General features: G+C 44.8%; 25 protein-coding genes across 25 annotated transcripts in view; 12 read left to right on the top strand and 13 right to left on the bottom strand.

Moving 5' to 3' along the window:
• The window catches only part of F5891DRAFT_981527 (uncharacterized protein), a gene marked incomplete at both ends in the record, with an annotated part of 2,036 nt that extends 1,001 nt beyond the window's left edge, over positions 1 to 1,035 (bottom strand). The window contains 4 exons of the mRNA XM_041377120.1: positions 220 to 257; positions 304 to 372; positions 471 to 682; positions 842 to 1,035. Coding sequence (XP_041224447.1) covers positions 220 to 257; positions 304 to 372; positions 471 to 682; positions 842 to 1,035 — 513 coding nt within the window. The remainder of the gene's footprint in view (positions 1 to 219; positions 258 to 303; positions 373 to 470; positions 683 to 841) is intronic.
• Positions 1,036 to 2,025: 990 nt separating this feature from the next.
• On the bottom strand, positions 2,026 to 5,757 carry F5891DRAFT_1190361 (uncharacterized protein; the record flags this gene model as incomplete). The annotated part of the gene is made up of 7 exons (XM_041367286.1): positions 2,026 to 2,172; positions 2,227 to 2,271; positions 2,309 to 2,416; positions 3,442 to 3,479; positions 3,533 to 3,619; positions 5,326 to 5,505; positions 5,556 to 5,757. 7 exons carry the CDS (start codon positions 5,755 to 5,757, stop codon positions 2,026 to 2,028), a joined length of 807 nt encoding a protein of 268 aa, XP_041224446.1.
• Positions 5,758 to 23,864: 18,107 nt separating this feature from the next.
• F5891DRAFT_1190358 (uncharacterized protein) lies at positions 23,865 to 24,192 on the bottom strand (the record flags this gene model as incomplete). The annotated part of the gene is made up of 2 exons (XM_041367285.1): positions 23,865 to 23,970; positions 24,017 to 24,192. The coding sequence occupies 2 exons, from the start codon at positions 24,190 to 24,192 to the stop codon at positions 23,865 to 23,867; spliced, it is 282 nt and encodes a 93-aa protein (XP_041224445.1).
• A 17,677-nt stretch (positions 24,193 to 41,869) lies between these two features.
• Positions 41,870 to 42,125, top strand: F5891DRAFT_1041594 (uncharacterized protein). The gene is made up of 2 exons (XM_041362071.1): positions 41,870 to 42,016; positions 42,066 to 42,125. Exons 1-2 carry the CDS (start codon positions 41,885 to 41,887, stop codon positions 42,093 to 42,095), a joined length of 162 nt encoding a protein of 53 aa, XP_041224444.1. The 5' UTR covers positions 41,870 to 41,884; the 3' UTR covers positions 42,096 to 42,125.
• A 115-nt stretch (positions 42,126 to 42,240) lies between these two features.
• On the top strand, positions 42,241 to 43,549 carry F5891DRAFT_1041593 (Mn superoxide dismutase). Its single transcript, XM_041362070.1, has 8 exons — positions 42,241 to 42,367; positions 42,424 to 42,586; positions 42,642 to 42,820; positions 42,874 to 42,937; positions 42,989 to 43,026; positions 43,082 to 43,096; positions 43,158 to 43,178; positions 43,227 to 43,549. Exons 1-8 carry the CDS (start codon positions 42,257 to 42,259, stop codon positions 43,296 to 43,298), a joined length of 663 nt encoding a protein of 220 aa, XP_041224443.1. The 5' UTR covers positions 42,241 to 42,256; the 3' UTR covers positions 43,299 to 43,549.
• Positions 43,550 to 46,744: 3,195 nt separating this feature from the next.
• F5891DRAFT_441513 (terpenoid synthase) lies at positions 46,745 to 48,645 on the top strand. The gene is made up of 9 exons (XM_041371848.1): positions 46,745 to 47,247; positions 47,302 to 47,440; positions 47,497 to 47,633; positions 47,690 to 47,737; positions 47,792 to 47,925; positions 47,982 to 48,088; positions 48,148 to 48,165; positions 48,221 to 48,464; positions 48,520 to 48,645. The coding sequence occupies exons 1-9, from the start codon at positions 47,114 to 47,116 to the stop codon at positions 48,591 to 48,593; spliced, it is 1,035 nt and encodes a 344-aa protein (XP_041224442.1). The 5' UTR covers positions 46,745 to 47,113; the 3' UTR covers positions 48,594 to 48,645.
• Positions 48,646 to 51,238: 2,593 nt separating this feature from the next.
• On the top strand, positions 51,239 to 53,556 carry F5891DRAFT_1129299 (uncharacterized protein; the record flags this gene model as incomplete). Its single annotated transcript, XM_041364378.1, has 6 exons — positions 51,239 to 51,645; positions 51,694 to 52,601; positions 52,654 to 52,960; positions 53,012 to 53,045; positions 53,099 to 53,482; positions 53,536 to 53,556. The coding sequence occupies 6 exons, from the start codon at positions 51,239 to 51,241 to the stop codon at positions 53,554 to 53,556; spliced, it is 2,061 nt and encodes a 686-aa protein (XP_041224441.1).
• A 263-nt stretch (positions 53,557 to 53,819) lies between these two features.
• F5891DRAFT_441090 (ras family-domain-containing protein) lies at positions 53,820 to 55,259 on the top strand. The gene is made up of 9 exons (XM_041371847.1): positions 53,820 to 53,971; positions 54,052 to 54,082; positions 54,161 to 54,191; positions 54,248 to 54,309; positions 54,369 to 54,375; positions 54,434 to 54,506; positions 54,566 to 54,584; positions 54,644 to 54,736; positions 54,798 to 55,259. Exons 2-9 carry the CDS (start codon positions 54,065 to 54,067, stop codon positions 55,146 to 55,148), a joined length of 654 nt encoding a protein of 217 aa, XP_041224440.1. The 5' UTR covers positions 53,820 to 53,971; positions 54,052 to 54,064; the 3' UTR covers positions 55,149 to 55,259.
• A 1,190-nt stretch (positions 55,260 to 56,449) lies between these two features.
• F5891DRAFT_1041554 (carbonic anhydrase) lies at positions 56,450 to 57,700 on the bottom strand. The gene is made up of 4 exons (XM_041362069.1): positions 57,503 to 57,700; positions 57,357 to 57,451; positions 57,229 to 57,302; positions 56,450 to 57,161 (listed from the first exon to the last, which is right to left on the bottom strand). Exons 1-4 carry the CDS (start codon positions 57,614 to 57,616, stop codon positions 56,809 to 56,811), a joined length of 636 nt encoding a protein of 211 aa, XP_041224439.1. The 5' UTR covers positions 57,617 to 57,700; the 3' UTR covers positions 56,450 to 56,808.
• Positions 57,701 to 57,967: 267 nt separating this feature from the next.
• On the bottom strand, positions 57,968 to 58,620 carry F5891DRAFT_917196 (uncharacterized protein; the record flags this gene model as incomplete). Its single annotated transcript, XM_041373729.1, has 3 exons — positions 57,968 to 58,080; positions 58,140 to 58,276; positions 58,337 to 58,620. Coding segments are annotated over 3 exons (534 nt in total), but the record flags the coding sequence as incomplete, so codon positions are not given.
• A 665-nt stretch (positions 58,621 to 59,285) lies between these two features.
• F5891DRAFT_981518 (uncharacterized protein) lies at positions 59,286 to 60,591 on the bottom strand (the record flags this gene model as incomplete). Its single annotated transcript, XM_041377119.1, has 7 exons — positions 59,286 to 59,384; positions 59,529 to 59,554; positions 59,609 to 59,693; positions 59,992 to 60,056; positions 60,115 to 60,223; positions 60,284 to 60,307; positions 60,436 to 60,591. 7 exons carry the CDS (start codon positions 60,589 to 60,591, stop codon positions 59,286 to 59,288), a joined length of 564 nt encoding a protein of 187 aa, XP_041224437.1.
• A 392-nt stretch (positions 60,592 to 60,983) lies between these two features.
• Positions 60,984 to 62,251, bottom strand: F5891DRAFT_441023 (uncharacterized protein). Its single transcript, XM_041371846.1, has 3 exons — positions 61,620 to 62,251; positions 61,298 to 61,560; positions 60,984 to 61,248 (listed from the first exon to the last, which is right to left on the bottom strand). The coding sequence occupies exons 1-2, from the start codon at positions 62,048 to 62,050 to the stop codon at positions 61,371 to 61,373; spliced, it is 621 nt and encodes a 206-aa protein (XP_041224436.1). The 5' UTR covers positions 62,051 to 62,251; the 3' UTR covers positions 60,984 to 61,248; positions 61,298 to 61,370.
• A 52-nt stretch (positions 62,252 to 62,303) lies between these two features.
• F5891DRAFT_1041538 (uncharacterized protein) lies at positions 62,304 to 64,003 on the top strand. The gene is made up of 7 exons (XM_041362068.1): positions 62,304 to 62,658; positions 62,722 to 62,840; positions 62,891 to 63,052; positions 63,121 to 63,196; positions 63,249 to 63,371; positions 63,432 to 63,616; positions 63,669 to 64,003. Exons 1-7 carry the CDS (start codon positions 62,589 to 62,591, stop codon positions 63,927 to 63,929), a joined length of 996 nt encoding a protein of 331 aa, XP_041224435.1. The 5' UTR covers positions 62,304 to 62,588; the 3' UTR covers positions 63,930 to 64,003.
• A 263-nt stretch (positions 64,004 to 64,266) lies between these two features.
• Positions 64,267 to 65,037, top strand: F5891DRAFT_440933 (uncharacterized protein). Its single transcript, XM_041371844.1, has 3 exons — positions 64,267 to 64,584; positions 64,639 to 64,739; positions 64,815 to 65,037. The coding sequence occupies exons 1-3, from the start codon at positions 64,313 to 64,315 to the stop codon at positions 64,844 to 64,846; spliced, it is 405 nt and encodes a 134-aa protein (XP_041224434.1). The 5' UTR covers positions 64,267 to 64,312; the 3' UTR covers positions 64,847 to 65,037.
• A 300-nt stretch (positions 65,038 to 65,337) lies between these two features.
• On the top strand, positions 65,338 to 65,514 carry F5891DRAFT_954937 (uncharacterized protein; the record flags this gene model as incomplete). Its single annotated transcript, XM_041375288.1, has 1 exon — positions 65,338 to 65,514. A coding segment is annotated over one exon (177 nt), but the record flags the coding sequence as incomplete, so codon positions are not given.
• Positions 65,515 to 67,802: 2,288 nt separating this feature from the next.
• Positions 67,803 to 68,707, top strand: F5891DRAFT_440953 (uncharacterized protein). The gene is made up of 4 exons (XM_041371845.1): positions 67,803 to 67,846; positions 67,899 to 68,156; positions 68,210 to 68,392; positions 68,448 to 68,707. Exons 2-4 carry the CDS (start codon positions 68,022 to 68,024, stop codon positions 68,538 to 68,540), a joined length of 411 nt encoding a protein of 136 aa, XP_041224432.1. The 5' UTR covers positions 67,803 to 67,846; positions 67,899 to 68,021; the 3' UTR covers positions 68,541 to 68,707.
• Positions 68,708 to 69,300: 593 nt separating this feature from the next.
• F5891DRAFT_1190345 (uncharacterized protein) lies at positions 69,301 to 70,390 on the top strand (the record flags this gene model as incomplete). The annotated part of the gene is made up of 5 exons (XM_041367284.1): positions 69,301 to 69,363; positions 69,415 to 69,499; positions 69,550 to 69,659; positions 69,728 to 69,928; positions 69,986 to 70,390. 5 exons carry the CDS (start codon positions 69,301 to 69,303, stop codon positions 70,388 to 70,390), a joined length of 864 nt encoding a protein of 287 aa, XP_041224431.1.
• A 131-nt stretch (positions 70,391 to 70,521) lies between these two features.
• F5891DRAFT_440779 (amino acid transporter) lies at positions 70,522 to 73,431 on the bottom strand. The gene is made up of 18 exons (XM_041371842.1): positions 73,029 to 73,431; positions 72,944 to 72,971; positions 72,880 to 72,888; positions 72,805 to 72,819; positions 72,687 to 72,753; positions 72,445 to 72,641; positions 72,321 to 72,392; positions 72,184 to 72,260; positions 72,101 to 72,137; positions 71,921 to 72,048; positions 71,860 to 71,863; positions 71,779 to 71,805; positions 71,583 to 71,729; positions 71,460 to 71,530; positions 71,392 to 71,401; positions 70,906 to 71,334; positions 70,792 to 70,851; positions 70,522 to 70,745 (listed from the first exon to the last, which is right to left on the bottom strand). The coding sequence occupies exons 1-18, from the start codon at positions 73,164 to 73,166 to the stop codon at positions 70,654 to 70,656; spliced, it is 1,608 nt and encodes a 535-aa protein (XP_041224430.1). The 5' UTR covers positions 73,167 to 73,431; the 3' UTR covers positions 70,522 to 70,653.
• A 1,281-nt stretch (positions 73,432 to 74,712) lies between these two features.
• F5891DRAFT_1041502 (amino acid transporter) lies at positions 74,713 to 77,724 on the bottom strand. The gene is made up of 17 exons (XM_041362067.1): positions 77,664 to 77,724; positions 77,331 to 77,592; positions 77,245 to 77,272; positions 77,107 to 77,121; positions 76,990 to 77,056; positions 76,743 to 76,939; positions 76,623 to 76,694; positions 76,486 to 76,562; positions 76,401 to 76,437; positions 76,215 to 76,342; positions 76,069 to 76,096; positions 75,866 to 76,012; positions 75,744 to 75,814; positions 75,672 to 75,681; positions 75,185 to 75,613; positions 75,071 to 75,130; positions 74,713 to 75,019 (listed from the first exon to the last, which is right to left on the bottom strand). The coding sequence occupies exons 2-17, from the start codon at positions 77,412 to 77,414 to the stop codon at positions 74,937 to 74,939; spliced, it is 1,533 nt and encodes a 510-aa protein (XP_041224429.1). The 5' UTR covers positions 77,415 to 77,592; positions 77,664 to 77,724; the 3' UTR covers positions 74,713 to 74,936.
• A 3,320-nt stretch (positions 77,725 to 81,044) lies between these two features.
• Positions 81,045 to 81,940, top strand: F5891DRAFT_1190341 (uncharacterized protein; the record flags this gene model as incomplete). The annotated part of the gene is made up of 5 exons (XM_041367283.1): positions 81,045 to 81,115; positions 81,171 to 81,238; positions 81,302 to 81,456; positions 81,519 to 81,707; positions 81,764 to 81,940. 5 exons carry the CDS (start codon positions 81,045 to 81,047, stop codon positions 81,938 to 81,940), a joined length of 660 nt encoding a protein of 219 aa, XP_041224428.1.
• A 696-nt stretch (positions 81,941 to 82,636) lies between these two features.
• Positions 82,637 to 83,183, bottom strand: F5891DRAFT_898267 (uncharacterized protein; the record flags this gene model as incomplete). The annotated part of the gene is made up of 2 exons (XM_041373408.1): positions 82,637 to 82,836; positions 82,886 to 83,183. Coding segments are annotated over 2 exons (498 nt in total), but the record flags the coding sequence as incomplete, so codon positions are not given.
• Positions 83,184 to 94,717: 11,534 nt separating this feature from the next.
• Positions 94,718 to 95,245, bottom strand: F5891DRAFT_1129292 (uncharacterized protein; the record flags this gene model as incomplete). Its single annotated transcript, XM_041364377.1, has 2 exons — positions 94,718 to 95,158; positions 95,213 to 95,245. The coding sequence occupies 2 exons, from the start codon at positions 95,243 to 95,245 to the stop codon at positions 94,718 to 94,720; spliced, it is 474 nt and encodes a 157-aa protein (XP_041224426.1).
• An 857-nt stretch (positions 95,246 to 96,102) lies between these two features.
• F5891DRAFT_981510 (uncharacterized protein) lies at positions 96,103 to 97,411 on the top strand (the record flags this gene model as incomplete). Its single annotated transcript, XM_041377118.1, has 9 exons — positions 96,103 to 96,136; positions 96,192 to 96,267; positions 96,345 to 96,381; positions 96,418 to 96,571; positions 96,635 to 96,690; positions 96,745 to 96,846; positions 96,899 to 96,998; positions 97,191 to 97,251; positions 97,357 to 97,411. 9 exons carry the CDS (start codon positions 96,103 to 96,105, stop codon positions 97,409 to 97,411), a joined length of 675 nt encoding a protein of 224 aa, XP_041224425.1.
• Positions 97,412 to 105,113: 7,702 nt separating this feature from the next.
• Positions 105,114 to 105,462, bottom strand: F5891DRAFT_913491 (uncharacterized protein; the record flags this gene model as incomplete). Its single annotated transcript, XM_041373663.1, has 2 exons — positions 105,114 to 105,154; positions 105,207 to 105,462. Coding segments are annotated over 2 exons (297 nt in total), but the record flags the coding sequence as incomplete, so codon positions are not given.
• A 323-nt stretch (positions 105,463 to 105,785) lies between these two features.
• On the bottom strand, positions 105,786 to 106,698 carry F5891DRAFT_1129291 (uncharacterized protein; the record flags this gene model as incomplete). Its single annotated transcript, XM_041364376.1, has 4 exons — positions 105,786 to 106,139; positions 106,241 to 106,387; positions 106,444 to 106,576; positions 106,613 to 106,698. The coding sequence occupies 4 exons, from the start codon at positions 106,696 to 106,698 to the stop codon at positions 105,786 to 105,788; spliced, it is 720 nt and encodes a 239-aa protein (XP_041224423.1).
• Positions 106,699 to 114,007: the final 7,309 nt, after the last annotated feature.

Here is a 114,007-nt window from a genome sequence, read left to right as displayed (position 1 = left end):
AATAAAGGTGGAAATGAAATGAGGTACGGAAAATGATATAGTCTAACTGGAGTAGGAACATACAAAGGGATAAGGCACGGAAGTTAGACACAGGTCAGATCCAGACATAGATAGACGTTGACCGGATCCGGACATCTGGAAATGATGTGTGTGATAAGTCCGGGTCCGGAACGTGGGATATGACAGTTAGAAAGGACATGTACCAGAAAATGCACATACCAGTTTTGCCATATCATGCTTGTGATCAGGCCAAATACCTGGTAGACACCTGAGTATAATCTCTCTCGAGGAAAAAAGACTTACCCTCTTCGACTTGTTGACCACCTTCTAGCCATTCTACAAGTGAAGCCATGAGGACCTCATTGACAGAACCTGTTAAATCTTTCATGAGTTTCGGGAATGGGTTCTCTATTGCAGTTGGGCACGACATTCGCCCTTTGTATCCTCAAGGAAGCTTTTCCACCACAAACCATACCGGCCTAATTGTGTGGCCTTAGGTCCATCGCCTGGTTCCTTTGCTTGTTCTGATTCAGTCTTGACCTTCGTGTCGCTTGACTTGGGAAGTTTTGTCTCAGTGTGATGTAGGAGTTCGAGTACTTGAGGATCAGGAAGTCGAGGGCGTCCATTTTGACAATCAGGACAGTTGGTGTATCCCTGACAAGCCTGTACAGTGTACAGTGAGCTACATAAGCTTTACAATATTATGCATCAGTAAATCACAAATTCTTCCACAGAAAGTATGAAAATTGTGTTCACACGACAGTAAGCCACAGACTTCACAGTTCTGCCACAATCACAGCAAATGGTGGCTGCAAAGTATACACCATCTCCAGTCACTCACAGTTCTACAGTACAACTTGAAAATTTAAGTAGCCTGAGTACTAGTATCATACTACTAGTATGACTTGTAGTTGTATTGTTAAGTCTATCACTAGCAAATGACTTGCCAGTTTTGTGTGACTTAGCTTTAATGATTGAACTTAAGCCAGCAGCAAAAATGGTTTCAGATCTGAGTGTGACATAAATATCATTCATGCCTATGATACAACATATACTATGTACATATTCATGTGAGAACAGCGTACATATTTATCAAGTGTCATAATAATGTGAAGGGGACCCGGAAGCACTCAATCCAGCCAGATGGTGAGGTGTCGACTGCTTTCATTAGCTTCTTCTGGGACAGATCAGCATCCCCAGATGCCACATAGTCTCATATTGTGAGCTTACCAGTTTGTAGACAACTGCTATGTGTTAGAGTGTCCTCGAGCATCTTCTCCACCTCTTTGGCTCAATATCTAAGCAAGCTTGCTAATACTTCATTTTCCCATACTACACAGTTTGCTAGTGTCTTTTGTGCTCGGTAAACATTGTGCTTGGCTCTCACAAGGTCCATCAGGAGGTTGGCTTCAGAATTGGTTGAATCCTGTATGGACTGTTAAAATGTAAGGTGCATAAAAATGTGAATTTAGAGATCAACATCACCAAGGAATTAACAGAATGAAGAACATTGTATAGCTCACATATACCCAATGTTCCTTTATGACAACATTGATGAGGCAATTGTTCATCCTTGCCTGATGCGCATGCCGAGAGAGATCGTAAATTAGTTATGTCCTTCATGATGATGGTATGTTTTGACAAGTCAGTCGGAAAATGCCGAAAATTGATGTCAGATTTATTACTGCTAGTACTCATATATGTACATACTTGTTTCGCACCATGCCTCAATGTCCATCATGCAGGAAGGTCTTTCAAGACCATACATCCATTGCTCATCACATGAGTCAACCTCAGTCTGGCTGCAATACATGGCTGGAAGATATAATCAAGCTCAGCTCCGTTATTCTGTCACACCATTCCTCGAACTCAGCAGATATTGAATGCCATGATGGAAGCGAGGCGATGTTGGATGACTCGGATGACTTTGGTAATGTCAGTGGTGAAGGAGAGGATACAATGGTGGATGAAACCAACTGTCCTGATTGTCATAAACTACACAGCAAGGAATGAGAGTATGCTATATTATAGGATGACATTGACATCCTCCATATCACTACCTCCCACATCATCATCAAAATAATGGTCACCCATCCCAGTCATAGCCCACTCCTCCAGCATCTCTTCAATCTCCCTGCCATGTTCAGGATTATCAATGAGGTTGTCTACTGACTTTCACAATGAGTTGAAGTCAGCCCTATATTTATCTGTGGAGAGGCCAGGGACTTTGTCGGTGCCGGTCTTGTGAAATCCAGTGGTGACACCCTTTATCTGCTGACCCATCAGTGATGAAAAAATTTAAATATACCATCATGGCCACAAGAAGCAGCCCATTGACAGGTATTGAACATTGAAATTCGTCTGTGTTCTTGAGGGCCTTCTTGCTATTGCTGTAGTAGAATTTGAGGCAGCTATCCTTGAGAGCTTGTGAGACAAAAAATTTCTATCTGTCCTATTGTTAAGAACATGCTCAAGGGTCAAATCTGAAGGGCTTGGCTTCAGCTCGTGCGCTGCGCCCCTTACCCGAGTACATGCCCCTAACTTCTGAGGGCTGTTGAACAATGTCCAAAGGTTACTGGATGATGTCCGGAGTCCGATGTCTGATGCGTGGGAAATCCAGCGGACATTCGGGAACAAGAGATAAGACTAATCCAGACGAAGTCCGAACTAGAAAGGAAACAGTGGAGGACTACCAAAGGTAGAGGCGGAGGTGACAAGTCTATAGGAATCAATCCTAAGACGAGCGGAGGTCGACGAGAGGTTAACTCAAGTCGGGTGGAGGAAGGAATGAGCAGAGTCTAAGATAATATTCGAACTAAGGATGTACATAGATTCTACAGGGTTTATATACTACTGAGATGCAAAGTCCGAAGCTATACAAAGCGGTGGACGGAGCGTATAGAAAAGTCAAACACTAGTCTATTGGAAAATAGTAAATGAAACCGGAGATTAGAACAGGGGAAAATAAAGGGTGGAAATAAAACGAGGTATGGACAATGATATGGTCTAACTGGAGTAGGAACGTACAAAGGAATAAGGCACGGAAGTTAGATGCGAGTCAGATCCGGACATAGATAGATGTCGGCCGGATCCGGATGTCCAGAAATGATGTAGCTGATAAGTCCGGGTCCGGAACACGGGATATGACACCTATAAAACCAATAGTGAGTGATCACCTTGGGAGGAGTAAATGAGCAACAATACATCAGATGAATCAGGACTATGAAGATAATCACCAGTCTTCAGTAGCTTAGTGGCATTTACAGTGACACATTTTTGCATCTCTTCCTTGTGTGCCACAGCGCCCTTTGAGAAGATGCCATAGGATGTTTTCGTGATGGATATAATGACTTTCTAACTCCATGCGGAATGTAAATAAATCATCACAGAGCTGACAGTGAAAATATAAGCACATTGTTTGTCCATTAACAATATTCTTACCAGCTGCACCATTTGTGTCCGGTACTGTGGAAAATAGCCTAAAAACAATGAGGTTTGCAAAGGGGTAAGTCAATGTGAGGAATCTACTTACCATTATCCAATTTGATCTTCTTCTCATGGTATATCCACAATGCAGCATCAATGACTTCTTGGACAAGTTGTAGTGCATCTTGATGCTCTGGAACAGGATGTGTTAGAATAGCCTGTAGATGCATCTCCTACTTTGCAGCCTATAAGAATGATGTTTGCCAAGTGGGTGGGTAGAAGCCAAGTTTTGTGGGGTCCTCTTGAGCTGTCCTGGTCTTTCATTGATTTCTGTACAAATCAGGTTCATCAGGTGTAGCACTGTGAGAGCCTGAATGAGTGGGTGATCTTGGGTGATCTGACTGATAAGCAGGCTTTGGCAGAGAGCGTTGTGTGCAAGGAATGATAGCTAGATGAGAAGGGGTAAAAGGGGAAGTAAGGGTGAAGTGGGGTAAAACTCAAATAGACCTCTAGATGCGAGTATAAATTCAGCCCAAGGGGATTGCTACTGAGAATGATTCCTCTATGTTAATATGGCGGGAAATCACTGAAACTAATAAGGGTGGTTGAGAATTGATGGAGTGCGAGAACTAGCACAATGCAATGCGAGCGTGAGTGAGCCGCCATTGATGCGGCGTGAAGTGAGATTGAGCAGCCGAAGATACATTGATGTGTGGGAATGAGTGGCCATATGGAAGATGTTTGTGAAAGCCATGAAACATTAAGGTGAAGTGGTGAGATGGCAAATTGGTAAGAAGTGTGAAGGCTGATGAAACAAGAAATAGGAATGATAACATGGCCATTAGATACATGTGTGGCAGTTGATGCAAAGTTTAGATTTCGAGTTTGGACATTAATGTATGCAAGTGGATGATAGATTTGTATGTGGGAGAGAAAAAGATACCTGAAAATTCGTAAGTACAAGTATATATGAGTGCACACTGAAGCATTATTTGGAGCCAAGTAGGTAGTGGTAATATGTAATAAGGGTCTATGACAAAAGTAATAGGGATATAAAAGATATAGTGTCGGAGATATGGTCAGTCTAATACAAATCAAGTAAAATATGCACTGATAGACATGCGGAGGACATGGATATGATGGCGGAAGGATGCACGATGGAGCCAAAGAAAAACCAATGCAAGCTGTGGCTGTTGGCCAATAGCGGAAAAGGTGCGTGCCACATTAGCATTAGCGCACACAATGCAAGGACTGTTGGGACACTGCAAAAATAGCCTTTACAAGGCCACAAGGACTCAAAGTCCTACAGCATCCTTGAGAGGAGACCTTGGAAGAGTGCTGATGAGGGGATTGCATGTGGGAGGAAGGATACTTAGATGTGTGTCTGCAAGGTGATGCAAAACACTGAGCTGGAGACCTTGACTGTGTGAGAGGAGAACATATATGGGAGGGACACTTAGATGTGTGTCTGCAAGGTGATGCGGAATGTTGAACTGGAGACCTTGACCATGTACTGGGAGAATCTATGCAAGGAGAAGGACACTTGTATGAGTGTCTGTGAGGTGATGCAGAACACTAAACTGGAGACCTTGAGCATATAGAAATAATATATAACAAACACTCACATCTGGAATGCCACACCGGAGCAGAAGACCCAGACACCACACATTAAGGTGAGGGTCAATGAGGAGACTTGAAGTGGCCAGAAGCACATTTTCATTCAACAAGTTTGGCTTTCATTAGAAAACTTGGTGAAGGAGCCTAATGCTGTCCATTCTTCACTTGATGACACTCAAGTATATCAAAAACTTCCTAAATAAAATGTAATGAGGTGAATATCTAAGACAAAATTCGAAATATCTTTCTCTGTTTTGTCCCCAGCTTTATATCTAAAATCACTGTTAAAGTCTTTCTTTTGAGTGTCAGGCTGGTGATTGAAATCTTCATCATTATCTGGATTGAAATTGTCCGGATTATCATCGTTCAGATTATTATAGTCAGGATTAAAATCATCCTGAGTTCCATTCTCATGCTCATCACTTGAATTCCCTTCATGCTGGCTAAACACCATGATATTGCCTGTGTCCTATTGAGTCCTATCCCTGCAGTGGGCACATATGAAAACAGACAGATGAGATAGTAGCAGGAGATGTACATTTGTTTGTCATTGTCAATTCTGCCCTGATTCTTGTCATTGTCACTAGTATCAGACTCTGCTGCTTTACCTTTGGCCTCCTTGAGAGTATGATTGTTGGACTGTGTTGCCTTCTGGATGCTCTGACTGCTAGTGGATGTGGGCTTCCAAAACCCAAACCTGCCTGAAGAGTACATTTTGTGTGGGACTGGTTGGAGAGATGTGCTAGAGTGCTAGGCTTCTGGATTGGCTTTATTGTTAGCTCCAACAGAACACTGAGTCTTAGTAGTAACCAGGAAGAAGATTAGCTTGCAACAGTCCATACTGGAACTTTAACTATGCATCATTGCATTTTTCTTCATTTTTCTTCGATTTCCAGAGCTGGGAAGGAGCCATGGGATTTTCTTCTGTGTCACTGATGTCAAAAGTGATTTCTTTCCAAGTTTTCCTCAATGGAGCTGCTAAAGTTTCACTAATTTTTTGCAGCTGTGCTGCATGCCCACCTTGGCCTCAAGTAAATCTTGCACTACATCGAGTAGCCTCATTAATGTCATATAAACACCTGGCCTTCTTCCTTGGTGGCATTGAGCAACTTGAAGGCAGGAAAAATTGAGGCTCAGTTGAACTTTCCTGTCACTTTCCATTAGTACTAGTTGTTGAGTGGTATCCTGATGCATTAAGACTGTGTAATCAAAACTCCATTATGCCAAAATGCGGCACAAAAATACCAATGCCAAATTGAAGTTCAAGCCGACTCTAACAACTGCATGATCAAGTCAAAACAGCTGTACCAGACCAGAAAAGAAAAAGTCCAGAAGGCCTGTGTAAAGCTTTGGGAAGATCAGCAAGCTGATAACATACCAAATATCAGAAAAACAGCGACTTACTATGGTGTTCCCAAGAATACTCTTTGTGGCTGATTTCATGGTGTTCATCCTCCTAAGGAGGCCCACAAATATCAGCAGCTGCTCTCAGAAAATTAAGAGAAAGTTCTCATGGACTGGATTGAGCACCTTGATGCTGTAGGCAATCCAATCAGTAAGTGGACTGTCAAACAGAAGTGTTATGCACTCTGTTAAAGGACACCATCAAAGAACTGGATTTACCATTTTCTCCATCGCCATACAAGCATTAAGCTTGGGCAGCCTTCAGGACTTGATCCAAAACAGGGCCAGCATTACAATAAAACAATAGTTGAAGACCACTTCAAGCTCCTGCATGAGATCATGGAAGAGCTCAGCATCCTATAGGAGAATGTATACAATATGGATGAGAAAGGTTGTCAGCAGGGAGGAGAATGAGGACATTGCAGAGTCAAGTACCTTATGTTGTGCAGAAAACAGGTATACTACAAGTTCAAAAGTGACAACCTTGAGCTTGTCACTATCATTAAGTGTGTATGTATGCTGATGGCACAAATATACAGCCAGCATTTGTGTTTTCTGGCAAGAAGCATTCACCATCATGGTGGACAGTTGATCCTGCAATCAAGTAAGATTAGTTGTCATCAAAATTAATCAATACTGAGACGAATATTGCAGTACTTGCATGTCCCCTAATAGTTGAACTGATGACTTTGTTGGCACACAATGGTTTGAAGAATCATTCATACCTCAGGCCATGGCTTGTATTATGTCCAGGAAACCCATCCATTTCATATTTGATGGCCACAGCTCACATATCACAGATCAGATTTGTGAACTGGCACTAATAACACTCACTTGTTCTGCCTCGCTGCATATACAACTCACAAGTTGCAGCCTCTTGATGTCAGTTGCTTTGGCCCCTTGCAGAATACCTGGTGAAAGTGCTGTCATGAAGTTATTACTGAGACAAGTGCAGACATACCTAGGAAAGAATTGGTCAGGAAATACACGGCAGTTCAAAACAAAGTTTTTTCATGGCCAGATCTCATTAAAAAGGCATGGCAACATAGTGGCCTCAATCCCATTGATCCAAACATATTCAGAGAAGAAGATTATGCACCAAGTAAGGCAATATCAATTCATGTTGTCATATTCCGTGGTCTGGACCTGGACCTATCACACACATCATTTCCTGATTTCTGGATCCAGCCAACTTCTATCTATCATCTGGATCCGACCCACGTCTATCTTCCATGCCTTATCCCTTTGTATGTTCCTTCTCCAGTTAGACTATACTCATTTTCTGTACCTCATTTCATTTCCACCTTTATTGTTCTATGTTCTCATTTATGTCTTCATTTACTATTTTCCGATAGACTAGTGTTAGACTTTGCTACATATATGATCCGTCCACAGCCTTGCATAGCTTCGGACTGTGCTGACTGATTCTCTGTTAAGTCCTCAGTAGTATATAAACCCTGTAGAATCTTTGTACTTCCTTAGTTCGAATATTATCTTAGACTCTGCTCATTCCCTCCTCCGTCTGACTTGACTTCCCTCTCATCGTCCTCCACTAGTCTTAGGATTGACTCCTATAGACCTGTCACCTCCACCTCTACCTCTGGGAGTCCTCCACTGTTTCCTCTCTAGTTCGGACATTGTCTGGATTAGCCTTATCACATGTTCCTGAACGTCCGCTGGAATTCCTGCGCATCAGATATCGGACTCCGGACATCATCCGACAACCTTCGGACATTGTTCAACAGCCTTCAGAAGTTAGGGGCACATACTTGGGTAAGGGGTACAGTGCACAAACTGAAGCCAAGCCCTTTGGATTTGGCCCTTGAGCACATTCTGAACACATGCTTAATTGAAGATTTTCTCATGGATGGTTTCTCAGTCTTTGATCTTCCTTATTTCTAGTTCAGGGGTTATCAAAGTCAAAATCTGATTCTCCTGGACTGAGCAGGTCAAAAACATGTATCACTCAGCAAATTTCAAGCATGTACAGTCTAATATAAACAGACTTCAATTCTGTTGTAACAATCACTTAGCCAAGACTGGTGAGACAACCATCCACGAGCAAATGTTCAAAGTATATTTCAATGAAAAAAAAGTTTCAAATCTGCTCAGTCTAGGATAATCAGATTTTGAATCTATTGTGGCAATAACATGGCTAAGACTGTTTTTGAGAAAATGATTCATGAAGAAATGTCAGTGTGATTTCATAGAATGAAAATATCATCATCAGGAGGTTTCAAACCTGCGCAGTCTAAGAGAAACAGATTTTGACTCTGGTCACAACTTGACTAAAGACCAATGAAAATAAAAGTCTGAGATGCCATCTATGAGCAAATATTCGAGGCATGTTCTTATAGAAAAAAATGTGATGTGTCACTGGTTTGAAATCTGTTGCACTTCAATAGAAACAGATTTTGATTCTGTTATGATAACCACTTTGCTAAACACCAGTCTCAGTGGCTTTAAAGCAAATCAACCATGAGCATATGTCAAGGTGTGTTTTCATAGAAAATAAATTTTATCATTGGCAGGTTTCAAACCTGCATGGTCCAAGGACCACAGATTTTAACTCTGGTGATCTCTTGACAATTTCATCTTTGGCAGGTTTTGAACCCACACAGACAGATTTAGATTCTGTTGCATTAACTGCTTGACTAAGAGCAGTTGGATTCAATTCCAATGAACTCATTCAGAGGTGGGTCCTTAAGGCACATTTATCTGCATTTTATCAGCTCTTTCAATAGCATGGTCAGTATTGATTTTTTATCCTACTCTTATTGCAAAAGATAGACTTCCTGCTCGGGCTCTGGACTTTCTAACAATTTCCCTGAAAAAGTGCTGATGGAAGACCACCATGGTGGATCCATGAGTGAAAACTGACAATGGAAGGATCACAGTGTATTTTAACACAGAGTTCAATATATGACCAAAGTCTTGATGCAAACTCGGAAGGATAAGTACAATAACAATATAATTCTTTCTAAAAGTCTTAACTTGGCTGAAGAATAAAAAGAGCAGATTACACATCAAAGTTTCAAGTTTGATCCTAATAACCTGGAGAATTAGGAAAAATACAGATCTATTAAGGCTGATATTCTTTATCATGCTTATTCAAGTGATTGCCAGAGTCAAAATATATTTCTGTTGAACTAAGCAGGTTTGTAATCTGTATAATGATGTGTCTTTTGCATCAACTCGTGTTTCATCACATTCCACCATTTTGGATTTCATAGAATAAAAATGTTACTATTGGCAGGTTTTAAACCTGCACAGTGGAAGAGAAACAGATTTTAAATCTAGTAACAACTTGACCAAGACCAATGAAGATCAATGTCTGAGATGCTGTCTATGAGCAAATATTTAAGACACATTCTTGGAGAAAAAATGCAACATTCAATAAGTTTGAAACTTGTTGTACTCTGATGGAAACAGATTTTGATTCTGTTATGACAGCCACTTAGCTAAACACAACTGTGATCAGTTTGCAAGCAAACTGACTATGAGCAAAATTTTCAAGGTGTATTTTCATAGAAAATAAAATTTATCACAGGCAGGTTTCAAACCTGCACAGTCTAAGAGGTACAGATTTTGACTCTAATAATTACTTGGAAAATTCATCTTTAGCAGGTTTTGAACCCACACAGACAGATTTAGATTCAGTTGTTTTGACCACTTGGCTAATACCAGTTAGATGAACTCTCAATGAACCCATTCAGAAGTGACTTACATACTTTTGCCTATTTGCTGCACTTCTGACTTGCTTCTGTGTGCTAAGAATACACTTAGAATTACTTACATAGTACCATGTATCTTTTGACTCTAAACAACTTTCCACCATTATCTTGCATATTGTAGGACTCAAAGTCTAAAATATGCTATAACTGCTATTTGACACTGAGCGCTTGAAAGCACCTAAGCACAGAATTGTCACACTATTGTCTAAATACTTCTGATTTATCTCAGAACTTTCTCAGGTCATTAGAATCAAACTAGAAAGTTTGATGTGTAATCTGCTCTTTTTCTTCAACCAAATTGAGACCTTTTGGAGAGAATTAAATTGTTCTTATACTTATCATTCTGAGTTTGCAACAAAACTTTGGTCATACATTGAACTTTTGTGCCTTGAGGGTTCACTTCTGAATTGGAAGTGCATCTCACTGGTCTTAGCCAAGCAGTTGATATAACAGAGTTTAAATCTGTCTGTGTAGGTTCAAAACCTACTAAATATTAAATAGACAAGTGATCACCAGAGTCAAAATCTGTTTCTCTTAGACTACAGTGTATGTCACTAAGGGACAGCAACTCTCCCCAGGCCGCAATTTTGATTCATATGTGCTTAGATTGAAATTTTGATAGGAAACTTAGACGAAAGGAGCGTAAATCTAAATTTTCGAAATTTCGCCTGATTACGTAATTGTTCACTTTTGCTGTCGAATGCCTCCTCCTACCAAAAGACAGAAGCAAGCGAAGCAGCAGTATGCTTCATCATCGAGGTGCTTTGACAATGGGCTGATAAAAGATGTTTTTGAAGTCTTTCTGGACCCAGATTATGTGCCTGTCTCAGATGCCGAAAGTGAAGCAGACTCCGAGTCCGACTTTAATGGAGCATTGTCATTCAGTCTCATAGACGGCAAGTTCCTTCTCACAGTATCCCAGGAAAGGTCTTAATGCGCGTCAAGCTGAATTTGCCATGAAGAAATACAAGTCGCATCGTCGGTGCGGTCCTACATTGATGATGAACTTGGGTGTTCTCGTCGACTAATCGCGGAGTCGGCCGTCAGATGCCGCATACCCAAATAGGAAACTCCAACACGCTCCGCTCGAAATTCACTTTTGGCTAGCGAAAATTTTGAAACTTAAGTTTTTTGAAAAAGTATTCTGATAGACTTACTATACTACTCTAACATAGCACATTTGTTAGGTTTTTGAGACGAACGAGGTATTTCTGAAGGTGTAGATAGAATTACAAGTTTTGATGTCGGTAGTTGCCGCTTTTGAGTGACATACACTGTATGCAGGTTTGAAACCTGCCAAGGATAAAATTCATTTTCTATAAAAACACACCTTGATATTTGCTCATGGTTGGTTTGCTTGCAAGATGATCAAAGTCATGTTTAGCCAAGTGGCTGTCATAACAGAGTCAAAATCTGTTTTCATTGGAATGCCACAGGTTTGAAACCTGTTGAATGTCACATTTTTTTGTATTAGAGCATGCCTTGAATATTTGCTCATAGACAGCATCTCAGACACTGATCTATATGTTTTTTTTCCTGTTAGAACACACCTCAACATGGACTCATGCGTACTTTTCTGAAAGCACCATCTCACTGGTGGTGTGATTTTATAAAATAAAAATGTTATCATTGGCAGGTTTCAAACTTACGCAGTCCAAGAGAAACAGATTTTGACTCTGATGATCACTTGGCTATTTGATATTAGTAGGTTTTGAACCCACACAGACAGATTTAGATTCTGTTATATCAACTGCTTGGCTAAGACCAGTTAGATGCACTACCAATCAGCTCATTCAGAAGTGAATCCTCAAGGTACATTTGTCTGCATTTTGTCAGCTCTAACATTAATTTCTACCATTCCCTTTGAGTCCAATCATATGTGATCCTTCCATTGTTGGTTGTTACTCATAATACAACTGTTAATCACAAGACATCACAAACATTATGGGCCTACCATGGTGGTCTATCATCAGCATTTTTTAGAGCAATTGCTAGATAAACAGGTCTTGAAGTCAAGAGCCCCAGAAGAAGTCTAATGTCTTTTGTAATAAGAGTAGAATAAAAAATCAATCATAGTGACCATACTATTGAAAGAACTGCCTTAAGGATTCACCTTCAATTGGGTTCATTGGAAGTGTATTCAACTGGTCTTAGCCAAGCAGTTGATATGACAGGATCTGAATCTGTCTGTGTGGGTTCAAAACCTGCTAAAGATTGAATTCCCAAGTTCTCACTAGAGTCAAAATCTGTTTCTCTCAAACTGTAACTGTATAGGTTTGAAACCTACCAATGGTAACATTTTTATTTTTATTCTATGAAATCACACCTTCACATTTCTACATGAATATATAGCAAGCAAACACTAGTGATCTCAAGCTTGATTGATATTGCTTTTGATTTCATGGATCCTTTTTTGCTACAAAAACTTACCAGAGGTGAATGCAAGTATTTTTGACATGGAGTTCAGTATAGGTAGCTGTGGAGTACACTGACTGCATCCTCCAGTATTAGCTGATTATGTATCTCAGTAGGAAATAATACCGGGTCCACATGCATTTAGATGACATAGGTCAGGTTGTGCATATATTCCAGAGGAAAGACATTCTAAGCTCTTGGATCATGGTAGTATTATTGTGTGGACCTAACAGTCTAACTTGGCAGCACCAGTAGTTGACCCCATCTCTATATCTTGGCTTGTCATATTGGCCCTACTATTAATTAATATAGGTTGTATGGTTATATGGGCCCAGTCGTTTATCTTGGCAGCACATTTGTCTGGGCCCATCCCTATATATTACTTGCTCATATCAGCCCTACTATTAATTAATACAGGTTGTACTATTATTGTATGGGCCCAGTCGTTCATCTCAGCAGCACATTTGTCTAGGCCCATCCCTATATATTGCTTACTCATATTGGCCCTACCATCATATAGGTAGTACTATTGTATGGGCCCATCCATATATCTTGGTAGCACAGGTACCTGGGTCCATTCCTATATCTTGCCTACTCATATTGGCCCTACCATCATATAGGTAGTACTATTGTATGGGCCCATCCATATATCTTGGTAGCACAGGTACCTGGGTCCATTCCTATATCTTGCCTACTCATATTGGCCCTACCATCATATAGGTAGTACTATTGTATGGGCCCATCCATATATCTTGGTAGCACAGGTACCTGGGTCCATTCCTATATCTGGCCTACTCATATTGGCCCTGCCATCAGTATGGGTACACCATTGTATAAGCCCAATCATCCATATTGATAGCACAACACTTATATCATATACTGGGCCCACCCTAAATTATGGACCACTAGACCATACCTTGGGCCCACCCCTCTCCATTAGTACATCTTCATTTGGGCCCACCTCAGGTGACCTATCTCATTGAGCAGATTATCAACTTCAGGTGGCCCTATATATTGGAAAAAAGTTACTGTAGTATGTGGATAGATTTGTTGACAAGGCTGAGTTGTTAGATGAAGGTGGGTGTGTCACATCACACTGAACAAAGAGATTCAACCAGTTAAGTTAATGCCTGTCAAGGTAAGTGTATGCAAGAAAAGAAAACTCACCATTGAATTTAACTAATTCCTCAGGTGCACAAGCTCACATGAAAAAAAAATCAATGTCTAAGATACTGTCTGTAAGCAAATAGCAAAGCCATATTCTTATAGAAAAAATATGATGTTCAATATGTTTTGAACTTGTTGTACTGCAATAGAAACAGATTTTGACTCTGTTATGACAGCCACATGGCTAAACACGACTTTGATCATCTTGCAAGCAAACCAACCATAAGCAAATGTCAAGGTGTGCTTTTATAGAAAATGAATTTTATCCTTGGCAGGTTTCAAACCTACGCAGTCTAAGAAAAACAGATTTTGACTCTAGCAATGACTTGGGAATTTAATCTTTGGTAGGTTTTGAACCCACACAGACAGATTTAGATTCTGTTGCATCAACTGCTTGGCTAAGACCAGTGGGATGTACTTTTAACGAACTTAATCAGAAGTAAACCCTCAAGGCGCATTTATCTGCATTTGACCATCACACAAAATGGTGAAATGCAATGACTCATGAGCTCGCATTTAAGGCAAGTTATAATGATTGCACATTTCAACAGAAACAGATTTTGATTTTGTCATAAGAACTGCTGAACTAAATTTAATTTAAATAGGCTTTTGAGGAAACCATCCATAAGCAAATGTCAGGGCATGTTTTCATAGAAAACAAATATCACAATTAGTGCTGCTGCGGTGTAGAAACAACTATCCAGATGGTGGTATTCTGAACTATGTGTTGGGTCTGCTTGCCTAAGCTGCTATGCTTGTGGTGACAAGTGCGTTTGACCCTAAAGGGGAAGCAAGTGCAGCAGAGATCTAGGGGTTAGTACAAAGGGGTGCCGTTCGTCAGCCAACGTAGAGCGCAGGAAAGTGCGTGAGGCGCGAGCGCGAGAACAAAGCGCTTAGGGCAGCCGATGCGCGGGAAGGTAGCGCTTGAGCGGCGCAAAGCGCGGGAAGAGTGCAAGGTGGGTTTACAAGCAGAGGTTCATAATAGACATTAAGGATGTTCTTATTGCCAATAGATACTGACTATGGCATGTGACAGATGAGCTTTACACTGATAGTGAGGTGCAGGGAGCTTCTATATGATTCGATGATGTAAAATATGAACTACAGGCGCTTATATATGTCTAAAAATGCGCCCCTGAAGCGGAGCCGAAGCGAGTAGGTAAGGTATGTAATAAGGGTCCATGACATGAGAATTGAGCAATCATTAAAATAGAATATGGTCTGATATGGAGAAAATGATATGAACACGTACCAGTGAGGTTAGTTTGGACAATGGATGGACATGCGACGTAGGGCGCTCCGAGCGCGGGAAAGTGCGCCTAATGCACGCGCAAGAATGCTGCGCTTGGGGCGGCCGATGCGTGGGAAGGTAGCGCGCGCTTGGCGCTTGGCGTGGGAGAGTTTCGCTTTGCATAGGGAATGATTAAAAAGGTTTTGGCACAAGTTGTGCATCAAACTGTACTCTGAGACAGGTCACATATATAGCCTCTGCAAGGCCACAGAGATATCAGTCTCTACAGTGGTTTGGTCCAGAACCATGGTTCGAACCTGGACTTCCCTGGACTGGACCAGAAGTTCAGTCCAAGGTCTGTTGGAGACCTTGGACCGGACTTCTGGTCAGGTTTGCGGTTCAATTAGTACTGACAAATTGTGAACAGGTTCGGACTGGTCTGGACTAGTGTAGAAACAACAATACAGCGATGTGCAAACAAAGGCTCCAGACTGTATCTATAATTGTTGTAAGCTTGCGCGTTGCCTAGTCTGCTATACTTGAGACAACAAGTGCGTTCGACCCTAAAGGGGAAGCGAGTGCAGCAAAGATCTAGAGGTAAGTGCTGAAGCGAAGCGTGAGAAGACGCAGGTGCGCGCGTGTATTGCATGAAGTGCGGGAAAGCGCGCGTGCGTATGCAGATAATGATAGAGACTAAGCTTAAGTGATGATATAATGCAAGATAAGAGATGTGAGAGTGTGAGATGTAAAAGAATAGATTTCTACTGTGGCTTTCTAGGTAGTAAGTGGGTAGCCAGAAATCAGTAAGTTCAGGTGAAAGTAAGTAAGGTAAGGTGAGATAGGTAAGTTCCTAATGGTATGTACTGCTGGCACTTAAGTATGGCACCTAAGTGCTGTCATGTGGAGCCAAAGCGCTACCGAGTAGGTATGTAAAGATATATATAAGTAAGGGTCCATGATAAAAATAAAGGTGGAACAATATGCAAATGAGAGAAATGGAAATATACACACTAGAGAACTTGGTGGACAGTGGATGGATGCTTCTGGATGGCTGGCACTATAGGGCGCTCAAGCGCAGGAAAGCGCGCGCGCATATACATTGCGAAGTGCGGGAAGAGTGCGCACATTGCACGGGAAAGCTGTGCCTCATATAGAGATAGCTGCAGGTAGCACACAGAGTGATGCTACAAGTTCATGCCATTTACTCCCTAGTGAAAAGTGCCATATCACACCATGAGAGGCATGAGTCTCTACACTGGTCCGAACTGATAAGGTAACATCAAGGTTTGGTTGGTTACCACATAGTCGGTACATCAAACACACCAATACCACACACTTGGTTCAAGTGTTGCACACATCGTCCCACTCAGTGCTCCCTTCCCCCACAATTTATCCTTGTCGTTCACCTTCATCGCAGTGGGATCAGTCCTGCAATGTCATTGGTATGTATGTTCCCCATCTTGCTTATTTTCTAATTTCCCATCCAATTTTTTATATTTTGACATTCTCAATCTGTCAATGGCTAATATACAGTATCGCAACACCCATCTCAACTGCTAATATGTTCAATTTCTAGGAGATCTTCATTGTTGCCTTACATTGTAGGTGCACGGGCCTTCAAGGTCCAAATAAAGGGATCACCAATAGCACATCTAAGGTGAGTACCTTTCTCTTCACTCACAAAATGTCCAACTGTGCTATTGGTGCTGATGGGGCATTGAAGGATGCCTCTGAAATTCAATGGTTCAACGATGCGGATGATGACACACCAATTGCTCCTCCTCCTGCCAAAGACTCACTCGCTGTCCTTATGCAAGGTGGAAGGCAGCCGGTCTCTATCAAAGGTGGTACTCAATGCTCTTCTCGCCCTTTCAAGCCCTCTGCTCATCTTTGAGCGGCTGAAAACACTTCAACCGAGTCGTCTTCAGGCACACGCCCACACAAATGGGCATTATCCAATGCAGATGATGCACCCATCAAAAAGTTGCCATACGAGCAGCTCCCGAGGAAGATGACTTAGACAACAACCTCATCCCTTCCATTGCCAATGGAGACGACTCATCCACTGATGATTCAGAGTACACTAACAATCTCGATCATGAAGCCGCAGAAGCCAATGACACTGAGGAAGCATACCAGAAGACCAAGTCACTCGGAGATGCAGACCGCCAGGTACATTTTTTTCTTAATTATAATCTACGCACACATTTCTAATCAACATTGTCAGGCCCACCAAACATCCAGGAGGACAGATCGCACAGCTGATCTCCAGACCATTTTCACAGAAGAGAAAGGATGTCTCAACCCAGACACTGGGACACCTGAGGATGGGTGGTGGTGCAATATTTGCAAGTACGTAAATTTATGCACCTATCTGCCTTGTAGTATACTGACATGTACCTTAGGGATGCAGGGCTGCCGGCTCATCAATTGTTTTTCAAAGGTAGTATTTTGACGCACCGTACACACATTTCTAGGTGAGTATCCTCACTACCTGCAAACTTAATGCTAACTCCAACAATGAAACAGGAATCCAAAGTGTCATTTCCCAGTCTACAAGATATCGTGCTGAATGAACGTGCTATTCCTGCAAGTGTCCGAAACTCCAGCGAGCACCAGAAAACATTGGACAGGTCACTTGCCCCCAAAATTCCTCAGTTCATGAAGGCGGGCTTGATGGACTACATAGTCGAACTCATTGTCTCCAAGGATGAAGCCATCCAGCTCATCGACAAAGGGCCTTTTTGTTGCCTCTTGCAGTATCTTCGCCCTAATCTTTCTGATAGTGCCATTCCTCACCATATGAAAACCCGCGAGGAGATCCTCAAAAGAGCCAGACTCGCTGTCGAGACAATCAAGGACAAGCTTGCGCACATTGACAGCAAAATATCGATGATGTTTGATTCCTGGACATCTCTCATAGGTGACCCTTTCTTATCAGTCACAGCTCATTATATCAATGCTCTCGCTGACAAGCCTCAAGAGTGGGAGCTGAAGTCTGATCAGCTTGCTTTCAGGTATATCAAGGGAAACCATAGTGGTGCCAACATTGGGCACATTTTGATGGAGGTTATTGATCAGTATGGTGTTCGAAAAAAGATGCGTTTTTCTTCCTCATTTTAGATCACACCTCACGACACGAAATTCAGCTTGGTTGGTTCACTGCGGACAACACCACAAATAACGATACTGCTATCCAAGCAGTCACAGATGAGATTGATCCATCCGGTGAACAATGGAATGCAGATCAGCATCGTGTGCAGTAAGTATTCATTGTTTCAGATCTATAGATACTTATGTCTGTCTAGTTATATGGAGCATGCCCTTCATTTAGCGGCAAAGCATTTTGTCGAAGCGGTCAGCCCTACGAGTAACAACACTGACAAAGAGCACAATAATGAATATGACGTAGCGGATACTGTTGGCAAAGCACTTGCACTCATCACACAGGTAAGCTTTTTTTATATTTCTCAGTACTTTGAGCTAATGTAGTCTATTAGATTCGCAAGTCACCCCAAGTTCGTGTCTTCTTCCACAAATGTTGTGGTGAGGTAGGTGCCCCTACCCTCGAGCTTCTCAAGTGGATTCGGACTTGCTGGGCCTCCCTATTCAACATGTTGGAGCGAACACTGCGCTTACGAAAGGTAAGTCACACTGTCTCAGTATCTACTAACTGACATTGATTTTTTTAGGGTGTCAATAGGTTCATTCAACTTGCAGATGACAGTGACGAGGTTCCAAAACTGCACAGTAAATCCTATTCAGACTTCAAGCTCTCAGGTCACAAGTGGTCGAAGTTGGAGCTCATGCGAGACGTACTCCAGGTGAGTCTCTTTTTTCTGGTTCATTTATACTAACTAATTTCTACATTATAGAAGCCTGCTAATGCTCAGCAGAGCTTCTCGGTGACTCGTCAGCCCACTGTATGGCGTTGTAGAAACAACAATACAGAGAGGAACAAATGATGCTCCAAACTGTATCTAAAAAATGTTGTAGGTCGTGCGTTGCCTAGTCTGCGTTACCTGAGGAGACAAGTGCATTCGACCCTAAAGGGGAAGCGAGTGCAGCAAAGATCTAGAGGTGTGCGCCAAAGCGAAGCACGAGAAAGCGCAGGTGCGCGCAAGGCGTGGGAACACGCGCGCGTATTAGCGCGAAGCACGGGAAAGCGTGCGCGCGTATGCGGAAATGATAGAGACTAAGCTTAAGTGATAATATGATGCAAAATAAGAGATATGAGAGTGTGAGATGTAAAGGAATAGAGTTCTATTATGTTCTGCTAAGTAAAATGGTGGGTGGTAACTAGTGAGTTAAAGGGAAAGTAAGTGAAAAGTAAGTGGAAAACTTTTCTCTCGTAGTATGTACTGCTGGCGCTTATATAGCGCGCCTAAGTGCGGTCATGCGGAGCCGAAGCGCTACCGAATAGGTATGTAAAGATATATATAAGTAAGGGTCCATTATAAAAATAGAGGTGGAATGATATGCTAATAAAAGAAATGGAAATATATGCACTAGAGAATATGGTGGACAGTGGATGGATGCATCTGGATGGCTGGCGCTATAGGGCGCTCAAGCGCGGGAATGCGCGCGTGCGGATACATCGCGAAGTGCAGGAATGGTGCACGGGAAAGTTGCGCCTCATATAGGGATAGCTGCGGGTAGCGCACGGAGTGACACTACAAATTCATGTTATGTACTCCTTGGTGGGAACTGCCATATCACACCATGAGAGGCATGATTCTCTACAGCGTACTATTCCGATTCTCGAGTTCCTTCAAGAGACCTTGGAAAATATGGCCCAGGCTTCAAAGTTCAATGGTGTTGCCAACACCATTCACTTGGGTCTTGAAAACATCCACAAGTGGTATTGTAAAACTGATGACACAGACGTGTACTTTGTCTGTCTCGGTGAGTTTTTCTTTTAAATTCATCAGCCACATCTACTGATTCAAACTATATAGCTTTGGATCCTAACTACAGACTAGCATATGCGAAAGACAAATGGGACACACAGTACTTCGAGGATGGGATGGCCCACCTCGAAAACCTAGTAAGTGCTTATCTACCCTTATGCAAACTTGTTTGACTGACAACATTTTTCTAGTTCAATAAATATTCAAAGTCAATGCCAGCGGTTGCTTCTGATGCGACAAAGAATGCACCACATGCATTGGTACGTGAAGGTTCATATGGGCATAGTTGGATGCACAACACCATCAAATCATGCCTCGCTACTGACACCGCACACCAACACCCATGACAAGAGCTCACCAATTACCTTTGTGCTCCTCTGGAGGATGTCAAGAACCCAGTTGCATGGTGGGGGGTGCGTCATATTTATTTGTTTGTTTCTTTGCACGAGAGGCTAACAAAATTAAACATAGCATCACTCTTTGCAATATCCGATAATGGCCAAGATCGTGAAAGACTACCTCACCATTCAGGGCTCAGCAGTTGCATCGGAGTGCACGTTCTCAAATGGAGGCATTACTGGTACAGTGCATTGAAGGTACAACAATTCAGATGGTCAGTCTGAACAATGTTGGGTCTTGCAGAACCTAGCTGCTATTTGACCCTAAAGGGTTTCTGGACTAGGCTTAAGGCTCAGAGGAGAGGAAATATCATAGAAAACTGCTGAGCACTCAGACTCATACTGGTAACTGGTGAAAAGATTACTTGCTTATGTAAGCTACAAAAGTGCCAACATAAGGTAAGGTAAAAACAGTCTCTACAAGCCCAGCCAGAAATGAATCCATACAGTATTGCAACTCATTGCTTTCAGAGGTCTTCGAGGCACTGCAGTTACTTAAGAGTGCTTATCGTGAGGGTTGTATTTCAGCTTGTGCTCATGCAGAACTTGCAGCAGTGGATCTTTTGAATAATTACTTAGTCATGTGTCAATTTTTTTGCAATATTCATTTAGTTTATAGTTCGAACCGGTTCTGAACTCGAACTGGACCCCCCAAACTCATTCACTGAAGTGCGGTGTAGAAACAACTATACAAAGAGGAACAAAAGAGGCTCCTAGCTGTATCTATAAATGTTGTGAGGTCACGCGTTGCCTAGTCTGCTATTCTTGAGACGACAAGTGCATTTGACCCTAGGGGAAGTGAGTGCAGCAAAGATCTAGAGGTACGCGCTGAAGCGAAGCGTGGAAAAGCACAGGTGCGCGCAAGGTGCGGGAACATGCGCGCATATTAGTGCGAAGTGCGGGAAAGCGCGCGCGTGTATTGTGGAATTGATAGAGACTAAGCTTAAGTGATAATATGATGCAAAATAAGAGATATGAGAGTGTGAGATGTAAAGGAATAGAGAAAATAAAGACGGAACAATATGCAATGAGAAAAATAGAAATATACGCACTAGAAAACATGGTGGACAGTGGATGGATGCATCTGGATGGCTGGCGCTATAGGGCGCTCAAGCGCGGGAACGCGCGCACGCGCATATACATCGTGAAGCGCGGGAAGTGTGCGTGCATGGCGCGCATTGCACGGGAAAGCTGCGCCTCATATAGGAATAGCTGCGGATAGCACACTGAGTGATGCTACAAGTTCATGCTATGTACTCCCTAGTGAAAACTGTCATATCAGACCATGAGACGCACAAGTCTCTACAGTGGTTCAAGGTTTGGGCTGTCCTTGTGAACCGAACTTTTGTAAAGTTCGAGGTTCGGAAAAATCACTCTCAGAACCGGACCAAACCAAACTTCGGCAGCACTAATCACAATTAGCAGGTTTTAAATTTGCACAATGCAATAGAAACAGATTTGACTCTGGTGATCACTTGGCCAAAGCTATTAAAGATAAGTCTTTGAAACATTGTCTATAAGTGAACCTTCAAGATATATTTCAAAGAGGAAGAAATATTGGCTGATCTTGATGCAGTAACTATGAGCTCAAAAGAAGCAGCTAATACTCAGAGGAATTTAGGATCAATAAAGATAGACCTTCAGAGTGTGTACAGTTCAAAAAATGTGCAGACCAGAGTCATGGCAATGACATGGCTAAGATCATTTAAGATGAGTTTCTCAGAAAACCAGGTGTGTTTTTATAGAAAATAAAATTGATCATTGACAGGTTTCAAACCTGCACAGTCCAAGAGAAACAGATTTTGACTCTGGTGATCACTTGACAATTTCATCTTAAGCAGGTTTTGAACCCACACAGACAGATTTAGATTCTGTTGTATCAACTGCTTGGCTAAGGCTAGTTGAATGCACTTCCAATGACCCCATTCAAAAGTGAATCCTCAAGGCACAATATCAGCCTTGATAGATTTGTATTTTTCCTCATTCCCTAGGTCATTAGGATTAAACTTGAAAGTTTGATGTGTAATCTACTCTTTTTCTTCAACCAAGTCGAAACCTTTAGAAAGAATTAGATTGTTCCTATACTTATCCTTCCGAGTTTGCATCAAGACTTTAGTCATATACTAAGCTCCATGTCAAAAATACTTGCATTCACCTCTGGTAAGTTTTTGTAGCAAAAAAGGATCCATGAAATCAAAAGCAATATCAATCAAGCTTGAGATCACTAGTGTTTGCTTGCTATATATTCATGTAGAAATGTGAAGGTGTGATTTCATAGAATAAAAATAAAAATGTTACCATTGGTAGGTTTCAAACCTATACAGTTACAGTTTGAGAGAAACAGATTTTGACTCTAGTGAGAACTTGGGAATTCAATCTTTAGCAGGTTTTGAACCCACACAGACAGATTCAGATCCTGTCATATCAACTGCTTGGCTAAGACCAGTTGAATACACTTCCAATGAACCCAATTGAAGGTGAATCCTTAAGGCAGTTCTTTCAATAGTATGGTCACTATGATTGATTTTTTATTCTACTCTTATTACAAAAGACATTAGACTTCTTCTGGGGCTCTTGACTTCAAGACCTGTTTATCTAGCAATTGCTCTAAAAAATGCTGATGATAGACCACCATGGTAGGCCCATAATGTTTGTGATGTCTTGTGATTAACAGTTGTATTATGAGTAACAACCAACAATGGAAGGATCACATATGATTGGACTCAAAGGGAATGGTAGAAATTAATGTTAGAGCTGACAAAATGCAGACAAATGTACCTTGAGGATTCACTTCTGAATGAGCTGATTGGTAGTGCATCTAACTGGTCTTAGCCAAGCAGTTGATATAACAGAATCTAAATCTGTCTGTGTGGGTTCAAAACCTACTAATATCAAATAGCCAAGTGATCATCAGAGTCAAAATCTGTTTCTCTTGGACTGCGTAAGTTTGAAACCTGCCAATGATAACATTTTTATTTTATAAAATCACACCACCAGTGAGATGGTGCTTTCAGAAAAGTACGCATGAGTCCATGTTGAGGTGTGTTCTAACAGGAAAAAAAACATATAGATCAGTGTCTGAGATGCTGTCTATGAGCAAATATTCAAGGCATGCTCTAATACAAAAAAATGTGACATTCAACAGGTTTCAAACCTGTGGCATTCCAATGAAAACAGATTTTGACTCTGTTATGACAGCCACTTGGCTAAACATGACTTTGATCATCTTGCAAGCAAACCAACCATGAGCAAATATCAAGGTGTGTTTTTATAGAAAATGAATTTTATCCTTGGCAGGTTTCAAACCTGCATACAGTGTATGTCACTCAAAAGCGGCAACTACCGACATCAAAACTTGTAATTCTATCTACACCTTCAGAAATACCTCGTTCGTCTCAAAAACCTAACAAATGTGCTATGTTAGAGTAGTATAGTAAGTCTATCAGAATACTTTTTCAAAAAACTTAAGTTTCAAAATTTTCGCTAGCCAAAAGTGAATTTCGAGCGGAGCGTGTTGGAGTTTCCTATTTGGGTATGCGGCATCTGACGGCCGACTCCGCGATTAGTCGACGAGAACACCCAAGTTCATCATCAATGTAGGACCGCACCGACGATGCGACTTGTATTTCTTCATGGCAAATTCAGCTTGACGCGCATTAAGACCTTTCCTGGGATACTGTGAGAAGGAACTTGCCGTCTATGAGACTGAATGACAATGCTCCATTAAAGTCGGACTCGGAGTCTGCTTCACTTTCGGCATCTGAGACAGGCACATAATCTGGGTCCAGAAAGACTTCAAAAACATCTTTTATCAGCCCATTGTCAAAGCACCTCGATGATGAAGCATACTGCTGCTTCGCTTGCTTCTGTCTTTTGGTAGGAGGAGGCATTCGACAGCAAAAGTGAACAATTACGTAATCAGGCGAAATTTCGAAAATTTAGATTTACGCTCCTTTCGTCTAAGTTTCCTATCAAAATTTCAATCTAAGCACATATGAATCAAAATTGCGGCCTGGGGAGAGTTGCTGTCCCTTAGTGACATACACTGTAGTCTAAGAGAAACAGATTTTGACTCTGGTGATCACTTGTCTATTTAATATTTAGTAGGTTTTGAACCTACACAGACAGATTTAAACTCTGTTATATCAACTGCTTGGCTAAGACCAGTGAGATGCACTTCCAATTCAGAAGTGAACCCTCAAGGCACAAAAGTTCAATGTATGACCAAAGTTTTGTTGCAAACTCAGAATGATAAGTATAAGAACAATTTAATTCTCTCCAAAAGGTCTCAATTTGGTTGAAGAAAAAGAGCAGATTACACATCAAACTTTCTAGTTTGATTCTAATGACCTGAGAAAGTTCTGAGATAAATCAGAAGTATTTAGACAATAGTGTGACAATTCTGTGCTTAGGTGCTTTCAAGCGCTCAGTGTCAAATAGCAGTTATAGCATATTTTAGACTTTGAGTCCTACAATATGCAAGATAATGGTGGAAAGTTGTTTAGAGTCAAAAGATACATGGTACTATGTAAGTAATTCTAAGTGTATTCTTAGCACACAGAAGCAAGTCAGAAGTGCAGCAAATAGGCAAAAGTATGTAAGTCACTTCTGAATGGGTTCATTGAGAGTTCATCTAACTGGTATTAGCCAAGTGGTCAAAACAACTGAATCTAAATCTGTCTGTGTGGGTTCAAAACCTGCTAAAGATGAATTTTCCAAGTAATTATTAGAGTCAAAATCTGTACCTCTTAGACTGTGCAGGTTTGAAACCTGCCTGTGATAAATTTTATTTTCTATGAAAATACACCTTGAAAATTTTGCTCATAGTCAGTTTGCTTGCAAACTGATCACAGTTGTGTTTAGCTAAGTGGCTGTCATAACAGAATCAAAATCTGTTTCCATCAGAGTACAACAAGTTTCAAACTTATTGAATGTTGCATTTTTTCTCCAAGAATGTGTCTTAAATATTTGCTCATAGACAGCATCTCAGACATTGATCTTCATTGGTCTTGGTCAAGTTGTTACTAGATTTAAAATCTGTTTCTCTTCCACTGTGCAGGTTTAAAACCTGCCAATAGTAACATTTTTATTCTATGAAATCCAAAATGGTGGAATGTGATGAAACACGAGTTGATGCAAAAGACACATCATTATACAGATTACAAACCTGCTTAGTTCAACAGAAATATATTTTGACTCTGGCAATCACTTGAATAAGCATGATAAAGAATATCAGCCTTAATAGATCTGTATTTTTCCTAATTCTCCAGGTTATTAGGATCAAACTTGAAACTTTGATGTGTAATCTGCTCTTTTTATTCTTCAGCCAAGTTAAGACTTTTAGAAAGAATTATATTGTTATTGTACTTATCCTTCCGAGTTTGCATCAAGACTTTGGTCATATATTGAACTCTGTGTTAAAATACACTGTGATCCTTCCATTGTCAGTTTTCACTCATGGATCCACCATGGTGGTCTTCCATCAGCACTTTTTCAGGGAAATTGTTAGAAAGTCCAGAGCCCGAGCAGGAAGTCTATCTTTTGCAATAAGAGTAGGATAAAAAATCAATACTGACCATGCTATTGAAAGAGCTGATAAAATGCAGATAAATGTGCCTTAAGGACCCACCTCTGAATGAGTTCATTGGAATTGAATCCAACTGCTCTTAGTCAAGCAGTTAATGCAACAGAATCTAAATCTGTCTGTGTGGGTTCAAAACCTGCCAAAGATGAAATTGTCAAGAGATCACCAGAGTTAAAATCTGTGGTCCTTGGACCATGCAGGTTTGAAACCTGCCAATGATAAAATTTATTTTCTATGAAAACACACCTTGACATATGCTCATGGTTGATTTGCTTTAAAGCCACTGAGACTGGTGTTTAGCAAAGTGGTTATCATAACAGAATCAAAATCTGTTTCTATTGAAGTGCAACAGATTTCAAACCAGTGACACATCACATTTTTTTCTATAAGAACATGCCTCGAATATTTGCTCATAGATGGCATCTCAGACTTTTATTTTCATTGGTCTTTAGTCAAGTTGTGACCAGAGTCAAAATCTGTTTCTCTTAGACTGCGCAGGTTTGAAACCTCCTGATGATGATATTTTCATTCTATGAAATCACACTGACATTTCTTCATGAATCATTTTCTCAAAAACAGTCTTAGCCATGTTATTGCCACAATAGATTCAAAATCTGATTATCCTAGACTGAGCAGATTTGAAACTTTTTTTTCATTGAAATATACTTTGAACATTTGCTCGTGGATGGTTGTCTCACCAGTCTTGGCTAAGTGATTGTTACAACAGAATTGAAGTCTGTTTATATTAGACTGTACATGCTTGAAATTTGCTGAGTGATACATGTTTTTGACCTGCTCAGTCCAGGAGAATCAGATTTTGACTTTGATAACCCCTGAACTAGAAATAAGGAAGATCAAAGACTGAGAAACCATCCATGAGAAAATCTTCAATTAAGCATGTGTTCAGAATGTGCTCAAGGGTCAAATCCAAAGGGCTTGGCTTCAGTTTGTGCACTGTACCCCTTACCCAAGTATGTGCCCCTAACTTCTGAAGGCTGTTGAACAATGTCCGAAGGTTGTCGGATGATGTCCGGAGTCCGATATCTGATGCGCAGGAATTCCAGCGGACGTTCAGGAACATGTGATAAGGCTAATCCAGACAATGTCCGAACTAGAGAGGAAACAGTGGAGGACTCCCAGAGGTAGAGGTGGAGGTGACAGGTCTATAGGAGTCAATCCTAAGACTAGTGGAGGACGATGAGAGGGAAGTCAAGTCAGACGGAGGAGGGAATGAGCAGAGTCTAAGATAATATTCGAACTAAGGAAGTACAAAGATTCTACAGGGTTTATATACTACTGAGGACTTAACAGAGAATCAGTCAGCACAGTCCGAAGCTATGCAAGGCTGTGGACGGAACATATACAGTGGCTCAAAAAGTGTCCCAATGTTTGTAGGTGTTCATGTAATTGTCTTATTGCGCGCCAGGGTGTGAGAACCTGACTAAGCCAATGGGAGGTCCCAAAAAGCCCCGCCTCTCGGCTACAATTTCGCTCCATATAGCGTGGAAATCCGATCATGGTGTGCGAAGATATGGACATTTTAATTAGGTGACTCATTGGGACACTTTTTTGAGTTTGAATCTGATATACATAATCTTTATAATTCTAGTACTTAGTGTTTCCTCCCTTAGCTTTAATGACTGCTGCTACCCTCCTAGGCATACTTTCTATCAATTTCTGACATTCCTCCCTAGCAATCCTCCCACACTGTACTACAACTCTCTCCCATAAGTGAAATAGTCCATTAGGTGGGTCTTGATAGGATAAATGTAAATTGAGGATTCATATCTGAATGGGCTCATTGGTAGTGCATCTGATTGGTCTTAGCCAAGCAGTTAATACAATAGAATCCAAATCTGTCCATATGGGTTCAAAACCTGCTAAAGATGAAATTGTCAACTGATCATCAGAGTCAAAACCTGATCCTCTTGGACTGCACAGGTTTGAAACCTACTGATGATAACATTTTTGATTTTATGAAAAGTACCTTGACAGTCTGAAACCTATTGAATGCTGCATTTTTTTCTATTAGAACATACCTTGAATATTGAATCATAGACAGTCAGTCTCTTGGACATTAATCTTCATCAGTCTTAGTTGAGTTTTCACCAGAGTCAAAATCTGTTTCTCTTGCACCATGTAGGTTTGAAACCCACCAATAATAACATTTTCATTCTATGATGTCACATCTTAATATTTCCTCATAAATAGTTTTCTCAAAAACTCATTTAAAAATGGTCTTAGCCACATCATTGCTATGATAGATTTAAAATGTGTTCTCATCAAAGTCTGTAGGTTTGAAACCTATCAGATGATACTTTTTTTTTCATATTGCAACATGCTCAATTGAATATTTGTTCATGAACAGTTTTTCAGAATTTGATCTTCATTGGTCAAACTAATATAAGTCATAAATCTAAGTATCAGAGAAGTGCTCACCTCTACTGGAATTGTGGGGATACTGGAGTAATTCCAACTATTTATCTATCTATATAGAAATACAGAAGTATGTAGGCAAAAGTTGTAGCATGATATTAGGTCCAATGTTCTCCGTAATAAAACAAGAGGTGCTATGGACTATGAGAAAACATGTAATAACACCATCTATGATCTGAGTAATGTGAAAAATAACAAATTGCACACCTAGCAGGACTAGCAGGATGTGATGAGACATAGATAGCATGAGTGTGTGTGTGTGTGTAATGTCTGATTGGCCAATGTGAAACCTGATGTCTGATGTTTGATATTTAAGGGTTTGATGCATATCAAGTTGGATATGATAGAGAGTGACTCAGACAATATTCAACAGTTGGTGTGGATCATAAAACAAGCTGCTGCAAGGCTAGCAGTGGAACATGGTTCCATATGCCAGCTTTGAATTTTTTTGGTTTCTCTTCCAAGAAAGTCATAATACCACCAGAAAATTAAGGCCTTCCAATTCATTTTAAGATTCATGTGGAAATGTGAAGGTGTGATTTCATTGAATAAAAATAAACATGTTATCATTGGTAGGTTTCAAACCTCAGTTTAAGAGAAACAGATTTGAACTCTGGTGACAACTTGACTAAGACCAATGAAGATCAACATTTTAAATGCTGTATATGAGCAGATATCTAAGATATGTTCTAATACAAAAAATATGTCACTCAACAGGTTTCAAACCTGTAGACTTCAATGGAAACAAATTTTGAATCTATTGCAGCAATAACATGGCTAACATCAGTTGAGATAAGTTATTGAGAACATCATTCATGAGACAATGTCAAGATGTGTTTTCATAGAAAATAAATTTCATCATTGGCAGGTTTCAAACCCACACATTTCAAGAGAAACAGATTTTAACTCTGGTAATTGCTTGATAATGTCATCTTTAGCAGGTTTTGAACCCACACAGACAAATTTATATTCTGTCATATCAACTGCTTGGCGAAGACCAGTAAGATGCATTTCCAATGGACCTATTCCCAAGTGAATCCTAAAGACAGTTCTTTCAATAGCATGAAGAATCACATATGATTGGACTCAAGGGGAATGTTAGAAATTAATGTTAGAGCTGACAAAATGCAGATAAATGTACATTAAGGATCCATGTCTGAATGGATTCATTAGGAGTGCATCTAACTGGTCTTAGCCAAGCAGTTGATGCAACAGAATCCAAATCTGTCTGTGTAAGTTCAAAACCTACTAAAGATGATGTTACAATCGCTCTATTTCCTTTCCTTCTCACGTATCTGTACTTCTCACGTATCTGCCATTATGCCTTACGTTCTTAGCAGTTTAGCTTTCCTTTCTTGGTCTTACTTCCGCATTTAACCTCTGTACTATTATCTCACCGTAGCCTTGGTCCGTGCGCATATAGTTTCTTATTTAAGCACGTGTACTTCACTTAGAAACGTCACTTCAATCTTACTAGGTTTTACCCTGAAAACTTCCTTCTCTTAAGACCACCAATCTTAAGACGTCAGAACCGATCTCTTTGTCAAAGCACTCCTTTGACTAAAGTCTACGAACCTCTTCTTATTTGAAGAGCTATACAAAGATCTCAACAACGTGAACGCTCTGTCGAGCCTTTGTTGCTAAAGAACTATCCTAGTTCGTAACAAAAGATTGAAGTCTAGAAGGACACCTATATCCATACGTGTCAAAGAAACCTCGAAACCAGAACAGAAAGATCCTGACTGAGCAAGACAGCTAGTGCAGGCGAAGAAAAGGCGACAATCTGACTTCACTCACCCCCACCTTCCAAGCCCTGAACCTTGGTACTTCTGTACCGCCATTGAATATGTCGGCCTCATCCAAAACAACAGAATTCAAGATCAACCATCCTCCTACATTTGATGGCGACAGAGACAAGTCCAAGTCATTCATGCTCTCATGCAATGCTTACATCGATATCAACTCGGAAATCTATAAAACTGACGCTCAGAAAGTAATCTTCATCTCCTCGTTCATGAATGAAGGAAATGCTAGGTCATGGAAAGAAGAATTCCTCGCAGAGGCCCAATTCATCGACTCAACTGGACAAAAGAAGGGCTATGGAACTTTGAAAGAGTTCAACGAAAGCTTTGACAAAGCCTTCGGACCGATTGACCCATCCGGAACCGCATTGGCACGACTCTTGGAGTTAAAACAAGGCCCAGAAGGCCTGCAGACGTACATTGCAGACTTCAAGAGGTTACTCGCCCAGGCAAAGATCAAAGAAGAACATATGATGATCTATCATTTCGAAAACGGCCTCAACGGAGGACTTCTAACCAAGATGTTCAACGCAGGAGGGGTACCCAAGAACCTCGATGACTACATCGCTGCGGTAGTCGATCTGGATAATTGCTACGCAAGATTGCTAGCTCGGAGAAGCAGGTTTCCTTCCCGACAAATCCAGAAGAAGAACGGCCGCGGAGATCAAAGATACATCCCAGCCAGAGATAGGGACACCATGGTTATTGATCGGATCACCGACGAAGCCAAGCAAGAATACATGAGGACAGGAAAATGTTTCAACTGTCACCAGATCGGACATCGGGCACGGGAATGTCCGCAGAAGAAGAAAGCCCCCTACCCAGCAGTCAGGAAGGTAGAGGAAGAGGAAGAAGCTAGAAGAATTGATGAGGATTTTTAAACAGGAGACCTATATCGACGATAGCATCTCCAGCAAAACCTGTACGCCTAATATGAACAGTTGGTGAAAAGAAAGAACTTCGTGTCCCCATAACCCTCGTATCCCGAACGCGTCAGAAAAATGTCGAAACCACCGCAGTAATTGACTCCGGAGCATCAGGGACCTATATCTCCGAGGACTTCGTGAAAAAACATAACATTGGAACCAAGAAACTCGAAACCCCTTTTTACATTAAAACCGCCGATGGAAGCTACTTTAGCAGCGGACCAGTAGAACGGTACTGCACGCTAATCGTTCAAATCGACCAAAGGATGATGATAGGAAAATTCAACATTACCAAGTTAGGCGACAAGGACCAGATCCTATTAGGGATCCCCTGGCTTCGAGCCATGAACCCTGCTATAGACTGGACCAAACAAACGGTATCCCTTCCAACAACAAGAAAATCTGTCGAAATCGAAAAATATGTCAAGCAAACCTCCCGACCACAAAAGACCTTCTTCACTAAGAAGTTCAATACAAAAGAAGACGCTTGGAGTACGTCACCATCATCCCTAACCGAACTTACGGACGAAGGAGAATATCTTCGACAAGTCGAAGAATCTTCCAAGTTTAGTAACAAAGCACAGGAGTTCGCCTCCGAAGAAAAAGAAAAGAAGAAAAAATCTTTTGAAGAATTGGTACCGAAGTATCTCCATGACTTCTCTGACGTATTCGCAAAAAACGGCCTGAACGAACTACCTCCCACGAGGCCCGGTATCGATCATCGTATCGAAACGAAGCCCGGATTTACTCCCAAAACGTCCAAAATTTACCCCCTTTCCTACAACGAACGAAGCGCAGTAAAAAGATTTATTGAAGAAAACCTTGCCAAGGGATTCATCACGAAATCTAAATCCCCTCAAGCAAGCGGATTCTTTTTTGTAGGAAAGAAAAGCGGAGAACTTAGACCATGCCAGGATTACCGCTTCTTGAATGACCAGACTATCAAGAACGCGTACCCCCTGCCACTCCCGTCATCTTTGGTTGAACGGTTACATGGCGCGAAGATATTCACAAAAATTGATATTCGATCCGGATACAATAACATTCGGATTCATCCGGATGACAGGTGGAAAGCCGCGTTCATCACGGAAGAAGGACTGTTTGAACCCACGGTCATGTTCTTCGGATTATGCAATTCCCCTGCTACCTTCCAAGCGTATATGAACGATACGTTCAGAACTGAACTCAACGAAGGATGGCTCGTCATCTACATGGACGATATGCTCATCTTCTCCGAAACAACCAAAGAACATCAGCAACGAACCCGCATCATTCTAGACAAACTTCGAAAAGAAAAATTATTTGTTAAACCGGAGAAATGCACATTCGATGCAGAAGAAGTGGAATACCTTGGAATGATTATCAAGCCAGGAAGCGTAGAAATGGATAAAGGAAAAACGGCAGGCATCAAAGACTGGCCCACCCCTGAAACAGTAAAAGACGTTCGATCCTTCTTGGGCTTTTGCAACTTCTACCGAACCTTCGTTTCCCACTACTCGGATATAGCTCGACCCCTTATCGACCTAACGAAGAAGGATGTCTCATTCTCTTGGACGCCCCTGTGCCAGCAAACGTTCGAGAAGCTAAAAGAATGCTTCACTTCACACCCTGTTCTTCAGAACCCTGATCCCCACCATCAATTCGCCATCGCTACGGATGCTTCTCTTGTCGCATCAGGAGGAGTATTGCTGCAGACTGACACTAATGGCGTCTATCACCCATGTGCATACCTATCGCAGTCATTCAGTCCTGCCGAAAGAAACTACCCCATTCATGATCGCGAGCTGTTGGCTATTATTCGCGCTCTCACTCATTGGCGACATTACCTCGAAGGACATCCACAACCGGTTATTGTATTCACTGATCATATGAACCTCCTCTATTTCGCAAAAGCAGAGCGCCTATCCAGAAGACAGGCCAGATGGCAACTACTCCTCACTTCTTTCGACTTAAGGTTACATCACGTTCCCGGTACAAAATTAGCAGTTCCAGATGCCCTTTCTCGCCGACCGGACCATGGCGACGGGTCGGGAGATAATGCGGACGCCGTCCTCCTCCCTGATTCCATGTTTATCCGCCTAATCGATGAAGAATTACGAGCAGCTATTGCTTCCACCGCACCCCTTGACGACCCCCTCTTCTCTGCCGCGCAGGATGCCCTTAATGGCCTATGTCTGCCCCCTATGAAATCATCGCTTAGCGATTGGCGAATCGCCGATAATATTCTGTTTTACAAAGATAGAGCTTATATCCCTCCCGCACATCGACCGCAGTTACTCCGGAAGCATCATGATCACCCTTCTGCAGGACATCCTGGACGCTTTAAAACCGAAGAACTCGTCAAACGAGAAGCTTGGTGGCCCAGTATGGGCACTTATATCCGCAATTACGTAGATGGCTGCGCTACATGCCAACAGATGAAGGTGGACACTCACCCTGTAACCCCACCCCTACACCCTATCAGTACTACGGCTACTCGCCCCTTTTCCCAGATCTCTGTCGATCTCATTACCGATCTCCCCATTTCATCTGGTTTCGATAGTGTCATGGTCGTGGTAGACCACGGACTTAGTAAGGGGGTGATCATTACTCCTTGCCATAAAACAATTACCTCGGAAGGAGTGGCGAAGCTATTTTTAAAACACGTCTTCAAAAGATTTGGTCTCCATGACAAAGTAATCTCCGATCGTGGACCACAGTTCTTATCCAGATTCTCGATCGAACTTGCACGACTCCTAGATTATTCTTTAGCCCCCTCCACTGCCTACCACCCACAAACCGACGGACAGACCGAACGATTAAACCAAGAACTCGAAACGTATCTTCGAATGTATTGCCAGAACAATCCTTCTGAATGGGTAGAACATCTCCCTATGGCAGAATTTGTTCACAACCATAGAAGACACTCCGCAAAAGATGCATCTCCCTTCTATATCATGATGGGATACGAGCCGAAAGCTCTCCCACACTTACTCCCGGAATCGGACGTCCCCGCTGCTGAGGAACGAGTCAGAATTCTTCAAAAGATAAGAGAAGAAGCCATCTCCTGTCATAACATTGCTATGCAACGAATGGCGGAAAGATCCTTCGGACAGAAGTATGAACCATGGAAAGTCGGAGATAAGGTATGGCTGTCCGCCGCCAATCTGAGACTAAAGCTCCCATCCCGGAAACTGGCACCCAAAAGATACGGTCCGTTCACTATCACGGCTGTACTATCCGCTATCACGTTCACGCTCCAGTTACCGCCGCAATGGAAGATCCACCCCACGTTCCATGCTTCGCAACTATCCTCCTATCGCGAAAATAACGTACACGGTCCGAACTTCCTGGAACCACCACCTGATATTCTCGAAGAAGAAGAAGAATATGAAATAGAAGCAATCCTCGCACATAAAGGAAACGGAAATCGCCGTCGATATCTGGTATCATGGAAAGGGTATTCTTCGGCTAGCAACGAGTGGATCCCCGAAAAGAATCTGGAAAATGCCGAAGAGACCCTTAGAGCCTATAAAGCCAGAAACACGCTTTGAGGTTACCCAGTACCTCGACGACATCGTTCTCACCCAAATACAAAACCTACAAACAGAATGCCCTTCCCCACATCCACCTACACGCTCCCATACCACTCCACCTTCGATACTGCCCCTCTCGATTCCAATGACGAACGATACGAGACCTTCATCACCCAAGCTGAAGACCTCACCCTCATCGAGGCAGCACTCCTCTGCCCCCAACATGCTATCGAACTCACCAGAGTCCTCTTCGGAAGAAATGCCCATTCCATTAACCTCCTCATCAACATCATCCGAGCCACTGAAATCATCGAGCGAGTCTGCCGCCTCGTCGAAGACAACACAGTTCGCCACAGTCTCATGCATATGCAGAGGCGCATACGCAACTTTGCTTTGCGTCTTATTCCTGAGGAAGTTAAGGATGATATTAGAACAGTCATCCACATTGTCGCAGAACAAACCGCGGGAGTTGCTCGCCCGCCTTCTCCTACGAACCCCGCAACCACAGATGGAGTCCCTCCTCCCTCTTATCAAGACGCCGTACCTACTCTTCCCGCTAACGTTCCTAATGAGCTATTGGCTGCGGTCAACAATCTTGCGCAGACAACGGAAGCCATAATGGCATCCCTAAGAGAGGAAAATCCCCAAGCAATTCCCGTCCCCGCTCCCGCCGTAGAAACCATCGAACATCCTCCTCATCTTTATACTGCATTTTCCGCCACCCGCGAAGAAATCGCTGCTGACCCAAATCATCAGTGCCTCTCACACTACGAGGTGCAAGATCTAGCCGACGCACTGGCTACGCTCCATATTCATCCCCCGCTCGTCATCCCGAACTCATTATCTTCGCATACCTTTACGGATGGAATCGTACCAATACAAGCGTTGGGAAGAACCCAACCTGCCACTTCCGCTGAGCTAATCGCGGAGGCAGAGCGACAAGATGTTGCCAACCACCATCCTGTACGACGAACCGCCCCATCCAGAAAGAGAGTACGAGGCCAGCGTTCCCGTACTGATAAGGGGAAGAGACGTGCCACCAGCGCCGATGAGGCACTTAGCCCTAAACCAGGCCCATCACCCTTACGAGCAACCTCTTCTAACCCCGATGAGAATCGCGTTTGCAGATACTGCAAAACGCTCGGGCATAGGCAAGTTCATTGCCCCGAATACTACTGCCGCGTCTGTCGAGAATTATCTCCAGGCCATCTTTCGCTCTACTGCCCGCATTACACTGGGGAATCCCCCACCTCTTTAACCTGGAAGGACGATGGATTCTATCAAACCCTCGCACTCTGGGAGAATGATCTAGATGACGCATATGCCGCCCAATGTAGGGAAGAAGAAGCGCTCTATGAGTTAGAACGCATGAAAGCCGGACCAGACGACGGTCCAGATGCTCTCGATTACTCGGACGACCCTATCTATTACGCTAACCAGGATGATTGAATCCGGTGGCTTCAACCCTAGTAAGGGGGTAATGTTACAATCGCTCTATTTCCTTTCCTTCTCACGTATCTGTACTTCTCACGTATCTGCCATTATGCCTTACGTTCTTAGCAGTTTAGCTTTCCTTTCTTGGTCTTACTTCCGCATTTAACCTCTGTACTATTATCTCACCGTAGCCTTGGTCCGTGCGCATATAGTTTCTTATTTAAGCACGTGTACTTCACTTAGAAACGTCACTTCAATCTTACTAGGTTTTACCCTGAAAACTTCCTTCTCTTAAGACCACCAATCTTAAGACGTCAGAACCGATCTCTTTGTCAAAGCACTCCTTTGACTAAAGTCTACGAACCTCTTCTTATTTGAAGAGCTATACAAAGATCTCAACAACGTGAACGCTCTGTCGAGCCTTTGTTGCTAAAGAACTATCCTAGTTCGTAACAGATGAAATTGTCAACTGATCATCAGAGTCGAAAGCTGTTTCTCTTGGATTGCACAGGTTTGAAACCTGTTAGTGATAACATTTTTATTTTGTGAAATCACACCTTAACATTAACTCATGTGTACTTTCACATTATAGCTTGCAACCCCAAACATCTGCTTTATATGGTGTTTGTGGATGTACTTTTCTGTGTCTAAGAACATCTCTGAGCTCCATGTGATGTGACTCCACATCCTAAGCACAAATGCCTCAAATCATGCTTTGGGGTTGTATGGCTTTCATCCCACTATCACGCGATACAAATGTGTTTTCCATCTTTGATCTGCAAGGCTTTGTTGATGCGCTCTGAGAAAACTTCATGCTGTCCAAAAGCACTCACTGCTTAAGAGAGTCAGGAAAGTGATGCCAGCAGTGTGATTATAGTGCTGATCAAAACTGAATGTGCATCTGAACACAGTCCTTGGGCCAATCATGAACACAGACAGATTTCTTCAAAGGTCTTGACTTGGTTGAAGAAGAAGAGCAGATTACACATCAAACTTTCAAGTTTGATCCTAATGACCTAGGGAATGAGGAAGAATACACATCTGTAAAGGCTGGGATTCAAGGCAAAGATTCAAAGAGCCATCTGGCCACCATTTACTTATGTCTAAGATTGAAGTATACTATATTTGAAACCTCTCATCATTATGTTGATGTTATCAGCAACTGAAATACTAACAAGTTCACATGCATTCACTGAATTTTCTGACACAATTGAAGCCTTGTAGGATGAAGTCAAGAGAAGTTGTGTTCTATTTGCATATCCTAAATTGAGCCATGCACCACAGTTGTATCTTCTTCAGGAGTGGGCATTGGACCACCCTGAGAAATCTTATCATAAACTTTGCATGGATCCCCCTTCTTTGTACATCTCATCAACATCATTGTGAACCCCCCTGTTTTCCAGAACAACTCAAATAATTTGCAATTAGTACCTGAGTCCATTTTCCCAGGACTGAGATAAGACATTTGTTCTAGCTCATTCTTAGCTCATTCTCTCCCCATCTGTTTGTTTGCATTCACTAGACCTCACTCAGAGGTTTGTAGGTTCATCATACTGATCACAAAGACAAACCTGTCATATGTGCATTAGGTAGTGATGTAGAAGTCCAGTTCAGTCCAGTTCAAGAGAAAATTTTGTGAACACCAAACGTGACTGCACGTTCGATTCAGCTGCTAAGCTGAACGTTGGACCAAACATCCTTGAACACATTCAAGACATCCAGTTCACATCCAGTTTATGTCCAGTTCATGTTTGAACATTGAACACAAGATCAGGACTAGGTCAATTATATATATTACATGGCAAGGTATGCTATCAAGAAAGAGACTATGCATCTGTAGTAGTAAGATTAAAATCATCAGCAGTCACAGTAGCTAGAGGTTCCACATGAGCCACTGCATCTGCTGCAGCCTGAACATGCCCATTTCGATAAGTACTTTTCAACAATTGTAAGGCCTCGAAGACATCAGGTGTGAGCCGATTGTGTCAACTGTGGTCCATGATACCACCACTTGAGAAGGCTCATTCTGATAGTGTTGAAGAACCTAAAATAGCCAGGTGGTCTCATGTCTCATGCAGACAAGTGTTGGGTACATAGTTGAATGATGCTAGAAAGGATATAAATTAAGATGAGACTATCAATCAATGAAATAGATATTGCTTACACCCCACCAATGGACAACATCACTGACCTCTTCCAATGGGCTTATCATGTATATGTCGAGTTCTTGATGAGGATTGTCAATGGTTTATTCAGATGACTGACAACACAGAATAGCCGAACACATCTATGAATGTCCATATTGGACAGTACTAGGTCTTGACGACAACGACAAAACAAATATTGGCTGAGGGGTGGCTGCAACAGGAGTGTGATACTGGTCAAACTAAACCAGAGTTAGTGATAATGAGTGGCTTAGATGATATCGTGAACATATCATGGCTTTGAGTTTTCTGACACCTTCATCAAAGGCGTTGGACTTCCACTGGGATCGCACATACTCTAGTTTGTAATTTGGGTCCAGAGCTGCAGCAGTGATAGCATTAGAAAACAGAAGTTCCAATAAATCAATTACATACCCAAGCAAATAAAGTACATGTCAGTATCATCAGTTTTCTGTGACCACTTTTTCAAATTCTTGAGGCCTACTTCCAATGTGTGAGTTATACTTGAGAACTTCTCGTGAACAACCATATTTTCCCAGCTCTGCTGGAGGAACTCCAGGACCAGGATGGCTTGCCAAACTGTTGGGTCCTTTGAGCTTGAGAAACTTTGAGTGGCATTGGCAGATTCCTATAAGACATGATGAGATTCAATGAAAAGAGACTACCAGCTAGTAGCCACACACCTGAAAAGCTTTGTGCAGAATTGATAGCTGTATCCAATCACTTTGAGTCAGCTTGAAGTCTGAATACTGTCTCTTCTTTAATTTATGTACTTCATCACTGTCATCGGCGAGGCAGATGAAGCAATTGACCCTCTGCATTCTATCAGCACCTGTAGGAAATGAAAAGAAAACACTTGCCTTCTGCAACACAAGAAGGCAATCAAGGCATGTGAGAAGTGATGCCCGATGGGTGCAGACCCAGTGGATAAGCTCAAGAACTGGTAAGTTGACCTTCACACATAACTAACGGGAAAAGACACGGGCTTGAGGGGACTTTCCAATCTAATTGTGAATGTCAGTGCCATGTCACACAGTTTAAAAACTTTACATACCTGTGTCATAAGTGCCAGGGCCTTACCAAGTGCATTCAATGTATCTTCCTCTTCCTCTTCAAAATCACTGCTGCTAAGTTGTGAGTTGCTCATAGTGGCGATAGCCTGTGCAAAATGGCCTGTGGCCACATTTATGGCATGTTCCATGCACCTGCATAGTGCAAGTGAGTACAGGTGTGTTTGCTATATAAATGGTGATGTACCAGACTCTATGTTTGCGATGGTCATCAATCTTTGCTTCAGGAACAGCTTCAGCAAAAGCCTTAATGGCTGTATCATTGTCTGCGGTGTTATCTGCTGTGAACCAGCCAATCTACACACAAAATTACAATGCTAGTTAGCTGAAATTGTGTTAAATACATTTTATTTGCTTACCTTGTAATGCCGATCTAGCTGGTCAACTCGAACTAGGATGTTGCCAATATTATGCCCTGAATGACTGCCTTCTATAGGAGTAAAGGAAAGCTGCTCACATTGAAGTTCCCACTTGTGTGGAGCATCTATAGGAGCATCAATGTAGTGTCCTGTGATTGACAGGAATGGGTTGCCAGCATTAGAAGTCCATCCATCAAATGTAAAGGAAACGCGCCCATCAATGCCCTGTAGATGTTCTCATATCTGCGACTCCACATTCTTGGCACACTTCATAATCTCTTCCTGTATTTTGTCACGATGTGGAATGTCTGCATCAGACAGACCTGGGCGAGTGTGAGTGAGAAGCCAATGAAAGAAATCCTTGTCGACAAGTAAGAAGGCTTCGTCTTCAGCCACAATGAGTTCAACAATGTAGTCTAAGAGTCCAGCAGTAGTAAACTATGGTAGACGAGGCTCTCATACAATAGCGCTGTCTAACATTGACTAATTTGAATGGCTGTCTGAAGGGAGAGCATGGATGTGTGGCTGGATTTGGTATTTGTGGCAGCATTCTTTGTACACTTTTATGCAGTCCTTATGCCTGAATATTGTGTGTCAGTTTAAAGCAAGTATCAGACAACAGTATTCTTACCTGCAAACATGAGCACACAGTGAAGTTACACTGCCCTTCAAAAAGCAGTACTTTCAGATGACACCTTTTGCCCTGAAACACGCTGTTAGTTTGAAGAATAATGTACAATATTAAAACTTACTTGCAGACCTTACACCAGTGCCCAGCTTCTTCCTTTCCAGTATCAGGGTTGATAGCCTTCACATCACAAGTGAAAATGGTCCGAATGTCGGCTGTCAAGTCACTTTTGCATCGTTTGGCCCCCTGCTGAGACAATTACCCTAATGTCAGAAATAAAGGTAAAAATTAGTACCTCACGGTCTGCATCCCCCATCACCTTTGTTTCCTGGTACATTGATGGACTGTCTTCATCATCAGTTGCTGCATCTGTAGTTACTCCATCAACTTCAACTTCATCTAAGACAGCATTATTGGGAGGAGGCGCTGTAGTATTGGGAGAAGGTGCTGGAGCCAATCATTTGGCTGGAGCTGTATTGGCAGCTTCGCGGATTTTCTCTGTCAGTTTAAGAGCTCGACCTGAGCAACGAGACACAAAAGCAGATGCAGGAGGTGGAGGTGAAGCAGGAAAAGGGGTGTCATCATCCAGGTCATTGTACCAATTAATGGTGCTAGCATCTTTTAGTTTGCCATCAGATCCAAGTGTGCACACCATTCTCACAGCCAGAGGAGTGAATATTGTACCTGTAGTAGATCATTCATATCAAAATTTGTGGTAAGAGATAGCAAAATGTGACACACCTTGAACATATTGTTGCCATGTAATTAAGTACCTGAATGAGCATCCCAAAGATAGGTTCTGGACATAAATTAGATTATAATCCAGATAATGATGGACAGTGAGCTTATTGAAACATCAAGTAGATTACCAATGAAGTCAGACATTGCTAATAGACATGCATTGAGTGTTTTGGTCCTAAAGAGCCATTCTTGGTCATTCAATGTTCCCAGGACTGACAATAGCCATATTGAATTTGTTGCCAGACAATCAGAGAAAATATTAGGATAGATTGATAGCAATAAGCCTGAGGACATCGAGTGGATCATATACAGATGTAGGGACAGTTCGAACATGTCCAGACAGGTTTGGACAGGTTTGGAACTTTCAGGCATCAGCCGAATGCTGAATGTAATGACACATTCAGTCCTGAGAGCATGTCGAACATCGGACTGGACCAACAGTCCAGTTCAGAAGGGTTCAGGTTCGAACTGAAGTTCTGAACCAGACTTCTGCATTACTAGCATTAGGTAAGTAGTGAAATGCTAAATCTGTGATTCAACCACCAGATCAAATAAACCACTGTGTTGGCAACAAAAATAGTGCACATATGGCATGTTGCAAGCATTCGTTTGGCAGGGCAAATCTGGGGGATGTACAAGTGTACTATGAATCCAATGGTCAGAAAGGCTGAACATGTGTTTGATTTGCCTAGACATTTGTGGCATTTACAGTCATATTCATAGTGGCTATGTATTTTGAAGAGATGATGAGGCACTTCTATATGTAGCACCTGAGTTACATCTGATGAGTAGCATAGTCAGCCAATAAAAGATCATTTATCATTTATCCTACAAAACTAAAGTCAAAACACTATAGTAACATGATACCAATGGTTCCTGATTACAATCCATTTCAGAAATTTGTGACATATGGAAAGCATGTATGGCCAATGTTGCACTTTGCATGCTTTTCATACTTTATAGTGTTGTCACTGCCAGTGACCTGACAGCAACTCAGGCAAAATTACTATATTGTCTTTCTGGGTTCATAGCTGTTTGTTATATGATGTTTGGTCTGGAAAAATGAGCCAAAATATGTCTGTGTATGGCTCAGTCTGGTTCACCTCTGTATTTCCGTGACTGAGCGTGGCTGAGGCATGTCGCGAGTTTTAACTGGGTGTCCTAGGGGGATTAAGGCGAATGTTGAACCTGAGAGAAAACGGCGTGGAGCGAGCCTGGGCTCGTCTTAGTCAGCAGGGCCTTGAAAGAATGACGTGCGGCGGAGTCCGTGAGAGCTCTTACTTGAATACTCAATATGTTGTCCACCGCAAAATCTGCTCTGCGGCCCTCTCTGGCTCGTCTATTTGCCGCTTCTACGACCAAAAGGTCTCTTCACACTCTTCCGGACCTACCTTATGCTTACAATGTTGGTGTTTCTTCATACATGAGCGCGGAGGATGCATCTGAAGCTTAATGGTTTAGGCTCTTGAGCCATACATCTCCGAGGCAATAATGAAGCTCCATCACTCTAAGCATCATCAGACCTACGTTAATGGACTTAATGCCGCAGAGCAATCTTATGCGAAGTCACCTTCCGTCAAGGAGAAGATTGCCTTGCAGTCAGCATTGAAATTCAACGGCGGCGGTAGGGCTCAAGCTCAAGGCTTCTTTTCTTGAAAGTTTGACTTTGTGTCATCTAGGCCACATCAACCATTCGTTGTTTTGGAAGAATCTTTCGCCCTCCAACGCTGACGGCGGCAATCTTCCCGATGGTCCCCTGAAAAAAGCCATCGAACGTGACTTCGGATCTGTGGAAGAATTCAAGAAGCAGTTCAATGCTGCCACCGCAGCTATCCAGGGTAGCGGATGGGGATGGCTCGTAAGACATTTCACATGTTGCATCATCTATATTGTTGACGTTGGCGTGCGAAGGGCTACAACTCTGCCACCAACAGGCTTGAGATCGTTACGACTGCCAACCAGGATCCTTTACTTTGTACGTAGGCTTTGAAGTCGGACGGGATACCCCCCTGACACATTTACGCAGCTCATACACCCATTATCGGCGTTGACATTTGGGAACATGTAAGTGTGATTGGTCACCAGCCCACGGTAGTCCACTGACGTTAGCTGTTCACAGGCTTTCTACTTACAGGTATGTAATGATATGGCACATAATGGAGCTATATTTCATGTTCATTTTTCTCTTTTCACAGTACCAAAATGTCAAGGCAGATGTACGTGTCCCTCTCTCTGTTCGAGAATTACGGCTCATACGTATGCAGTACCTGACCGCAATTTGGAACGTCATCAACTTCAAGGAGGCAGAGCAAAGGTTGGCTGAGGCTGCCAATTAGCTCAGTTGTTTATGTGTGTTTTTGCGTCATTGCATAGTAAACTTCCGTCGCATAATGTGATACGTTCTTATGAAGTTGAACACACGTTGAAGTTGCAGTTAAGTACCAGTCTACATATGTTGTTTGCTTCCACTGTATTACCTGCAACAAAAGTTAGCTTTTTCGAGCTCTGGAGGAATGCAAACCTTCCGTAGCAAACGGATTATACAGCAATTCTCCAGGAAATTATGATCAAGGTGTATTTCATGATAGCTGTTTGTGAATATTCCCGGTGGCGAGGTCAATATGATCCAGACTATAACAGAGTATTTGCAAGGTAGGGAGTTGGCCCGTCAAAACATCCACAATTTTACGCATGTTCTTTTCTCATGTTCAGAATACCCATTCTGCGACTGTCTCGTATAGCCTATGTGGGCATATCATATATCGAGCACTGCGCCCGCTCGGTGCGCATTACGTTGTCTCGCTATGGGCATTGGGCGTTTACAAGCAGTTCGATTCACGCAACTTCGGTTCAATCCGAGGTTCGGTAAACAAAGTAGCCCGATAGTTATGTGAGTGTTCTGCGGGGTCATGGCTGGGATGGGCCCCGCCCAAAATTTAACATTAGGTCCTGGAACCTTTTCAGACCCTTTGTTCGGCAAGGGATTGGAAATACCCGAAGGCCCTTGACCATTGACATCTGGTCCCAAATTGCCCAAGCAGGCATGCACTCTAGCGGAAATTAGGACCTTGAAGTTTGATAAAAATTGTCCACGAATGACAGGGCATCTCACTTTAACCACTGGCATCGGTTAACGATCACGATTGTTCCTCGTAGACGGTCATCGAGATCAATAATCTTCAGGAAAGAGCAGGTGTCTTATCCCCACGTCCATGTACGACAAGGTCCTGGAAACTAGCCGAATCCCGAAAATTGCACATGTACACTCTTCGAGAGCACCACCGGCCTCTACGTGGTGAATATAAGCGAATTCTAGCATCCTCTTCCTTGCTGAAGCATGTGCTTATTTACTAGAACGTACTAGATGGGCCAATTATTAAGTTTCCATTTTTTTTCAATCTGATTGATATGACTGACGTCGCTATAGGGCCCTGACGTGCCCTGACACGCTCACAGCCTTTCCTTCATGATCACGTTCCCTTTCATTCTTGATATAGACGATACATAGAGCCTCATCAAGTTTACTGGGTCAAGTTAAGTATGTTATCCTTGGGCTGTCCATCGAACACGAGATTCATTGACACCGCCACACCACAAGACAAAGGCTTCTAAAATTCTACCGCTATGTCGCATTACAACTGATGATGGTGGCGAAACTGGCTAACGGGGTTGATCATCAAGATAGGTCGATTAGATCATGATGCATAATGGATGATCGATTTGAGCTTCGGACCCACCGCGTTTCATTTTACTGTGCTATGATAGTATTCAGCACTAACCGATAGGAGTAATGGGCCTTTGATTGGGCATTCAACTTTGCGAGTCGTTGTGGAATGAGTCCTATATCAAGGACACAAACACTTTGCCATATATTATGGTTTCAGGTGAGTGGTGACCTGGTTGACCGGTGGCGTATTGACACTCGGTTTCCGATAGCTCGGCGCTCGGCGCTCAGGAGTTCAACACCTTGTTTCATGAGGCCAGCTTGACCGGGTCCGAGTCGGATGTGACTTGATCCAGGTTTCAGTTAGTGTTCAGCATGTACAAGCGAGTGATGTATGTTCTACTTATGTAAATACAAAAGTGGCCATTAGTGCTGTAGTTGTAAAACAGAGCGATGTGTCATGAGACACTCGGACCATGGATGAGGTTGTCTGTGTGAGTTCGGTGATGCACATGGTGCCACACACATCATAGAACGTAGAGAGCTGGATTAGTACAGAACTGATGGAAATACCCAGCATCGCTGCTCTACAAAGTGCCGACTTCTATTGCAGGGATAGTCACGGTAATACCAGAATAACCATCGGACTTCCAAATTCAAGTTGCATCAAATCAGCAGTTCCTATCGTCCACTATATGCACAGTTCTTCAGAGTTCTTCCCGGACTTTCCGCACGAAGCAAGCTCGTTGAGACACACTATAATGTACGTTGAAAGTTTTTTTGATTACCCCAATTGGTTTGCTGGGCGACGACACCGGAGCAGATAATTATTTCCATGAGCGGTTTAACTCATAAATTCTGCTCGAAGAGGGTCAGCGGCTTAATCATACACAAGGTCAAAACCCTGACGGCGACAAACACCTTCTACAGACCAACGTCTCGATACATTGCTGCTGGTACATACGCATGGAGACAAGCCCCTATGTCGCTTCTAGTACGCTCAATACGGCACCCGTGTCTAGTGAGATGCGTTAGACCAAACGCAGCTTAGCTTGATCACTCGATGGCTACCGGAAGATCTTGGCTGCCCAGGGCGATATGGTATGTAGCCGGAATCGGCGTTTATTCCAAAGGTGTCGAGGTCATCATCAATCTGTATTTGCTGCCCTGACCCCAAGACAAGGTGACCACACAGATTTGATACAGATCGATCCCTGTCTAAGACCCCGAGTCTTCACCCGTAATCATATCTAGGCTTTGTACTCGGACGCTAGTAAGCATCGTCATAGATGACGGCAGGCAGGGCAACTAGTAAGTACCGGCGGATGACAAGCGTGTGCACCCCACATTTTCCTGGTATCTAAGAATACAACGCAGTGTGTAGCCTTGGAACAGACGGAGGGACGGTACACTGGCGGCGGGCGCCCTGACATATTAGCGACGAGATATATGGTGCGGCAAGTATGTCCGAATCGCCGCCGACCCATTGCTTGATATATGTTCCGTATTTACCCAGTGGGAAATCGGCGTTCGGAATAATGGTTCGATTGGTGCAGTCACAGTACTCTCCGAAGACGAGTCTCAACGTTGTGGGCCTCTGAGATCAGAGCAGTTCGTCATCCGGTATTAGTGTGAAGATTGCACCACTAGCATTTGTTCACCGAAAAGAAGACTTTAAAACCACGCTGGCGGCACGTTGCTGCCTCGTGTTCTTCTCATGCCGTTCACACATCCCGGCATTTGGTCTTCATGAAAAGTCTGGTTGGTTGGCACTATCCCTTGTCGATGTCTTTCTCGCTATAATGCGGCGCAAAGCACAACCGAGCCTTGTCAGCATCCGCGTTTGAAGTTGTAGAAGTCGGACCTACACTTCTATTCCCGTCACCACCCTTGGATCTAGATTCCTTGCCAGGTGACAACACTACACAATGCGAAGGAGAGTCAGGTCGCCGATCTCCTTTAATCCATCAAGGAGATCAAAGAATGAGATCCAGCATCTTGCATTACAAGACAACGTGAGCCTATACGTTCCGTCTCAAACGTCGTAGACATTTTCGGTGAGTCCTTCCGTGCCCTTCGCAATCAAAGATATCTCGAAATTTCCTCATTCATCCTCGTTTGAGCACCACTCAAACCAGTTAGAGCTAACTGACATGTCAGCAGGCTTTACACTCTTCTTATCTCCAAGACACCCACCACTTGCCGAAAGATCGCAAATCAATCAAGGGTGCCAATGGGTCATCCTTCACGTGTAATGTGTCGTGATGTACTGATGATGGTGTGGGTGTCGCCTCCTCAATTTATGTCTTTTTTATACACTTTCGTTTAAGAAGTCTAGCTTCGGACAGGACTGATATGAGGACCCCTCCCTTTCGGTTTTGAATAAGAAGGGCCAGATATCCTCTCCTCCTCCACTGTAACCCAAGTACCCATCTCGAGCAAGTCCAAGCTGTATATTCTGTGCAACACACTGTCCTCATAATCATCATGCAACGATACGAATCCCTTCCACCACAATTTTACCTTCAGGATCTAGCTGCCATCACTGGCCGAGTCTGCGAGCTCAGAGTCAATCCTTACCAAGCCGACGCCGACCGTGCAGCGCGCTCATGGTTCAACCAGTGCGTATCATTCACCGTCCGTGGCATATACTTTGCACTAACAACAAATTTTAGAATAAGTGTGTACGATGATAGGAAGAAGTCAAAGTTCCTCAACTACGGCAAATTCGATCTCTTTGCTGCATTAAGCTTTCCAGATGCTGACTCTGCACATCTTGAAACTTGTATTATGTTCTTTTTCTGGGCTTTTTCGGTGCACAAGCTAGTCGTCATTCATGCAGTTCTATCAACTCACATACTGGATTTTAGACGGACGATCTTTCTGACGAAGGCGACCTACAATCCAAACCTGACGCAGTGCAAGCTGGACATGATATCTCCGTTAGTGTTTACACAAACCCTGATGGTTCCCGCCCAAAATACCCATATGCTGCAATGCTGTACGAGTATGTATTCTCGTTGCTAAACCCTGTGACGTAACTGATGACTGTGTGTTATCTAGCTTGCTAACGCGATTCCGCGGAACATCTACCATTGGAGCCTATAACCGGTAAGTTGACGCTGTAGTTGAAGGATTTTTATTCTGATGCGAAACTCCGTTCAGGTTCATTAAAGCATTTGAGGCATGGAGTAGCTCTCAAGTATCACAATCTCGCAACCGTTCTCAAGATCGAATGCCCTCGGTTGAGGAATTCATTCTCATGCGTCGTGCGACCATCGGCGGCGCTCTTGTGGAAGGTGAGAATATCTCGTATCCCCCTCGGCCTCGCATGTTGCTGAAAGTGTCACTTCAGCGATGATCGAGTATTCTCTTGACTTGGATCTTCCGGACGTTGTCTTTGAAAATCCTATCATCAAAGCGATGTCAGACGCGACAACCGACCTTATGACATGGCCAAACGTTTGTTATTCACTCATTTGACCTCTTGACTTGGAGGCTCATGTTTTCTCTTGACACAGGACCTTTGTTCTTTCAATGTGAGGAAAACGACATTGACCACTGGATCATACTGACTTGTTCATTCCTCTCCAGAAAGAACAAGCTGACGGCGATTACCAAAACCTTGTCTTTTGTATCATGCATGAACGCGATGTCGGCTTGCAGGAAGCCATTAACATTCTCACTGAGATGTTGAATCAACGCGTGGACGACTACGTCAACCTTAAGAGCCAGCTTCCGTCATTTGGTGCCGACGTGGATGCCGAGCTGGAAATATACCTTCATGCGCTGGAAAACTTCACGCAGGGGACCGTAATGTGGTATTATCTCAGCCCGAGTAAGTGCCGAGCGTCACTTTCTTGACAGCAAGCTTGACACGGTCTGTTGTACAGGGTACTTCCGCGGCGTCGATGTCACCAATCGCGAGGACCTCGTTGTGCCACTCTTCGAGAAAGGAGCATTCTAATGTGTGGCGCTCTGTGACATATCTTGTTTTTATTTTGTAAATAATGCTCATATTACGCGGAGTTTGTGATAACACATCTAATGAGGTTGTTGTTGTACTACCACTACCACTCAATTAATATGACCTGTTTGTGTATGTTCTGCGGTCCATAGTCTAGACATCTTATGGGCCAACATTTCGCATAAATGTTACTGCGAGGCGGCTGCCAAATACGAATATTGCTATCAATTACCGAAGTACCGCATCTGCAGCACCATTTCAAGATCAAATCTAACTAACGCCAAGAAATGAACGTGACATACACATAGAAGGCATCACTCCTCTCCAGCTACCCAAATCTCCTTGAGCATCAAAGGATATATCATATATGGCATCAGAACGTTGTCAGTACTAGCAGTAGAACCAAATCATTTGCACTGAACCAGAATAGTAACCAAGTGTATGAATTCTAAAGTAAGTACTTACTTACTACCAGTAGCAGCTTAGTAACACAGTGGGCCCGTGACCGGATCGAGGATAACGTACTATTGATCCGACTTATGTTAGGACTTCTGCCGCGCGTAATAATTTTCCACTTCTACTTCTGGGGTCTTTGAGTTCAAAAGGGACTGCTTGCAGTATCAGTATGTAAAAAAACTGGCAGGCAAGGGTGCGCAGGTGACAGGATCCTCAATTGGAACTAGTCCTAGTAATTAAAAATAAGTCTGCCAGTGTTTAACCTTTTCCCCTTGAATCCTGCGTTTGCCAAATCCTGGGAAGTTTTTTGGAAGTTCATTCTTACTCCAACCCTCACGCAAATCGGAACTACTGGCAGGGGATGAAGGGATATGACATTTCTCCTGGTATGTATCACGGTTTCACTTTCGCTACCGCATCGCCCATTTTGACAGGTCTCTGTTTTCTAGACTCAGAACACTAAGCTTGATTTAAGATTCACCATAGTGCAGATAGTGTTATGCTAATTGCAATGGAAGGTTTAGTAGATTATGCCAAACGAGACCCAAGCTATGGCTCGCGGCAGCCAATTGTGGTTTGCAAGTCCCTTGTTGTACTCTGCTGCGTGCATCAGGTGGGTCTGTCGGCAATTAATGATTTAATTGGCAGATCGGAAATTGCATTCTACAGATGCCTCGTGCAAATTCTATCTCTTATGGAGAACTGGCAGATGCCTTTCACGCTGTTCATCTCTCGCTACGACTTTTAAAATTGAGCGCAGGCGGGATCCGGGACCTCATCATGAGCTAAGTGTCACGTACCTGCCTATCTGGAAAACTCGTGGTTTTGATTTGCGAGCAAGGCTGATAGACTTCGCGGCTGAACAAGACCCTGAAGTTTGCGTTTGCGGTCAGGCGGAGGCCGCTTCTCTAACGCCCGTTTTTCGGGTCTGGCATGTATGCCATCATTGATGGCAGAATACCGATTGTAAGTATTTTATCGAAGCAGTCAAAGCGTTAATGTTGCATATCAGCATCAGGCAGACAGCTGATTCGATAGCAAATGACCTGAATGATGGTACGCCTGCTAGTGAATCACATCGTGCACAATGCTCTTTTTGGGGTCATTTAACCTGGCAGATCGAGGTTTTCCTTCCAGATCCTAATGTGCCAGAGGTGGCCAAACCAGAACATGTGTCCGTAACAAAGCTGCTCAGTGACGACGCCCACCCGAACACTGATAGCTCATACGTGAGATAGGCATGATAATCCACCGGAGTTCGCACTCTTTTCGGTTCCTGTGCAGCGACACTATTAGACCAGACTTCTCGACGCATTGTCTAATGAACTCCGTGCTTCGGAATTAAGCTGATTTAGAGAAGCTTCCCTGCTGCCCCCTTATAAGTTATAACTGCCGCACCACAGAGCCACTACTGTTGACTTGCCGTATGGTGCAGCAGAAGTGAGCGGCCCGCGATTTTTCGCTCCCGTTCTGACCATACTGTCTCTACTGCCATTGTCTGATAAGGAGAGATCATTTGCAAACTCAGAGCTCATATTTCTTCGCACATCCATATTAATGTTCAGTCGGTCACACATATACTTAGGTCAGGGTCAAACCTACTAAAGTGCGTCGTGTCTCTATAAGACAATAATGTCAGTTAAAGTCTAGTGGGTCACAGTCCATCTCCAAGAATTCCCCCTCCCATCTCTCTTTCAAAGCACTGATTGTCTAGTGATTCAAGATGATCCAAGGAAGATCCAAGGAAAGTCTACCACACTTTAAGTCGCCAAGGTTCAAGCCCGAACGTAAATCCTGACTCATGGGCTTCTCGTATTCTCCCCAAACGCGACCTGAGGCTGCGAGACAAATCTCATGCACATGAATTACCTGCGAAGTATTCGAGAACAGCTAGGTTTCACAACCATGCAAAGGCGTACTGCTATGTGATGGGGAGACCTCTAGCGGCTCATTGAGATAGGGCAAGGCACACATGTAAAATTTCCCCTCGACTCAGATCAGAAAATAAATGCTCATGCCGAACAACAACATTCAGGGTCCAGGAGCTTTCGTCAGACGAGCACAATTGGCGGGCTTTCTCCATCAACCGTTTTCAAACTCCTATTGGAGCCGATTGATGTGTCACGTGATTAATGCGTGCTTTTATTGCGGAGTACTGACTTGGGAGGCGTCACTGGAAGCGATCCATCATGACCTCCAAACGCAATTTCTTTGGTAAAGGCTCTGTCGTGGTTGCTACCGACGATGGCAGCCCAGTTCGACGCCTGGCAATCACTGCTGACAGTCTCGTGACTCAACCATTCGAGGGCATCGACATCATTCCAGATGTCATCGACTACGCCGCCCGAACACATGGCACAAAAGATGCTGTGGGTTGGCGTGATATCGTCCGCATTCACGAAGAAGAGAAGGAAGTAACAAAGACGGTCAATGGAAAGGAAGTCACCGAGAAGAAGATCTGGAAGTATTTCCAGCTCAGTGACTACAAGTACCTCAGTTTCCTGGACGTCCAAGAGCGAGTTTCGGCGCTCGCACGAGGTCTTCTTCACCATCAAATCACGAAGGAAGACATATTCAACATCTATGCTCAGACGAGGTATGCCTGATGTCCTGCAGAAACCTTCATGGCTGACGCCTAAGATAGCGTAAACTGGCAGCTTATGTCTCATGCGTGCACAGCAATTGCAACTCCTGTAGCCACTGCCTACGATACCCTTGGCGAATCTGGACTCACACATTCATTGAACGAGCCGAATTGTGTTGGTGTTTTCACTAATGCCGACCTCCTGACGACCCTGAAGAATGTGCTTCCGAATACCCCGTCGGTCAGGCTCATAGTCTATGATGGTGATGCCAAGTCGTCACTTCTCGATGATATCCGCAACATCAGGGAAAACGTAGTCATTCTCTCCTTTGACGAACTGCGTGAGATTGGTGCAAAGCAATCCAAGGAGGGTCTGAAGGAGCGAAGGCCATCTAGAGACGATGTGGCTCTGATCATGTATACCAGCGGCACTACTGGTGCCCCTAAGGGTGTGGTACTTACTCACGGCAACGTCATTGCCTCTGTCGGTGCTGTCTACACGCTTCTTGGTCACCACCTCGGTACCGATGACAGTTTCCTGGCATACCTCCCACTCGCCCATATTCTTGAATACATCGTGGAGCTTATCTTATTCTTTGTCGGCATGAAGACAGGCTACGGCCGCGTGAAGACCCTTACAGATGCATCCGTACGCCAATGCAAGGGTGACATTGTCACTTTCCGCCCCAGTATCATGGTTGGCGTGCCCGCCGTGTGGGAACAGATCCGTAAGGGGATTACCACTAAGGTTAACGCTAGCGGCACCTTGAAGAAGGCCATCTTCAATGGGGCGATGGCGGCCAAGAAGGCTGATGTTCCTGGCCTTAGCCAGCTGGCAGATGCTGCTGTGCTCAATAACATCAAGCAAGCCACCGGAGGACGACTCCGTCTCGCATTGAGTGGTGGCGCTGCTCTTAGCAAAGAAACTCAAGAGTTCCTGTCGGTTGCACTCGTCACTATGCTCCAAGGTCAGTAACTTCCCGAGCCGATTTGCGAATATGTTCACGTAATTGAGGGCAGGTTATGGTATGACTGAATCTTGCGGGATGTGCGCCATCTTGCCCCCCGAGCTCATGCAATATCGCTCGGTTGGACTGCCTGTTCCTTCAGCTGAAATAAAGCTCCTGGATGTCCCTGAAGCGGGCTACAAGTCGACTAACAATCCTCCCCAGGGAGAAGTTTGCATTAGGGGTCCGTCGGTGACCAAAGGATACTACAAGCGGGACGACCTCAATAACGACGAGTCTATCTTCACTAAGGATGGCTGGCTGAGGACTGGTGATGTCGGTCAATGGAATGCTGATGGGACTCTTTCTCTGATCGACAGGTAATCTGACCTCCTGGACAATCTTCTTCGTCTGATACGCATTCATTTCAGGATTAAGAATCTCATCAAGCTGCAGGGTGGCGAGGTGTGTTAAGTTGTCTTTCTTTGCCACAGATCAACTAATCTGCCGCTTCTCAGTACATAGCCCTTGAACAACTTGAATCGACGTACAAGTCATGCTACCTTGTGGCGAATATTTGTGTATACGCAGATGCTGAAGCCAAACAACCCATTGGTATTATCATCCCCCATGAAGCCAATCTGCGCCATGCTCTCGAAGCCAAGTCCATCCCCGCAGATGCGAACGCTCAGTTATCGGATTTGTGCGCCAACAAGGCGGTGCAAGATCTCATCCTCAAGGAGTGCAATGCCATCGGGAAAAAGAACGGCTTCAAACAGATGGAGATTCTAGAAGCTGTTATTCTGACGGCAGAGGAGTGGACGCCCGAAAGTGGCCTCGTTACCGCGGCACAGAAGGTGCAACGCTCCAAGGTTGCGAAGAAATTCGAGAAGGAGATTAAGGTGAGCTTCAACCTTTATGCTTTTCGGTCTTCCGTTGACGACAGCTATAATAGGCAGCATATGCTGTCCAATGATTTCATGTAATTTGGTTGACTAACCATTTGTGTTTTTACTTCTCGCTTTACTTCAGTCTTTGACAATTTCACCTATTGTACAGTTTGTATGTTTTAGTCGGATTTTTAGTATGATAAATGTGATAGAGTACACAGTTGTTGTTACTTCTACGGCTTTTGATGAGTGGAGTGGGTGCTATGTATAGTACTAGTGTGAGTGGCATCTGACTGCGGTTTCTCTGCAATTGGGTTTTGTATGGTCAGACTAGAGGATGCGGTGCTGTGATGGCTTATATAAGTGGTCCCAACCCGCGCGCAAGAAGCCAGCGGTCAAACGCAGTCACCGTGTTCTTCTGCTTCTCACCTCTCTTCTTTACTTGGGCTTCATTCTCATCACAATACTCATTATACACCTTTTTGTTTTCTAACGCTCCTTGTAATTGTTGAATTTCATCGCGGCTAGCGCGCAGGCTTGCCTCCGTCTTCCATTAGTCCGAATAATCTGACCGCTCACAGCCCAGCAACATTCATGTCGTCCCAAAACCCAGTACGCATATTTTGTTCCTTTATTCGAGTACTGGCTCTCAAGTCTTACATTCCGGCGCCTTGTTTGCCTCGCGCGTAGATTCGCAGAAAACTGGTCATCGTCGGTGACGGCACGTAACCGCAGCCCTTTGTTTCTGGCCATGTCCGGCTAAACTTGGACTCACAGGTGCTTGTGGGAAGACCTCCCTACTATGCTCTTTTGCGCTGGGAGAATTTCCAAAGGAATATGTGAGTCTATACACCGTTGTGGCATGTGCCTACCGAGCGCAACTGATCTCACTCTCAAGCAACCGAGTAAGCTCCCTTTGGAGGGGCACTTATCCGGCACTGGCTTACCTATTGACCTTCTCAGCTATATTTGAAAACTATGTCGCGGAAATCAGGCTAGATGGTAAACCTGTGCAATTGGCACTTTGGGATACTGCGTTTGTACCTTCTCTTCTTGCGCTAGACTTCTCTTTTATCTAACTATTGTGTCATGCAGAGGGCAGGAAGAGTATGAAGTAAGATATTGATATTTCATTACCGGGTTTTCCCGCTTGCTCATTATCTCCTGCGTCAGCGTTTACGACCACTGTCCTACTCCAAGTCACATGTTATTTTAATTGCTTTCGCTATCGACACCCCAGATTCTCTGGATAACGTATCTGTAAAAGTAGGTTTATATCGACACGTTTTCTTGGCGCGCCTGTCGATCCCTGATCCGTCCTGTCTAGTGGATCGAAGAAGTTCGGAGCATATGTGGCCCAACTATCCCAATTCTACTCGTTGGGTGTAAAGCCGACTTGCGTCCATCTCCCAATTCTCCTGATATTGGCAACTTCGTCTCGCGTGCTGAAGCTGAACGCGTGGCATCAATGATCGGTGCACGCGCTTACAAGGAGTGCTCCGCCCTCAAGATTGAGGGTGTGGATGATGTGTTCGAGGCTGCCACCCGAGCAAGCATGCTTATGAGAGAGGGCGTGCCCTCCTCTGCTCATCATAGAAGGAAGAGCAGTGGGCGTAGTGGTGAAGCGTCCAACGGAGACTCGACTGGTGGAAGCTGGAAGTGTTGCGTTGTCTGCTGATAACCTCACTTACCCGCGTTCATTTCGGGTTCATTGATAGCTCTTCGGATGGCCCGCTTCTTCCTCGGCATCATCATTGACCTATGGACTAGCTTCAGCTCTTGCACATACGTGATATGTCGCGTTGTTCTCGCTTTGATTTCGATCCGGAGCTAATTGCCTCCACCTTCCCCAAGTAGTCTGCTAATATCACAGGATCTCATTTGTCTGATTTTTGTTCAATGCATAGCATACTTTTCTTTTTCGTTTGCTCGGCGTTTGCCCTATACGCTATGTCAAAGCTAAGTCTTGGACCAGGTTCATGTTTAGACTTCGGATCGTACTTAGCATCTTATACATGCAATATCTGCACACTGGAGAAGCTGGATGAATTATCAAACGAAAGCAAAGTAGGGTGAAATTGTACATGTGTGCATGTGAATCTGTCAAACCCTGGATGCACATCTATCAAACGAAGAATCGTCGGAAAGGCTTTCGCAGGAGTCCGGGTCTGGCCGCGGATAGACAATTGGCTCCGACTTGCAAATGTTGTCAACTCGCATGACCAATGAAATTGGCCTCAACGATCTTGTCCATCACATCACTGTCAGATAACCCGGAAGGGCCGAGAGTTCCAACGAATTAAGTGAAGGGGGTCAACCAGCGTGTGAGTGAGTCGTGGCAGATACAGTTGCTTTGGCACCTCCGCAGAGCTGTGACCGACGGGAACAACTTACATCGAAACATCATGTACGTACTAGGCGATGTTCTTGTGTGCCAAGATAGTGCCAGGCATGGATAGAGGCTGGCCTGGGTCCTCGCAAGTCAGCGGTCAATGCAATGAAGAGATGATGATCAACTTGGACGCCCCATCACGACTAGAAGACTTCCTCATTCCTTCAATGCTCTATGCAGCTAATCTAAAATAGATGGTCAGCGCTAGCTGATTTTAGCCCAGCCATGGTAGCTAGAAGCTTACACAGATTGATGTGACCACCTGGTGAAATAACCAGAAAATTCAAACCCACGATTCTGAACAAATTTTAGTGCCGGCGTCCGCTTGCATGCTGTAACGTTCAAGTATCAGGCAAGATCCGAAGGACTGAATAGTGGCGCCTTCTGCTTTTGAAGTGAGACTTATTAGGATCACCAGTTGTAATGCTGAGCTGTCAATGAAGTTCCAGGTCAGACCGCACGCGCGTAACCGTTGCATCAAAAAGTAGAATGCTGAATTTGAAATTTGAAAGCTCATCTTTCAGCATCGCATCAGTGACAGTATATATACTGAATATGCAGGTGAGCCAGCGTGCTTACATCCCAACTGAAACCGAGCGCTGGAAGTCTGGCTATCTTTACCTCGGGATCTGAAAGAGAAGGTTGCCGGGAAAATTTGTTGCCACAACTGTCATTGACCATGCAGTGGCATCGCATTGGGTCGCTTTCTTCATTTCTTCATGTGAGCAGCGATTCAAAAATGACGATGCATTATGGGAAAACGAAAGAGGTTATGTTTGAATTTGAACTTTGAGACCATTCTTTAGCGGCATGTACTTATAATTTACAAATAATATTTACCACATTCTTGATGTGTACAGCCATTCTAGAGGAAATCTAGTGAAGAATTTGGAATTGGAAAACTTGCAGCTTGTCATAAAAAAGGACGAGTCGAAAACTGTTCTCATCAAGCCTGAGCTTCCCGGAAGACGAGCTCATCGATGCGTCCACGGGCGAGGTCGTACACCCATCCGTGCACAGTGACTTTCTTCGCATTCGGGTCTGCCCATGCGGTGGTGATCGGTTCCGAGTTGCAGATATTGTCGACTTGCGTAATGATATTGGTTTGAACGACTTTATCCAACGCCTCACTTGCGGAGCACGCGGAGAGGTCGAGGGATTGAACGAGCGCGATGAGGGGGCTTAACCAGCGCGTGAGCGGTGTGTCGGGTTGGGGCGCACCGGTATCGGCAGCTGCGTCTTCGGCTGCTTTCAGGCAAGCAGCAGCACCTCCGCAGTTAGTGTGGCCAACAAGGACGACTGTTAACGATATATACCCGTTAGAGGAATAATCGAAACCTTATCATGAGTATAATGAGACACTCGCCGTGTTCAATGCCGACTACTTTGACAGCATAAGTGAGAACGGAGAGCGCGCTATCATCGTTGAGGTGGAATTGGCTGCAAGGATGGTTGAGTAAGCTCCATGGCCTCAGACTTCGACGAATTACGTACTTGGCGATGTTTCTGTGCACAAAGATATCGCCAGGCTTAGAGGCTGTAATGACTGATTCCGGCACCCGCGAGTCGGAGCAGCCAATCCAAAGGATCTGAAATTGACCTTCATAAATGGAGTTAGATGGGACTTGGGGTGGGCATACCTTGGGGCTCTGGCCGGTGGCCGACTGAGTAAAAAAATCGGGTGTGCCCTTAATTACGTTTTGCGCCCACTCCTCATTGGCGTTGAGTAGGGTTTGCATAGACTCGTGGGACATGCTGTGGAGAAGTGGGAGGCAAAGAGGTTTCGGAGGGCGGTCGGACTACAGATGTAATATATAGCCGAGTGGCACCATCTTATATATCTTGACTGGCACTGCTAGATAAAGTTCGGTAAGTAATTTATTCTACTGTTTTTAGTCTACTGATCTATGTTTTGATAAGTAAAGCTGTACTTATAACTACGCGGTCTGATCCCGGCGCCCGCTGTTCCGTACACTCACGGGTCGGTCAATTGACAATGACCTAAAGCTCGTCCAGCAAGCCAAGTCCTTCCAACAATTCCAGCGACTTGTGATATTTGATGGACAGAGCTAGTATCATATGGTCCGCACATTCCTCCTGCATGCTTAAAGCCCATCTTGAGGGATGCCGACAAATATACGAACAGCTTCTCGCTTGGCGTCAGTGTCTCCTTTGAGGGGCAGACCATAAGCCTTGAGAATAGTCTCGTAGCGCTCCTCTACATAACACCACGCGATCAGTGAACCATTTCAAACCCAAGTTCAAAAATGCACTGACTTGTAATATGCTCGAATTCTCCCCTAGTAGCAGGGAAGTTTGGCGGTGGCTTGCCATCGTTTCCAACGGGCGCCTTGAGTGGCGTATTCAAAACTGTACACCGAGAGTTGTTCAAACGCGCAGGAAGTCGCTGTTGGCTGTGATAGATAGCAAAGGTACGTCAGCCTCCGTATAGTTCATCTCAAATACTAACGCACTCAATTTCCACGACTTTCTTGAGTGCCTCGATCTTCTTGTCCAACTCCTCCAACGCAGGTCCTTTATCCGTGTTCAACTGCGTAAATTGCTCCTTCAATGCAGCAAACTCAGCCGCGAGGCGTTCTTGTGTGCTCTCGATCGACGCGAGTTTCGACTTGAGAGACGCAAACTCAACTGTCACGTCATTGCCGCTGAATGCCGTGGAAGGGACAAGCGCGAGTGCTTGTGATGCAGCCGCTATCTGATCTGCCATCGCTGCAAATGATGCGGAGAGACGGTGTGGCCATAACGGCGCATTCAAGCTAGCGTAGTCAAAAGATGGACTCGCTAGCGAGACGTCAATAGTCGGCGCCGACGACCCAGGTCGGGACTCTCCTGAAAAAAGGCCATTTGGCGACTGAGGTTCCCTGCTAAACATGGTGGTGAATGATCGGTTCTGCCAAAGGCTAAGTTCTTGAAGGATTTATGGCAGGAAAAGAAGGGGCGCGGGTGGGCCGAGCAGGGGGAAGTTCCAAGCTCACGGACACAGGAACATGAGATTGAATATGTTATCCTTGACAAAATTCTCATACGATGTGCGAGAATTTTTTCGTCGATGGGACTAGGAGACGGAAGAATGTATGCCCATTGGACATGCCATGCCAACGGATGTGAACTGGCTATGAACCGTGAGCGAAGGCTTACTATATCTGCGCGAGTCTGATCATTGACAGAGTGCTCGGCAATTCCTGCTGCGCACCCGGTGTGCGAATTTGTAAAACCACTTAACAGACAGCCAGGAACGAAGTTGTGTTGTCCCAGGTTATCCTACACGACGAATCTCAGACGTGGACTCTGGTGGAATCGGCTTATCGCATGTAATTGTAAGATGTAGTTCCTACCAAGACCATATCACTCCATCTATGGCCAATTCGTCGTTAGTTTCCCAGATTCAGGCAAGCTGGGACCTTAGTGCAGTGCTTGAGCGTTCACTGCTCCGCGGCCATCAGTCACCATTCCCCATTCTTCGAGCGAACTCTCGAGGTACCCTGACACTTTGCATTGACCCTGAACAACGGGGTGTAAATTGCTGAATGTCCACAAATTACTTCATATCATTTCACTTCTGAGAAATAAAATGAAATCCCCACAAGTCCGACGGATACACATCAAATACTGTGCTCGATCCATGTTGTTGTTGTCTTCACTAACATCCATCCTTATCTTCAAGTCTTTGCCTAATGAATCGACAAGCTTAGCCTATCATGTAGGATTTAAATATAAAATCGCACCATCAAACATCCACCGGTGGTTTACGACCTGCTGATAGCTGACTACATAGTCAAACAAGCGACCTTCGGGGTCAGGCCAGCCCCACTAAGTCAATCCAGGGTGTACAAATATACATGGTTACAGAATGACACACATATAGGGGTACAGTGTGGGTAATGCGGATGTTTTCTAGGTAGTCTTGTGGACAAGACAACGTCAGCGAGTACGAGAGGACAAGCAGATCGCAAGGCGAGGACCTGATAGAACACAGACGCCGTAATGTTATTTCCGCTGTCGTTTAGCGTGAACCGGAACCGCATCAAGGTCAGCGTCATTATTAGCGGCCACGTTGCAAGCAAGAGGTAGCAAAGATCTAGATTGGAACTCATCCGATCATGCATACGACATGGGCGGCAGCGGGGTAGTCTCGCTTGAAGTTCTGGGGTGCTGTGTAGTCGTGCAAGGGGTCTGTTCTCCTCCGCGAGATTTGCGTAACATTACATTAATTCGAGAAGATCAGATTTACCATAGTATTTTTTTTTCTTCGAAATCACCATGAGGTCATAAAGTTCAGAAGAGACAAAAGGAAAGCTGACTTTGGAAATTCCATGATCATTTCCGTACGAGTCGATACCCTACGGAGCCAGATATCAGGGTATATTGATCATTCCGAATGGATGCAGTTGTAGACTGACTGAGAGGGCAATTGCAGATTGAGTCTGAATGTTATATTCATTTCTGGAGTAGTTAGATATCAGGAACGGCCAAGCTTGGTCGACGTCCAACGGAAGATATTAGACTAGTAAACGTGCGTACTTGAGATGTGCGTGACACCTCAATTACTTACAGTAGACAGCGAGTCCCCAATGTACTGGAAAGTAATATGAAATGGTTCATGCGGCAGAAGACTGGCACCCTGGTTGAATGAGATGTGGTTAACTGACAAGACACCCATCCCGATTTTAACCGTTAAGCTCAATGCTCTAGAAAGTTGTCTTGTCATCACACCCAGTCGACCTTCACTACTGTATTCGATGCAGAAAAGAGGTCGCCGAAAAGGATGTCATTGATCCTTTGTGTAGCATTGAAAGTCTAGAATCCCCGTAGCTTATTGGCACCTAGAAAACGGGATTGGACGTGTAGGGGCCGAAGTTCCATGTCAAGGTTCTGCACGTTGATCTCGAAGCCAAAACTGGTCCTAAGAATCGCTCGATAAATTGAACAAAAATCGCTGGAAAGACAAACTCACCACCATGTCTCTGGCTCATCATAGGAAACACGGCAGCTTCAGCAAACTCTGGATGCAAAGTAGAAAGAGTGCTGCCTTGACCCGTAACAATGAAGAAATAAACTGTGCCCACTGTGGAGGATGACGTGTGAGGATCGGCATCGCAACTTTGTACAAAGACTGCATTCTGCCGTTCGGCTGTGCGCTCTATTCAGCTGCCTCAAGTTTCAGCCTGATAATGATAGTGAACGCTTGCGGATTTAGAGATATCCATTCTTTAACTTGCCAAAGCCTATATTGGTCCTAGGTTGGGCTAATGAAAGGGCCGTGGAAGGAGTTTACAGTGTTCAAGGTTATATCGGGTGGTGGGTATGCTAGCAGCGGTAAAAGTCATTGGACAGCACATACAACCAGGTATCTCTTGACGTCAATCTAAGCAGCACCATCAGTAAGGAAAGCTGTTGACCGAGTAGTTTCTTACGTGTGGTTGAATCTAAATTGTCCATCCTGTAGTGTTTCATTCGAGTCTGGGAAAGGATCCGTAAACCAGTCATTTATAGGTGACGCTCATCCATATCAATTAGATTGCATGCTCGGCGACTCACGTTACAGTAGATTTCTGTCAGGTCTGAGTCGGTTCGGCAATGGCTGCAGGGATATGAGATCGAAGAACGTTGGAAAGGCATGTTATAATGGCTCGTCTGTGGTGCATGGTGAAGCGTTATACTGGATTTACATTTGTCACTTGTACAAGCCATCTTTCTGTGCCCTTGAAAGTTGCAAATGACTAAATGTGGGCTCACTAGCAGTCAATGAACAACAAAGAGATTGCGGCAAGCGCCTCCTTGGCCGTTCCATCAGTTTTGTATTTCTCCCTATATGAGACATAGACGTCTAGGGGCGAGTTGAAGTGTGTCTGCAATCCGCTAATCGATGGTGCACGGAAAGCAAGCACTAAACGCCCTAACGGAGGCGCCACCCCCACCAGTCCGTCACTCCGCCGGCCGTTTAAATGTGCAGGTCTTCCAACTTGCGGAACCACTGTTGTCCTGTTCGTGGTATAGTGGTCCCTGGCGTTTGTTGTGGATGGTACAAGTACTCGAATGTCAACTCCTCCATCCTGACCGCTGGTAGGGTCGTCGTTGTCAAGTGAGGAGCAATGAACCGGCGACCTGCGCCCGTTGACGAGTGTGAAATCTGCATCGAGTCTGCCTGTAAGAAGACTAGTCATCATTTGTCTTTACGAGCCGGAGGAGATACATCACCGAAGGTGGCGTGTAGGTGGCCTGAGCTTTTGACATAACGGACTCGGATGAGTGGAGCATCTGCCCTCGAGGAGAGATTCGGCGTTGATGATGACTTGAAGTAGCTAGCATCGCTTCTGTTTAAATGTTGGCGTCGCTCAGCGCTCAGCCTCCAATAACAAATAAGAGCGGAAGTGAATTTTGGTCTAAGGGCATTTGTAATCATATATCTTACGTTGAACAGTGAACACAGCTTCTCGGCACCAATTTGTAGTCTTTCGATGATGCCAAGGCCTTCAAGTTGTAAGGCACTTTGAAGCCACTAACTCAACTTGTGGCATTATAGAGTTTTTTTTCGACGTATGTCACATAGCCCACAGTATCTGTGTCTCGGTATCACCGAAAGCCTCAGTGACAATGCCAGCATCATGATATCGAGCGAACTTAAGACGTATCCATGGAGCTGGTAAAGGTTCAGCCTTCCAAGTCATCCCTGGTACATCCCTTGTACATCCCCCCATTACAACCATGACTTCAAGAGGCATCCCGCTCGATGTGGCTGCTATAATGTCAATTGCACTGGAAGGTATTCTATATGGCGAGTAAAATAGTTCATTCATCACATGTTTACTCTAGTACTAAGCTACAAGTTGTTCTTCAGGGTTCTCCATCCTCATGTTTATAGGTACCATTTGGGCGCTGACCTACAAGCGTCGCCTGCGAGAGGTCAATCGCCTAATTGTTGCAGTGACCGTCATGTTATTAATACTGAGCACCGCAGTTCGTTTCTTGCTTCTTTAATGCTGCATCAACTACTGAAGTTCCCCAAGCACATGATCGTAGACATCATTCGCCTTGAAGATGGATTGGTAAAATACCGTGACACATTTCCTGACGGGCCCGCGGCATTCTTCGCGGACGTGTCCCAAATTACATATGTGATCAAGAATGCGATATATATCTCGCACACTCTGCTTGGCGATGGGGTTGTGGTAGGTCCAACTTTCTGACTGCCAGCTTGGAACCCTTTTGGCTTATAGAAATGTAACTCCAATTAAAGATATACCGCTGTTACGTTGTTTGGCAATCTGCTCGGATCGTTATTCTGCCAAGTATACTGTGGTGCTGTAGTGCATGTAAGTTTACAACCATGCTCAAAAAGTCGTGTGTTCTAACGTTGCCTTGAAGTGACTGGCTTTTCTGCAGTCTACAGTGTTTCGCAAGCCACTAGCAATGCTGGAAATATCTTCACGAAGGCGACTGGACAGTCCTTCTTCGCTTTGACACTTTCGACCAATTTAATAAGTTCTGGTAAGTACGCTTCTATGCCAGCACAATGTCGAAGTTTCATCCCAACCTGAATGTAACTAGGTTTACTGGCATATCGCATCTGGAAGATTGAGTGCAACGTCTCTGCATTACGCACTTCAAAAAGAACCTTAACGCCCATATTGCGGGTTCTCGTGGATGCCGCCATTTTGTACTCTGTGGTGCTCTTCCCCACACTCATCTGTTTCGTCTGTTCGAACAATGGGCAGTATGTTATGCTAGACATGGTGAGTCCGCCGTTAACACTTGTTATCAAGCATCTGAGCTTCGATTATCTAGCTCGTGCCGATCATCTCAATTGCTTTCTACATGGTGCTCGTTCGCGTCGCGATCAGTCAACACGCTCAAGATTACGTCTTGACGACTTTCCATAGAGGGACGACGACAGAACAAGAAACCTTGCCTCCTGTGAAGCCTTTGCGGGTGCATATATCCCGTATTACTCAAATTGACGATACCTCGGCTCACGACATGGAGAGTGAGAACCTACCATCGACATACAAGGTATATCCTGTTGAAGAGCAATCTTGCGCCGTGTAAACTATTGTAACATTTATCGCTTCTTTCTATGTTTCCAACATTATCAATGAACAGAGTTTCCACAATTGTCTTTACCAATTTGGTGTCGGATTATCTGCAATGTAGTATTAGAAGAAGACAAGATTTACATGTGCACCCAACCAGATCCGAAACAAAAGGACCTGTTGGTGGCTGTGGATCCGGAATAACTTATCAGGCACGAACGGGTCAAAAATCAAACGGGCCTGGATGATCAGACGCTCAGTTTCGGTTAGTATACTAGTAAGCAACTAGCCATCAATGTCTAGCCCCACTCAATTCTTATTTTATTCTGCCATTTGATTGTTCCGTACGTGTGCTTTGTTCCCTCTCTCTGTCCCCAGCTTTACTGACGCTTCTGCAGGATGAAGAAGTCAGTATATATAATGCGGACTTTGGCCATCGTTGTAACAATGCCTTTGGCACCGACTTCAACTACTCTTACATGTCAAACTATATGTAGCTTCTCGATGTGGCCCGAATTCTGGAGGGTCAACGTACATCGACTCCACGAAATTGCGTGTCTGACAATCGTCATGCAGACAGCCGGCCACAGGGCCCCGTTGTCGCTACGCTACGACAAAGCCCGAAGGACACTCCTTGGATTACTACTCGAAGCTACGGCGACCCTCCTGCAGTAAAACGTTACGCTTCCAGACAGTAACTGACTAGAACTCGTACTCTCTCATAGAATCATTGCACACTGCGAGTTTGCCCATGATGATTATGAATGGCAAAGGCAACGTCAAATGCCCCATACAGCAAGCAATTTTTTCCTTCGGAGCGGCCATAGTGAGGATTGGGACTATCTGATATCATGACCCTTGCTAAAAAAAACTCTTCTTCATGATAACACAAATACTCTAGTACTGCACGCACGTCGCACCTGGCCCTCATAGCCTCTTCTGTCGTCCCAACAGCCAGCTTCGCGACCATAAAAAATATCATCTATCATGGTTCTTCATATCACACATTCTCTCCATGAGGGATCTTCATTTCGCTGGGATTCAATATGCAACACAACTCATTTTGTTATCTATGACAGCAATATTGGACCTGGTGTCCATCTCACACTTGGAATTCTATCGAGCTTGCCATCGTGCCACTTAGAAAATTGGACCAAGTTGTGCAGGAGCAGACAAGGAGATCGTCGCTCTGGGAACTCAGACACCTAGCGGTATTCAAGTATTCATGGGTATCATCTTCATTGGATTGCTTGTAGGTGAATGCGTTTCCTAAGCAACGTACTGACTACACCTATTTTAAGCCACTCCCCTCGTGATTCAGTAGTGGCAAATCAACATGATGCAGAAAACGAATTGCCGTCATTTAATCACCACTCCCCGTGCTCCCTCGATTTCCTAATCGACACGGATTTCGAGTCTCAGGGTACAGAAACGAGCTGTACCCTGCACTCGTCAGGGGTTCTCCAAACGGAGCTCTTCTTCCATATCCTCCCTCAGCTTTACGGTCGTCTGGGAACGTCGTGACATTCTGCATGCATTCCTCAGGTAGTACTGGCTTCCCAAAACCTATTCCAATCTCTAATGTGACTGTTATTCACTAGTCCTGATCCTGTGGATCACTGAAACAATATGTGCATCTAAGATGGTTCTAGCATCCCATCCGCGTTGGTTCTGCACCCTTGCCATAGTCTCATTGGTTGATATATTCAGCTGCCACACCCGTCGCCTCCCTCAGCAGCGTGTCTATTTACCCACCCGCATCCTCCCAATTCCCCTCGGCAATCCTCTATAATTACCAACCCGCAAGATATCTTGGACTCTATAGTTAAGGCGAAGCCGAATACCTTAGCAGGCCCAACTTCCTGGAGCAAAAGGTGTTGTCGCAGACAGGTAGAAGATGCTCAAATATATCCTATCTCACAAGTTCTTCATTGAAATCTTCTTCAGGTAAGGAAATGCTCACATTACTTGTCTGTAATAATAGGCCTTTGCCGGTGGTCCGCTCACACCCAAGATAGGAGATACTTTGGTGGATGCAGGGGTCAAGCTGCATTCTCTTTACGGTACTACAGAAGTGGGAAACATGACTTGCTTCTTCCGAGATGAAGTTGCGCGAATATTAAAGGTCTGCGTGCGATTAGGACCAAATTCCAAGATCAGGTGGGTCTCTCAGAAAGACAGTATATATGAATGTCGAGATTTGGTAGGTCTCGGTCTTTACATCCCCTCTCAGTTGTTGAATACTTCAAGTTGCTCGCGGATAGTTCTGGGCAGAGAATCTCTTGGACATCAAAGGTTATGCTTCTTCAGATGTATTATCAAACGTCCAACAGTCGAGGGTATGTAGAAGATGATTCGTGCTATCCATATCGCTTTCTAATATTGTCCTTGCAGCGTAGGAAGATGGATGACATTTAATGCTCTCATCTGGTGAAAAGCCAGTGCCAGCTCTCATGTAGAGCACTATTGTCGCCAACCCTACGTGAACAGTACCGTCATGTTCAACCGAGGGATGCAACCATGTCGGAATCCTCATAGTGCTACGGGGCGAGGCACGAAATCAACATCGATGACGAGAAGCGGCTTGCTGGGTTCAGGAATGGTGTTTGGTAAGCTCGTGCCATATACACTTGCTGCTATCGAGTCTAACGATACCGATGAACTTGAAAACCAGATATAGAAGCGAATCAGGAGGCTCCTGCTTCCAGCAGGATCTTCAAGGAGATCGTTCTTGTGATACGCAGTGAAAGCACGTGCTGCGAGTTGGAAAGGGAACTGTCAAGTTGCACGACGAGGAGATCAACGCCCTATGAGCATTTCATAGTACATCTGCCAATGCGCGAACATGACATTCATGGGCGACAGGTACGAAAAGGTGGAGGGCAGCACTACAGCAGGCATAGATGTGCCTTTGCCTAGTACGAACTAGACTATAGATAACGTTGAAAGCTGGCTCATGGCATGCTGCTGCTGTGAGTGCCGCCAACGTGGTTGATAATTATTTGCTCAAGGCTTTGACAGGTGGGTCGAGGGCGAATTAAGGTTTATGTTCTACTGACCTACGTCTAGTCTGTTCCTCAGAAACATCGGCTCCTTAGGGATCGCGCAGAACATCTTTTTCGATTAGCGGGCTCACGAGAGTCATACAATACCGGTTGATACCAAAATTGGCATCGAGAACATGACTCTGTTACTTTGATTGACAGACGCAGGCGATGTGATTATGCGGTCATCTTGACTGGGTCCACAGACGGTCTTGGCTCATACCTGCTTTCATATCTGCTCCAGCACGAGGATGTCTCTGTAGTGTATATGCCTTCAATCGTCCATCAGCATCTAACGAACGACGACAGAAATTTGGTCTCAAAGGAGGCGGCCTGGATATCGCCCTTCCGTGTCGGAGGGGCTGGTGCATGTAGAAACGATACTTCTCGCTATGATCCGGGTCTGGATGAGCAATCGTATCACAAGGTTTGTTCCATTGCCAGTCTGACTATAATAGTCAATTCAAATACATTCAAACATAATGTAGACCCGCACGTCTGTAACTGGCGCTGCCGTCTTTGAGCCTCAAGCGAGGGGAACGCAGACCTCACTATTTTCTACGCCATCTAAGGCTGGGTTCCATGTTCACCTATCCTGCATCAACTGCTCAAGGCTGGGATAGAGCAAATGGACCTTTCCTGGGAGAAATGCTGTGCGACGCGTGTATGGCAGAATTCTGCCCTGGCTGTGCTGCGAGTAAATACGTTTGTGAAAGGGTAAGTCGTATCCTGCTTCTAGGAGTGTACAAATCTACCGAACAATGTCAACAAGTGCACCCTCGTGTAGAACTGATCAAATATGGGAAGGGCCCCCACGAGGAGCTTGGTCGACGACGTCGATCATCGTCAAGTCTGTCGGTCTAGGTGGGTTTCCGGAAGCCCGATGAGTGTATCTTTCCCGAACGTACCCAGGAGATACCCATCATTGACACACGGTTCAGCTTCTAAGCTGGATCCCTCCCCACGCTGTATCAAATGCTATTCTTGATGTGGCTTTCGCGGAAGAAGAGCCTCCCATTGCGGTTAATGTCGTACACCCGAGGCCGATAGCGTGAGGGGCAGTTATGCGGCCTGTTGTGCACGCGATAGTTGAGCACAAGGTCACAAGCGTCTCGTTGCATCTCGTTCCATTCTTGGGGTGGCTTGAAAAGCTTGAACCGAGTGCCAAGGACGCGAAGGATGAAAATATTAAGCGTATCGTACGTGTGTTTCAATGGCTAGCAGAATGATTCCCACCTGACTTCGATTGCAGCCTGCTATCAAGCTTCTGAACTTCATGTGTACCATGACACGATCAGATATCACGATCAGGGGCATCTTGCGAGATGCCTCAGAAGCAGGTGGCTTTACTCCATTCGCCACGGATGTGGTTCAATGCGTCAGTCCGACGGTCAAGGAATTGGAGCCGCTGCCGTCGGCAGATGCAGTGAATACAGTGGGTGGACTATTGAGCGGCGGTGAGGATGCTGAAATGAATGAGCAGGCCGCAGGCAATCCCTGTATTTGCTTCTAACGCAATGTGGTTACTTGGAACTTGTACTAAGATAAGTCGGAGTCCTCTCAGGGCCATCTTACCCTTTTAGGTGGTTTCATCATGCATGCATTAAGTGCGTGCAGCTCCCGAACTTTCTAGCTGAGCAGATGGTGGAGTAAAATCCATTTGAGTGCTTTGCACGAGAAGGGCCCACGATTCTCTGACTGTCTTCTGTTTGGGCGAGGGACTAGCTATTAGAGCTGGTGATACCCTGTAACCTCCCGTAATGGGTAGCGCTAGGGTTCGAATAGCAAGTCGAAATCATGGGAAGACGTGTTTCTCCATAGGACAGCCTTCTTGGAATCAGATCTGATTCGAATAAGGACAGAATGCGGCACGCGGTCGACTGCAAACTTGAGAGATAAGCTAAAAAGTATCACTGTTCATCTCCGACGTCCTCGAGTATTGTCGACGACAGCTGTCAAACACGTACTGATCATGCATGGCTGAGATGAGAGTGCCTTCGACTTGTTCACGTGAAACGAAACTGCAATCAAAAAAAAAGAGACAGGCAGAATTCCGGTGGCCCGGCACGTGGCGACCCAAATTGTGCGGTTTGCTTGTTAGGCTGGTGATCACCTTATAATGAACCTACTGTGCCAGGGCCTGCGTCATTGCTGTGTATCTTCCGTGGCCTCCACCTTGCTTCCCGGATAAATTTGAAGACTTGTACTGCGGCTAACACCAGCATTTTGTAATTTTACTGCCCAATTATAGGCCCAAGATCACTCAGGTGCGCTGCATTCATTCACTGCGCCACCGCCCGTAGTAATAGACTGTTTGAATTCTCTCTCAGACCCTGTGAAACAATGGCCATGGACTGTCCACTTCTCGTCTGGATGCTCTCACTGAATCGTGATGTATTGACAGAGGTTTGACCAATATTGTTGTTGATAGTCCAGCGCCTGACCTTGTCTCCGCAGGAGTACGATAAATGTTTTCACCTTGTGCAGGATTGCGTCCCTCATGCTAGACTCCCGTACCAGCCTACTTCTATAGATTCTTTCCGTGAGCACCACTCCACTACTCGCTTGATTTGGGTTCTGACGGCTCAGCAGGACAACTTATTTGCCACATGTTACCCCTTCTTATGATGCGCCACCGACGAATATCGCGTGCAAAATGGAAAGACTGCGTCACCTCGAATGGAAAGCACTGGATCGAGCAGGTGAGTGGTGGTCATCGACTCTCAGAGTAGCATAACTCATCGATGCTTATTGCACTTCCCTACAACAGTCACCGGATGACATGCCCCCAGAAAAATTTCTACAGTCCATGATTGGATACCACCTCGCATATGACAACTCACTCTGCGGCATGGTGATGACGCAGGGACGGCAGCGCCAAGTAATAAACATCGGGTTGGGCATTAAACAGATTTCGGTAGAGCCCAAGGGTGTCTCGGTAGCAGCCTACGCTGAATCCTTTGCACATAAAGTAAGCCAAAAGACAGTCACAGAATATCACCAAAGACTAACGAGCTACCGGCCACAGCTGACCCCGCTAGAGATGACCTTCCTCAATCCTGAACTCGGGGACGAAGTCGTCCTCCGGCGCCTCTCCATCCTCCTCTCGCTTAAAGCGGCATACATCAAAGCTGTTGGCCAGAGCACCGCTTTCGACTGGTCACGCCTCGAATTCAACATTCCCTCCGAGTCCGCGCGCGGCGATGACCACCCACTACAGGGATGGGAGTTCCGCGTATTCAAAGCTCAACTCGGCGTACAACGCATGGGTGGGGTCATGCTCGAGGAATCGTATCAGTGTGCATGCGCGTTCTTCAGGGGTACGAAGGAGTCCAAATTCATCTGGCATGATAACGCGAAAGATCTAGAGGCTTGGGTACAGTTCATCAACATTGACCAGATGGTCAAAGTGATCCCGAAACTACGCGCGTAGTGAAACCAGGCGTGACTGCTCCCTCAAACCATATCATTTCACTGCACTTGCTTGCTATTGTTATACCATGTTTCCTGCTGCTGACACTCGTTGCATGATATCTCATACCCTCTAATACCTGTTACCATTATTTAGGAAGGAATTTGAATGTGATTCATTGCAATCAAGGCTGGGGCAGGGAACTCAAGATATTTTGTACATAGTTTGAAAGTAATGCTGTAATAGCAGGGAGACCATGACATGTAGACCTTCGACTTTTTAAATCATCCTTGAAGTGGGGAGGTCGACCGATTGGATTCCGAGGAAGCCGCGGACTCTTCCGGGATGGGAGGCCCTGTATAGTGAAACCGGCCATCTAAACCACGATAAGCAAGTTGTCAAAGTGCAAACAAAAAACCTACTGATCAGATACCACACAGCACTGATCACCCCAAAGCCCACAAACACTACCGAAGCATAGTCTAACCGATTCTATTTAGCGTCTCAGCCCACACACGCAAGACAAAGACACTCACTCATCGAAACCCTCGTGACTGGGATGACAGCAGGCATTGAGAATAGCACCATAGCGAACATGATCCACAGCACGGCGACTGCATTGATGACGGTACCGAACCTCCCAAGGTTGAATGGGGCATCATGCATGTCTCGCCGGGCGTTCATGAGCGACATCGCAACGGGCATGGCGTAGGATGCTCCGAGGCACATGACAGCGACGCCCACGAAGGCGTTAAACGCCGCCGTGGAGCCGAGGTAGATGAGTCCAAGGAGAATCTGGATGACGGTGGAGAGTAGCAGGGCATTGACGGGGACATCATCGAGGTAGGGACTGATCTTTGAGAACAACTGATGGAATGGGATGGCTTTGTCGCGTGCAAACGCCCATGTTGCGCGAGAAGCGGCGCAAGATATGGAGATCGCACAAAACATACCGATACCAAATACTTCGAAAAGTGAGATAAGAGGGCGAGGTTACTTGGCAGAGACCAATTGTAACGTACCAATGAACCACTGAACACCAATCCAAATCAGAGATACAGCACCGGACGAAAGGTCGTGACAGACTCACCAGCCCGAAACCACCAGCCTTGGAGCCCATGATCAAAGTAAACATAACACCAATCGGTTGACCGGAAGAAACTGATTGACATATATAAATGAGAAGCACAAGTTCCTCCAGCGTAAAACTAACCTTGAAGCAATGTCTCGATATCCGGGAGCGTGAAAAGGATTGGCAGAAGGAATACTATGCCAGATAATGTGCCAATAGGTATGGACCAGGTGATAGCCTTCGGGAGTATTTCAGAAGGGTTGTGAACCTCTTCGGCCATGTTGGTAACTGGTTTCGAGGTGTAAGTCGGTGGACACGGTGCAAAGATATTGCGTACTCATTCCTATAGCAGAATATGTGTATGCTAGGACGTTGTTCAGCTCTGAGTCTTACAGCTTGATAAATAACAGCGTCTCACCAGGCTGTTAAATGCATCGTGAGTATTGAGTAAGGGCTTTAATATCTGACAGCGATCATACCGGTAATGTACCAATAAAGAAAGACCACCCAGGCGTCCATCCTGAATAAGATGCATCGAAATGTCCAAGCGCAAAAGAGATAGAATGGCGTCCTGCCGCAGCCTTGACAGATACACATATCAAGATTACTTGAAACAACTCAACTCAGCGCACAGGGACGAGTGGCAATGCAAAACATACCGATGATGCCTAAACCGGTCCAGCAAGCGCAAATAATCTGGCAACGTATAAGTTTCAGAGTAGATCCGCAAGTGAGAGCTTACATCGATGGCCGGCAGGTGCTTGTTGAAGAATAGGCAGAACAAACAGGCAACAGCGGTCACGCCGAGGAAAATCATATCTAGAATGAGTCACAGACTGGTCAGAAAACCATATTGATAGACTATAGATGAAGCCTTACATGTTTGCCACGCTGTTGCAGTCCATTCAGGATGGTATATTCCGGCACCAGCCACAATAAGTTGAGCAGTTCCTGATAGACTGCATCAGTCATACTCGGAAGTGGCGTGCACAGGAAGGAATACCAAATGTGACACTCAGAGCAATCGTCCAAACACCAACGACTGTCAACCAGCCATTGATCCAAGAGGCAAGAACTCGCGTGTGTGGAGATCCAAGTCGATAACACCAGTAGTATGCCCCTGCTGATGTGGGATATTTGGAGCATATCTCTGCAAGTGAAAGAGCGAGTGTTTGGGTCAAGATTGACACCAAGATCCATCTGCACAGTGTCAAATCATGTTCGAGCTATAAAGGGTAAACTTACCCCCATATCATTACCGCTGGACCACCTCCAACGAGCGATGTCGCGATGGGAGCCGCAAGACCATATGCTACAAGGAGCGTAAGTCGTAGTATTCATCGAGATTGCTGCTTAAACGCACGGACTGCCATGATTGCTAATTGAACCGTCGAACTAACAGATCAGGATGTTTCTTCACTTGAACTGAAGAACTGACCTAGCGTCACTTTTTGGAATGTATATTAATTTCTGCGACACGACGAGAAGGGCGCTTTACTCACTGAATAATATGTGTACCAGTCCTCTAGACTAGTGACGACCAAAGGCATGAGATGCGGATCAAAGTGAACAAGAACAAGCACAAACCCGTGTCATCTCCTGCTTGTAGCCTAGCTTCTCCAGCCCGACACGGGCAACAGCGTCCACATCGACTGAATCCTTCAAACTCATCGTGGTAGCACAGTGAAGGGTAACGGCATCTGATATGGGGGAAGGCTGACGCATATATTGCTTCGGATGCGAATAGAACTCTAGCTTGGGAATAAAAATATCCTATCATACTCATGCGGTTCAGGATGCGCAGCGGCCCTTGTGGAGAATCTTATGAGCGGCTGATAAGCAAGGTATCCATCAGCGTGAAAAGAACTACAGTGAAAGTTCTGTTCGCGTCCCACTACACCTCGTGACCACATTAATGGTGTACTAGTACCTACCAGTACTAGTAAACAATGATACGGTCTGAGGGACGGGGCGGCAGAACCGATAGTATTATATGATAGGAAAGGATCCTTTGCCAGACAACACAGTTGGAAATTCTATCTGAAGTGAGGTACGAGTGTAGGGTTAGGGTTCGTATAACGCATGTGGCTTCTCCCTTCAACCACACAGCACCCAGGGTATACTCCAACAAGCTCCGGCGCCCTGCTGCCTGCCGCCTTTCGGTTTTTCTTTGCCATAAACTTCGGTGAGCTTTGATGGCTCAGGTCCGAACTTGTGTGCCACCTGCATGCAATGAGGGCAAGTCGGGGGAAGTCGGCCATACTAAGTATAAAGCACTCGAAGGTGCTATAGCATTGCTCTCTCAAGCTTACTCGCTTACTCGTGTAGGAGGTTCACCGTTGTGAACTCTCTCACCACAGAACCTGATAAAGGGAGGAATCGTCCACCCAGTCAACGTGACACTGTCTGCCAGTGGCAAACGAGCGTCCCCAAAGTATGATCCACCTGCTGCTGTGTGCATATAGATTCGCGTACTTCTGTGGACATGGAGCCTATCAGAGAACCTGTGAGAAGAAGATATCGTCATATATCGTTATATATCGTAATATATAGGAAAGGTTTTCGTCACATTGTAATATAAAGTGATATAAAGCAATATATGACCATGTAAAAGCACCATAATCAGCATAATCCCCAGCAAGAACTCACCGGTTTACTGATGGCCGCCCGCCCCCGCCCGCCCGCCCGATACCTGCATTGAAGCAGATGCCCACAGTTATGCTCACGCGGATGCCTCCTTACTACCTTTGTTACCGACAGTCTCCTTATCTAGCCTCACCTTGATGCGTCGCTTTGCGGCTCCCATGGTTTAGGGATCCGAGGTTCACTTCGCTGTCGCATTCACTCCCATTGATGTAGGAATAGCGGCTCACCTTGGCTCACTTTTGCACAGGTCGGGTAACCACCGGGGCCGGGTTGCCCCTGCAGGGCTTCTGCCCGAAAGAAACTACCAGCTTGCAATCAAACATACAGTTTCTCCCGTTCTCAATGCTTACACAGCTGCACAAGAGCGCCCACAAAGTCAGGCACCTGTGATGAAACAAGCGGCCCGTCTATTACCGAGACTAGCGGACAATCAATGCATGATCAGGATACGTCTCTTGGCAGTTTAGTTCCCTGCCTTCTATCTTATCTGTTCTAGTACCACTACAGAATTATCTATTTGAATATTTCCTTCTGGAGCTTCGCCAAAACTCTCTGGTCTAGCTCAGGGTGTTGCTGACATTAGATCAAATGCACTTGCAACCACAAAATCACCCTTGGAGTGGTGCTAGGCTCTTGCTTTGAAAAAAATGGGGTTTTTCACCATGCGACATCTAGTCTAGTGTAACACAAACATCATGTCTACAGACTCTGCACAATGGCTTAACTGCTATAATAACCACAATCATATGCATGGGAGACCGAAAGGCGAGAGCTACCATGCGCTGACACCTTGATCTTGACCACCATCGTTTGGTGATAGTATCTCCACGATTGTCGCTCGGAATTATTTCAATGTAAAGCAGAGTCCGAGGATCCGGACGAGCTAGTTGAATCTTCCTGGATTGGAGGTCCTCTATAGTAAAACTGGCCGTCTGAACCACATTAATCCCATGAAGTTCCCGGACAGCAAGTAAACAACCTACTGATCATATACCACGCTGCACTAATCACCCCGAACCCCCCAAACACTACCGAAGCATAATCTACCCCGACACATTCAGTGTCTCAACCCACCCACACGAGAAAAAGCCACTCACTCATCGACCACATCGTTACTGGGATGACAGCAGGCATCGAGAATAGCACGGTGACAAACATGATCCACAGCACCGCGACTGCATTGATGATGGTACCGAAGCTACCAAGGTTGAATGGGGCATCATGCATGTCTCGCCGGGCGTCCATCAGCGAGATGGCAATGGGCATCGCGTAAGATGCTCCAAGACACATGACGGCGACTCCTGCAAAAGCGTTGAATGCAGCTGAGGAACCGAGGTAGACGAGTCCAAGGAGAACTTGGATCACGGTGGAGAGTGCATACGCGTTCACGGGGACATCTCCAAAGTAAGGGCCGATTTTGGAGAAGCACCGATGAAATGGAATAGCTTTGTCACGTGCGAACGCCCATGTTGCACGAGAACCGATACACGACGTGGACATTGAACAAAACATACCAATACCGAATACTTTGGAAGCTGATGAGAAAGCTAGGCTAATCAGTGGTGGAGACCAATTGTAACGTACTAATGAACCACTGGATACCCCGCCAAATCAGAGATGCAGCGCGCCGGACGAAAGGCCAAGATGGACACTCACCAGCCCGAAACCACCGGCCCTGGAGCCCATGATCAAAGTAAACATGACACCAATAGGTTGACCGGAAGAAACTGGATGGCATATTACGTGAAGAGCACGAGTTACCTCAGCATAAAACTAACCTTGAAGCAATGTGTCGACATCTGGGAATGTGAAAAGGATTGGGAGAAGGAACAATATGCCAGATAATGTGCCAATGGGTATGGACCAGGTGATAGCCTTTGGGAGTATTTCAGAAGGGTTATAAACCTCCTCGGCCATATTTGTGACTGATTCTTGAATATCAGCCGGGTGAATATGGTCATGACCGCTGTTAGAGACGTACTCATTCCTATACCGGAGAATGTATATGCTGAGACATGGTTCAGCTCCCTATACCACTGTGATAAATAACGTTAACATCTTACCAGGCTGTTTTGATAGATTGTGGTAATATTGAGTGCGAGTTGTGATAAGTAATAGCGATCGTACCGGCAATATACCGATGAAGAACGACCACCCAGGCGTCCATCCTGAAAATGAGGGATCGAAGTTCCCGAGCGCGAAAGAGGCCGGATGACGGCCTACTGCGGCCTTAGCTAACACGCATATCGAGATAACTTCAAACATCCAAATTTAGGAGGATAACAGACAAAGAACAGTCACGGTGAAACGTACCGATGATGCCTAAACCCGTCCAGCAAGCACAAATAATCTGGCAAGCTATGGGTATCTCGGCAACAATAGACAGGTGAGGACCTACCTCGATGGTTGGTAGGAGCCTGTTGAAAAATATGCAGAATATGCCAGCAATAGCAGTCACGCCGAGGAAAATCATGTCTACATCGGGGAATTCAGCGGTCAGCAAGCGCAAATATTGCTACACAGAAGGATCCTTACATGTTTGCAATGCTGTCGCGTCCCATTCAGAATAATATATTCCGACTCCGGCAACAGCAAGTTGAGCAGTTGCTGGGAAAATGCGTTACTGATATAGTGACGGAGCACAGGGATAAATACCAAATTTGACACTCAAGTCAGCTGTCCAACTACCAACGACCGTCAACCAGCCATTGATCCAGGAGAAAAGAAGTCGCGTGCGGGGGGACGCAAGTCGATAACACCAGTAGTATGTCCCTGCTGATGTAGGATATTTAGAGCAAATCTCCGCCAGTGAAAGAGCGAGGGTTTGGGTCAGGACTGAAACCAGGATCCAACTACAATATGTCAAATCACGTTCTAGATAAGGTGGAAAGTGTACATTTACCCCCATATCATTACCGCTGGACCACCTCCAATGAGCGACGTTGCTATAGGCGTTGCAAGACCGAATGCTACCAGAGGGTAAGTCGTGGCGTTGAGAAAAATCGCTGCTCAGACATACGGACTGCCATGATTGCTAATCAAATAATTGGGTCAACAGTTCAGTGGGCAGTTTCGCTCAAGCCGGTGGACTGACCTAGCGTCACTTGTTTGGAAGCATTCAATTTTTGTGACGCAGTGAAAGGAACGCTCTACTCACTGAACAATATTTGTACTAGTCCTCGAGACTAGCAACGACCGCGAACATCACATATTTATCGAACAGGAACAAGCACAAGCACAAACCCGTGTCATCTCCTGCTTGTAGCCTAGCTTCTCCAGACTATCCCGGGCGACAGCGTCCACATTGACTTCATCTTTGAAGTTCATCTTGACGGCACAATGGGAGAAAGAGGGAGTAGACCCATATGCGAAGGAGAAATTTATGTACCAGGTGCTAACAAAAATGCAACGTGGCACCTGGGCTTTTGGACGGGGAACTGTTTATCATATTCATGCACTCCACGAGTGCCTCCGCCGTGGGACGCCCGTTGAGAAGTGGTACAACCTATTCAATAGAAATACGTCAATATCGTAGCAAATGCGACAGAAGACGATTCATGTTCCCACACCACTTACGAATGGCGGAAGTTTATGGGTTATTTGGGTTTATCATACCGCAGACAAGTAAACGTGCACCGAGAAAACGAATGATAGTGAGGAGGAAATGGTAGGACGCCTATTGGGGATCTGCAAACATATAGCCACTTGGAAAACTCGGGCCTCGTTCGTGGTTATCAAAAGCAGGTGGTATACTCAACTGCGCCAGCGCCCGACATTCGAAACTGAGCGGTGTTACCCGTACCGGGGTCCAGAGATGTGACGGTGTCCCTTGGATCCGAGACCTGAGTACGATTCAGAATTTTGGATTTTACCATGATTGACACAGACTTTCCCGTCATTTGGCCACTGCAGATATATATTACAAGGGTGCGAAATGACAGTGAGTTCAATGTATTGGATAGTCGTTGGATACATCAACGTGTGTTAGCCAACAAACGTTAAACCCCATAATCCAACGTGCTGAACTCACCCCCATTTGAAGCCCAAAGCGGAACTACATCATTATTCTCTTGAGCCTGATTCACATTGTCGAAATGCGCCACGAAGAATATTATTGCTTTTAGAATCTGCTAGAGTATCAGTGCAACGTCACAAAACCGCGATGGCGTACCGTAATGGGCATACATGCGGCTGAATGTTTCTAACCCCATTAATTGTATCTTCAGAGCATTCAGGATTCGAAAAAGCCGCGAGACGGTGACAGTGAGAGTAGGAAGATGCGGGAAGGTAGCCTTAATCGTCACCTTGCTTGCAAGGTGGTCATATGCCAACCTGTTAATTCTGCAAATCGTCCACAATTACAAACAACGGCATTTTCCGTATTCGTAGTCCTCGCTCATTTCCTACGATTAATATTGTGACCAGTCTTCCAAAATACCGTTTCGAGTGCGCTCGTTCCCTTCGTCTTTCCAATTAAAAACGAAAACAAGGTCATCGCCGGCGAAGGCGCCTAGTAATATATACAGTCGAAAATTTGAAGTGGATTTGTCAAAGCCGGGTTCGCCGAATTCGGACTTGGTGCCACTGATCGTCACGCTTAGGGTCTGCAAATATCTCAACATCTATTGGTCACCGTAGCTTCAATAGATCAACCATGCAAATGACCCCGAGTCTTTAGAGAACAGCTTAGCCCCAGGAGACATAGCAGAAGACTAACTTACAGCACTATGACTTACACGGTACTGCTATCCGCTTGATAAGGTGCCACGTAAGTTCCAAAGCGAAGTCGAGGCCATTCAAAAATTCATATAATAATACAACTTGCTTGATAAGGAAGCGACGACTAGCCACTGCCAGAAGTACGACAGCTTGGGGAGTCGGGACTCACACGACCATCCTCATCGTGTCAAATTCTGTGATTGCACTTGATCCATTGCCACTGCTGTGACAATATTTTACCTACCGAGACACTGCGTTTGTCTTTCGTCCCACTTTGTGATTGGCGAGTGCCAAATTCATACGTTCCTCCGACGCTTACGTGAACATCGCGGGACGGCAACGTCAGGTCATCCTGTGAGAGCTGGAGGCGCCATAGCACTCGCTATTTCGGGAATGACACCAGATCTCATTCAGGTAGCAGGTCAGTGGTCTTTCGATGAATTTAAAAAGTACATGCGCCAACATGCATTCTTATTAAACGCTCTACTGCATGGCTCAGCTCGGGCGCCTTCAAACACGGACACAACACCATAACTGTCTCGCCGATCTCGGCTCACAGGACTCATTTTCTCTGAACGACTCTCGCCCTACTTTATTCGCATTGTTGAATTTTGCTCACCACCGTGAGACCTAGGCGTAAACTTGATTCCATTGCTTCATGCGAGACTGATACTGACGACTCCTGTTTACCGCCGGCGTCCTAACTTCAGCTACCTTCGCGAGATTGATGGTGATATCTTCCGCATGGTCACCGGCTTCAGCGCTATCCTAGCAATGCACACGGGCTACTGAAACCATATACACGGATTCGAGCGGGACGACATATACATCGCCCAAGGCTGAGTGATGTATATAGTGGAGGGGGTAAAACTACAGGCTATATGTAGACTATATGCAAAATCAAAAGCATTTCCTTTCAGCACTTTGACTTCATTAATATCCTGAACTTTTTCAGGCTTCTTCGACTCTTCGAGAGGTGCAAAATTCAACAGCAATGATGTCGTCAGACGAGACCAACAAGAAGGTGATCTGCATCACGAGGCTCGGTCGAGAGCGGAGGTGCCCATGCGAAAGATGCTTCAAGATCCTGTGCAGTCTCGACAGCGATGTTAGCTTCTTCACGAGTGTACACGTGAGCATGTCGACGACGAGTGCTGCGCCTTTTATGGCGCTGTGGTGTGGAAGGTTTGCACGAATTTTGCCCACTTGTCTCAACTGAGAGATTACACCGTCGCGTGGATTGTGTCAGACCACTAGATGCATAGTGTTATGTTGGATAACTCCTTCAGGAAATCAGCTGTCATCTGAATTGTTATGAAAGAGACGTCGGCACTCTTCGCATCATAGCCATCAGTGATCACTAATGCCCAGCCCAAAGAACTTGAAGATAGTGTCGAAGGTTTGCACGAATTTTTCCGAGTGCTCAACTGAGAGATTACACCATCACGTGGCTTGTGTCGGACTGCTTCACAAAACTGCAGAGTTTTGCCAACAACACTAGATACTGTATCATTTCGACCTTAGGTTCGTGGGAATGTCGGCACTGCATTACCTAATGGTTTTGTGACAGGTTCGTCTCTCAAGGACAGCTGTGACAAACTTACAATAGGTTCATAGGTTCATAAGGTTCATATTCAGTAGGATAATATATGTACTTTCTACACAAAGTATGGCTCAAAAATGACAATAAGGAGGGAAAAAAAAGTGGTTAGACAAATGTTTTCATAAAAAAACATATCTAAAAAAAACATATCATATGTTATGTCACAAAATTAGGTTCGTTGACCCAAAACAGCTGTGACTGTCACAAAAAATAGGTTTGGTTCGTCGGGCTTGCGATGGTGTGACGAACCTAAGGTTGAAATGATACAGTATACAGTGTCACATATTGGTGCATGACACATGTGACAACACGATGTGGCTCAGTGGAGTGTCACATAGGAATTCAAACCATTATATAACTGTTATCTCTCGTCTACCTCTCTTCCCTCATTTCGTTGTTCTACGACTGAGGGTATGTTCATTAGTGCTGCCGTGGTTTGGTCCAGAACCATGGTCCGTGGTCCAAGAATTGGGGCGGACTGGACCTGAGTGAGGTTCACAGTCCACCATTGCCCGAACGGTTCTATGTTGGTTCGAACCTTCCCCGAACTGCAAGAAGCTCTGTCACATTGTTGAAGCGTGTTTTGATACTGCCTTCAATGATCCACCTCAGCCTCAGGGAGCCCTGTTTTCACTATGAGCATTAGTCTCTCTCTTCCCTATTCTGTTTCAACTTTCACGCCATGGCTTCATTCTATTCCACTCAGGTATGATTTCACAACTTAGGAATCCTTATAGTAACAATCTCTGTTCCCTCCTCAGCCACACAAAGGATGTCCCCCACCTTCTCTGCTACGTCGCAGAAACAAGCAGACTGGAAAGAGTGTTTGGTAATGTCACCCCATCGAAACCCAAAGACTAGAACATTAGTTCAGTCTCATGCACACACCCAGAAGCCCATGCTCGTACCTCCCCACATGCCCACTATGATATCTTGCACCAGGCTCCAGCACCTCGTCTCGTGCCCTCGCGCAAGCACCCTACCCCAATCAACTGCCAGACCAGGTTTTCACTTCCACTAGGAACTGCAAGAAGCACTATCACCATGGTAAGCTATCCAACTCTGCACCTGTCGTGAACTGAAGCTGACACTGACATGCTCTCATAAAGGCAAGTGTCCTCCTCGCTATAAGTGGTGTTTTTGTCAGCATGGGTTCTCCTGTGTCTTACTTCGACTACATGTCACCTGTTCCCTATTGTCTACTCTTTATATCACTCATGTTCTCCATGATTGCAACATTGATGTCTGGCTCGAGCATGATATGTTGGCTGCACACTGATCGGCACTGGACTCAAGAAGTGAGTTTTATTCTCGTCATGCTGATTTGGACACCGGCTGACCTAAATATAATCAGCAACTCAAGCAAGGCAACTACTTTGTCTTGTCCTACCTGTTGTCGATAGTCACACCTATATTCTTTGTTGCTGTGTCATCCACGTTTGGCTCGCTACAGTTGTTAAAGGTGGCATATAGGAATGTCCATGTTTCTGTGACAGTCGAGGCAGAAGCAGCTGTCTTGTTGGATGTGTAGCTATGAGTAGGAGTCCTACCTATGTTTTTTTTTGCTCATCATAAATAAATTTGGTTCACATCAGGAAAAAGTGTTTGGACTGGTAGCGCCATGCCAATGCTATACTGCTGTAGGTAGTCAATCAAACCATGTGCAAGTCCATGTACAACAACAGAACTATGAGCACAATGACATGACACTTGTGCTGCGATGTTAGAACAAGTAGATTATAAATGCTGTATTATATCAAATGTTACGAACTAGGATAGTTCTAACAACGAAAGCTTGACAGAGGTTCCTGGTTGTTGAGATTCTAAGTCTCTCAGAAGAGAGAGAGTTCAAGGCTTAGTCGAAGGAGTGCTTCTACTAAGAGTCAGGTATCAGACGACTTAAGATTGGAGGTCTTAAGCGAAGGAAGTTTCTGGGGAAAACCTAGTAAGATTAAAGTGAAGTTCTACAGTGTAATACATGTGCTTAAATAGGCCAATATGTGTGCACAGACCAAGACAATCATGAGAAATAAGGTACAGTACCAGGAATGGTAAGTGATTCATATAAGTACAAGAAAATAGACAACAATGGAACAGTGATTGTAACATAAAATATGTTAAAATTAATGTAAAGATTGATATAAAACTCATCAGCAAGCTCGAGAACATCACCATTGATCCATGACATGTCTACCTTGCCTGATCCAAACCTGGGCATCAGATGACCCGCTTGCAAAACATCTTGCATGCTCACAACAGATGCAAAACACTGTTGGTTATGAGTTGAACGTACTAGCTGATAAAGATTTGTTGTGGGTTCTGGGTCATGGAGGGGGCAGAACCATTTGATATACGTGAGTGGGTGAGTGAAGTTACCATAGTGAGATGGTAATTTGAAGATCACATGTATCTGTGCAACCTGCAAGCCTGCAAGTGTCTAAGCATAATGGTTTGAAGCATAAAATGAAAGATGCACCATCAAGTCCTGTACCACTCTTCCATGCATCACAATCTTTGACAACAAAAGCAACATCAAAATGTGCAGGTGCAGCAGGCTTGCAATGTTCATGATTGGGAATAGGTGGATGAGCTTGAAGATGATTCAACCATTTGAGGTCACTGACATGACTGTTCTTAGGTAGGATAAGTAAAATTGATTTGAACACATCAAACCAATCATAGTTGCTGGCAGAAACAGAAGAACAGGGAAAGTGATGGTTGAGGAAAGTTTGAAGTGCAGGTATGAAGTCGATAGCACCAAAAATGGTTTGCAGATGAGATGGTGTAGAAGAGGAATGGGAAGTGGGTGAATATAGGTGGTATGAGATAACTCAAGTAGTCCTCGGTGAGCGAGATATACGTCGGCCCAAGGGAATTGCTACTGAGAAGGTTCCTCTAAGTGTATAAAACGGAGGGAAACACTGAACCGGGCACTTGATCGAGCCTGGTAAGGCGCGCGACGATGAGCGATAGTGGCCGACAATAGATATCGACGCGCGACTTATAACGGAAGCGCGCGCTTAAGCAGAAGCGGTGCGCGTGCAGGTGGTGGAGCGCAGCGACTCTTAATGAGTCAGAATACTAATGGACAGAGTTTCTAGTAATGTACGGTGGCGGCGCTCGTATTGTACTTAGATACTTTAGATTTTTAGAGGATAACTTAGACTTATAGTCCAACGATGTGTGGGCAGAAAAAGATAGTCATTACACAGTTTATGTGCGTCTATATATACTAAGTAATGTTAAGCGCTGTCAAGCGCTAAAGCGAACCGAGAAGTGAAGCGGATGCGAGATAATATGTAATAAGGGTCCATAATGGAAAACATATGAAACATGGCCATAAGCGCCGGAGATATGTCAGAATTAATGAAAATAGAATTGGAATATGCACCGACGAACCGAACAGACATGGAATGGATGGATGGAGGACGTGCGACGGAACTGAGGATGTGCACGCTGATGCGCGACTAAGGAGTGACCGGAGCGCTGGCGCTTGCGAGCGGCTGACGAAGCGCTTGAGCGCACTGTGTGAGATATGAGTCGCGCTATGTCAGGAAGTGATATTAACAATGGGATTTTAGATCCCTGCAAGGCCACAGGAATATTAGTCTCTACATCTCATAGGAACTTAGCTTCTGACTGTCCCCAGTCAGTGTATACATATAGGGGCGGCTGGACTTAGCAAAATTTCGATGAGGAAAGTCACATGATCGTGGGTAGAACGCGCTGAAAGCGTATGTGGAACGGTCCACCGGAGTTTTGCGAGCTGTGGACTGCGAGCGCTATTGTGCTGACATAATGTGGTTCGTTTCGGGCATAAAAGAACCGGCCTCGCGTCGCGCTTCTCTTCTTCAATTCAATTATCCATCGCATCCTTGCGATGTCTTCTTACTTGAGGTGTCTTATATAAAAGTGGTCAAAAGGCAATGACACCACAATTACACTTTTGATAAGACTAGATGCTGCCAAACAACCTCAAGTTCGCGGTCTACGACTTTTCTTCTTTCGTGGTAGATAACACGTCGTTCGTGGGAGGTTACCTGCTATACAGCCCGGTGGTGTGATTCTACCTAGAACAGTAGATGTTCTACAAGAGAAATCTAACTTTATCTGACAAGACAGATAATATAGACCTTGCAGAGAAATATCTAGCCTCTCCTATGGCTAGATGAAAAAAAATGCTTGACACAAATAAGTCTCTCTAGTCTTTTTTCTTGACTAGACAGATAAGTGATGTGATGTGCGTACTGTTGTGCAACTGGTTGCAACTGGATGTAGCAGATATTGCTAGAATTTTCCCCGTCTAAATATGTAAGGACTTGTTGATGGGAAATGAAGAGATTTGTATGACTGCGTGATACAAAACAAAGATGCTGGTTTGGACTCCTTTGAAGTAAAGCACAAAGGATATATCCAAAATAATAGGATGATAGTGTATAACCAACCGTGTGTTATACAACTACAATAATACAATGGATGTGTACAACTACGAGTTATACAACTTGAAAATATGTATGCAGATAGTCCAACAAAGGAATCTGCAGGCACAGATAAATTGGCTTGACTTGATACTCCTAGTCCTCTGAAACATATGTCAGATGCACACTAAGCAGTACAGGTACAGTCAAGAAAAGGATAAAATGATCTCAGAACAAGTCTAGTTACTTGGTCTGCACTTTCTGGCTAACACAAAGTGTCAATGTCAGGGAAAGTGGAAGAATGTGAGGGGGATTTCTCTCAGGTATTTGAAAGAAAAATGAATTCTTATATTTTTGGGTGGAGATTGGCTCTCCTTTATACATGAGATGAGAGAAACTGTATAGTACCAAGAAATAAGATTGAAAAGAGGAATGACATCAGAATTGCATCATAAATGATCTCATTGTGGAGCATTTGTGGAGCATTTGTGGAGCTAGGTGGAGCAGAACATTCTAGCATCCAATGACATCACTATGACATCAGAGAAACCAACAGAATAGGCCAGAACTATCTGTGGAGCCATATGACATCATCATGACATCATACCTTGCAGGTACGTTTTATGATGCATCTGAGATGTCAGTGAATCATATAGGTAAAGAGATGAAAGAAAAACATAGAGAAAATAAGGTAGGAATAATCATAAAAGAAAACAAAGCAAAACATGGGCCTTTTTGATAGGGTTTTTGTAGGCTTTTAACTTTTCTCCTTGGTTATTTGTAGTCAAAGTAAATAAGCCAAATGTTAGGTAATAACCTAAGCTTTTATACACCCATTACTTGGACTATGTCAATATATGATTTCTCCATCATATTTGACTTTTCTTCAAAAACACTGTACTTTTTTGTGTGATTGGAGCACACAAAGCTATCTGTTGCACTTGAGTCTATACTCAAAGTACATTTATTTTTTGTGTAGTCTGAGGACAAAGCTAACAGACTATAGATATGTGGGATCATGTGTCATGTATGTGTTCTGCATGATTCCCATATCATGCAGGACAGCGATAATCTCTTCATCACTTCCTACCATCCTGTCTTCCATCCCATTCAACCCTGCTATGCTTACTGCGTCTCCCTCTCCCTCACCTGAACCTGAGGAGCGCCCTCAAGACGAAGGCAACACGTCCGTCGATGACGCCACTCTCGACGACGTGACTCCGAAGGAGCCGCAGGAAACTGTTGCCGACCGGATCTGTCGGTCTTGGGTGGTGACGCTAAGCACGATGCGCATCTCGGTGAAGACCAGTCCTCCTCCGAAACCGGAGCTCCTCAAAGACCAGGAGTCCTGGCTTCACGCTTGGGAGTGGGCTATGGTGAGTTTTTATGATTGATGTGCCACTTACTGATCACTAATATAACTTTTCTTAGGGCGACATGAGTTCGCTGTTTGACCAGGCGCGCACCGCTGAGGTACATCTGTCCCTCAGCGATGCGGAAGCGGTCGATCTTGCCGCTGGCAAGGTTGCCGCTAAGGCCCTTTACAAAGCCATTAAGGCTTGGAAGGAGAAGGCTGTGGAACCTGTGCCGACCGCGCGTCAGGTGCATTTGGAGAAGGAGAAAGCGCTGGAAGTTTCGAAGATGGCTGAGAAGGCGGCCTCTGAGGAGGTGACTGATATGGGCCGTCCAGTAAGTTTCTTCTTTCTCATGTCTCCCCTTTTTTGCTAACTTGTTCTTACTAGCGTCTCGGCGGTCATATTACCACGACGCCAGTGATTACGCACCTGGACATCCCGTGCACACGGTGCGCGACTACTGAGATCCCTTGTGTCCTGGTCGATGGCAACCTGCGATGCAAGGGATGCACCAAGGCCAAGAAGGGCTACTCCTTTGGTATGTTTCCTTTTCTCTTTTTTTCTCCTTTGCCTTGTCGCCAACTCAAAGGAACGCGCGCCGGCTGTGCCGAAACCCAAGGTGGCTGTGCCGGCCGCGCCTAAGGCGAAAACACCTGTTCCTGCGCCTGCCCCAAAGGGCAAGACACCTCCCCCTGTCGCTGGACCAGTGCCGGGTTCGGTGACTGATACTGTGCCCAATGTCGGTTCATCGGACGTGGAAATCGTCGGTGAGTCGACCGTCGATGAGGATGCCGCCGTTGGTGGCAAGACTATTGTCGTTCAACGTGCGAAGCGTCCTCTCGCTTCCCGTCCTGCGCCGGTGCCTAAGTGTCCTCGCCTTGACTTAGCGGCGCAGTTGGACAAGTCTCGGATTGAGGCCGCTCAACTGTGGATTCAAAACACTGAGCTGGAAGCCGAGGTGGCGAAGTGGAAGGGGGTAGTCGTAGATATGCGGCAGCATAGCCGTGTGCAGGAGGCGGAGGTATTAGCGATGAGCAATCACATTTACTGCATGGGGCGCGATTGGGGCGCTTGGGAGAAAGAAATCGCGGAGATGCTAGAGGATAAGAAGTAGCGGTATATGGAATGTCTTCTTTTAGCTTAGAGTCCTTGTTGGCGCCAGCGTGCCTGTACTATAGAGTCTCCCAGCAGAGCGGCGCCTGGTGCGCCTTATGATAATATCCTGTCACGTCCAGTCCTGTGTCCGTCCTAATTCCATTTCCATGTCCAAATCAGTTCGCCGGCCTAATAAGGTAAGAGAAATCTGGGTAAGCGCGTGAAGTAGCATAGAGTCATAAGAAAATACGGCGGTTGCGCAAGCTGTGCGCTTGTCTTTTCTTCATCGGGCGTCCTGTCGCATCTATTCCGTTATTATACCCTGTGCATCGCTTGATATTAGGTGCTGTAGGTGTATAATTCTATGAGTATAATGGGTGCAGTGCGGCTACGCGCGTTTGAAATGGAAGGTCTATGGGCGGTTATGCGCGCGCTTCTATTATAACTTATTTTTTGAATATATATGTACTTGGCGGTTGATTGTCAGCCAATCAGCTGTATAGGATAGAGTCTGTTGGGTGTATGTTCAATGCAATGCGTGTGTTATGAGACATAATAAGAGAAACTGAGGTCACCGGCCGAAACCCGGGGTAAAATGGAGAGAATAGAAATCTATGGTATGTTTTGGCAGTTGTTTTTGTTTTATATTTTGTTTTTGTTGATTTGTTGAGCAGGGCGATGGCGGTTATGTGCAGATATGTGTGTGAGAGTGTCAATTGATATACGGGAAGTGGATAAGTGCTATGCGTCGGACGTGCGCTTGGGTTCGTCTTCGTCGGGTTCTTTGACATCTTTGTCGGCTAAATGATCAAGGGTCTCGTCGTCTTTACCAGTGACGCTTGTCACCATAATGCGCTCATTGCTGCGCGGGAAATAGGGAATGACACGGAACGCTGCATAGCACAATTTAGAGATAGCGCCGTCCAACTCGGCCAGCAGATATGAGCCTCCTTTCATGCGGTGCACTATTATCATTGGTCCCAAGTATCGCGGCTTCGTCTTCTTGCTGAGCTCGTACTCAACCTTCGAATTGCGCACCAGTACTAAGGTGCCGGGCGCATGATCATAGTCGTGGATAGTCACACGAAAGCGCTTCTCAAAGTCGCGAACAGACGTGAAGCGCGCCTTCATTACCTTATCCCTAATAGCGGTGAGATCATCTATGTGCTTCTGCAACTGGCATGTGCGCCATGCAATGAGTTCTGTGGTACTAAACACCGCGTGCGCTAGCATTGGCGCTAAGAATGTTGCTTCTGTTAGATTGAAAGGGAAGATTGGCTCTATGCCGTGCACCATAAAATAGGGCGATAAACCCGTCGCGCGATGCACGGTGACGCGCTCGGCCCAAAATACCGAGTGAACAACTTGATACCAATGAGTATCATCTCCATCGCAAGTTTTAATGATGGCCTCCCGGACATCACAGTGGCAGCGCTCTACTATACTGTTCGCTTGTGAATTATAAGGCAATATGCAGATCGGATGGATATTGTACCGCTCTGCGAGCATGTCGGTGGCTAATCTATAAGCGGGCACATTGTCAGTAATAATCATAATCTCCGTGATAGGGCCCCATCGGCATAGGAGTTCTTCATATATGAAGGCCATAAGCGACTTCGTATTCTCCTTGCGCAACATGCGCAATTCGGGATATGACGTAAGTGCGCAGCGCGCTTGCACTAGATACTCATATCCGCCCGCTTTCGGCATTTTCATGGTGTCAATGTGCACCCTGTGGAACAACCCTCTGGGCGTCGGTACCATCGGCGGAACATGAGGCTTGAGCGATTGCCTGGTCTGGCACTCGTGGCATGTGTGCGTATACCATTTGATATTGTCATCGATGTGCAGCCACCAAAACCGCAGTAGCAGCCGCGAGTGAACAGCGTATATTCCCTTATGCCCTAGATCGTCGTGCGCTTGCTTCAGAATTTGGTAGCGCTTATGCAGCTTTACCACAATCTGGTGCTTGCCGTTTGCTTTGCGGCGCCAAAGGTTATCTTCCAGAACGAAGAAGCGCGCTGCGTGGCTAACGAACACGGTGAATGCATCATCTGTAAATTCAGTGGGTCTTTTGCGATTGAGTAGGAAACATTCTATCAGTACCATGCGCCTATCGAGCGCTTGTGCTTTCTCGGAACGCGGGATCTGCAGGTCATCTTGTAGCGGCTCTGTAACATCAAGGAAGGTTTGTAAGACAGGTAGGCGCCTCGGTGGCTGTGTGAACGGCATCATATGCGCTGTAGAAGAGGAATGGGAAGTGAGTGAATATAGGGGGTATGAGATAACTCAAGTAGTCCTTGGTGAGCGAGATATACGTCGGCCCAAGGGGATTGCTACTGAGAAGGTTCCTCTAGGTGTATAAAACGGAGGGAAACACTGAACCAGACGCTTGGTCAAGCCTGGTAAGGCGCGCGACGATGAGCGAAGCGCAAGCGAGCGAAGGCAACGTGAAGCGCCGATTAGCGATAGCGGCTGATGATAGATGTCGACGCGTGACTTATAATGGAAGCGCGCGCTTAAGCAGAAGCGGTGCGTGTGCAGGTGGTGGAGCGCAGCGACTCTTAATGAGTCAGAATACTAATGGACAGAGTTTCTAGTAATGTACGGCGGCAGCGCTCATATTGTACTTAGATATTTTTGAGTTTTTAGAGGATAACTTAGACTTATAGTCCAACGATGTGTGGGCAGAAAAAGATAGTCATTACACAGTTTATGCGCGTCTATATATACTAAGTAATGTTAAGTGCTGTCAAGCGCTAAAGCGAACCGAGAAGTGAAGCGGACACGAGATAATATGTAATAAGGATCCATAATGGAAAACATATGAAATATGGCCATAAGCGCCAGAGATATGTTAGAATCAATGAAAATAGAATCGGAATATGCACCAATGAACCGAACGGACATGGAATGGATGGACGGAGGATGTGCGACGGAACCGAGGATGCGCGACTAAGGAGTGACCGGAGTGCTGGCACTTGCGAGCGGCCAACGAAGCGCTTGAGCGCACTGTGTGAGATATGAGTCGCGCTATGTTGGGAAGTGATAGTAACAATGGGATTTTAGATCCCTGCAAGGCCACAGAGATATTAGTCTCTACAGCGCGGTTAAATCATATTTGGCACTGGCCGACTCTACTTGGAGCGTCCTATTGTTCAAGATCGCAAAGCCAAATGAGTAAGCGTGGTCAATCCAATCCTCGTGATCGTCATCTTCTTCTGGATCATCGTCAGTGCGCGGTCTCCTTGAGAGACCATCTATGCCAGCGTGCTTCGCTGCGGGTACATGAACGAGATTAAATTGAAATAGAAGAATACCCACGATCCACCGATTGATGGTCGTGTTGGGTTGCAAATCGGGATTATTGATCATACCTTTGATATACTTCGTGTTGACCTCAACCATTAAGTTGACAATGCCGAATATATATACGCGTACTGCACGTAGCGCGCGATACAAGCCGTAAAGCTCGAGTTTCACTTGGGAGTAGCGGCTTTCCACCTCGTTGAGCGCAATTGATCTGAACCGATTGGGATAGCGCTTGCCATCCTCGCCAACTTGTAGCAAAATATACCCGATCGCGACGCACGAAGTATCAACTGCTAGGATGACTTCTCGGCCGCTTTCGTAATCTATCCGCCGAAGCGCAGGTGAATCTAGGATGGAATCCTTCAGCGTTTGCATCACTTGACGTTGCTCTTCGCCAAACTCGAACAGGACATCTTTCTTGGTTAGGTTAATCAGCGGGCGTGCGATGCACGAGAAGTTACGGATGAAAATTCGCAAGACACCGCATGTACCTAGGAACCCATGCACTTGCGACTGGTTCTTCGGTTCAGGCCAATCACGAATCTTTTGTACTTTGGACTCGTCGGGTATCCTCCCTTCAAAAGTACACTTGTGACCGACAATGGTTGCGGATGGCGCGGCTAATACGAACTTGGTCGTGGATACCGTCGCGCCGACATTTTCTAGGCGCTGTAAAATGCGATTGACCACTATACGGTGTTCCCAGATGAAGCGCCTAATGCTGGGGTTTTCGGGTATGGTCTCATAAGAGCCATCCTCGCGCTGATATCGGGTATTGACCGACTTGATTGGTACATTGTCAATGAACGGTGACGTGTACTTGGGGATTTCGTCCTGTAAAATAAAGGCCGTGTCGCCTTGGTAAACCTGAACGGCGTTAGCATGTCCTTGCGGAAGCGTTGTTAAGCGGTGTGGTCCTAGGGGCATCCCGAAGGTTGTCATGTCGCGCGAGTCTACATGCAGCACGCGCTGATCGTACCCGGCGTACAAATCCAACATCGCATATACTGCGTATCCGGCGAACATTTCAGCCAAGAAATCTGGAAATGGCGGAACCGACGTGTTGCGAATGGTAACTTCATTCAGCGGCTGTAGGTCATGGACTAAGCGCAGCAAATGGCCGTCCTTTTCGACAACACAAAACCAGCGTGAGCGATAGGCAGCCGTTGATGGCTCATATACTCCTGATGAAATCTTTTCCTTGATAATGCGAATGACTTCACCGGTGATTGCAGGTGGGATCGGGATATTGCGCTGTGACCATGGAGTGTGCGGCACTGTCGGAATCTTATAGGGCGGGAAATACATTTCATTGAGGCATCCCCGCTCCGAGGCGCCCCAAGCAAATGCGAGTTCGTGAGCCTTAACGAGCCAAGTTATCAACTTGAGCTCTTCGGGCCACAGCCAATTGGCCGGGTCTAAGTCTAGCTTTTCTGCATGCTCGCGTGTAAAGCGGGTTCTTGGTGTGAATTCTGGGGGGTGAGTCGGTAAATCGGGTAACCTGGCGAGCGGGTCTTCAGGTAACTGGCGCACTATCCTATACTCTGGCGGCATAGTGGTAGGCACCGTTCGTACTTTCTTCGTGACTGGTTTATATACCAGCGCGTGAAGTGCGCGATCATAATAATAATAAGAATTGAAGGTGTCGATAGACGCCTTATCAATAATGGAACAGGTGGACGATAAATGCGCATAATGCGCGGACTGCTCGGAAACGATGTGATGAGAAAACGAAGAAACGGAACTTTGCGCAGAATATGACTGAACTGAGGGATAAATATGGCGGCGCGGTTCCGAATAGAGTTCGGCCCGATTAGAGGTTCTGTTTGTTCTGTTTTCACAATAGGTGCTGCGCTTGCTGGTGGCGCGTGTATCCAAGATGACGGTTCTTCTCTTACGGTCATGCTAGATATGGTTAGCGGGGTAAGCGGAGACAAGGGAATAAAGTTCGGGTCTAGGGGATTTTTAGGCGATTCAACAAATGCGCCGGGCAGTAAGTTGCAGGGATGGTCGTGTGATTTGAAGTCGTCCGAGGATTCACCATGTACTGATTCTCTGGGCGATGGCATGACCGGCGACGTGGGCACAAACGGGTTTGGTGTTAATAGGGATAAGTCGGGGTGCGTCGGCTCTGAGAAGTTCCGTGGCCAGTTATATTTGACCGGAGTCAAAATTTCCTGAATGGTGGATAAGCGCGAAGAGGCGACCGCTCTTCGGAATTCTTCCAAGACTTCGTTTCTTGCGACACGTTCTTTAGTAGGCCTGAGTAACCTACCGGTTTTCTCAGATGATCCCCTCGCGGTGGGCTCCAGTTGTAGAAGAGGAATGGGAAGTGGGTGAATATAGGTGGTATGAGATCACTCAAGTAGTCCTCGGTGAGCGAGATATATGTTGGCCCAAGGGGATTGCTACTGAGAAGGTTCCTCTAAGTGTATAAAACGGAGGGAAACACTGAACCGGGCACTTGATCAAGCCTGGTAAGGCGCGCGACGATGAGCGAAGCACGAGCGAGCGAAAGCGATGTGGAGCGCCGATGAGCGATAGCGGCTGACGATAGATATAACGGAAGCGCGCACTTAAGCAGAAGCGGTGCGTGTGCAGGTGGTGGAGCGCAGCGACTCTTAATGAGTCAGAATACTAATGGACAGAGTTTCTAGTAATGTACGGCGGCGGCGCTCGTATTGTACTTAGATACTTTTGAGTTTTTAGAGGATAACTTAGACTTATAGTCCAACGATGTGTGGGCAGAAAAAGATAGTCATTACACAGTTTATGCGCGTCTATATATACTAAGTAATGTTAAGCGCTGTCAAGCGCTAAAGCGAACCGAGAAGTGAAGCAGATGTGAGATAATATGTAATAAGGGTCCATAATGGAAAACATATGAAACATGGCCATAAGCGCTGGAGATATGTCAGAATTAATGAAAATAGAATTGGAATATGCACCAATGAACCGAACGGACATGGAATGGATGGACGGAGGACGTGCGACGGAACTGAGGATGTGCACGCTGATGCGCGACTAAGGAGTGACCGGAGCGCTGGTGCTTGCAAGCGGCCGACGAAGCGCTTGAGCACACTGTGTGAGATATGAGTCGCGCTATGTCGGGAAGTGATATTAACAATGGGATTTTAGATCCCTGCAAGGCCACAGGGATATTAGTCTCTACAATGGACACATTTGGAAAAGGGCAGCTCTTGGCAACATGGTAGCCATGTGAGGTAAGCAAACCAGATGGAATAAATTGAGACAGTAATGAGTCTGCAGTCCCACTCTCCAAGCCTGCAGCCTCATGGTCCTCATCCTGATCCTTGAGTGCATCCAAGTCGAATGGTTGGTCACTTTGGGAGGCAGTCCATTGGAGGTAGATACCATGGTGAAATATGGCCTCTTGAAGTTTGAGCCAGTGAGTCATCTGTGCGATATAATCAACTTTGTTGCTTGCTTGATAAGCATCCTTCGCACAGTCAATATGTAGTCGTTTGGGGCTTTCTGAGTTGAACCCATCCAAGCTGCCCAAAGAATGAATAGCTTGCACATAGTGGCACATAGAATGGACTTTGGGAATATTGAAGTGTTCCCGCAGGCCCAGCTCAACAAAAACTTCCTTGTTGGCATGAAAAATATCTAGTGCATCTTGCATTCACATGAGGGTCATGTCCGTGTGGGCTTGATACTGTGCATAGTAAATAAAATCAAGGACAGTGCACGCAACCTGAAACATGTGGGGTTCCACAGCACCTGCAATGAAACCTAAAATGACATGCTGCATCCCTTTATGCTCGGTGCAAGTCCATTGAGAGATGGTTGAAATTCCCCACTTGAAATGACATAGTCCATGGAACTTGGACATCACTTGAAACCGTGCATCAAATTCAGAGTCAGACATAATGCTAGCACACCAGCTAACAATGTGATCTTTGAACACTCCCTTGTGTAACTGGTGGGGGATATCGGGAGTGATGCATGAAAAATATTGGTGTGTGGGAGATACACCCAGAAAGGATAATGGATTGCACAAAGGCCTTGATCTTCAAAGAGGTGAGGGTCTTCTCCATTTTAATGGCATCTGAGAGTTGTGTGAGTCTTATCAACATTTTGGAGAGGTGAATTGTGGTGGTCTCCTCATTGATTTGGTCTTACAACACAATGGGGGCAGTGGTTTTCTTTACAGCATGCAATGAGACATTGCTCAGGGTGATCTGCGATGTATGCCACAAGAATTGGAAATATCCAATGAATGTTCCAATCAGTGCAGATCATCTCAACTCCACTATGACCAGCCTCAATGAGTGGTTCCATGACCAAATGCATGCAGTTATGGAATAGCCAATAGTGACCCAATTGATGTCCTTCATCATCTTTGAAATGGAGCATTTTGGAGATAGGTAAGTATCCTATCAGCACTGTAGCATGTTTTGATGGCTGACAACGGACATCCTTCTGGATATTTCTGACAGTGAGATATACCGGCCAGGCAGCTTTATCCCCATGAAAACAGGTCAAGTTTGTTTTGTCGGATGCAAGGATCATCAGTGCCACAACAGCACCAGCTGGAAGATGTTGCTATAACTTATGGTTAGTCAATGCTATCTATCTTCAAACTTTTGCTCAACTAACCTGCATATTCCACCACCAATCATCTGTCCACATCTCATCATAGACTTGTGTTTTGCCTTCAGTATCAGCAAACACTTTCTCCAGCACATACCCAAGGTACTCCTCAAATGCAGGATTCCCAATCAGCTTGTGCACACACTCTACAGGGTCCTGGCACCAAAGTTCATGATTTTCGGTGAGTAGCTCATCATTGCCATTTCTTCGATCACCTGTTGATGTGACGATGTCACTGGTCCAGCCAGCACCTTTTGGAAGTTTGTCAAGTCTCTTCTAAAATGTGTAGGTGCTCATAAAACTAGGCTGAGTGTGATTTCTAGTCTAAGGTGTTTTGTGTTACTAGGTGCTTTGGAGAGGAGACATCATTGGGACTTACAATGGCAAGTTTGAGAAATTCATCTGTAGCAGTTTTATTAACACTCTTCGTCATCCACTCTGCAAGTCCCCACTCCTTCTCATCATTGAATGGATACCATGGACTCCCCTCCAGGCCCATATCAATCTGGTTCACCCGGATTTCTTCAAATTGGTCTTCCCAACTCACAACACATCTGCAACTCACCCTGGGTACACTTCGGCAAATCTGCCAGGCTCATTATTGTCTGCTATCTCCTCGATTCTGGCCCTTTTGGAACGGTGCTCATTTACCTCATGGGGATCAACTTAGGCCCTTCTTTGTGGAAATTCATAGTCAATATTATCAGGTATGTCATAGTCATATTTGGGGGGTGTGACAATATCTGACTCCTTGCCTGACCGTTCATTGCAGGACATGTTTTGTTGAGTGACCACGAGATCCCATTGTTGGCGACACACTGGTGTGTTTTGGATATGTAAGGTAACATCTTTGTGTCTGGCAAGCTCTTTGAGACAAAAATTGTGGTTTGTTGTTCATGTGGAACTTCATGGGGAACTTGGTTTTCAAAGGTATGTAGATCATTTGTTTGCCCTGATTGAGTGTCTAATCCAACATGTGTCTCAGATTCTGACATTCTGAGACATCCCGTCATGGCCTCAGACATTCTTGGCACCAACCTTATCACAAAATCAGGACCAAGGTGCACTCTTCACTTTTGATCTCATTCCTTGCTTATCCTCTCAACTCTAACCTACACTAATGTCATCAGTCGCAAAGTCTGATCGCCATCCTACTGAGAGGGCACAATATATGTGTGAGTGATCCTTTCTCATTCTTCTCATTATCGTAGCTAATTGAATATCATTTGCAAGCTGAGACTCATAAGGACGAAGAAAACTGTCAGCGTGAACAGGCCAACAAAGCTCTGCAACAGCAAGAGAAGGCTCGACAAAAGGCCAGCCAAGCATCAGAATGTGAAGCATACAAGATTCACGGATGTGCAGGTTGTTTTTATTTCATGTTGTCACCCTCAATGCTGATGTTTGCAATGTATGATGGCTCACTAGCACTTACTGATTCCACATCTCAAGCATCTGCATCCCCATTGGTTCATGATCCTGCAGTATGTGTCTGCCTCTCTTGTTACATCAATTCAACTGACAGGGTTCTCATTCAGTTTACCAGCCAGACTGTTTCAACCCCTGTAAGGGACTCAAGACTTGTTGCATGTCAAAGTGTGGTGCCACCTGCACTGAGCAGGATTTCTTCGACCGGCAAGGTTAGTTTATTAGACTTTATATCTACTTCTATGATGACACTTACATACAAAGACTCTGCGCCTCAATACCCTGACACCTGAAAAGGCAGCTGAACTGTTGCATCTGCGTGAGGCTGTTGTAGGTAAACAACTTTTGCTGGACACTACACGAAGTGAGTGTCTAGCAAAATATAATAGTTGTGGTCTAGCACAGCCTAGTCTGCTATACTTGCAGAACAAGTGTGTTTGACCTGAGGGGTTAACTGTTGGTAGTAGAATAATTAGTTATACAAAAAGGAAGATAGTCTGAAGCGCAGGAGACGAAGTCTGAAGGTATAATTACAAATCTGAATGTAAAACATCAGGTCCGATGTTTTTTGGGTTTTGGGTTAGTGGGTTTTGGCAGGTTTCGTTGGATATCATCAGGTTAGTGTCGGGTTAGGAAAAGAATGTTGGGGATAGTGAATGGCGGAATACTGTCAGTGTTTCGGAGTGTTTCAGATAAAAATGGATGATATTTGCTGAATTCAGTGAAGAACTACAGATATCTAATGACCTCCTCCTACTCGGAGGTAGAAAGGTATGATAAGTAAGAAGGAGGTATGCAAAATATATAGTGTCTATGTAGAATTTTGGAGTGCTATAGGCGAAAGTAGTACACATATTACAGTGACCTATCTCTGTATAATACAAGGGAATGGACGTGCATAATATCCCATATGATACGGGCCAGCGGACCATGGGCCCAGGATAACAATATCCTCGACTATGACAGATGGGGCTGGGAGGCAAATTATTCCCGATGGAGGCGGGTGGGCCCATGCAGGGAATATATAGAGTAGATGAGTGGGCTGATGTACATGAATATTAGGTAGATGGGTGGGCCGAGGTAGTTGGATATTATGCAGATGGGTGTATTAAGGTAGATGTGTATGAGATAGATGGGTAGGTACTTGTTATCACATTCATGGGTGGGCCCAGATACATATTAAATTAGACGGGTGGACCGAGGGTATTATAAAATATTGTATTATATGGGTGGGCCCAGACACATATTAATTAGACCGGTGGGCCGAGGGTGTTGTATGGGATGTTGTATTAGACGGGTGGGCCGAGGGTGGCATAAAATATAGATGAGTGGGCCCATGTGTATCATAATTGTAGACATGATGGAGCTGAGGTAGTTGTACATCAACCAAATCAGAGGAGGTAATAAATCAAAGTTACCAAGTTCCCGGAGCATCAGGTGATCTCCTGATATGGCGGTGCGAAGCTTGTGTTGCCCTATGAGACGCCAAGTTCCGACCACCAGAATTTGAGTCAACTGTACCGAGTTCCGAGTTCCGGGACCTGGAACTCAACACATAATTTAGTTAATACTTTTTGATGGTGCACAGGTTGTCTTGCAGAATGTGGAATCTGGGGTGCGAAGCTTGTGTTGCCCTATGAGAAGCCAAGTTCTGACCACCAGAATTTGAGTCAACTGTACCGAGTTCCGAGTTCCGGGACCCAGAACTCAACACATAATTTAGTTAATACTTTCCGTGTTAAATGGCCAACCAAAGTTGAGATGTTTCTGAAGAGAGCAGCAGGTGCTCTCTTGACATGGCCTTTGATGGTGCTTAGGTTGTCTTGCAGAATGTGGAATCCGCGGTGCGAAGCTTGTGTTGCCCTACGAGAAGCCAAGTTCCGACCACCAAAATGTGAGTCAACCGTACTCAGAGGAGGTCATAAATCAAAGTTACCGAGTTCCCAGAGCAGCAGGTGATCTCCTGACATGGCTGTGCAAAGCTTGTGTTGCCCTATGAGACGCCAAATTCCGACCACCCAAATATGGGTCAACCGTACTGAGTTCTGAGTTCCGGGACCTGGGAGTTGACAAATGAATATCTGATGACCAGCACACTTCCAATCAGGTAGTATTTCATTGAGCAATGGATAATAATACATCTTTGACAGCCAAAATTATCCCAGGCTCCCTTATCTGATCCTCTCTATCTCCACCCCCTATAACATCAAAGTCCAGACATCCAGCATTCAGCATCTGATTTCCCAAGATTAACATCCAGCATGAATGGTTCTTCCTCTTCCCCTCCTGATAGCATAAACATCTGGCGCACTTGGGCCCTGACTGTGACTTATGAAGCAGGGGAATATACTGAACAGAAATTCAAGGCAGAGAAGACTGGAGGAGGCCCAGTCATACCTTCCCCCAACCTAGACACTGATCTGGTGATGGCGTGCGATCACTTGGCTGATGTACTCATAAAGGCATGTAAAAATCCCAGTGGGTCTTCCTGCAGATTCGTAAAATTCATTTTATCATTCAAATTCCTGCATGACAGTTCAGATGCAGATGGATATTGCAAGATATAGCAAATTGATCTCCCCGAAGGACACCGGGCATAATGAACATAGAGAGGCGAGGTTGCTTGAGAGGTGTCCTCCTGGCCATGAAGGCAAAAGGTTGGTCGATGAACCTGCCACAACTGTCAATGCATCCGGTGCCATCATTGCATGGTACCTCCCAGACACCCTGACCGACACCACCCAGGTGTGTAATATACATTGTTACTCAACGGATATTGAATATTAATGGAACCTACAGAAGGAAATCAGGGAGGCCACCAATTTTCTCACTCCAAGCCTTGAAAAAAGTGTAAGGGCTGATGGCAATTGGCGAACTAATCAAATATTGTTCAACTGGGGCTCGGAAGATGTTGGACCAACTCCCAGATGCATCAATCTATCTCCGGCATGGTTTCAACAGGGACATGAGGTAGGATCTGATGAGATGGTGATTCTGGCAGTCATACTCACCAATCCCAAAGAATGTGTCAGATCTGGAGGTATCTGCATCATTGAAGGGACCTTCCTGCCAGAATATCCTCAAAGCCATTGCAAGGCCAGCAGCTATCACGTTCGCGGCACTCAGAGTCATGCATCCTGAGCAGTACTGGGCAGGATTGAGAACCTTGTCAAACCTTGGAGATATAGCAGTAAGCAAGGATCTGCCACAGATGCCAGAGGCCCTGCAGTACTGGGCATCCGTGTTTAACACCCTCTCTATCATTTCCAATCAGGAAACCCCCCATCATCGAGACCACATGTCCATTGCTGAATGCTTTGACATTCTCACCACCATGGGGAACTATTCTAATGCTCGGATGACAATGCCAAGCCTTCAGCTGGAGTTCAAGTACAATTCCAGCTGTATGATTGCGTTTTCTGGAAGGATTGTGAGACATGGAGTTTATGATGTGGAAGGGGATCAGATTGCTTGGGCATGGTATATGAGGGATGCTGTTCACATTTACGCTGGTGTTCCATCATGTGGATGGGCTAGTGTGGATGGTCCATACAGCGTGTGAAAGATCAAACAAAGAGCAAGCATTGTGACCTATATACATTCCAACAAATGATAACCATGTACCAATAGTTATCCGGACCTCAATACTCAATTTTGAGCATTTGCAAAGTGATATGTGGGACTGAATAATTTGGATGCAAGCCTCGGTATTCGATAATTGGACCTCGGGACTTGACATGTGGGAGTCCTGAGTGCCGGTGAAGGTACAACAATTCAGATGGTGAGTCTGAACAATGTGTTGGGTCTTGCAGAACCTAGCTGCTATTCGACCCTAAAGGGTTTCTGGACCAGACTCAAGGCTTAGAGGAGAGGAAATATCATAGAAAACTACTGAGCACTCAGACTCATACTGGTAACTGGTGAAAAGATTGATTGATTATGTAAGCTACAAAAGTGCCAACATAAGGTAAGGTAAAAACAGTCTCTACAAGCCCAGCCAGAAATGAATCCCTACATCTCATGGGAACTTTAAATCATGACTGTCCCCAGTCATCTGCCTATGCAAACCAAAGCTAAGCTAAACTTAAGAGAACTAACCTGGGGGTCCTCAAACACCTTTTGTTTCCTTGACGCGTATGCCAGGTAAACTGCGCCAGTGAGTGAGGGTCAGGCAATGCAATAAAACAATAATCCCCAGACTTTGCTTTTAGTACTGGAGGAGCAGTGATGCTAAAGTGAACAAAACGCGATGATGGTTGCATGGATGACGATGGGGAGTAGACGGATAGAAAGAGGCGAACGAGGGCTTCGAAATGAGTATAGGGTTGACTAGGTTTGGTGGAGAACTGAGTGATAAACGAGGGAAATGGTGGAAAAGGGCGGAAATTGCGAGAAGTGCGGATAGCGAGGGCGCGTGCGGGCGTATCGGAAATCTGATTGGATGGATGGACAGAGCGGTTATGCGCGAATGAAAGCCATGACCGAGGGCTTCAAAACGGGTATAGGGTCGATGGGGTTTCGATGCGAAATGGGCTGGTGAAAGTGCGAAAAGTGCGGAGGTGCAAGAGGGAGGAGGAGGAAGGGGTATGGTGCAGGGCAACAAGGGCTGGTCCTATCAAAAAGCGGATTGGGGCAATGGACAGAGCCACTGAGGGATGGTAAATGGCCAAAAGAGCTAGATGAGACAGGCCTTTGAGCACCCAGAAAACCCTTATCTCCCCTCAACTTCTCAAAAACACCAAAAAATCGATATCTCCACAACTACTGCTCCAAATGCGATGAACCAGGGCTCAAAATGATCGTACGGACGTGGGGAATATGACCCTAAGTTTGCGAGAGATCCGCTCGAAAAGCGCGTGGGAAAAATGCTTATCAATGCGCTGGGGAGGAGGAGAAGATGCTGAAAAGTGGGAATGTGGGAGAAGCTGGTAATGAATGACTGTGGTTGGATGTGTGCAGAAAACAATGTATAATTTGTGCATGTTCTGAGGCAGAGTATCCTGCAATCATGTTTCATTTTTTTTCTCTGAATATAATAAATGTTCTTCAAGTGTTGTGCAGGAGGAATATACTGCAAACATTATGTATTTATTCTTACAAAACATGGGGCATGTTTCATAAATTTCCTCTTATCAAATATACAAATGAAAGTTTGAAAGTTTCTTTGTTTTTCCTTAACAAAACATTGTCAAAATATTTATTATTATTTGTTATATGATTTTTCAATGTTCTTGGATCAAACATATGGTGAACAGGATGAAGTAATTGAGATTTTTGATACACAGAACATTGGAAAAACAGAGGCCAAAAAATTGACATGATTGTAAATTGTTATTTGAGGAATGATGAATGAAAAATATAGACTGTTTCTTGAGGGAAAATGACTCATTTTTAGATTATGTCTTGCATACAGAAAATCTTCAATACATTCATTATTTTTTTTCAATGTTTTGATACACACAATAAAAAGAAATTTCTATCTTCTAATTCAATGTTTTTTGGATGTTTGGTGGAGGAAAATGAGAAAATGCCCGCAGTGATACACATTTGACAAACCCTGAGCCCTGACATTGTGGACTCCAGACTCGACACTGTTCTGAATACCAAGTCCCGGAAGCCCAGGTCCCGATGTAGAGACTCATGTGTCTCATGGTCTGATATGACAAGTTTTCACTGAGGAGTACATAGCACGAACTTGTAGCGTCACTCTGTGCGCTACCCACAGCTATCCCTATATGAGGCGCAGCTTTCCCGCGCAATGCGCACCATTCACGCGCTTCGCAATCTATATGTGCGCGCACGCGCGCGTTCCCACACTTGAGCTCCCTATAGCGCCAGCCATCCAGAAGCACCCATCCACTGTCCACCAAGCCCTCTAGTGCATATATTTCTATTTCTCTCATTTGCATATTGTTCTGTCTTTATTTTTATCATGGATTCTCACTCATATATATCTTTACATACCTACTCGGTAGCGCTTCGGCTCCACATTACAGCGCTTAGGCGCGCTATATAAGCGCCAGCAGTACATACAGTGGCTCAAAAAAGTGTCCCAATGTTTGTAGGTTTTCATGTAATTGTGTTATTGTGAGCCAGGGTGTGAGAATCTGACTAAGTCAAAGGGAGGTCCCAAAACGCTCCGCCTCTCGGCTACAATTATGTCCCCTATAGTGTGAGAATCCATTGATGCCGTGCGAAAATATGGCTATTTTAATTAGGTGACTCATTGGGACACTTTTTTGAGTTTCTATTAAAATATGAAAATCAGATCATTTAGACATGACACCATTTACAAATATATATATAAATGGTCCCATATTGACAATATGGTCTCATTTTAATATCCTGTACATATATAAACTCTTCCAATAACATCATGTCCCTCATAATCAGCATGAAGTCTATTTCCTCTTCTCAAAGAGATAATATCCTTTTTCTCTCCACCTCTGGTCTATCTATCAGGCAGATTGCCTCCAAAACTGGTCTGTGGAAGTCAACTATTGCCAGGGTTATCAACCAGAATATTCCCAACAAAGAAAGTACTAGAATTATAGAGATTATGTATAATTGATTCAAACTCAAAAAAGTGTCCCAATGAGTCACCTAATTAAAATAGCCATATCTTCGCACGGCGTTAATGGATTCTCACGCTATAGGGGACATAATTGTAGCCGAGAGGCGGAGCATTTTGGGACCTCCCTTTGACTTAGTCAGACTCTCACACCCTGGCTCGCAATAACACAATTACATGAAAACCTACAAACATTGGGACACTTTTTTGAGCCACTGTAGTACTAGGGACTTACTTTCCAACTTTTCCTACCTTTCACTTTACTTTACTTTTACTTTCACCTCTCACTTTACCTAGTACTTACTACCTAGAAAGTCGCAATAGAACTCTATTCCTTTACATCTCGCACTCTCACATCTCTTGCATCATATTATCACTTAAGTCTAGTCTATCTATCATTTCCACATACGCGCGCGCTTTCCCACGCTTCGCGCTAATATGCGCGTGTGTTCCCACGCCTTGCGCGCACCTGCGCCTTCTCGCGCTTCACTTCAGCGCGTACCTCTATATCTTTGCTGCACTCGCTTCCCCTTTAGGGTCGAACACACTTGTCTCCTCAGGTAATGCAGACTAGGCAACGCGCGACCTTACAACATTTTTAGATACAGTTAGGAGCTTCATTTGTTCCTCTCTGTATTGTTGTTTCTACACCGAGTCCCGAATTTCGGAGGTCGGGGTTCAGAGACCCGGAGCTTGTCAACTGTGTTGAGTGTCAGGGTATCCAGAGCATTGGAGATAGCATGTGTCAGTATTTTGCGTTTCATGGTTCATGTTTCGTGGTTATGGAATCGGGCATCAGGGACTCGGTATTGAGAACAGTGTCGAGTCGCGACCTGGAGCTTGGCAACTGTGCTGACCTCCGAAATTCGGGACTTGGGACCCGGGGTTCAGCACTTGGGACTTGGAGCTCATGACCTGGGACTCAACACTGTTCTCAATACCGAGTCCCTGATGCCCGATTCCATAACCATGAAACATGAACCATGAAACAGAAAATACTGACAAATGCTATCTCCAATGCTCCGAATACAGTTGCCGAGCTCCAGGTCGCTGAACCCCGACCTCCGAAATTCGGGACTCAGGACCCTGGGGTTCGGCACTCGGGACTTGGAGCTCGTGACCTGGGACTCAACACTGTTCTCAATACCGAGTCCCTGATGCCCGATTCCATAACCACGAAACATGAACCATGAAACGCAAAATACTGACATATGCTATCTCCAATGCTCTGGATACCCTGACACCCAACACAGTTGCCGAGCTCCGGGTCTCTGAACCCCGACCTCCGAAATTCGGGACTCGGGACCTGGGCGTCCAGGACTTGGATGTGAGATTTTTGAATGCATAGAATATGTTACATTGGGACCAAGCTCAAGTTTTCAGGGCCTGGGATTTGGCCTGCCTAATGGTTGTTCGGAACAGGATCACCTTGTTGCAAAGGTAAATGCAGAGATTGTGAAGGGCATCATTGGCCTGCCCTTCACAAAGCGACATCTCCAGGGGAATCAGATCCTCTGCCATGCATCATCTGCATCTATCAACCCCCAGGTTTGATGGCAATGGGATTACAGTGAGCTTGGGAGAGTTTGTCCATGTATGAGATGTCTCTGTGAAATCCGCCGGGTCATCATCGAGATAATCTAGAATGTCTATGTCTAAGTCCTCAGGTTTATCATCTGCATCAAATCCCTCCCCGAGATGTGTTAGAGCAGACTGAGCAAATCCATCTATCTGGCCTTGGAGCCGATCCCATTGATGGACGATGTCTAATCTCTGTGTCTTGGTGGATCTTCTTCCGATCCTTTGGACCTCAATGAGCAATGCAATCTGAGCCTCTTCAATTGCTAACCCTGTTGATATCCATGTTGCCACAGATCTGCGAGAGGGTGCTGCATTGCGGGCGTTACCCTCCTCTAACAATCTAAGCTCAATCTCCTTTTTGCTAGGTGCTGAGTGCAATATTAATTCGGACCTTGATGGAGACAATGGAGCTCAACGTACCCTTTTTGATATTGATCTCATATTCATCCATGGCTGAAGGATCATTCAATCTGCTTGACTGAGCTATCCTCTCCCTGGCTAACCATTCTGTCTTCAAATGTGAGGGTGCTGCTTCATCGAGTCTGTCGAATGCCTTTCCACTTTCCAAGATGCCATTCCTAGCCAGTTTGTATTTCCGGCATAGAGTCCTTTTCATGTGAATCATCTTGCAGAAATTGGAGTCATTCATCTGATAATCAAGGCATTCCTTTCGGTGGGGAGATGACATTACCCGAGCAGCAGGGGAGATCAGATTGAGCCATGCCCATAGCATCTCCATGATCTCTCCATCGATCCGACCAATGCCTTCAATAAAGTTAGAAGCATATCGGACATAGCAGCTGTCCTGATGGTCATGAACGTGCCACAACCCAATTCCAGGAATGATGGTTAGTTGTGGTGCCATTTCTAGAAATCAACTTCAATCCACCCGAACCCGAAAGTGTTTGTTGTATTGACAATTAATATCATAGAAGGTGACAGCCCTGGTGATGCCTTCCATGTTGTGCCGGGAAGCCTCACAAAGGGTGTAGTCCATGTTTATTTGTCTGCAAGTGACCCATGGTTAACTTGTGAATGGGGAATGGTGGATGTGGCTTGCCTTTTGCCTTTCTGAAAATCCACCATGGAGTGAGGGACAAAGCAACCGTGTCTGGCACAGGCAACTCCCCCGATACCGGTGGACTCCAGCTTGTGCTGAGCAGCATTAGCTTGATTTACTGCCCGGTGATTGTTGCAGCTTGATTTTTCCACTGTGTCAGCAGCCTCTGCCAGATGCATTTTATACCTGTCCTTTCCTATCATGAATCCAAGCCCATCGGACAGCCAAACTTCATTGAATGGCTTAATGGGATGCAGATGTTCAGCTTTGAAATTTCCGTCCATCACAAATGACTAGGTGTATTTCCAGCTTGGATCGCTAGTATTATTATGGAGGCCATAGCGGTTGAGAATAGGACTCACTCATCAAGAGATTCATCCTCTGACAACAGCACATCAATCCCAGGCTGAGGACATGCCGGGCAAAATAATGCGAGTTCTCCTGTGCTCGGGTTATCAGAATGATGGCCAAAGCCATGCCATTTCATTGTCTTCAACTGCCTCCACTGTCGAGCGACCCTCATGAGCTCTCTGTATCGGTCCTTGCAATGTGCTTTGTCAATATGATGTCCAGTAGATGAAAAGGGTAAGGCATTACTGGAACAAGGTGTGGAAACATGCTGGAGGTCATTTGCCGGAGCTTGCTGTAATAGTTCATCGCCGAGGTGCCGCATTCAAGGCTGTCCAGTAGAAAATCATTGAGCACTCTGAAGGTGAACACAGTCTTTGGCCTGTTAAAAGATGCAGGGAAAAATCTGTGTCAAAACATGTGAATGTCCGGACTCATGGCATTCAGACATTCACAGCATCGAACCTCCAGGCAATGAACTCCGGACTTGTTGACAATGACCATGGTGTTTTCCTTTGGCTAGAACTCAGGTCCGGACACAAATGGCAGATCTTCAGACTCGAGCAGGTCTTCGGGTTCATCTTCTTCAAACAAATTCCACCGATCAGTGACCACTGGACATTGTTTGCCATCATGGCCAAGGTATATAATGAGTCCCACATGAGCTAGACAACTCCGCTTGAAGAATCACCCATTCCATTGACTGATCCAGTGGAAAGGATTGCTATGATGTTGACTCCTGCAACAGCCTGTGCAATAGAGTGGCTTGCCAAGACAATCTTGACATTTGTACACCCCATCCTGTTGGCAGATGATGCATCTCCTGTCTTCTGGTGGAGCTTCTCGATAGAGGAGGTGATGTAGATATGATTCCTGCCTTGGCAGCCATTGCCTGAGGTAGTCATTTTGACTCTGTATTTTTGAATGCTTAGCCATAGTTTGAATGACACTCCAACATTGTACACACTGGGGGCAGAGACCTATTTTCCCATGTATCAAATGTTGAACACAGTGTGATCTTAGACAAACTGAGATTACCATTAATTCTTGCATAAAATGATGATAACAATTAGAATTTTGTCAACATTTGTCCTATTTTATATCAACTTGAGGTGTGTTTCCACATGAAAATTGTGTTCAACCTGTCTGCACTTTGTGATCAGATATTATATTTGTTCTGTTGTACGTTTTTGACCTCATTTTGCCTCACAGCTCCATTGTCATCACATTTTTAATAATTCTCAAGCTTTCATTGTAAGTTAATTTTAACAGCAATAACACTATGTGTATTTTTTTGTCATTAGAATTAAACTGAGAGAATTTTATCTGTAATTGAAAGCAACATGCTACTTTCATTCTGAACAAATTCTAGGCAAGTTTTAATTTATATCACCCTGTTCTCTTCCTACACTTCCACTTTTCTTTCTCTGATACATCATAAAAAAATCAGATTCTAGTGACAAAACAAAGTTTGATTGAATGTAGAGATAATTTTTACTTTACTCTGTTAAAAAAATCAAGCATAAAACAAAATCAGTTTCCTTTTTGTCACAAAATCAAAATTTGACCAAAGTCGACATTGACAGTCAACAGTCAACAGTCAATCTATGTGCCAGTCAATATTGATTGACCTGTTGACTTGTTGACTGTTGACCGTCAATGTCGACTTTGGTCAAATTTTGATTTTGTGGCGGGAAAGAAACTGATTTTGTTTTATAATCTGTTACACACCATATTTATGGAGAATTATTGGTAATTATCAAAGTTGGAGCTAAGTTTCCATGGCTGATCTATGAACTTCGGGCCGTTGAAGGTACAACAATTCAGATGGTGAGTCTGAACAATATGTTGGGTCTTGCAGAACCTAGCTGCTATTCGACCCTAAAGGGTTTCTGGACCAGGCTCAAGGCTCAGAGGAGAGGAAATATCATAAAAACTACTGAGGACTCTGACTCATACTGGTAACTGGTGAAAAGATTGATTGATTATGTAAGCTACAAAAGTGCCAACATAAGGTAAGGTAAAAACAGTCTCTACAAGCCCAGCCAGAAATGAATCCCTACACCGTGCTGGACAAAAATATGAAAATCAATTTTCACAAAAATTAAGCGCCCCCGATCCGTGTGTCTCACGTTCTCCTATTAGTATGATTTGTTCTCTTATGCCTGGGTCCTTCTACTCCTAGTCCTTTGACAATTCAATTCCACATCTTTGCTGATCATTGGGCCTGTCATCTGAGAGCAATGCAATTCGCATGAACCACCTATGTGTGCTCCACCTGAGCTCCACATGGAGTCCAAATCGCTTAAGCACTCAGCAATCTCCTATTTGTGTGCATTGTTCGCTTATCTCCATGTCTCTACTCCTCTGACACGGGCTTTGCTTTCCATGTCAGTTTGCTAAGTCTATCTCCAAGCCTCCGAGTCTACTGTGCTGCAGGTGTCGGTCTTTACTGATGGTTCACATAGGTTCTTCACACCCTCAAGTGTCACCCAATCGTGTCATCCCAGCCTCCAACACCTATTCCAATGTCCTCTGCTGTCTGGCTACTTTCAGCACCCTGCTCCAGTCCATCGCATCTCAATACAGTCCTCGCACATTACTGCACCCTCCCCATGAGAAATTGCAACCCTGCTATGCTATCAATGAAATAACTATGCTCAGCGGCCATCATCGATCCTTCTAGACCCTGGTACACCGATTTCAAGCATCCATCACAATATCATGCCTTGTCGCTCAAAACACCGATATATCAGACTTGAAGGCGAGTTCCTCTGCATTACCTTCATATCAGTGTCACAATCCTCAAGTTCTATCTAGAGTCATCAGCGGAAAAAATCTTGAAGCCACCTCCTGGTGAATTCCCGCTGGCATCTAAATATCCATTAATGATATCTGTCAACGTCTGCGCCAGTTATTGCCTGTCAAATACTTGCCATTGTCCATTCTACTGGTAGTGGGGAGTCCGAAGTTGTTCAGGCTGGTCTCAAGGCTCTGGTGAGTATACTATGAGAGTGCAAGGGTTCTCAGATCACAGAGAAAGATATACTCTTCTTGACCGAATTTCTTTAACTCTACCTCAAGAGCCATGACAGGTAGAGCACCACCACTTTTGCCTTACTGAGACCTATTCACAACAGTTTGATTGTACCTGAGCTTTACGACATTATGGCTGACATATCCGCTATCTTGGTCTCACCACAAGCGACGCAGACTCGCAAGTGCACCTGGTCCCTTGTCCTTCAATTCCTCCTTGAGGCTCTGGCTGCAGACTACACTCAGGTTCTTTGCCTGAAATCTTGTGTATGAACATGCATTGGGACATTTGTCCTACTCTCAGGATGTGCATCTCTAGCTCACAAGCCTCATTTGCAACTGGTGCATTTAGCTGTATCTGTACCTACTTCCTCTGTCACACATATTGTATATCACCATGTATCTAATTTTTGAGCCTTCACATCTGACTTTCTTGTCGTTGTACTGGTCAATGCATGTTGTTGTGTCTGAATGAATTGTTTGTGCAATAAGAATAAGAGAGAATAAAATAAAATAAAACATTCAACGTGCAATGTGGAAGTATGGAAAACATATAGGTGCGAGAGGCTCCAGAACACATCTGCACCGACATCGCAGGGGATGCTGACATGGGGAGGCAGGCAGTGAGCATCTGGAGAGTCTGCTATATTGAGGCTCTCCAGGGAACATACCAGGAGGCTGAGAGATGTCAGAGGGAATGTTGGCCCCTCACTGCCAAAATAGACATCTGCTGCATGCATGGCAGTGATAGCGAGATTACGGATGCTGTCCTGCCTGTTCAAGAAGCTCAGGATTTGGAGGTCGATAGTATAGGTGCAATGAAAGATATGGAGCTTGGCATCACAGTATTACTGAAGGACCGACAAGTAGCACTCTTGTGAATGGATAAGCTTGAGCGTAGAGGCAAGTCATATTTTTGAGAGCCAATGAGAGATTATCCAGGTGCACCTCAGGACCATTTTGGACCATTATTGTTGGATACATAAGATTTGACTTTCTCTGCAAGATGGGGATGCCCTGCAAGCGTGGTGCAGACATCCGAGCTGTCGACTGTGATGGACTCATACAGAGAGTCAACCACTGCATGATGAAAGCAGGTGCACACTAGGCAGAGTGCAGCAAGATCATTTGAGGAAAATTTGAAGGTTTTGGTGAAAGAGAAAATGGTGAGCCACAACTCAATAGGTAAGTTGTTAGTCACCATGATATGGAGTGGTTGCTCATCACTCAAGGAATATAGAGGATTAATAAATTAAGGCGCAGGACGTGCGCAAGCAGAACATGCTCAACATCAGTGATGGTTGAGACAAAAGAACTAAGTTCGAAGTTTATGTCACTAGCATTTAGGAGAGCCTGTCATGAGCGTATGTCACAATGAGTGACGAATATGCACACAGACCAAGGCTCGGCCATGGCCGAGTGCGAGAGATGATTCAACTTGTTTATGTAAAATAATTAAAACTCGATTATTAGCATAGTGGAATAGGTGCCAACCTCTCTTATCTCACTTCCAAGCATCTGTAGGATTCAAAATTCAAATAGGTATGCAAGACAGGAAACAAACTGTAGTGAAAAACAATGTCTGATTGGATGTAGAGACAATTTTTACTTTACTCTGTTAAAAAAATCCAGAATAAACCAAAATCAGTTTCCTTTTTGTGACAAAATCAAAATTTGACCAAAGTCGACATTGACGGTCAACAGTCAACAAGTCAACAGGTCAATCAATATTGACTGGCACATAGATTGACTGTTGACTGTTGACTGTCAATGTCGACTTTGGTCAAATTTTGATTTTGTGACAAAAAGGAAACTGATTTTGTTTTATGCTTGATTTTTTTAACAGAGTAAAGTAAAAATTATCTCTACATTCAATCAAACTTTGTTTTGTCACTAGAATCTGATTTTTTTATGATGTATCAGAGAAAGAAAAGTGGAAGTGTAGGAAGAGAACAGGGTGATATAAATTAAAACTTGCCTAGAATTTGTTCAGAATGAAAGTAGCATGTTGCTTTCAATTACAGATAAAATTCTCTCAGTTTAATTCTAATGACAAAAAAATACACATAGTGTTATTGCTGTTAAAATTAACTTACAATGAAAGCTTGAGAATTATTAAAAATGTGATGACAATGGAGCTGTGAGGCAAAATGAGGTCAAAAACGTACAACAGAACAAATATAATATCTGATCACAAAGTGCAGACAGGTTGAACACAATTTTCATGTGGAAACACACCTCAAGTTGATATAAAATAGGACAAATGTTGACAAAATTCTAATTGTTATCATCATTTTATGCAAGAATTAATGGTGATCTCAGTTTGTCTAAGATCACACTGTGTTCAACATTTGATATGTGGGAAAATAGGTCTCTGCCCCCAGTGACATGAACTTGCCATGGTTTTTGGGAGTTGCAAAGGCTCAAATGAGCCTTGATCCTGCTCGTAAGTATTGTCAGGAAAGTCTTCCCAAGGAGGTGGTGCCTCAACAGGCTGAATTGTTGGTGATTCTGGGGGAGAGTTATGCATGGACCTGTAGGCATGTCACCTCGTGCTTGCAAGTGGGACCTTGACCCAAGTCTTCCTACCTTTGCTGCCCCTTGCTTCCACCCTGTGAGATTTTTGCACTGGGGTGCATCTACCTATCTTCATCTTGTTTATTAATGTTGCAAGCAAGGCATCAGCTCAGGTGTAATGAATTGTTATTGCAATATGATGCGGTGCAGTCCTGTTGGCGCATTACAAATTCATTTCCATTAATGGCTTCAGGTCCAATATGGGCCGATTAACCTATCATTAGGCTTTGCTTGAAGTTCAACTTCGCACAATTCATTAATACTTCCATCTTGCAAATCCTTAGCCATTTCTGCATTCTGATTCACTATGGCAAGAACAGGTTATTCCACCAACACGACTTCTGGAAGACACAGGATGCATCAACCACAGTCTCAGAAGCTCACAGACAAGGAGATTTTGGAGTTGAAGAACTACCTTCCTGAGTGGACTGCTGCCGAAAGGAGTGAGAAGTGAGCAATTTTCACTGCCATAGCAAGGGCAGCCAGGTTATTTGCTCCTAAGTTGGACCAAAAACAATGGAAAAAAGAGGAAGCAGGTGAGGCTTCTTTGTTGTGTGGAAAAACTAAATTTTCAACATCACATTCTTTCATCAACTCTTAGGTGTACAAGACTTGGTTGTTCAACAACAAGAAAAAAAAGGAAAGGAAGGACATGATCAAGTATGGGAGGAAATGGACTCCCAGGATGGTGGTCTACCAGCAGAAACATGAAGAGGTGCTGAAGAGGATTGAGGACGAGTCCGGGGTAAAGCCAGGAGATCCTGGTATGTTCAAACATTATCAGGCAGCAGTGAAGAGAGTCATGGCTGAATTGGATGATGACAAGTTGGAGAAGGCAAAAGAAACAGCCGAAGAGTGGTCCAACAACTGTCCGCCTCTGGAGATACAAGCACAAGTGGCTCGTAAGAAGGGTCCGGCATATATGGAGCACTTTTCAAACGAGATGTGGAGGCAATGTTGGATGAGAGTGTTTGTGATGTTGGCTTGGAAGAATGAAAAGGGTGAGGTGCTGTTCGGGATGTGAGTACATTTATCCATTGACGGAGATCTTTAGTCTCAAAATATTCATGCAGGCATGATGATAATGAGGCCTTAGGAGATGGGGACAGCTTCATGAAGATGAAGGACTGGGAGGACATCAAGCCAGTGTGGCAGGAGTATGCACAGGAACAGTTCAGTGAGTGTTTGAACCATGTATACCAGATTGAAAATGTTGAGCATCATGATGATAGGCACCAGGGCACAGGATGGAGGACATCAGGTCAAGGGAGGTCGAAAACAAATTCGAAAACCAGCCTTCGAACTCGAAATAGACAGGGAGGGTATGCCACTCCTTCCGGACATCACCGACACCAAACTTGAGGAGAAGAAGGCCATAGTGAGGGCCTTTTTTACATTGCACTATCATGAGTTTGTTGTCGCATCACCTGACAGATTGTTCAATGCATGGACAAAGGGATATGCTCTGGGAAGGACAAGGCGGTTGTGCCATGGAGTGCCATTGTACAAAGTCAGGATGACTTCATGGCCCGGACATATCTTCCGGTGGATGTTGACTTGAAGGAACCTTTGAAGCTGCAAATTTGGGACACCACTACCTTGCTCCATTTCTGGTGCGCTCGGCAGGAAACAGGCAAAGGTCTCACATTTCTGTTCAAAGCATGGAAGAACAAAGATGGGGACATGATACCATCTGTCATATCTGGCAACTCACCCTCTCCTCAGACTCATATAGTGAGAAGGCAGCCGAGGGTTACCATCCAAAGGCCTCGGCAGTCATCGACAGAAGCCGAGAGTGATAAGGAGAAGTGCTACTCATCATACGGAGCATGATGTGGATGATGACCTGGCTGACAGGAGACCTCCGCTGAAGAAACACAGGACAGGAGGTCCTACACCCAGAGGGCCGGCAGTCCCATGTGCAATTCCAAAGCCTCGCCCAGCCAAGCTGGCCAAAAAAGGTGCATTACTGACATCATGAATGGGAGACCTCCTTGCTGGGTTAACTGAAGACGCAACGGGCGAGGTTAGAGATGATGTTGAAATGGAAGAGAGTATCACACCGCCGGCACAGAAAAGGAGGCGGGGCACTCGAGTCACTGTTGAACCATCCACCAGGACAACCCGAAGTAAGTTGCAAATGCCAGTAGACAGTACACCTAGAGTAACCAGAGCATGGGGACACACTTAATGTACATAT

This window comes from Suillus fuscotomentosus, assembly GCF_016647785.1.
Source record: "Suillus fuscotomentosus strain FC203 chromosome Unknown F5891scaffold_36, whole genome shotgun sequence".
Classification (NCBI taxonomy): domain Eukaryota; kingdom Fungi; phylum Basidiomycota; class Agaricomycetes; order Boletales; family Suillaceae; genus Suillus; species Suillus fuscotomentosus.
This window is presented reverse-complemented; position numbering and strand designations above follow the sequence as displayed.

Bases quoted from the DNA above. Each gene is read 5' to 3' on its own strand.
- F5891DRAFT_1041594 (XM_041362071.1), top strand. From the start codon at position 41,885: ATGGCCAATGTTGCACTTTGCATGCTTTTCATACTTTATAGTGTTGTC. The intron at 42,017-42,065 runs CTGGAAAAATGA...AGTCTGGTTCAC, and splicing joins TTTGTTATATGATGTTTGGT to CTCTGTATTTCCGTGACTGA.
- F5891DRAFT_1041593 (XM_041362070.1), top strand. From the start codon at position 42,257: ATGTTGTCCACCGCAAAATCTGCTCTGCGGCCCTCTCTGGCTCGTCTA. The intron at 42,368-42,423 runs GTTGGTGTTTCT...TTAATGGTTTAG, and splicing joins ACCTACCTTATGCTTACAAT to GCTCTTGAGCCATACATCTC. The intron at 42,938-42,988 runs GTACGTAGGCTT...ACATTTACGCAG, and splicing joins CAACCAGGATCCTTTACTTT to CTCATACACCCATTATCGGC.
- F5891DRAFT_441513 (XM_041371848.1), top strand. From the start codon at position 47,114: ATGCAACGATACGAATCCCTTCCACCACAATTTTACCTTCAGGATCTA. The intron at 47,248-47,301 runs GTGCGTATCATT...AACAAATTTTAG, and splicing joins GCGCGCTCATGGTTCAACCA to AATAAGTGTGTACGATGATA. The intron at 47,634-47,689 runs GTATGTATTCTC...TGTGTTATCTAG, and splicing joins TATGCTGCAATGCTGTACGA to CTTGCTAACGCGATTCCGCG.
- F5891DRAFT_441090 (XM_041371847.1), top strand. The intron at 54,192-54,247 runs GCACGTAACCGC...TTGGACTCACAG, and splicing joins ACTGGTCATCGTCGGTGACG to GTGCTTGTGGGAAGACCTCC. The intron at 54,737-54,797 runs GTAGGTTTATAT...CGTCCTGTCTAG, and splicing joins TGGATAACGTATCTGTAAAA to TGGATCGAAGAAGTTCGGAG.
- F5891DRAFT_1041554 (XM_041362069.1), bottom strand. From the start codon at position 57,616: ATGTCCCACGAGTCTATGCAAACCCTACTCAACGCCAATGAGGAGTGG. The intron at 57,452-57,502 runs GTATGCCCACCC...GGTCAATTTCAG, and splicing joins CCACCGGCCAGAGCCCCAAG to ATCCTTTGGATTGGCTGCTC. The intron at 57,303-57,356 runs GTACGTAATTCG...CCATCCTTGCAG, and splicing joins GTGCACAGAAACATCGCCAA to CCAATTCCACCTCAACGATG.
- F5891DRAFT_441023 (XM_041371846.1), bottom strand. From the start codon at position 62,050: ATGATGACTAGTCTTCTTACAGGCAGACTCGATGCAGATTTCACACTC. The intron at 61,561-61,619 runs GTGAGCCCACAT...GGCTTGTACAAG, and splicing joins TTGTTGTTCATTGACTGCTA to TGACAAATGTAAATCCAGTA.
- F5891DRAFT_1041538 (XM_041362068.1), top strand. From the start codon at position 62,589: ATGACTTCAAGAGGCATCCCGCTCGATGTGGCTGCTATAATGTCAATT. The intron at 62,659-62,721 runs GCGAGTAAAATA...GTTGTTCTTCAG, and splicing joins ACTGGAAGGTATTCTATATG to GGTTCTCCATCCTCATGTTT. The intron at 63,053-63,120 runs GTAGGTCCAACT...CTCCAATTAAAG, and splicing joins TGCTTGGCGATGGGGTTGTG to ATATACCGCTGTTACGTTGT.
- F5891DRAFT_440933 (XM_041371844.1), top strand. From the start codon at position 64,313: ATGAAGAAGTCAGTATATATAATGCGGACTTTGGCCATCGTTGTAACA. The intron at 64,585-64,638 runs GTAAAACGTTAC...ACTCTCTCATAG, and splicing joins GCTACGGCGACCCTCCTGCA to AATCATTGCACACTGCGAGT. The intron at 64,740-64,814 runs GTGAGGATTGGG...CAAATACTCTAG, and splicing joins TTTCCTTCGGAGCGGCCATA to TACTGCACGCACGTCGCACC.
- F5891DRAFT_440953 (XM_041371845.1), top strand. From the start codon at position 68,022: ATGCGGCCTGTTGTGCACGCGATAGTTGAGCACAAGGTCACAAGCGTC. The intron at 68,157-68,209 runs GTACGTGTGTTT...CTTCGATTGCAG, and splicing joins ATGAAAATATTAAGCGTATC to CCTGCTATCAAGCTTCTGAA. The intron at 68,393-68,447 runs GTGGGTGGACTA...AGCAGGCCGCAG, and splicing joins CGGCAGATGCAGTGAATACA to GCAATCCCTGTATTTGCTTC.
- F5891DRAFT_440779 (XM_041371842.1), bottom strand. From the start codon at position 73,166: ATGCGTCAGCCTTCCCCCATATCAGATGCCGTTACCCTTCACTGTGCT. The intron at 72,972-73,028 runs GTTTGTGCTTGT...GGTCGTCACTAG, and splicing joins ACAAGCAGGAGATGACACGG to TCTAGAGGACTGGTACACAT. The intron at 72,393-72,444 runs GTATTCCTTCCT...GCAGTCTATCAG, and splicing joins TGCTCTGAGTGTCACATTTG to GAACTGCTCAACTTATTGTG.
- F5891DRAFT_1041502 (XM_041362067.1), bottom strand. From the start codon at position 77,414: ATGAACTTCAAAGATGAAGTCAATGTGGACGCTGTCGCCCGGGATAGT. The intron at 76,695-76,742 runs GTATTTATCCCT...GCATTTTCCCAG, and splicing joins TGACTTGAGTGTCAAATTTG to CAACTGCTCAACTTGCTGTT. The intron at 76,343-76,400 runs GTACGTTTCACC...GGATGTTTGAAG, and splicing joins GACGGGTTTAGGCATCATCG to TTATCTCGATATGCGTGTTA.